Source organism: Adiantum capillus-veneris, chromosome 24 (genome assembly GCF_014529385.1).
Source record: "Adiantum capillus-veneris isolate H3 chromosome 24, ASM1452938v2, whole genome shotgun sequence".
NCBI lineage: Eukaryota > Viridiplantae > Streptophyta > Polypodiopsida > Polypodiales > Pteridaceae > Adiantum > Adiantum capillus-veneris.
In genome coordinates, this window is record NC_140954.1 from 87693815 (window position 1) to 87837993 (window position 144179).

General features: G+C 43.7%; 1 protein-coding gene across 2 annotated transcripts; it reads left to right on the top strand.

Moving 5' to 3' along the window:
- Positions 1–32011: 32011 nt before the first annotated feature.
- LOC147426717 (transcription factor-like protein DPB) lies at positions 32012–105982 on the top strand. Of its 2 annotated transcripts, none has more exons than XM_086498486.1 (11): positions 32012–32363; positions 83982–84101; positions 84842–85109; positions 85184–85263; positions 85332–85375; positions 103040–103099; positions 103183–103329; positions 103413–103481; positions 103671–103772; positions 103970–104040; positions 105406–105982. In XM_086498486.1, the coding sequence occupies exons 1-11, from the start codon at positions 32360–32362 to the stop codon at positions 105692–105694; spliced, it is 1254 nt and encodes a 417-aa protein (XP_086354612.1). In that variant the 5' UTR covers positions 32012–32359; the 3' UTR covers positions 105695–105982. The 2 variants fall into 2 exon arrangements, with proteins under 2 accessions (XP_086354612.1, XP_086354611.1); XM_086498485.1 differs by having other exon boundaries at positions 32012–32313.
- Positions 105983–144179: the final 38197 nt, after the last annotated feature.

A 144179-nucleotide genomic window follows, 5' to 3' on the forward strand; every position in this document is an offset into this window, starting at 1 on the left:
GCTTGATACAAAGAAAGCAAATGGGACACTTGTCAAGTTCCTCCTCATGTTGCCCTCATGGTGTGCCTAAAGCCTATTGGTTGGCCTCCCAAGGAGTCCAATGACAAATTAGTTAAATTAATTAATTGCTTTTGCATTTATCAAATCCTCTCTCTCAAAGGGGAAAGGGGGACACTTGTCCTAAGACTAGCATGCTTGCTTGATATGCCTCTTTCTTGTGATTGGCTAGGCCTGGAGGGGTCCAATGAGCTTCAAGCATGAGCTACAAGGGGGGGTTGACCAAGGAAGCTAGGGGCATGCTTGGGGGGGTATACTCTCCCACACACACTCACACACACTCTCATGGTGTGAAGTGCAAAGTGCAAGAGCTCCATCTCCTTCTCCAAGCAAGTAGAGAAGTTGAGAGACTACACCAACTGTTTGCGGGTCGCCGCAACGGACGTCCATAGCATAGGTCTCAAGCATCAACATAAAATTATCGATACAGGGGAAGCGACTCAGATGAGGCATGGAAACTCACTAGGATGTCAACCCTAATGAAGTGAACTCGAAGAGATGCAACTACTAACTCTACAAGCAAATCAATCGCACTAAAGCCAAGTAATCTGCCTATGTCCTTCTACACAGCTTTACTGTCATCACGCCCGTTCACCATGCAAATCATATCGAAATCGCACGAAACTTGAAGGGAAGCTACAGGGGACTATCAAGAACATATCCTATCACTGTCACAGCATTCTGGGAAGGTACAACGATCGTGATAGTTTGTCCCAAATTACGCAAAAACAGTAAACGGATGATCCTAAAGGGTCGTTTTTAGGTCCTTAAAGCCTCTTCTAAGGTCAAAACAACATAAAATACGCATATAAATACTCAAAACAGTGATTTAAGGCCTAAACGGATGCGTTTGAAACCTTCACCAAATCTTGAATGCTTATACTTGAATGAAAGAGCAGAGTAAGAGGAACACAATGCAAGAAACAAAACTGAATTTGGATTACCGTAGCCACAGAAGCGATGATTACAAGTTGGAGCAATGAGGTAGCTCTCTGTGCGTAACGCAATAGTCACTCATCTTCAAAAAATAATCTCTTACCCACTAACCTTAGTGTATTATATACCTAGGGCTTTCTAAACTGGCCGGCAGCCAACTTCTCATGGACCTTTACATACATCATTGGAAAAATTACATCTTTGACATAGACGATTGACATTAGGCTTTTACAAGGTTTAATGTATTAAACATCGGAAAAATAATGTGACCACATCAAAACTTTGGCCGGCTGACCCAACGGGCGCCTTGGCTAGGTGGGCACTTGTATGTTGTTATCACCTCCAAACACTCCCCCCTTCCTAGCTCGTGTCTTCTTTTTTATGAGACTCCCCCCTTCCTTGATTGAGTTATATCTGGCATGTTTTGCTTGTTCAAATGGGGTGCCCATTTGCCTTTGATTGACGAACATGTGTTCTTTGTGATTTGGATGTTGTGGACGAGGCATTTGTGCATGTTGTTGCACATCCTGCTTTACCTTTCCATTTGTGAAGTTGGTCGATGATACCTGCTTCCACTACAAGAGGTTGTGTGCTCTTGTGACGCTGTTAGCGACGGAAATACACTGGGTTTTTATAACCCCCGGCGTCGCTAATAGCGTCGCTACGAGAGCGTCGCTATATGCGTCGCTATAACCGTCGCTATATAGCGACGCTCATAGCGACGCTCATAGCGACACTTATAGCGACGTTTACACAGAAGTCTATAGCGACGCTACAGAGCCATAAATAGCGACGGTTATAGCGATGTCCGAGAGAAAAAAAAATTTGGTGACAGGGCATTGAATGCCCTGCCACCCATCAACCATATTGTACTTGATTCACTTTTTAAAAAAAGTGCAAGGGTAGATAATAGACCCAAAATAGTCACCCACAAGACGCATTGTTTGCAAAATTGACAAGCGTATAATTGACAATTGTACACATCATAGGCAAAATGAATTGATTGGCAAATGTAATAATGACAATTGTACAACATCATAGGCATAAAGAATTGATTGGCAAAATGAACTGCGGTGACAAATGTAATAATATACATGGTTCAAAAAGACGTATAAAATCCGTCTCATGATACATAAGCTATGAGAAACCCTAAACTAATGCTATCTAGCTACGGCTAAACTGACGTCGTCTAGTCAGACGTCTCATCGTGTCCAAGCGGCGTATCTGTCGGATTCTGCAAAAAAAAAACAATAAGACAGCTTTCAGTAAGTATAAACATATAACGACATTTATAAAACAATACAAAAAATAGAAAAGAGTAAACCCTAATACTAACCATGCCGCCGCGAGAACTGAGAATGTCCATCAGGGCGTTTAAGCCCTTCCTGCCTGTGTACTCGCGCTCGTACGGTGTGGGATCACGTCCTGTCATCGACCACTGTCAAAACATACAAAGAATTCATTATGTTAGAATTAAAAAACTCATAAACCCTAAACTATCGAACATAAAGAGCAATGCGAAAACACTTACAAAATCGGCCTCAAATGATGCCCATCCACCGCTCCCCAAGTGGTGCGAGCTCCCTGCCTCTACTCGCGCTCTGGTTGCATCCTTTTGCTGGTTCCACTTGTCGGGATTCTCGCGCGCTGCTTTCTTCGCATTCTTCCAATCTTCTTTGGCCAGCCAATCTGGCCTGTTCCACCCATGCTTGATTGCTTTTTGCACTTCGGAACGCTTGTGTTTGCAGTATTCGCGCATTCGAATCTTCATCAGGTCTTCATTGAAGCGTTGATCCTGTGTTGGAACGGGAAACTCATCATGAAGTATGCTGATGACTCTGTTTTTTAAATCACTTGGTACTTCACTCCATTTGTTTAGTATGTAGTGTCTAAACAGCTGAGAGCAAAGACCACGCATGCGCGAGATCACCTTCTTGCCGTCATCATCCATGATGATGCCGCCGCTGAAGTCCACGGAGTAAGGCAAGCCCTCTGGCCGGTGACGCGTGAACCTGGGTGTCCCGGCAGGGGTCTCTAGCGGCGTGTCGATGGGGGTACGGACGTCAGGTGTCTCCACCGGCGTCTGGGCCCCGAAGCGAGGAGTGTCGAGTGGGGTGGCCCCTGGTGGAGTAAGTAGAGGTGTGTAGCTGCTAGGAACAGTCAGCCGTGCAAAACCTGGCGTAGATGGCGATGCTGTGGCTGGTGTGGGGGCGGGCAAACAAGGGGAGGGTAAAGAGCCTCGTCGAACACGAGGCGGTGTGGAGGCATCGGTGGCGGAATCCCCACAACAACCGCCACCGCCACCACTAGAGCGCCGGTGTCTAGATGAGTGTGAAGCTCGTCTCGTTGACGTCGAAGCTTCGGAGCGCGTCGAATGCTCCGAAATAGAGGGAGATGCGGATGGAGTAGGAACGCGCGATGATGCGCCAGAGCGATGACGCTCCACGTACCACTGTCTCTGCTGCGGTGACAAAGAAGAAAGAAACTCCTCATCATCCATACCTGCATTAAACACACAAATATTTAAACTTAATATTGAATGAATAGAGTAGACAATGACGCAAAGACCATTAAATACAATGACGTAATGACGCATATAAATACAATGACGCAATGAATTGAGTGATAGAAGAGGCAAGTCGAAAACTCAGAATTTTCAATCAAAAGATGTGAGCGCGAGTAGAAAAGAGCGTTATACACCATGGAAGGTACTTAGAGAGCCAGAGCTTTTACAACACGGAGCAAAATTGTTCAAATACAATATTTGTGGCTTTAAGAGATCTCTCTCTCATCCTCGCATAACTCAGCATAACTTCCTATATCTATATGGAGCTCTCCGTTTAAACACATATCCTCTGTTTCATTTTGTAGCTCCTCTGCATGCACCCCATATAGAGTAGTAGCATCTTGATGCTCGTCTGGCACCACTGCAGCGGCTTCTGATTGAGCATCTTCTCTGATCTCCTCCATTGATGCCGTTGTGATTGGCACATGGTAGCCTTCATACATCCTTGCACTACGAGGGGCTACCTCTATGACGTACCACCAATTTGATGTAGACTTTGTAGGATGAAATATTACCTGCCAGAGCCACATAACTTACATGAGAGCTTTCAAGCACATAACTTGTAAAAGGGGGATGTTAACTATTTACATACTTACTTGTTCACAATGCTCGGGTAGTACGAAAGTGTCTCTTAGGTCAGTCCATTTCTTAGTAGAATCCACCTCAAGAAAACCAGACTCTCCTCTACGCACAGTAGCGTTGCGACCCTCCATGATTATATTGAACCATTGCACGTTGAACAAGTCGACAAAAAATCCTCTGTAATCGATCCTCAAAATCTCTTGCAGCGTGCCGAAGTAAGTGAGTTCCGCCACCACAGGATCTGCATCAGAGGAACGTCGTCGACTAGACTGTTCAAATTTTGCCATGATTCCACAATCTTGAGTAAAACGCTTTTTGTCGATTTGTTCCACCCTAAAATGTCGACCTTTACACCATGCTTCTGTGTATGACTTATACTACAACGAACAAAGATTATGAGTGACCGTTCAAACGTTTAGAAATAAAGTCACTAGCTAGTCGTACATTGCAAACTTACCTTGGTTGCACAACCCCGAGAGTACTCCCACTCTTCCTCAGTCACTTCGTCACCGCATTGTTGTGCGCTTTTCAATTGGTTGTGTAACCATCTTAAGCTCATGAAGGTTGGTAGGCTCTCCAGAACCGTCGGATAGTACATCGGTGGTCGTCTTCCCCGTCTTCACTCGATTCGTGCCCTTTGTCGCTCTTGCTTTGCATCTTCATATTGTGAAATCCACTTTTGCATCATTGGATTGTGAAGCATGCAAAATCGGTTGATTTTAGCCTCTAGATCTTCCGTCATCTTCTTCTCAACACCGAGATTGCACATGACAATCCCAGATATCCGCTCATCATCTATGGTTCGCCATAGCGTGTCCCGGGCTTTATCAAATCCGTCTAGCCACTCTCCAATGTACACTAGGGACTCTGATACCAACCAACCTTCTGCCATGCTACCCTCCGGACGTGCCTTTTGACGCACATATCCCTTAAGCGTTTTCATGAAACGTTCTAAGAAGAACATCCATCTGGAATGAACTGTGCCAGCTATTTCCACCTCATCAACTATGTGAACAAGAAGATGCACCTGAATGGTTAGCATGGTAGTAGGAAAATGTTTCTCAAACATGCACACAAGCTCGGCAGCATTTAGTTTGGCGAATGGTATGGAGTCTACGTTGATCTCCTTTTGTGAGATCCATTGCACCAGCTTTGCAAGTTTGTAGATTGTGTTACGGATGTCGAGAGACAAACATCCCTCAATGGCAACCGGTAAAATAAACTGTAAAGTATGTGCAGCAATGATATTAAAGTCCACATTTTATGCAATGATATAAAAGTCCACTATGAACGTACCTGACACATTTTATGCCAATCGTGTGACTTCAAACCGGTAAGCTTTCCTTCTTTAGTAAAACACGTTCGGAGCGAGTGCATTACGCCAGTGGGGGTCCGCAAAGATCGAATGGTCTCTTTTACTTTGCGTTCTTGGGCTCCTCTGAAAATCCATGGTGCTTTAGGGAGTTTTATCGATCCATCAGACGCTGTTTGCGGCCAATATTGCTCCATACGATCCACATTTCTAAGGTCAACTCTGGCTCCCAAAGTATCTTTCTTACCGGTCAGATGGTCCCATAGTAGATTACCCACATTCTTGAATATGTGCATTGGATCGAGCAAGTGATTGATCATGAGTCGGGGCCAGTATGGTAACTCGTACCATAGAGATAGTCTCTTCATCCCTGGAGGCAATCCGTCATCGCACATCTCCTTCTGCTCTAACCATGCTTGTGCAGACATCCTTGGTGGCTCTCTTCCCAAAAAGCCGTCGCGTAACACATGATTCTCTGGAAGATACGCTTGATGACCTTCGTAGATTTGCTTCTTCAGTGAGGGCGCCCTACGTGCATTCAGTCTAGGTCCACATGTGACACATGCTCTGTATCCGTTTGTTTGAAGCCCTGCATGTATACACATGATAATAGATCAACTATGGGAAAAAACAAGATTTACAGTGTCTGAGTGAGGAGTGTCAATAGATCACCTGAGCATTCTGTTAGCCCGGGATAGTCATGCATGGTCCACATTAGAATGCCTCTGATCAAAGCATTCCGTCGTCCTGTGTGTCGGCTCATATCCACCACCTCTATTCCAATCCACAATTGTTGTAGCTCTTCCAATAGTGGACGAAGATACACATCCATATTCCCCACTTTATATCGCCCTGGCACAATCAAGCTTAGCCATAGGTGCCCCTTCTTCGTAGTCAACCACGGGGGAATGTTGTAGTTGACGATGCCAACGGGCCATACACTGTAAGATGTTGATCTTTGACCAAATGGATTTACGCCATCCATAGCCAGGCCTAAGCACAAATTTCGAGCTTCCCTGGCAAAATCCGACCATGTTCCATCTATATGTTTCCAGGCTGCGCAATCTGCAAGAATTCGTAGCACACCATCCGAAGATTTATTCTCCTCATGCCATGATGCTAGGGCGGCCATGGACTTACATTCGAAGAAATGCTTGATGCGAGGAAGCAGAGGAAAATGTCGCAAAACCTTTTGTGGAATTTTTGTCCCGTGGAGATCTACTCGATATGTTTCGGAATCACATTTCGGACACTTCTCCATGTCTATGTATTCCCCTCTGAAAAGAATGCAGTCATTAGGACAAGCGTGGATAGAATTGTAATCCATCCCCAAGTTTCGCAAAATCTTTCTTGCTTCATCTCGGGAATCTGGCATCACATTGTCAGCTGGTAGTATGTGCTCTTTAAGCAATCTACACAACATAAAAATACGATACAGTCGTGTAAAAATCTATCAGATCATTATACATTTAGAGTTTTATTAAAGTAAACTAATTGTAATAGATCACCTGAAAAGCGCTGTGACGCTAGTGTCACTCCATCCAAACTTTGCCTGCATGTTGAGAAGAACCAGGAGTGCTTTCAATCTAGACATACGTGCTCCATTATACAATGGCGTATCGGCTTCACTTTTCATATCATCATAGATAAGCCTTTCTGAATCCATGATCGTCTCAATCATTTCATCAATCTCGGGCTCAAACATTGCCTCGTTGGGAATGTGCTCTGCATGATCATCCCCCGAGCTGTCAGAGGCTACATCTTGTGGCCTCACATATGCTACTTGACCAAAGTGCCTGCGAACACGTCTATTGGGTTGCAAGATTGCTGCTTGTTGGCCAGCGTCAAAGTCCGACGAGTTATAATTGGCAACAACTCGATCTATAATAGATGGATCGAACTCCAAATTCGCGAACGTGCTGCAAAGAAACACGGCTTGTCCATCGCACAGCATGCTTGCATTGATTACAAGGACATAAGACCCTCGTTGAGAGATAGGTGTTTCGGTTGGACGGTCCCACATCCTCGTCACTACTCATAATGAGGATAAAAATCTTATAACCTGGACAACAAATTTAATATTCTATTGGCATTCTTTGTCTTATCTCTCTCTCTCTCTCTCTCTCTCTCTCTCTCTCTCTTTACCTCACATTCTCTAGTCATGTCCAATCCCCGCACACCTCGGTCTAGAGGTGCACGGAGATCAGAACCACCGGGTTATAATCTCGTCTTTATTGGTCAATACCTATATTTGTGGGTACAAGAAATCTATAGACCCACGTCTACATGATACTGCATGTAGTGGACAAAACCCCTTTGCCTCTTCTCTAGCTGTAGCACTTCACAGCATCTTAACATCTTTTCACAGTAGATCTTTTCACTGTTCGTCTAACTCTAAACCCTAAACCGTAAGTAATTCTTGCGTGGACTCGATCTAACGTAAATAAGCGTAAATCTAAATAAACGTAAATCTAACTAAAAATAAACCTAAATCTAATTTAACGTAAGTCTACATCTAACCTAATCTTTAACGTCTTTTGGGATAGTTTCCTACGACGTTAAAACTCTCTTCTTCTTGTGTGTGTGTGTGTGTGTGTGGGGGGGGGGGGGGGGGGGTAAACCTAAATAAACCTAAGTCTAATCTAATATAACATAAATCTAAATCTAACGTAAATTATGTTATATTAAAAACAAAGAACTAAACTAACAGGGATTATAAGAACCTTAAAACTGATTTAACACATAATTTTTCACATAACTCGGCAAGAGTTGGCATTCTCATCACTAAAGATGTGAGAGTTAACTTCCGGCGGTGACGCTGCCTCATCTCCATCCACATCTGACGACAGCAATTGGCCCTTTAGACCGTTCTTGCTCTTGTTACTAACTTTGAAGTTGTTGCTGAATGACTAGAGGTTGTCTAGATGGTCATTGTGTCGGGGATGTAGTGACTCTTGCCGCCCTGAAGATCCACCTTCTTCCCTATCTTCTGAAGACATTTCACCAGTACTTTTGGATCAACGGAGCCCACCATGAGTGAAGGGAGCAATACTCTATATTCCATTGAGGGCTTTCTTCACCCGCTTCATGCAGGCATCGCAGTCTATGGAGACCTAAATCTAATCTAATATAACGTAAATCTAAATCTAGCGTAAATAAACGTAAATCTGATTAAAAATAAACCTAAATCTAATCTAATTTAACTTAAATAAACATAAATCTAATTTAACGTAAGTCTGCATCTAACCTAATCTTTAACGTCTTTTACGATAGTTTCCTACGACGTTATAACTCTCTTCTTCTTGTGTGTGTGCGCGTGTGTGGATGTGTGTGCCAATAAAAAGAGATAAATGGTATAACCTTTCTATCACCCATGCCAAGTATGATAGATTGGTTATGCCATTTCCCTCTTGAATAATAGGTCTTGAGTTCAACTCCTCGTCAGCTAGATCTTTAGGTCTTTTAATTTTAATTAGTTTCCTACGACGTTAAATTAGTTTCTCTCTCTTTCTCTCTCAATGTGTGTGCGTTTTTTTGTTTCTGCATGTTTTTTCTCTCTTTTCCTCTCTCAATGTGTGCGTTTTTTGTTTATGCATGTTCTCTCTCTCTTTTCCTCTCTCAATGTGTGCGTTTTTTGTTTATGCATGCTCTCTCTCTCTCTCTTTTCCTCTCTCAATGTGTGTGTGTATTCTTTGTTTATGTATGTGTGTGTGCGTTTTTGTTTATGTTTGTACTCTCTCTCTCTCTCTCTCTCTCTCTCTCTCTCTCTCTCTCAAAAACACTATGTGTGTGTGTATGTGTGTGTGTGTGAGAGAGAGAGAGGGAGAGAGAAAGAGGGGAAGGGAACATGAGAGTGAGGAGAGGGAAGGAGCATACCTGGCTCTCCTTCCTCTCCTCGTGTGTGTGTGTGTGTGTGTGTGTGTGTGTGTGTGTGTGTGTGTGTGGAGAAGAAAGAGAGAGAGAGAGAGAGAGAGAGAGAGAGAGAGAGGGAGGGAGAGCGTTACCTGCTCTTTGCTTGAGGGTGCCAAAAAACTCAGATCTGAGATCTTTTTTGGGCGCTCTCTCTTATTTTTTTAGCCCAGTCGGCGTCGCTATGAGCGTCGCAAATTTACAAAGAAATTTGCGACGCTCATAGCGACGCCGGGATTTTTTTTTTTGAGCGTCGTTGTGTGAGCGTCGCTAATATGAATAGCCTCTTGTAGTGTTCTTTGGATACTTTGCCTCCTGGTGCAGTTGACTTTTTACTAGAGCTCGTATCTCAAAATGTTTGAGACTTTGACGTGTGTGCACTGGCATCTCCAATTTGATTTTCTTTCCCACTTTGTCAATAGAGCTTTGTTGGTATCTTTGAAGATAAGAGCTGCTCTTGTCGAAGCGTAGTTGAGAACAGTGTGGCCCCACTATCTCTTTGAAGATCGTGTAACAAATTCTTTATTGGTTTCATTTGATGGAAGGAATATATACAATAGAATAGTGATGGGTGTTTCTAAATTAGGGTCTAGAACCTGAATGACCAAAGGGAAAAACCCAGTAGGAAAAAATGCCTTTGGTATACGCTCTTATTGGGCTTGACCACTTGGAAGTTGAGTACCTGTTTATGCAAGGTGAGTTCTTGGGAGAAATAAAGTAAGAGTGCGTAATGCAAGCGCCAATTATGGGACATTCTATATGCACACAAGAGTTCTTTCAAGAAAATCATGCGGTGTGAAAAATGAGTTGTTGGGTGCTTCAAGGAACAAATGTAGCACATGTGATATCCAAGGACATCTCAATAGCTTCCACATTTCCAAGAAGGGTTTTTGATGTTGAAGCTTCTCCACTCATTACTCACTATGCATAGTGCGTGAGTGTCTTTTGGACTCTCTTCTTCACTTTACCAAACTTAAAATACATAGACTTGGACTCTTATGCTCACTTATACCAGCATGAGCGACACAACATAAAGATGCTCAACTCCTCCACCTTGAGCAGTACCTAGAATATCTAAGACTCTTAGACCACAAAGAATATTACTTGAAGCTTTGGGACTAATGCTTTGCTCATTTAGTGGCTCAACTGCCCGACTCTTGACTTTTATGCCATGTATTTTTAATGGCGACTTGGACTTACCTGTTCATGGCCTGAAACCCAATGCCATAAGTTCTTGAGATTAAGGCCTCTATCATTGCTTTGGTCCCTGGATGCCACCATCTTTTCAAGTAGGTTGGCATACTTTGACTCCTCTAGCTTCTTTTGTTGCATGGGATGTTCCGTAAGGAGGCCGCATTGTTGTACCTTTACTTTTTCATCTTTGTGAGGAGCCTGAGTTTTCAACAGTGGTTTTGGGACCCACTTTGTTCTTGCTCCATGAGTTGCTCCCTTGACTTGATGGACACTAGGCTTTTGTATCCATACTTGGCTATTACCATTGTGAAAGCCTTGCTTTTGTAGTTGAAGATGAGGGATCCATTTTGAGGTTGTTTCTCCCTTGGTTGTGCTTAGTCTCCATTGGCTCTTTGTTGTTGTTGATTGTCTTTGTGTGGGGTCCTTTGCTACTTGGTTGGTCTTAGTGGCTCTAGGTTGAGCAACTACTTTGGGTAACCATATTTGGGTGTTACTTTCATAGAATCCTTGTGCTTCAAGTAGCTTGACTAGAATCATCCGTTGCTGCATCTGTTTGTGTTGGGTAGTTTCGTTGAAGTTTGACTTTGGTACCCATACTTATTGTGTTGCTTTCTTGGAAGGTCTTTTCTTCTGTCCTTTTTTGTTGTTCTTTCTCCTGCTTGAGTTGTTTTTATTTCGTTGATAGCTTGGCTCGCTCATTGTAGAACTTCTTTCTTGAGGTGAGTACATACAGGCTGTTACTTTAGGCTTTTTGGCCCAAACATTAATGCTTCCTTGGAAGTAGCCTTGAGCAGTGATTGACTCATTTGATGCTATCCACCCTGTCACCTTTTGTTGTTGTGGTTGAACCCGTGTTTCATGTATCCAAACTGGGTCTTTGACTTGGATGTGCACTTTGGATACCAACACTTGGTTGACATTCTTCGACTTCTTCTGGATGCTTTTTTGTGATGGAAACTTTGGTTGATAGACTTTTTGCTTTGGTTTCCATTGCATTGTTGATAGTGTGGCTCTTGATGTAGAGGCTTCGTGGGAAATTTTATGGAAGCTCGTTGAAGGTAAAGTCGTCTTGCGAGGTTGATATACTTCAATGTTTACCTATGATTTACCTTTTTCTGTGATGGTTGGCGATTTCTTCTCTGCATGCATTTGAGAAGCTTCATGGAGTTGTTGAAGCTTTTGATTGTTGTCAAAAGAAGATGTTCCTCCAGCTTTCTGTCAAGACCAGACTCTCTTTGATATGATGGCAGTTGATTATGTGGAAAGTATCTTTATACTCCCCGGTACTCAATTTGAGTACAGCTTCTGCCACTCCAAAGCTAGGAATCGGCATTTTTGAACTTGTGTAAACTGTTTCTTCTAGCTCATTGATTGGTGGCTTTACCATCATGATCCACGTTCCATAAGTCATTAGATTATTTGTTGCTTTCGGATCTATTGCAGCCGAACATGTAACCTTGAGCCCTGTTTGTCCGCATAAATTGAATTTGATCATCGTAGGAGATAGTCCATCTTCTTCTTTGTCCGTGTTCTTCTTTTGATCTTGTGTTTGTTGAAGATTTGTTGTTGAACTTGGAAGTTTTTCTCCTTCATCTACTTCATTTGCACTTTTTCTGGAGTTGGCTTCTTTGAAACAACTTTTGTTGTTTCTCCATGTATGTCAATAATGACATATTCTTGTGGTTGCTTTGCTTCCTTCGTTTTCAATTTTGCCTCATGCTCCAGGATGTAGCTATCTGTCTCACTTTTTATGCTTTCACACTCACAAACTTCATTAGCTTCCTTCAACACTTTCAACATAAAACATGAAACTAGGTCGTAGCCTTCTTCATTACAAAACTTGGTTGGAGTTAGCTCATTTACACACACATCCAAGGTTGCCAATATTTGAGTCCATCCAAATGGCTCAAATAATTGCTCTGGAAAGGGTTCCGGTATGTAAGCTTCATCTTCCATTGATCTTTCTAGGATGCAATCCTCCTTCATTGAGCTTCCACACTTCGAAGCACCACACATCCAAAGTTCTTGTTTGGTTTGTAGCCACGCAGGTATCTCTTTCCCATTGACTATAGTAGAGTCGATTTCTTCTAAAGGAGTTCTATTCACATCTCTATAGCTATGGTCTTTTATGCTTATTTTTGTGGTGATCTTTTTATGTCTCAAGTAGATATAGTCATAGCCCCAATCTTGAACCATCTTAAGTTGACACATGAAAGGTCTTCCTAAAATGATATCACAATTGTTCCCTTTTCCAAAATCTACTATTTCAAATGTATGTTCATATTCAATTCCACAAGAAGTCACAATAATTTGCTCTAGGATACCCATAGTTTTTTCCGTGTATCCATCTGCAAGTTGCAGCTTCATTCTAGTTTTCCTAAGCGCTGGTCTACCCCATTTTTCCCAAATGTCTTTGTGGCTATGGCTACTCCAGCCCCACTGTCAAGTATAGCCAATGTTTTAACTCCTTTGTATTCCACAGGTAAGGTGGTGTTTCCTTCTTCTCCTTCGCAATATTCCCCCACCTTGTTTATTGGCACAGGTTTAGCGTTTGCACTTTCTTGTTGAGTTTTGTTTGATTGTTCATTTGAGGGTAGATCTTGAAGAGGTATCTTTAATCCCATCTTCCCCAAATTGTTGCCTACTTCATCCCATACATATGGTCTAATCTTAAGCAGTTCAGATAGAGTAATGGTGCACTGTATTGGAGCTGACATCAACTCTTGCATACTCTTTGTATCCATCATCTTGGATATGGATTTCCTCTGAGATGGCACCACTCTAGTCTCCAAGTATGCCTCATGTTCTCCTATGTATGAGGTTAAGGTCTTCAAGGACTCTGGTTTGCTTTCAATTGAAACTTCCGTCCCTGCATCTCCATTTAGAGATTGAATGTCTCCCTGATAGACTTCATGCCATGTATTGACCTCAGTTATGGGTGCAGATTGGAAAGTCGCACTTCCATCTTTTGCAATTCTAATTGCTTCCCACAATTCATTTGGCCATGGCTCATCTATCTCTGGGACATGTGCCATAAATTGTGATCTTGACCTTGCATCATTAGTGGTGTTGGCCACTACTTGATCATCAAGTTGAATTTCTAGGTTGTTGGTTTCTTGTGTTGCAGTCTTTGCTTGCACATCCTTTTGGGATTCTAGCTCAATGTTTCTTTGAGTTAATGATTCAACAACCTTTGCCTTAGGCATTTCAAATCCAACACTTTTTGGTTTTGTTTCTGGAGGTGAAATTGGTGCTTCAGGCTCCATCATTGCTTGTGCAGTTTTTAACAATTCCTTACACATTCTTAACCTCTCAGTCTCTACCTCAGCATGAGGATATTTCATCCCTCGTTGCTCTAGGGTTTGGCTGGGTTTCAATCTAGCCTCATATGCTTCCAGTGCAGCATCTAATGGCTCTAGGACTTTGTCTACCAACACAGATCCTCCACAAGACGCCTTCCTTGGTTTCTTATCGCTCACCACCATTTTGTTTTCCCGTTCTTGTTTTAACTGCTCCTTTGTCTCTTGTAATTCTGTTTGTAGTGCAGTTTGGTTTGTAATTGTTTTTGCTTTAATTCTATCTCTTTTGGCTTTCCAAGATTTTCTCCCAGTCCTCACTGGCACACTTATTGTTTCCCCTTGTTTGGGTTGTTGATCTTTCTCCTCATTAGCTTGGTCCTCAGCATTTTCTTTTGCTTGGGCTCTAGTCACTACCTTCACAGGAATTTTGGGTTCTGCCTCTGATCCACTTGGAGAAGGTACACTCCCACAACATTCATTGTTGTTTCCCCTGTTTGTTTGGGTGTTTTGGACAATTTGGAACAATGTGTGTAATGGCACACTCCAAACAATATCCAATTATCTCTACACGAGAACAATTCTTGGCCCAATGTTTACCTCCACACTTGTAGCATGGTCCATCTTGTTGAGTCACTGGTGGCACAATTGATGTTTGTTCTTGCTTAGCCAGAATGGTATCTGGTCTACGCTCTTGATTGGCTATGAACATCAGAGTGTCCTCATTCAATGAATAGAGTTTTCTCATAGGTTCTTGCCCTAGCCTAGGTTGTGATACCTCAGCTCTTTGTAAAGCCCTTGATACAACCCTATTTTGAAATAATGGATGATTTGGTAATGGCATTTGTTTTTCTATTTGATGTCCAAATAGTATCCCCCTCGTGCAGGTTTGATTATAGTAGCACTCACTCATCTCATGATTTGTCCATTTTTGCTCAATGGCACACCACTTTATTCGTTGTGCTACTTGCACTTCTAGCTCATCTATGTTGGTCATTAATTGAAACATAACCACTTGCCTTGTGTTGGTTTCACTAGATGCTAAAGGAGCATTATCCATAGTGATCTTTGTATCACCAATTTCCTCGCCATAGGCTTTACAATTGTCAACTAGGTATAACGCTTCTCTCGTGACTTGTTCAAAGGAAGTACATCCTTTTAAGTGCAAATCTTTCTTGAGAGTTTCATTTCTCAAACCCTCTATGAAGAGAATTGATAATCTTTCATCCTGTGGTAACTCACGTTCCGGACATCTCTCTATATATTGTTTGAAGCATAGCGATGCTTCCTTCACCCTCTCATCTTCTTTTTGCTTGAATGCATAGATTTGGGACACTGTGTTATGCTTGATTCCCCTTTTAGAGAACTCCGCAACAAATTCTTGTAACAGTTGTTCAACGTTTGAGAAGGCATTTTTGTTTAACGGTTGGAACCAATTCAATGCTATCCCTTCCAAGGTTAAGCCAAATCCCTCAAACTGTGTATGAAAATAAAATACTTGTTCGGCTCTTAACACTTGTTTGAACAAGGATGCATGTACGTATGGATCCCTTAATCCATCATACTTCTTCTTGACACATTTGGCCAATTGATATGGTCTCATTGGTTCTGGTTCAACCATGTATCTTAGCGTGTTGGGGTCTCTCACAAAGACATCCCTCGTTCCTTCTTCTCGTCTTGGAGCAAATCTTGGTGGAATCCCCTTTGAGACATGTTTTGGAAATGTTGATGGATTTGTAAGTCTAATTGGTGGTCTCTTGGTTCCACTCAATGAGGTAGGAGCTACACTCCTGTGAATAGCTATTTTGGATGTTTGAGGTCCATTTGATTCCATAGTTTCAATGTTAGCTTCTTGCAAATCAGTCTAAAAAAACCCTGGTACGCTTACACTCGGTTGAAAGTAGTAAACAGAGATTGGAGTACCCATGTATGTATATCTTTCTAGCTCAATTGGGTTGATAAGTTTGTACTCTCGTCCATACTTATCTACCATTAGAACTTGCACTCCCTGGTCATCTGTGTATGTGAAGGCATAGAGGTTCTTGTAGTCTGTCAACTCTTCAATGATGGAATTTAAACATCTATAGAAGTTGTTTTGATCCCCAATAGGTAACCTATAAAGGCCATCATAAGTGTAATCCGTTAGAACTCTCGTGGCTTCATTGGTTTTGATGAACCTCACGTTGGGTTTGTTGATTAGAGGATGCTTCTCCTCTAAGTCTCCAGCAATTTCCACTTTTGCTCTTTTAAACTCCCACATTTTAGTTGATTGGTTTGGCTTCCAATGAGCTACATGATCACTTGACAAATATCCATGAGCCATGCCTTGAGGTTTGGCTTGATATGATTGATAAGCCTCATGGTCTTGTGTCAACCCACTTGTTATAGGTGTTGCAGTATTTCTAGTTGTTTGTGTAGGTGGCATAGCTCTGAGTTGAGTGGGAAACCTTAATGATGGATGAGTTGTCATGTTTAAGCCTCACTCAATACTCTCAAGATGGTCCTTGATAAGAACACCTTGGCTTAGTGCACACAATCCCTTTTTGCCTCTGGTCAAGTCTCTCAAAAGTCGGGAATTTGTGACTTTTTTGGTCTATGGAAATTGGTTTTGGGTAACCTAAAAGTTTGAAATTACGAAACCAATTTGAAGTTGTCTATCAAAAGTTAGAGCAATTTTAGTGAACTGCACTTGAAACAGCACTCAAAACAGTTTCAGGATCAGGACACAAAGAGATTTTGTGCTTGTATCTTGGCTTTTAGAGGGTATTTTTCACTCAAACTTGAGATTTGGGATGTACTCAAGTAGGTCTACAAACTTATGAAGTCAGATACCCCCACTATGTAGAGGTACACCGACCGCGATCGTTGACCCCATGTCACAGATTTGGAAGATTTTTGCACAGTAGGTAACCCTTGATGTCTTGATACCAAGTGTCTTTGTATTTTTGAATTTGGAGATGTTTTGACCAATGAAAACCCAAATCCCAGGTGGTTTTGCGGTTATTGGCCTAATTGTATAACTGGGACTTTTGACCACTTTGTTTTGCTTTTTTGACCTTGCTTCTTTTGGAAAATATGTTGCACTAGATGTCAGCTACCTACTCATAAATTTTCAATCCAAAATGTCACTGGGGTACACCGATCGCGATCGTAGTTCCAGCTCCTTTTTGCATGAAATTTTAGGAGTTGATAGACATGGGTATGATTAGTCTATTCCCAAACCCACTTTGCATTTGGATCACAAAAACTTGAATTTTCTCAAAATTTTGGTCTGAAGGATCAGTGATTAGTGTTTTCCCTATTTAACAACTGTCTTTTGGTTTTTTGACCTGGTTCTTTTGAGAAAGTTGTTTGTCTAGTCATCAGCTACCTACTCACCAAGTCTCAACTCAAAATGTCACTATGGTACACCGATCGCGATCGTACTTTCGAGCCCAAATTGGATAAAACTTGTGGATATGGTAGACAATGATGTGTACAGTCTACTCCCCAAATCTTTTTGAATTTGGACAAGAAAAAGTCAAGTTTTTACCAGATCTTGGTCTGCTGCAGTGGTTTTCTATCTGTCTGCTGTTTTGGTGATTTTTTTTTGAATTTTGAAAACTCCTGGTATCTTATATAACCTAGGTGTATGTGTGGGTCCAATCTGGGTCAGATCTGGCACTGAGGTACACCGATCGCAATCGTAGTTTGGAGCCCAAATTGGATGAAACTTCACCAGCTTGTTCACTAGGCTATTTTAAGACTACCTGCCAGACACTTTTGTATTTGGACTCAAAAAAGTCAAGCTTTTACCAGTTCTTGGTAGGAAGTGTCTGTGTTCCTGTATCTGTCAGTTTGACTTGATTTTGGTGTTTGTTTTGGGATTTGAAAGCTATCTGGGGTTGTCCTCTATACAGGCTATCCCTCTATATGGTTTCTTCCCAGTTTTGATGTGTTTTGGTCTACTGAAAGTCAACTCCTATCCTAGTTTAGCAGTTTTTGACTTAGATCTGTATTCGGTGGTTTTGACCTGTTTTTTGTGGTTTTTGACCCTAGGTCCTTTAGACTTTTATGTTTGTATACACCTGAGGATCCCACATATGAAATCTGGTCAAAATCTGGCACTTAGGTACACCCATCGCGATCGTAGTTCTGAGCCCAAATTAGACCAAATTTGGCATGCTTGTAGACACTGATGTTTTCAAGCTATCCCCCAAGTCTTTTTGCATTTGGATCACCAAAAGTCAAGATTTTACAGTTTCTAGGTCTATCAGGCTAGTTTTACCCAAGTGGCCTGATTTCCTTGATTTTTGATGTTTTTGGGTGTGGTTGCTTTAGACAAACTTGTTTGGAATCTTATCATGAAGGCACATGTCAAATCTTGTACAATTCTGACACTGTTGTACACCGATCGCGATCGTAGTACCAGAGCCAAATCTGATGAAATTTTACAGGCTCTCTCTGACAAGTATTTCCCAGTTTTGCTGCTACCACTTTGTGATTTGAAGCAATTTCAGCTTTGTTTGGTCAGATTTTCAAAATTTCAGAGTCTTATGGCCTTTTTGCCAAAGTTATGGTTTTCTGTTGTTTTTGACTCTATCTTTTGCCCCAAATCTGACTGGAATGTGATTTACTTATCCTACTCCTAAGTACAGAAATGAAAGAACATAAGAAAATGAATCAAACAAAACAAACAGGATAAAAAACGGATGATGGCTCAATACTCAATCAATACAAAGAAATTTGAAGAGAAAAAATGCTTAAAGCAACCTCACTCATAACTCCCTATATCTCTCAAGAGTAGATCTAGCCAGTCCCCTGACCCTAGACTCCACTAAGCACTAAACCCCTGTCTAGATGCTTCACTAAAATGTAAATGGAATGGAAATTATCTTTTGGAACAATAAGAAAATGTTGAATACGCACTCGGTCACTCATCACCTAAGATTCATTCCCCGACAACGGCGCCAATGTTTGCGGGTCGACGCGACGGACGTCCATAGCATAGCTCTCAAGCATCAACATAAAATTATCGATACAGGGGAAGAGACTCGGATGAGGCATGGAAACTCACTAGGATGTCAACTCTAATGAAGTGAACTCGAAGAGATGCAACTACTAACTCTACAAGCAAATCAATCGCACTAAAGCCAAGTAATCTGCCTATGTCCTTCTACACAGCTCTACAGTCATCACGCCCGTTCACCATGCAAATCATATCGGAATCGCACGAAACTTGAAGGGAAGCTACAGGGGACTATCAAGAACATATCCTATCACTATCACAGCATTCTAGGAAGGTGCAACGATCGCGATCGTTCGTCCCAAAGTACGCAAAAACAGTAAACGGATGATCTTAAAGGGTCGTTTTTAGGTCCCTAAAGCCTCTCTTAAGGTCAAAACAACATAAAATACGCATATAAACCCTCAAAATAGTGATTTAAGGCCTAAACGGATGTGTTTGAAACCTTCATCGAATCTTGAATGCTTATACTTGAATGAAAGAGCAGAGTAAGAGGAACACAATGCAAGAAACAAAACTGAATTTGGATTACCGTAGCCACAGAAGCGATGATTACTGTTGGAGCAATGAGGTAGCTCTCTGTGCGTAACGCAATAGTCACTTATCTTCAAAACATAATCTCTTTCCCACTAACCTTAGTGTATTATATACCTAGGGCTTTCTAAAGTGTCCGGCGGCCAACTTCTCATGGACCTTTACATACATCATTGGAAAAATTACATCTTTGACTTAGACTTGACATAGACGATTGACATTAGGCTTTTACAGGGTTTAATGTATTAAACATCGGAAAAATAATGTGACCACATCAAAACTTTGGCCGGCTGACCCAACGGGCGCCTTGGCTAGGTGGGCACTTGTATGTTGTTATCACCTCCAAACACCAACACTCTTGGCTATGGAATGCAAATCCAACCAAGAGCCATGCTTCAATGCTTAATCTTGACATCTTCTCCATCTTCATTACTATGCTATTATATATGCTAGCAAGAACAGTGATTATAAGTGAGGAACTAATTATTTCTCCTATGAAATGTTTCTTCTTCCTCTTCCCTACCCTGATTCCCTGCTAGCTCTCTCCACCTTCGAAGGTGTTTGAGGCCTTGGGACGGAGGCTTGGGATAGTTAATGCTTTTTACAAATTTCATTTTATGCTCATGATGCATGAAGCTTTCCATCTTCATAGCATCACCTAGGTCACAAGGAACACAATACCAAGTCTCTCTTGATGGGAGAAACTATAATACAAATGCCTATTGGAGGGGGGACCGGCTCCACGTAAATCTGGTCCTCAACTGTTGTCATGTTCTCTAAACTCTCTCTCTTGCAAAAGTATTGTACATGCCACGTTTACTAAATGCTATGTTTATGTTGCTACCATCAATTAAGTTCACCCTCTATGCTCACAAAGTAATTCCACAAAAGTGCTATCTCTAATTTTCGCTACTCTCAAAGTTCATAGGCCATTTCCATTACATTGGTATCAAGCATTTGTTTTCTCTTTTCTTGCTTAAGAAGAGAGGTCCTTAAGTAGCCTATAAATGGTTGATTCTGTTAATTATATTAGGGTAAGTGGACTGGGATCTATTACCGGTTTTGTTGAGGCCACTATGTGGGATATGGTGCACACCTCGAGAGCTCTGGACTTAATAATGGGGTCTTTTTAGACTTGCCTACGGCTTTACCATTATTGAGACATAAGAAGTCCAAAAGGAGCTAGCCCGCGGCAATTCTGTAACATTAGACCCACTCCACCACTCTCTATAATTAACCACTTCAAGCCGTGGGTGTAGATACTTAAGTGCCAATTTTCAAAGGCTAAGAGGAGTGTAAACTAGGGTTTTGAATTGCCAAAGCATACACTATGTAAGTACATAAATTTTGTTAACATGGCTGACAATAACCAAGAGACTAGAATGAACATTGATAAATTTGATTTTTGCACATGAAGGTGAAGTTATGGGCAACCCTTCAACAACTTCGTGCGTATGGGATTTCCCTTTCTCTCCTAGAGGAGAGCAAGCTGAGGAGGCTTCTTGAAGAGACCCCCAAAAGAAGAGACTCTACCATACGAGAGGAGGAATCCAAAGAGCAAGAAAGTAATGAAACTTTAAGTTCCTCTGAAGATGTGGCTCCACGAAGATGGCAGTCTAGACGATCGCCAACTCCTCCCAAGAGGAAACGTTCAATCCACAGTCCTTCTCCTCGTCACTCGGAAAGGGAAGAGAGGAAACAAAGGAAGAAAAGGGCAAGAAAGAGGTCACCCTCTTCTCCTTCTTCTTCACCTTCCTCCTCTTCCGATGAAAGCTATGGTTATTCTCCTAGAGAATACAAGAGGGGAGGACATCGCAAATCATACCCTGCATGGCGAAGGTCACAAAAGCTCAAGAAGTTCAAAGAGGGAGGAAAGATATCTCTTTTCTCACCTATGATGGCACCTTTGGTGCCATCGACAAAGTATTGGCCTTCATCGAGCAACAAGTTGATGCGGCCTTTGGAGACAAGGGCTTCACAGAGTCCTCCAATCTACGCCATGTAGCTATGCACTTCCAAAAATCAGCTTGTCAATGGTGGGCTAGCCTTCGTTGCAATGTCGAAGGCCCAAAGACATGGAAAACTCTACAAGTTTCCATCATGAAGCAATCGCTTGCAAGAGATGCAAAGGACAAAGTGCTCACCGAATGGCACAGTTTGAAGCTTCTCTCCCATGAGTCTATTCACAAATATGTGGACAAGTTCTAGGACTTACATCTCAAGGCTAATGTCTTCCAAAATATAAGACTTTGTCGAGAAAAAGCAAAAAAAATTTGCGGGATTACCTGAAGAGATGGCCGAGTATGTCAACTCCCAATGGACTGGTTCTATTACCAAAGTAATCCACCACACTATGGTTGCTTTGCGCATCGATTTCCAACAAGGGGCTAGACGGAATGTCAAGCCCATGGAAAATAAAGACAAAAATGATGAAAATGGGAAAACCAATACCCAAAATTCTTCCCAAGGCAATTCCAACAACAACAACAACAACAACATTCGGTCCAAGGAGAAGGGAGTTTAAAAAGGTAAAAAAAAACTCTCTCCTGAAGAGCTTGAAGCTTTTTGCAAGGACCATAAATGTTTTAAGTGTGGGGCGTAAGGACATGGATATCATTCTTGGCCCAAGAGAAATGCTCGCAATGAGACTCCTAGCGCTTCCACCATCGAAGCTCCAAAAGAGGATGCTCATTGCAAAGCTGCACCTCTCTCCTATGCTTGGTGAAAGGTAAGGGAGCATGATGCCTTCATCTTGTTTGACCCTGCCTCTACTCACAACTTCATATCACCGGAGTGGCCACCAAGTTTGGAATTCAAGCTTTTGAAATGGGAGATGCTATAACGGCCGACACTACTTTCAAGGGACAACAAGCCTCCATTACTCCCTTGATTGGGAAGTCAAGGCTTCATGTCCAAAGCTATGTCAACAAAGAAGACTTTTTCATCTCTCCTCTTCAACATGAGGATGCTACCCTAGGGGCACCATGGTTCAACCACATGGCTGCCAACATGAAATTCCCTCTGAAAGGAGAATCTACTTCATCTACAGGGGAAAGAACATGTATATAGATGCTAGTGAGTTTGGTCATACCATACCACTTGTAAATCCTCTTGATTTTGATAAGTCAATGAAGAGCTCAGTTTCTGCGTACATGATTATTTTCAAAGAGTCCTAATGTTTTCTCAAATGTAAATGATAGGAATCAAGAAGAGCTAGGCTTGCCTAATTTTCTAAAAGGATTTCAAGATGTGTTCATCGATGATATCCCTATGGAATTACCTCCAAAAAGAGGGGATGATGACCATCGAATTGAGCTCCTCCCAGGAAGCTCACGGCCTAACAAGCCTCCTTATCGAGTTTCCCAAGCTCAACAAGAGGAGATCATGAGGCAAGTACAAGAATTGGTTGGCAAAGGGATGGTGAGGCTTAGCTCCTCTTCCTTTTGTTCTCCAGTCCTTTTAGTGCAAAAGAAAGATGGTACATATTGTATGTGTGTGGACTATTGAGCACTAAATCATATCACTATCAAAAACACATTTATGTGCCTCGGGTAGAAGATCTATTTGATAAGCTACAAGGCTCTACCTACTTCATTAGGATTGACCTTAAAAGTGGCTATCATCAAATAAGGATGGTGGATGAAGATATCCTAAAGATCGCGTACGTACAACATTTGGCCTTTATGAATATCTACTCATGCCTTTTGGCTTGACTAATGTACCAATCATGTTCTATCGATTAATGAGGAAAATTTTAGACCCTACTGCAAATTCACTGGAGTGTTCTTTGATGATATCATCATCTAATCCAAGTCCTTGGAGGAACACAATCAACATCTCCAAGTGATTTTTCAAGCATTGAGGGAGAACCAGCTTTTTCTCAACCAAAAGAAAAGCGAATTTTTCCTTCAAGAGATTCAATACTTAGGTCATATTATCTCTCAAGATGGTATCCGTATGGATCCATCAAAACTAGAGGTAATAAAATCATGGCCTAATCCAAGGAATCTACATGAGCTAAGAAAGATTATTGGTATGTGTGCATACTATAGACGCTCCATAGCTAAATTTTCTCAAATAGCAGGACCATTACATGACTTAACCAAGAAGAACGTTAAGTATTCATGGAGTGCTAAGGAGAAAAATTCTTTTGACATGCTCAAAGAGAAGCTTACCTCCCAACCAGTCCTCATGCTTCCAGATCTCTCAAAGCCATTTGAGGTCCAATGTGATGCTTGTGGTGATTGCCTTGGAGCGGTCTTGCTTCAAGAAGGGTGTGCCATAGCATATGAGATCCGAAGGCTCAATACGGATGAACAAGTCTTGGGCATTTATGAGAAAGAGCTTTTAGTTGTTCTACATGTCCTATACACATGGAAGCACTATTTATTGAGAACTCCATTCATTTTACAAACACACCACCAAAGTCTCAAGTACTTCATGACGCAAACCAAGCTTTTTGACAAACAAATGAGGTGGGAAAATTTTCTTTTGCAAATTAATTTTCATATTGCTCACATTGCTGGTAAGCACAATCAAGTGGCCAATGCACTTTCACGACAGCCAAAAGTTAATGTTGTGGCTATAGCTACTCACAATGATCTCTCTTCTATGATAGATGAGTATGCTATTGACCCTGACTATAGAGACATAATGTCAGCCCTTTCTTTGGGGAAGAAAGAGGAACCATTCACCTTGCAGGATGGTTATCTTCTCCACGGCAATAGGCCATGTGTTACCCACTCCCTTCGTGAGAAAGTCATGTATGAATCCATGCTCCTCCATATGCGGGGCATAGAGGCATTCAACCTACTCTCCGAGGAGTAGAGACGTATTTCTATTGGCCTACCATGAAAGTGGACATACAAGAGTATGTTTCAAAATGTGTGGTATCCCAAAATACCAAGTATGATAGAGAGAAGCAACCTGGATACTCCAGCCATTGCCTATCCCAAATTCACCATGGGAAAGTATATCCATGGATTTCATCTTTGGATTATCCAAGTCCTCCAACCATTGCCTATCCCAAATTCACCATGGGAAACTATACCCATGGATTTCATCTTTGGACTACCCAAGTCTATCCATGGGAATATTTTCAAACACCATGGATCACCAACATCCATCGTGTTAGGTAGAGATCCTAGAATGACCAATAGTTTCTGGAAAGTTCTCTTTGAAAATCTAGGAACAAGATTGAATTTCTCTTCGGCCTATCACCCACAAACGGATGGCCAAAGTGAGATAGCCAATCTTACGATACTCGATCTACTAAAGAATTATGTTACCAAAGTAGATCAACGCTCACAATGGGAAAAGTACTTACCTCTTGTAGAGTATGCGTACAATAATATTGTACATACATCTACGGGAAAAGCGCCTTTCAAAATCATTGAGGGAAGACCTAAAAGTCCCTTGCTACTCAAAGTACATGGGAAGATCTTCGCTGCCGATGAGTATAGCCGTACTTACAAGAATCTTTCCAAAAGATTAAGGAGGCTATATCCATCTCTCAACAAAGGCAAAAAGCTACTGCTGACAAGCACAAAAGGACCTTAACGCTCAAAGAAAATGATTGGGTCTTACTAAGGCTCGATCAGGCAAACGACGGGTAAAAATCCTATGGGCCATCAAAAGTATTATGCTAAGCTAGCAAAAAGATGCTATGGTCCATTCTAAATCTTGAAGCCCATTAATGAGGTGGCTTATCAAATCAAGTTGCCCAACCATTGGCTCATACACAATGCTTTTCATGTGAGCCTACTTAAGCCCTACAAAGGAGAGCCACCAAGGGAACCAATTATTGAAGACCCTCCAAAAATTGAAGATCAAGAAGAGGTGCTACAACCTGAAGCTATCCTTCGGCATGAAAACAAGGTACTACGACATTGTAAGATTATCCGATCGACAGTATCTAATTAAGTTCAAAAATTATCCTTTTGAAGATGCTAGATGGATGCAAGGAATATAGTTATAGTATGAACCTTGTCAATGCTTACAATACTACACACGAGTAAGCAAATGTACAAATATCTTTCAAATGATCAAATTTTTTGTCTTATAAGACTAATTCTCTTTTTATTGTGAAAAATAAAAATAGTATGCATGCTTAGAATCATGTTTGTGATGACGACGTCTCTCAAACACCAAGTAGAATTTGTCACTCTACTTGGGAGAATGAAATGGACTAAAGAGCAGACATGCTTGCGGCAGCTATGTCTCCCAAGCACCAAATGGATTAGTTATCCATCTTGGAAAGATGTCATAGAGTAAAAAGGGATCCTCTATCTGCTAAGCAAGATTGACTAATGACTAAGGCTTTATCTCTTCTACCTCATAGTAGAGAACGACTATGATTTCAAGAGAGAGGTAATGTCATAAAATCTAATATCTAACCAAACCAAATGATTTTCTCATATTAAACTGATCATTTAATGTGGGAGAATAAATGGGAACAAGGGTTAGAATATAGACATGTGCTTTCAGATCTATCTCAACACAGGGCCAATGGTAAAGGGTTCAAATGAGAGATGGTATGTCAAAGAGCAAGGCTAGCTAATGGAGCTTAAAGACCTTAGGGTTAGCTTCATTAAAGACCTCCAAAGGTTAGTGTTAAAAAGTCCTTTGACCTTAGGTAAGCTAGGGTTGAGCTTGAGGTGAGAACCCGGCCCAAGCTTGAGGTACTTGTCGTGCTTGCTGACTAAGGTGCTTAAGGTGCTTGTCGTGCTTGAGGTGCTTGATGACTAAGATGCTTGAGGTTCTTGTCGTGCTTGCCGACTAGGGAGCCTGAGGTGCTTGTGGGAACACTACCCAGGTTGCGGTGCTTTGTCATGCTAGCTGACTAAGGTGCTTGGGGGTATGGTGTCCAAAAAGTCAAATCCCATCCCTACAAGCGAGGGGACGAGCCCTAAAGCTAGGGGGATGAGAGAGAACACACACACCCTCACACAAGGCCAGCTTGGTACAAGGAAAGAAAATGGGTCACTTGTCAAGTTCCTCCTCATGTTGCCCTCGTGGTGTGCCTAAAGCCTATTGGTTGGCCTCCCAAGGGGTCCATTGGCAAATTAGTTAAATTAATTAATTGTTTTTGCATTTATCAAGTCCTCTCTCTCAAAGGGGAAAGGGGGACACTTGTCCCAAGACTAGCATGCTTGCTTGATATGCCTCTTGCTTGTGATTGGCTAGGCCTGGAGAGGTCCAATGAGCTTCAAGCATGAGCTACAAGGGGGGGTTGGCCAAGGAAGCTAGGGGCATGCTTGGGGGGTATACTCTCCCACACACACACACACACACACATACTCTCATGGTGTGAAGTGCAAAGTGCAAGAGCTCCATCTCCTTCTCCAAGCAAGTAGAGAAGTTGAGAGCCTACACCAACATGCTATGGAGTGCAAATCCAACCAAGAGCCATGCTTCAATGCTTAAGCTTTCCATCTTCTCCATCTTCATTACTATGCTATTATGTATGCTAGCAAGAAGAGTGATGATAAGTGATGAACTAATTCTTTCTCCTATGAAACGTTTCTTCTTCCTCTTTCCTACCCTCATTCCCTGCTAGCTCTCTCCACCTTCGAAGGTGTTTTAGGCCTTGGGACTGAGGCTTGGGATAGTTAATGCTTTTTACAAAGTTCATGTTATGCTCATGATGCATGAAGCTTTCCATCTTCATAGCATCACCTAGGTCACAAGGAGCACAAAGATTGTATTGTACCAAGTCTCTCTTGATGGGAGAAACTATAATACAATGCCTATTGGAGGGGGGACCGGCTCCACATAAATCTGGTCCTCAACTGTTGTCATGTTCTCTAAACTCTCTCTTTGCAAAAGTATTGTACATGCCAAGTTTACTAAATGCTATGTTTACGTTGCTACCATCAATCAAGTTCACCCTCTATGATCACAAAGTAATATCACAAAAGTGCTATCTCTAATTTTCGCTACTCTCAAAGTTCATAGATTTCCATTACAGGCAGCGTGCCAAATAGCTTTGACTTTTAGCATAAACTCCGTATACGTTTTAAAAATATCCCTTTTGAGAACATCTCCCCACACACACACACACACACACACACACACACACACACACACACACACACACACACCCCTAAATATGGACTTTTAAAGAAAATATATTTCTCCACACACAACTAATAACAACTATTTGAGGATATCTTTGGGCTTCACACACACCTAATATTGGCTACACACATTTAGTGATTTAAGGCTTGTAATTAAGCAATCATGATGCACCCAAATTGAATGCATAAGAGCTAATGCCGGAGATCTTGAAGGAGGAAATGCACACATGTGAATTGTATGAGATAATTTGCAATGCAAGGGTTGATTGAGTTGATTATTATGTGGCAAAAGAACACATACACATGCGAATTTATAAACCTAACAATGAACTAGTGGAGCTCTTAATTAGTTTTAATTGCACTCACGAGGGTAGTGGCCCATGGGCGTGCCCTCAATGAGGTAATTAAAAGCTTATTAGAGGCATGAATGATGATTGTATGTCAATGAGAGGGTGCCAAGCAATCTCAGCATAGGGAAGTTGAAATACCTAAAGAACTATGACCATTGGCTCTGATAGCATGTGAAAGGTTATGGAGGGTATAGTAATGCAGAAATCATTCTAATGATAATAGAGAGAGAGAGAGAGAGAGAGAGAGAGAGAGAGAGAGAGAGAGAGAGATTGGTTTAAGCCAGCATACAAGAGATTAGAATGTAAACACACACACTTGATTATTCCACTAGAGAAAATGATTACAAAGTTTATTTTATAGGCACATCACCTAATGCTTACACCTATCCACCAAAGGTCATTTGACTCTTTATGAAAGGGCAATCCGCCTCTTCACCCTTGAACCTTTTATTTGCAAAAATGACATATCACCTAAGGGAGCCTTAAAGCTTGCCACATTAGAGGGAGAAGAGATTCCCAATTGGATCAGTGAATGGAGGTTAAAGAAACATCATTTGCCACTAACCACCAAAATGTTGAAGAAGATCCACAAAGCTGCTGAAAGAAAGAAACAAGCCAAGCTAATAAAGCAAAGGCTCAGGAGGAAGCTAAACTGAGGATTTTAAAGCAGAAAGAATGAAGAAACAACTTGCAAATTCAGTCACAACCAAAAATAACATCTCCTGCAAGAAAAGTAATTCAGATGGAACATAATTGGCTTGGTGGCATGGATGTACGCATCAAAATACAGCTTCCAAATATATCAAGAAAATGTGCACTTGTGGACACATGAGCAAGAGTCAATGTCATAATTATTCTACATAGAAGAAGATGAAAAATGCACCACTATTGACAAATTAGATGGAACTAAAGGCTGCAAATCGAGGGAAGATTGTGAGCTTTGGACAAATTAATCTGCCAATCACCATTGATGGCCATCAATGCCCACATTAGTTTTATGTCATGGCAGATACAGATATCAACAAGGCAGTCATCCTATGTATTCTTTGAATGCAGACATACAAAGCAACTCCAGATTGACAAGAGGATGCATTAAAGTTCATAATAAATGATACATCTTACGTTACTCCACTAGCAAGAAGTGATCACTTGTGAGACGTACAACCCATCGTTACAAATCCACAATAAGTGATAAAACCTACGCCAATACAACATTTCAACAAACAATCAACAAGGCAAGTATGGGTAAAGAAATCAGTCGTGGTTACCAAACCTAAACAAATATGGATACCCAAGGCCACAACTCAAAAAGTGGCAACCGAAATGAAACGGCATAGTACTCCTACAAAATCTCAACAACCTCAAAGCAATTATACTTGGCAGTGGCAACCAAAGCGACAGTTGAAATCCACAGCAAGCCCCAACCAAGTACCAATGGATTCCAACGAACACTCAAACCCATATGGAAGGTCTATCTAACGGCATCCATCATCTACATCACTGACAGGTGCGACAATCGTCAACGATAGTGCCACCACTGCAAACAACGGGTGGCACCACCTCTGTCACCATTGCACATCACCATGTGTGCATGGGCAACGAAGAGTGCAAGACCACCATAGCCTCGAGCTTTCAAGGTGCCTCCCCACATTTTGTGATGCTAATGACCCCCAACATCCCACCATATATACCATGGAACCTTTCATCCATTGTGGATTCTCTCTATGCCACGTGGCATTCACAACCTCTTTCCCCCTTGAACCTTGAAAGTAAATTTAATCAAAAGTGACCTCCTAAGGTTTTTTTACCCATTATTTGTCCAATTTGAGCCCAAATTGAGTGCAATAAAGTCCAATCGTACCTAGAGCTTGGTGACCTTCACCTAAACACTAGAATTGGCCCGCAGATCGACAGAGGACTCCCACAACCGCATCAAACTAGCACACACTCGGAATCAGGCCTGGAAATTGAAGGGTGCCCTTGTCCTTCCTAGGGAAGGGGAATTCCCTTAGTTGGCCTTCGGAGAGGAAGGGCCATCATACACTTTGCCCGTCATCATGCAAGGCAAAAATGCACCAACCCGTCACTCGATACCCCTTAATTTTCTTGCTCCTATGAAATATTCACTTGCTTTTGGTATATCTTTTGTTGTTCCATACGTAAGAGGAGCTAGCATTAGGTATCTTTAATTAAATTCTATGGTTAGTAAATTTTTAGAGTATTGGTATATTATACTTTAGCTTTGTTTGCTCCTCTTCCCCCCAAAAGCATCACCATTAGTTTTCATGTCTCTCTCTTTCTCTCTCTCTCTCTCTCTCTCTCACACACACACACACACACACACACACACACACACACACACACACATCTTGGGAGCACTCACTTTAGCCAACATGTGCCACAAGAAGAGTATGCAAGAGTGTGCAAGTTTGAGGGACATTTGTGAGGTGAGGCCCTCTGACAAAAGGAAGAGGAGGGAGGCAATTCAACGAGGTAAGGCCCTCTAAGAGGAAGAAAGAGGAAGGTGTCTTGGTCAATGCCTATTGCAACAAAGGCATGGACACATGATCGAGGAGTTTGTGCAAGGGTAGAGGCTAGGGGCCAAGATGTGGTTTGAGATTCTCTTGGCATATAGTGGCCCTTCAACGGGCATGCTCCTACTTGCATGCTATAGCTGCAAGTAGGAGAGAGGGCAGTGGGTGGCGCAAAGAGAGAAAGAAGTGTACATAGAAAGTGTTCATCTCTCATGTGAAGCCATGCAGAGGCCATAAATGTGGAGAGAGAGAGAGAGAGAGAGAGAGAGAGAGAGAGAGAGAGAGAGACTTGCTTCCTTGAGCCTCAATGCTATCTCCTCATTTCCTTTAAAAGATTCATGCCTAAACTCAATTGTAGTCACACATGCGCTAGAGGCTAGGACATTAGAGGAGGAGCTTACAGGTAGCTAGATTCTAGAATCATCATGCACGTTGCACACATCACAAGTCTGGTTGAATCAAACTTTGCATTGCAAAGCATCTACATCCGTATAAAAAGCATAACTAGTGAGCTGCCTCTCTCAAATCTTGTCGCATTTTGATTCTTTGAAGGTCTTAATTAAAAATAACATATAAAAAGTGTTCTCTTCTTTGATTTAGGTGGTGGGATTCAAATTTTAATAAATTTAAACTTATATTTTACCACCTTAGAGCTTAGGCTTTGTTTTTTTTTCTAATATATAAGCAATGCTCAATAGGAGCTATTTAAATTAAAGAAGAAAAACACTACAAGTGTCTTGGCTTTTATATGGACCCACAACCCACCATTACAGACCATGAAAACCCCATGTGCATCACATGCCACAAGGAGCATAAACACCATAAAGACTAGGATCTTACAAACAATATATTTAGACACAGATCTTGAGCAGCGGATGCCACCACATCGAGGTCCTTGCCACCCCACCCCAACATGTCCAATGGATAGGAAGACAAAATGACACACGACAACAAATTATAATCTATCGGAGAAACTTCCTACCACCACAAAGCTCAAACTAAAACGAGTCGATCCTGAATGCAACACATCCGAGTTACACCTTAGAACTTAGGCTCATGTTTTAACTAAGCAACCTTCTACTTTGATTTTTTTTGGGCTATTTTATAGAATTTATCTTTGAAGGGCATTTTCAAAACTTGCGCTTCCTAGTGAAGGCTTATTTTCAAAGGACCCGTCTATTGGGAAGGGGCCTCTGAATGGCATGCTCTTCACTGGGAAGGCCTATCACAAAAGTGCCATGCATGTGCAGGCCTAGACCCCTAAGGAAGGGTGGGAAGGGTTGCAATTTCCAGCACTGCTCGAAATGCATAAACCTTGATATCTAGACCAAATTTAGTCGTTTCATACTTGTTTTGGACCTGATTAGAGCCGGATAAAATCTGGCTTGATATTGGAATCGAATCTCGGCTACTTGACACTGTTTTTCACATAAAAACTATCAAGGCACCATTTGTAGCCGCATCTTCACACACATCAAGCACCGCAGTGTACTAACATGATAGAATTGCACAAATGCCATCCGATTTGCGATTTTCTCCCAATAAATAATATCGCATCCAGCCAACCAAGTTAAAACCACTTAATGTTCTTTCGTATTCTAAATATCTAGTTCTATATCTTCTTCATGGCAGACGTAGAAAGTGCATTAACTCTCCTCACTTCTTTAATAAGACTGTTAAGAAAATCGGGAAGGCAGCAGGTGTGCAGCTTCTCACATGTGGCAGAAATCGACAAAACATATTCTTTTGCAAAGTTGCAAGCTTTGCCGAATCGAGAGAGAGAGAGGGAGAGAGAGAGAGAGAGAGCAGCCCTCATCCCTTCAGTGAAGGGAGCAGAGGTAACTGTCTCTGAGAGAGAGAGAGAGAGAGAGAGAGAGAGAGAGAGAGAGAGAGAGAGAGAGAGAGACGGCGTGTCATCTATGTGATCCTGCGTCAATTTCCATCAACATGCTTCCCCGGGGTTAGTGGACCTTTCTTTTGGAACCCATCGGCAATTTCCATTATTTATGGGTAGATTTCTTAAAATGCACTATTTTGTATTGTAATCATGCAAGAATTTCTTTGAATTATTTTCAAGATGTAGCCATGTCATAGGCATTGTGGGTTTCTGTTGCCCCCATTGAAGTTGGCTGTAAGTTCTTCTTTAGATTGGGGTGACTTCATTTTCAACACTCTAGCTGAGTTCTCTGCATTGGGTCCTCAATTCGGTGCATTTTGTTCAAGGGGACAAGGGAGGAGTTGTCTAGAAGGGCATTTTGTTACCGTCTTTAACATTTTACTTCATTGCTAATAATCTTTTGTTTCAGTTGTTGTGAGCTATCTGGGTTTTCACATTTGTTCGAGACTGCCTCATTAGCATCTATACACAGGTGTCATGTATGCAAGTGAATTTCTTTTAACCTTTTGTTAACTATGCAAAATTGTACCTGGATCTTAAAGTTGGCAGTAAACAGTTCGGGCAAAGTAGTGCTGGCCTGTGCCTATCAACTACATCAAAGGGTTGGAATCTTGATTGTTAGTGAGAGTGCACTTTAAGGCTTCAAAAGTGGGCAGGTAAGAGAACAGACAGACAATTATGAACAGCGAAAAACAAAACAAGTTCCCTTTCAGGAAATTTTAGGCTGTGGAAAATTTGGCTTTCCTTTGGATGCGTTTTATTTGATTCCTAGGAGTGACTCCCTAATTCGTGAGTGGGTTAGATTATGAGAGCATTGGTTAGGTGACTTCCATTGCCATGCTCTCCGAGAAACTTTCTAGAGCCCTCTACCTATAACCCAAGCATTGGCAAATCACCACCCATTTGTCCTTTATATAGACCAAGCCTATATATAGCCCCTTACCTTCAACTCCGTTTGGGATCATGGGCATTGTCTCCCACAGATACTATGTCAGCTGAAACTACTTCCATATGCGTATTTCTTGTAACCGTTTCATCATTGTGACTAGCAATGCATAAGATATGCACAGGATCATGGAGAAAATCCTTACTTTGAATTTTCTCTGGCTAACCCCACCATGACATAGATTGACCGCCACACATCAACATGAATGGACTAAAGCTTGGCGCTACATGCAGAGATTGTTCTAAGTAAACTCTTACCTTAATTAGTCTTGGATGATTGGAGGTACTTAACCGAGCATAGGGTTGTGTGCAATCAATGTGATCAACGTGAGATTATCGCCACTGATTCACCAGCGATAGCGCGAGCATCAGCAACCATACTTCGTTGCTAGCAAAGGGAATTCATTGCTTGTGTGTGTGTGTGTGTGTGTGTGTGTGTGTGTATATATATATATATATATATATATATATATATATATATATATATATATATATATATATATATATATATATATATATATATATAAAGATATATATATGTGTGTGTGTATGTGTGAAACCGGCCCGTAGGGCAATAGACTGTAGCTTTCACCCGAACCTTTACTTGATAAACTTTACGACACAAAGGAACTTCACGAATAAGCTTGTAATTGGAATTTAACACTTCAAAACAAAACACGGCTTGGCAGCTAGAGGGCTTCCAAGTACGACACGCTGTTGGCCCCAAAGACTTGCGCCCCTTTCGGTATTTCTTTATTCTTATTACACTTGAGAAAAACTTGTAAATTTCTACAAGCTGTCCCACTTTTATCGGGCTGAAATTTCTGTACTCTAACCCGATTTTGGCAGCATAACCACAGTAGAAATCTCCACGGACAAAATTCCAAGTAGACAGTGAGTTTCTACGCACTTTGCAAAACCTGGCGAGAAATTACAGCACCCTAAAATCTTTGTTTTTGCCCTCCAATTTGCACCAATACACATGTTCGGTGATTCCCTAGCTTCTCTGAAGCTCCTGGGACCTGTAGGCATCAAAACTGGCCAAAATTCTAAACCTACAAAAACTTACACCAAGCTGTAATTCTCTGTTTTGTGCTCCGGTCCGTGTGCCAATCACTCTTGTGGGTAGCCCTCGAACTCCCGCACTTGTAGGGTCACTTTTCCTTTGAATTAGACGAGATTCCTCGCGGGAAATATCTCTAAATTGTCCTGTTTAAGCACCCAAGGCTTTCTCGAGGCTCCCCTTGCATCACCTTGCAGTTTAGGTGCGAAACCCTAAACCTGCAGAAAAACACAGCAGGCTGTAATTTTCTGTTTCGCATTGTTTTGAGCGGAGTAAACATGTCTACGCGTGTGTCAAGAGCTCTCGCACGCAATGGAATAGTTCCCCTGTAAATCGGACGAGTTTTCACGTGAAAAAACTCTCCGTTTTCGCATTCCTTCGCAATGGAACTGTGCATACTTGAAGGGGATTAGCAATTAGCTAATCCGGTTCCTGTACAAAAGGCTCTTGCCTTGGCAAACACGCATAAACCCCCATAACTGTACATGGTCATTTGAGAAGCCCAATCAAAAGTCGCTTTTACAAAGGGCTTCTTTGCTGAATTTTTCTTTGGCTGGCCACCTTCACGTTGCCACAGAATCCACTGTCTTTGTTTTTGAGCCCTTTAGGCAACCCACAACAATACTTCTCAATCTGCTCTGTCAATGTCACAAACTTGTAGGAAGTTACTGAAAGCAATGCTTTACAAAATTTCTTCCGATTGTACTCCTCTTAGCTTTTGCAAGTAGCTGCGTTGAGCTGGTGCCAATGTGTAATGACATTGGCTTCAAATTCATTTGACAACCATGCAGATGCAAACATTTGCTTGAAGTAAACCCATGTGGCGGGTGTGTCACAAACTGCTGACGTGTCAAAGCCGTGAAGAATGGAGCCAACTTACAGATGCTGGCCGAGGGGCCTAAACCCTAAGAAGAACAAGTAACAGAAGAAGAAGTCCTACCAACTTATGGGGACCCCGTCCGACGGGGCCCCAAGTGACATAAAGGATTGAAATAAAGCAAGACCCACACACACACAAACCCGGAAATTGCGTTGACATGATGACGTGGCAGAACTATACGGATTTCCGTGTTTCACGTTGACAGTGTTGACGTGGGAGATTTCCGCAAAACGCGCTGACAGTGCTGACGTGGCAGTTGTATGGAATTCCGTGATTTACGTTGGCAGCTTTTTTGGCATTGCTTTTGGACCAGAAGCTTTTGAGTTTGAAGTCTTCATGTAAATTGCCTTTCATAGGCCAAGGCCTTTAAATATGGCTAAGGCTCATTCTTTGGCATGCTTCTTGAAGAAGGTGCAGAGTCTGGAGTACCGGCTTGTATTCTGGGGTGGAATTCCTCCACTCTGTGTCACTCTCTCTCTCTCTCTCTCTCTCTCTCTCTCAGTTCGATTGTTATTGAAGTGCTAAACGTTTGTTCAGTCTGTTCTTTTCTAGTGCCCGTCTTGTGACAGTGGTATCAGAGCATCAGGCATGTGCTTTTCTGAAAGCATACCGGTCCTACAAAAGAGCAGACAAAGCTATTGGAATTTTACTTGAAGTATCTTCGTGTCTCGACCCTGGACTTACTAGTCACTCCCACCCTTACTTCATCGCGCACCGGGCGTACTCCCGTCTTCATTGCTCTTTCTTACAAGGCATAAGCCATAAAGAACCCAAGACATGGATTCAATAGAATATTTGCAGTTTCTGCTCAACGAACTCCATGACATTCTTTCGCGGCATCCTTAGCAGAATTTTTCGATTCTGCAAAGTTTTCAACAATTTTTGAACTACATGTTACCCCCTCTGATGCCCCAGGTGGTACCTCCTCTTCCGACATCAGAAAGTACGAGAGCTTCCAACTGGCAACCTTCTCAGCCTTCTTTTCCGATCGGGGAAGTTTTCAGGAATATGGTGCAGCCATCTGACCCTGATCCAGTGCAACCGCCTTTGCCACCGCCATTCCCCCCACCTCCACCACCACCACCACCGCCACCAGGCTACAATGGTTGGAGCCCATATGGATACCCTTATTATCCATACTCGGGATATGCGTCTTACCAACCCAAAGATTTCAAAGATGACGGCACGACAGTCAAGTTTTTCACTTTTTCCGGGGTGAAAGATCGCACGAAAGCATTGCAGTTTCTAAAACAATTCGATAAGATCTATGCTTTGGGGAACTATACAGAAGAATTAAAGATTTCTTGAGCAACTGGATTTCTTAAAGATAATGCTATGCAATGGTGGAGTTCAATCGCGACACAACCGCATGCTCCAAGGACCTGTCAGGCTTTCAAGACAGTTGTTGCACGTAGTTACATGGCTTCTATGTTTGAAATACGGATTTTGGCAGAGTGGGGCAACTTGAAAATGCTTGTCACCGAAACCATGGACCAATATAACCAAAGGTTTCTCGACGTGTACCTTCCAGTGTCCTTTAGATCTGCTCCCTTGGAGGCCCAATGCGAGCGATACACCATTAGACTACCATCACCATTGCAGGAATATTGTCTATCCAAGTGAGTCTCTACCATGCAAGAACTTATGGACCATGCCGTGGTCGGCTACAAACTGATGAAGGGAAAGCTAGAGTTTACCATAGAAGAATCTCCGGCAACTAACCATAACTCTCGGCAACAACAAACAAATTCTCGAGTCTCGTGAAAATCAACCGCAAAGGCCTCGTTTGACGCCTCAACAACGAGACACCTTACTACAAGAAGGCTGATGCTTTGGATGCTTTCGAACAGGGCATACTCATTCTAGTTGTCCCAAACGCACTGATAGACTAGAGGAGCTGACGCTCACACCAACGGTCGACAGAACCCCAACGCCACCTCCTGTTAAGAGAGCTAGATCTGCTATTGGACTAGGTCCTGATATTTATGGCATATGCCCTTGAGAGTACAAATGAATTGTGTCGAGCATATGGCAAAGTCAATGGCTTCAAAGCCCTTATTTCTTTGACCCCGGAGATACAAAGAACTTCATCCATCCAGAATTCTTAAAGCAGATGCACTTTGATTATGATGCAGAGGGTGGAGAAATTGAAGCTGAGCTAGCCACGGGGCAAACTCAGAAAGTGGTACTGCTCATTGGTGCTCTTCCAATGACTATTCAAGATTATCATGGAAAAGCTGATTTCCACATCATGAAGTTGGGCAATTGCGACATTCTCTTGGGCATGCCTTGGCACGACGAGAATGATGCGACTCTCTAGGTTCGGAACCGAACCATCATCGTGATGCAGAAGGACAAGCTAATTGTCCTCAAAGTTTGGTTGTCCGCACAAAACCTCGAATGAACTCTCTACTTGTTTTTCTTTATAGCTAGAAAGTATCATTTGAAATTTGTTTGAAATGGATGGTATTTGTTTTGAACTTGTCTTGGTGCCGATTTGAATTGTTTGACTCTGGTTTTAATACTGGTTTCAATGATTGGTGATTTTACTCCCGGGTGTAGTGAGAAATGATGTTTGAGAATGCCTGTTCATTCTCATGGCCCGGACCCTTGTGGTTATTTGCGGGGGGAGTATTGAATGATTGAAAAGTGTTGTTGTGACTCCCGGCTTGGACCTGGATGGTTATGTGGGAGGAGTATTAAAAAGTCTGAGCAGTGGTTACTCTCAGCACCTCTAAACAACGTAGGCTGCGGTCTGGGGGGGCGTTTGGTTGTAAAAGGCCTCTATATCTTCCGGCCCGGACCGTTTTAGGTTATGCGAGAGGAGTGATGAGGGAGTCGTTGAATATCTCCTTGCCCGGGCTTGTTAGGTTATGCGGGAGGAGTGTTCATCGGTGACTTTATGTTTCTATGTCTTGTAACATGCATATGTGAACATTTGTGTTGCATTGTGATTTGCCAACCACTGAATATTCCTAATTGGATGAGATTGCTTGGGTATGTAATTTTAGTGCATCAAGTCACCCGTGGAAGGTGCGGTCTGGGTGTGACGGCTAATTTTACTACGCCGGAATATCAAGAGATCCGATCTGGACGAAAGGAGAAGCCAACTCCTTGATCAAAAGAGCCGAAAGGAGAAACCAACTCCTTGATCAAAAGAGCCGAAAGTAGAAGCTACCTCCTTAACAAAAAGAGCAAACTGATTGTCCCTCGGAATGTCCCTCGGAAATTTTTGAGCTAACTTGAGTTGTTTTGTAGATATGCTGTAATCGCGGACGATTACTCTCTTTCAAGAAGGGGAGATGTCACAAACTGCTGATGTGTCAAAGCCGTGAAGAATGGAGCCAACTTACAGATGCCGGCCGAGGGGCCTAAACCCTAAGAAGAACAAGTAACAGAAGAAGAAGTCCTATCAACTTATGGGGAACCCGTCCGAGGGGCCTAAACCCTAAGAGGAACAAGTAACAGAAGAAGAAGTCCTATCAACTTATGGGGACCCCGTTCGATGGGGCCCCAAGTGACATAAAGAATTAAAATAAAGCAGGACCCACACACACACAAATCCAGAAATTGCGGTAACATGATGACGTAGCAGAACTGTACGGATTTCCGCGTTTCACGTTGATAGTGTTGACGTGGCAGATTTTCGCAAAACGCGCCGACAGTGCTGATGTGGCAGTTGTACGGAATTCTGTGATTTATGCTAGCAGCTTTTTGGCATTGCTTTTGGACCAAAAGGTTTTGAGTTTGAAGGCTTTCATGTAAACTGCTTTTCATAGGCCAAGGGCCTTAAAATATGTGCTAAGGGCTCATTCTCTGGCATGCTTCCTGGAGAAGGTGCAGAGCTTGGAGTATCGACTTGTATTGTGTTGATGCAATATAAAGAAATACCGAAAGGGGCTCCAAGGTTTGGGCCAATACACTCTGGGGTGGAATTCTGCCACTCCGTGTCGCGTGTCGTCTCTCTCTCTCTCTCTCTCTCTCTCTCTCTCTCTCTCGCTATCAGAGAGTGGGCATGAGAGAGCATGGTACTCACAGGTCAGAGCATGGTTTGAGGGACACGGTCTTGACATGGAGAGCCTACCACCATTCCAGTACGACCCCCACTCACCATATGTTCACCTCTCTCGCAGTGAGAGGAACTTGGTATTGAGACAGGATCTGTGGCAGCTATACACTAGGAGAGTCTGGGAGTCATCTGGCTTGGGGACGAGGATGTCAGATTACCGAGACCAGTTTCTCACCATATTGTCTGGGGGGTTCATACAGAGACCACGCTATATGGACACATATATGCCACATAGCTCACGGGTGGCGATTGGTCAGCTGAGAGTGGCTTCACACAGGTTAGAGATTGAGATCGGGAGACATACTGGTGTTCCCAGGGAGGAGCGAGTCTGCAGAGCCTGCACAGAGGAGGTGGAGAGTGAGGAGCACTTTGTATGTAGATGCAGAGCATACACTGAGATCAGAGGCAGGTATGAGGCCTTATTCAAAGGACAGCCCACTCTCCGAGAGATCATGGACTCTCGAGATCAGAGACAGCTCGGACGTTTCTTACTAGAGATACAGAGCCATCGGGACACACTACTACAGCCACACACAGCTACACAGACAGAGGGGAGACAGTTGCAGCTCACAGACTTCTTTCAGAGGATTGCCGCCCCTCCCTCACCAGACACTCAGAGGGGAGTGACACTCCCACAGGCGGAGGTGAGCCGAGCTAGACGACGACCACGAGTCACAGGCTACAGGGGCGCGAGCTCCCACCACCGACAGATCGAGGAGATCCGAGCCCGGGAGCGCCGTGCCACTGAGGAGCGAGTAGCTCAGATGAGGGCCGACCCGACAGCTTTCATCCGGGTAGCCTTGGCACCAGCCCCGCCCATGTACCACGTCTTACATCCCCCCATTAGTACAGGATGGAGCTAGATAGCTTGATGCATTCTCATGATTGTACTACCTTGAGCATATAGACATGCATATACCCCTAGAGATAGAGCTCCATCCCTCCTCAGATACTCCACTACCTACATTCAGTTCAGTTTTGTATCAGTTTTGTTTCATTTGTCTTTCCGATAGACGGATGACATACACACCATGTACATTTGATTTGTCTCATAGGCCGATTTCGGCCTGACATAGACGTTAAAAATCTTTCTTTCTTTCTTTCTTTCTTTTCTCTCTCTCTCTCTCTCTCTCTCAGTTCAGTTGTTATTGAATTTCTAAAAGTCTGTTCAGTCTGTTCTTTTTTATTGGCACACGGTGACCGTCTTGCGACAGGGTGCCTGTCCTTGCATCAACAATGTCGTCCACCATAAACGCTCATTTCCTTTCAAGAAAGTGGGAACTTTGCTGACCTTGGAGGCCTCTGTAAAATTACCCCCTGTATAAGCCATATCAAACTGCTGGAGGAAATCTGCTGAAAGTATCAAACTTCATAGCCGCACCACTCTCTTTGTGTGGTTTTGGCTTTTCCAGCACTCCTAAATTATAATAGGGAAGTGTGTGCAACATGGGTACAGTGGTATGGCATCATTTGTGCCCCTTGGCCGTCGACATTTTGGTTTACTAGTGCCATATTTGTCGGCTGGTTGGAAAAACTAGCTATACCAAAAGCAGCATGTGGCACCCCAAGCTGGCTCTGATGACACTAGAACCCTGGCTGTAAGCCGATGTTACCATACATGGGTGCCACGTGCACATCTAACCCTATGTGCATGTGGACAAGCTGTACCTACTTCAAGGGTTTAGGTAGCGTAGGAAGTGTTCTAGCACCTTTGTGAGCGTGTACGCAGGACATGCATGTCCAGGCACCCTTTGATTGCACAACCCATGACCACTAGCATCATTATCATTACCTCGCACATTTTACCAAACTGCGCGTGAACCACCTCTTAGCAGGCATTTTATTAATAAGTACTTTTCATTTACCCTTGTTGGAATGTAGGTAGGGCAAATGGCTAAAGGATCTATATAAGGAATCCATGGGGCGCCAGTAGAAGCCAGAAGACACAGAGGAAGAAGACCAAGGAGCACAAAGCAAGCAGTGCCTCGTAGTACCCAATTCTCTGGCATTTTTCTCAGCCACCATTAGTGTTTTGGGGAAGCAGCGTTTTCAGCTAGCAGTGTTTTGCTCTCCTTCGATGTACCGCTGCAGTACCATCCCAGACCAGCCTCGTCTCGCCACGGCTAGTCTTTTCCCCGCGACAAGATCAGCGTTTTCAGTTTTCAGCCCATAGACCAACCAGAGTTTTTCAGTTTTCAGCCATTCTCATCATCATCGGCAACAGATCAGCCCATTAGCTTTGCCGCACGATCCCGATCTCATCAGCATACCTAGCGTTTTCAGATTTTAGCAGTTCAGCCCTTAGCTTCGATGTCATCCTCGACATCATCATCGTCGTCGTCAAGTACCTAAAGAAAATACCTCTCTAGCAATAGAGAGGGGGGCCCTTGGAGAGGGGTTTGGGACCCCTTCTGGTGTCGTCTCCTCTCTCTCTCTAGCACTCTCATGCACTATTCTCTCACAGTTTTCCACTCTTTGTTTTGGTCATTGCACATTCTCTCTCCAAGTAAGGAAGGCTGTCCTTTCCGCTAAGTAAAAGGAACCTTGAGCACTCATTGATCACTCATCTTGAGCTTGTGTGAGAGAGAGAGAGAGAGAGAGAGAGAGAGAGAGAGAGAGAGAGAGAGAGAGAGAGAGAGAGGAGGGAAGAAGAAGAAGAAGAAGAAGAAGAAGAAGAAGAAGAAGAAAAGAAAACGGCGGTGGTGTAGGGGAAGAGGGGGCGATTAGCCCCCTTGACTACCAAAGCATAAGACATGTCAATACAACGTATGTAGTGGGTATTCCCTTGGCGAGGCTTGGCCCCATATACGTGAGTGCCCAAGGGGGGTCGAGGAGTCCAGATAAATGCCCCACGACCCATCATACAAATATATGAGTGTCCCATGGTGGGTGCCCAGCTCAAGTGGGCGGCCGGACAAGGAATAACCTAGACTATGGGTGGCCAGCTCGGAGACACTAGCCGTACAAGGAAGTGTCCTAGACCTGTATGAAGCAGCAGAGTGGTGTAAATTCAACTCCCCCTCTCAACACCAGATGGGGTTTGTTCACCAGATGGTGAACAAACCGCATGAAGTCGAAGATGTGAGGCTAATGATGAAGATGTCTGCTGCAACTTGCAATGTTGTTTGAAGGATACTCCATGAGTGTAGCAGCAGTCTGGGGTGTCCCAACCGCCAAGAAATCTCCATGGTGTGATGCCGTTGAAGAGGGGGAAAGGGGAACACACCCAACACACAATACAATGCCTCGCTATAGCCCAGGGTATATACTATACACAGCGTCCCAATCCACTAAAGTTCACCTTCAAAACTCAACACTATCCGCAAGCAAACCACCGCCTACACACGACCATACGCACACGCTTTGCAATGCACCAAACAGACCCAATCATTCCGCTCTGCCCAATTCATAGCCTTCCACACGCACACAGCCCCTCTCTATTTCTCTTTGCACGACAAACCTTGGGGGGACACACACACACCGACACACGTTCGGAAACACATGCACACAAGTAGAGAAGAGAAGGGGGAATGACGCCAAGAGACAACAGTGATGGCTTTCTTTGCATACACACACAACCGTATACAACCAATCCCTTGCCGGCACAACCCTCGGCAAAAAACTTCAAATGGCCAAAAAAGCCCCAATGGCTCCGAAAGAAAGCAGCATTGGCCAAAAAGCCTAATGGCAAAAAGCAGCATTGGCAAAAAGCCCCTGAAAAATCACGTGCACCTCCTTTTATAGAGGGGGCTAAGTCCAAAAAAAGAAAAAATGTGCTCCTCAGTTGCTCGTGCATTCAACTTTGAGTTCACTTTGGTATTTTTTGTGCATTGCTTACAATTGGCATGCTTATGTAGCTCTTTCCTTGCATGGGGGGACATTTTTCCATGTTCTTTGCCCGCTTGGCTCGCCCTTTAACATGTGCCCACTTTGGGGATCTTTGAACTCTCTCTCTGTCACAAAGTGATGACGTGGCGGACAGCAAAAACCCTAATTTCTGCCAGAAACATTAAAATTCTTGCAAACCCTAATTTCTACCAAAAACTATAATTTTCGGAAATCACGGAGGTGGATTTTTTTTTTTTTTTGGGATATTTTTGAGCGACGCAAATCTTAGCTTTTGGCCAGAAAAGCATAATTGCTTTTTATTGCTCTCATTGAGAGAGAGAGAGAGAGAGAGAGAGAGAGAGAGAGAGAGAGAGAGAGAGAGAGAGAGAGAGAGAGAGAGAGAGAGAGAGAGAGAGAGAGAATTTGCTTTTGCTTTCAGAAACTCTCTGTGAGAGAGGGAAAAGAGCTTTTGTTTTCAGGGCTTTTGATTTTGAAGCTTTTGGGGCTCTGCTTTTGGGCATCCCTTGTAACCTTTAAATAAGTGGTGAGGGCTTCACTTCTCAGAGCATCTGGACGCAGAGTCTGAGAGTGAAACCCTAGCCACTCTCTTGTACTTTGATTTGATTAATATAAAAAGAAATACCGAAAGGGGCACCAGTCTTTGGAGCCAATATCTCTAGGCACGGAACTCGGCCGGGCCAGTGTACATCTATTGTGATCTGTGACTTGTTTTGAAGTGGTTATTTGGTGCTGTCGCGGTTGATTCTTGACTTGGAGTGTCCAAGTCTGTTACAGTGGTATCAGAACACGGCCGATTTCTCTTCTACAGGAAATCCGATCCTAATTTTTTTTTCCGCGGCACCTATGGCTTCACGCAAGGATCAGTCGACTCCCTCTGCATCTGGATATGCGGGCAGGGATCACAACGAAGATTCTGACAGAGAGTATGGCCCGGCTCGGCCTACTCAGGCAGAGCAACGAGAGATGAAGCGTCGTCGATTGATCGGCGATGCAACAAAGATGATGCTCAGTTTTGCGAAGGATCCGAAATTGGCAAAATATATGAGTGAGACTTCTTTTCAGAAAGTGCATGAACAGTGGCAAAAAAAATCACTACACCACCAGTGAAACCCGCTCTCAAGAAACTTTCTGATCACAAAGAATATTCAGAGAAGGAATTACAAGAGGTGGTTGATGTACGGATTGCTCAGCTTTTTGACGTGCAAAAGAAAGCCAAAAAGCACGGCAAAAAGCAGAAGAAAAGCACTGACTTCCCGGGATATTTGGGTCGTCAGTCGACTATTGACGAGGCAAAGAAACAGAAGAAGCGTGTTCGAATTGAAGGAGTACCCAGTTCTTCTTCTTCTTCTTCTTCTTCTGACAGTTCTTCTAGCTCTTCAAATTCGAGCGAAGAAGACAGAAAAGGTAAAAAGCAAAGCAAGAAACAAAGCTTCGGAAAGGGCAAGAAGAAGGCTACATCTCGCCCAGAGACTGACAGTTCTACTAAGGACTCGTCTACAGACAGCTCAGATTCTGATGATGGAAACTTCTATGGGAACAAGAAGAATTTTTACAAAGCCAACCAGTATGACTTTCTCGAAGATAAAAGCAAGAAAGTCCGAGAGTTTAAGGAAGATGGCCACTCGATCGAGTTTGATATCTTTTCAGGATACTCAGATGCTTCGAAGGCTTTGTCGTTTATACAGCAGTTTGACATTGCTTTCGCGGGAGGACGCTATTCACAGCACTCCAAGATTCGGAGAGCTACCTCTTACCTTAAGGGGAATGCTTGTACTTGGTGGTCCATGCTTCTTTTAAACAAGACTGCGCCAGTTAAATGGTTGAAATTCAAAAATCTTTTTATTCTTCTTGGTTGACGCAAGAGTATGAACGAGATATACGAGCTGCTTGGAACCATCTTCGGATGACCAAGAAAGATACAATCAATGCTTATTGTGAAAGATTCTGGAGCTCTTTTCTACCCGCCTCTTCATTAAAGAAGATCTCGTTCAGAGAACAAATTGAGCGGTTCACCTTGGGTCTACCTACAGAGATCCGAGATCACTGCTTGGAACAGAAGTCAGCTTCTATTCAGGAGTTGATGAGTCATGTGAAGCAGGGCTTTGCCATTCACTCTGGCAGTCTGACCTACCCCACAGATGAGAACATGACACAACGAGCCGAACAGACTTCTGGGAATGAAAGTAGAAAGAAAAAGAGCAATCCAGAGAAAAAGGATGCACGACCCAAGCTTACTTCTGAGGAGAGAGCTTGCTTCATCAGAGAGGGGAAGTGCTTTGGATGCGGGGAACATGGACATATCTCCGCGAAGTGCCCTAAAAAGGCACAGAAAGAACATAATGATAAAGACGACGACAGGCCTGAGAGTTCGAGAGCAGCCGAGGAAGGTGGCAGAAAAGGCAGATAGAAAAGCAGAACTGGTACCACATGGCGTGGGACCTGCATTAAATCTAATGAATGAAAGTACAAACTTTGCCGCTTTTGGGGCAAAGTGAAGGATCAGGAAGCTCTTTTGAAGGAGCCAAGGCCAACTTCTTTTCACTTGGAATTGGCGGCTCGATTTGGAATTATGCCCGACAGACTGACGCCACAGGCGAAGGTAGTTCGACTGGCACCCGGATGGGATGTTGCCATTACACCGAGCATTGGCAAACTTCGTTTGCAATGACAGGGGTGTTCAGGGCACGCGAGTGACGTTCTACTCAGGATCCCTTGGTACCACAAGAACTACGCCGTGGTTGACTACCAGGCCGAGAAAGTGACTTTGATAAATGAAGGGCTTAGAGATTGTACTTGATGAACTTTAGTTTCTTACTATTCTTTTGGGAAAGAATTGAATGATGGATAAAGGTTGAAAATGTTTTGACCTGATCAAAAGAACGCCAAGATTTTTCTTCACACTCATGTTGATTGCTTTTCAGAGGGCCTGAAGATCAAACCATTGATCTGATACCTGGAAGCACGCCACCGAACCGGCCACCTTACCGTGTGAGCCGAGTACAGAATGAAAAGATTATGAACCCAGTGAAAGACCTCTTGGAAAAGGGTTTTGTCAAGCATAGTACTTCACCGTATTGCTCTCCACTGTTGTTGGATTTGAAGAAAGACAGATCTTGGAGAATGTGCATCGATTATAGAGCTCTCAACAAAATCACCATCAAGAACAAATTTCCGATTCCTAGGATCGATGATATACTCGATAGGTTACAGGGATCCTCGTGCTTTAGCAGGATTGACTTGAAGAGTGGATATCATCAGATCAGGATAGCGCCAGGAGATGTCTACAAGACAGCTTTTCGGACGACTTTTGGGTTATTTGAGTTTTTGGTGATGCCTTTTGGCTTAACCAATGCTCCTGCGACATTAAACTGGATGATGGACATGATTTTTCGAGAGTACAAGCTATTTGTTGGCACTTTCTTTGATGATATCATTGTTTTCTCCAAGAATGAAGTAGAACACAGAGATCATATGCTTCAGAGATACATTTTTTTTTGGGACACTTTGTCTCCGCAGAAACAGGAGTGCAAATGGATCCGGCCAAGATAGACACTATCCGTGATTGGCCCGATTTGAAGAATGTCCATGAAGTTGAAAGCTTCTTGGGACTGTGTTCGTACTACAGACAATTCATTTGAAAGTTTGCAGAGGTTGCTTCCTCTTTGCATATCTTGATACAAAAAGGAGTCCCTTTCTCGTGGGGATCCACAGAGGTGACTGCCTTTCAGACATTGAAAGAGAAATTGACTACAGGACTAGATTTGACTTTGCCGGACTTGTAGAAGTCATTTGAAGTATTTTGTGATGCTTGTGGTTGTAGTCTGGGTGCGGTCTTGATGTAAGAAGGCCATGTCATAGCTTACGAGAGCCGTTTGTTCTCTAGGCCGGAGATGACAACACAGATCTATGAGAAAGAGCTTTTGGCGGTTATCCATGCTCTTACTCAGTGGCGGCATTACCTACTCGGAGCGGATTTTACTGTCTTTACAGACCAACAGAGTTTGAGCTACTTCTTGCCACAGAAGCAGCTTTCGAAAAAGCAGATGTGGTGGGCGAACATCTTGTCACAGTTTCACTTCCAGATTGTCCATGTGCAGGGACAGAAGAATGTGGTGGCAGATGCTTTGTCTTAGAAGCTGTTGGTTCTGGCTTTTTCCGTGATACATCATAGGAGCTTCGGGGATATGGTCGATCGGTATGCCACAGATACAGATTTTGCAGATATTTTTCACACGGATACGGGATGAGTAGATAGTAGCTCGATACTTCCTCTAGGAAGGCTACTTGATGAGAAAGACTATGTTGTGCGTTACATAGCCGTTGAGGGAAAAGGTTAAACCTGAATGCCACTGTCCACCTTTTAGGAGTCACCGCGGCATTGCTACCACCATGAAGGGGTAGAGAGATACTTCTTTTGGCCGAGACTCAAAAAGGCTGTGGAAGAGTTGTGCGCAGTATGCCAGAAGGTCAAGTTTGACAGGCATAAGGCACAGGGATTGTTACAGCTTTTACCCATACCCACCCACCCCTGGGAAGTATTGCAATGGATTTCATTTTTGATCTCCCGAGAACACAGAATGATCACAATGATTTTCCGATTACATGGCACGTCTGAGACGATTGTCTCCGACAGAGACCCCAGATTTATGAGTTTGTTTTGGAAGGCAATTTGGGAGAATATTGGCACGCGGTTGCAGTTCTCGTCATCGTTTCACTTGCAGATTGACGGGCAATCTGAGATTGCCAATTCAGTGGTTTTAGATTTATTGAAGTCTTGTATCTCGGATCAGAAGACTCAATGGGAAAAGAACTTACCTTTGGTGGAATTTGCTTACAATAACAGGATACACTCTTCGACGGGGAAGACGCCATTTGGGATTGTGGAAAGTGCTGCGAAGGTTCCATCCTTCCTGAGCACGAAAGATTAGATATTTGAAGCGGATGAATATTCGCGAGATTGGATACGGCTTTTGCCAAGGTTCACGAGACTTTGCAGAAGTCTCAAGAACGACAGAAAAAGGCAGTGGATCGCCATCGTCGCGACTTGAAATTGAAGGAGGATGATTGGGTGCTCTTACGTTTTGAGAAGGCACGCCTAAGAAAGAAAAAGGGAAAGGAGAGGCTTTTTCCAAAGCTTAGTATGCGATACTACGGACCTTTCCAGATAACTAAAAAGATAAACGATGTCTCCTTCCGGTTGAAACTGCCAGATACTTGGAGGATTCACAATGCATCGCATGTGAGTCTCTTGAAACCTGTTAAGGGTGATGTGCCTGATGATTGGGAGCCTGATGAGCAACCTGGAGTGGAAGAAAACGAGGAGATCCTTGTTCCTGAACAGATTTGGCACATAAGGATACGAAGACTAAAGGTAAAGTCCGAAGGCAGTTCTTGGTTAAGTTCAAGAACTTTCCTGCATTTGATGCGAAGTGGATGGAGGAGGAGGACCTATCAGATACTCCTCGGATTGTGAAACTTTACCTCGATGTTTTGGTTTAGCATAGTCTACTCCAAACGGAACCCAGAATTCAGCTTGGCCGGAGATCTGGTGCAGTGGGATGCACAAGAGGGAGTCACTCCGCTCCCCTGTCAACAGATGCCTCGATTTTGATACTAAAGTCACTGATAGGGATACTGATAGCTGACAGTATTCTACTGGATGACTTTCTGAAATGGAATTCTTGATAATGATACTGATTTGTTCTTGACTTCTTTTGAGTGCAGGAACTGATAGACGAAATGACTGCAGCATTTTGGTCTGATTGATCTCGAATGGACATGGTTGCAATAGGGGTTAGTCAATCGGACATCGATGAGGTCCCGATTGGACCTAGATGTGATTGCTAGCTACATTGCCGATAAATCATGGTCTAAGATTCGAATGAATTTTGAATGTCATGTGATGTCCTGTGATGTCTAGTGATGTCTTATGATGTTGTGTGATGTGACTGTCGATTTTGTACATGTGCTAGATGTGTGTTCCTAGTACGTAGGTACTAACAGTCAGTGTTTGCTAAGACGGTTTATGGCTTTTGTCGGTTTTGCAGGCGTAATCGCGGTCGATTACAATGCTTTCAAGAGGGGGGTATGTCACAAAGTGATGACGTGGCGGATAGCAGAAACCCTAATTTTTGCCAGAAACCCTAAAATTCATGCAAACCCTAATTTTTGTCAAAAACCCTAATTTCCAATCGCGGAGGTGGATTTTTTTTTTTTTTTTTGGGGGATATTTTTGAGTGACGCAAATCTCGGCTTTTGGCCAGAAAAGCATAATTGCTTTTTATTGCTCTCATTGAGAGAGAGAGAGAGAGAGAGAGAGAGAGAGAGAGAGAGAGAGAGAGAGAGAATTTGCTTTTGCTTTCAGAAACTCTGTGAGAGAGGGAAAAGCGCTTTGGTTTTCAGGGCTTTTGATTTTGAAGCTTTTGGGGCTCTGCTTTTGGGCATCCCTTGTAACCTTTAAATAAATGGTGAGGGCTTCACTTCTCAGAGCATCTGGACGCAGAGTCTGAGAGTGAAACCCTAGCCACTCTCTTGTACTTTGATCTGATTAATATAAAAAGAAATACCGAAAGGGGCATCGTTCTTTGGGTCCAATATCTCTAGGCACGGAATTGCGCCGGGCCAGTGTACATCTATTGTGATCTTTGATGTGTTTTGAAGTGGTTATTTGGTGCTGTCGCGGTTGATTCTTGACTTGGAGTGTCCAAGTCTGTTACACTCTCTCTCTCTCTCTCAGCTGACTGCCGTGGGATACCATCCCCTATATGTGCTGGGGTCCGTCCTTGAGACTCTCTCTATGTCTCTCATTTGACGCGGGACACCCCCCATAGCACTAGCGATGTCGCTAGTGGGGGGACCCCTTTCCCTCAAAACATTTGGGCCCATGGCGGACGCGTGAACATGCCCCAGCCGGGCACATCGCCACGTCATCACATTGTCATTAACTGCCCACAGGCGTGCCACCGGCCGCCACCTCAACCAAAAAACCGCCGGCGTTGCCGCCCAGCAGCGGGCGCACAACGCCTGAACAGAGCCGTCGACAGGGTTGCCACAGCCCACGGGGTGAGGGAGCTCCCCTCTCTCCCCCTTTGTGTAATGTAAGTGGATTCATGCTCTGGCCTATATAGGCTCCTATTTCCACCCATGTGGGATAAATAGCTCGCCACGTGGTGCCCTCCTGGGTTTGCCATCCCCCAAGCCTCACAAAAATTCAAAAATTTTACCAAACCTTCGAACCTTTTGCCCTTTTTTTTCCTGCTTGCCAACTATCACCTGGTGATCCAATCTCCGAGCCTCAATGCTCGGGCAAAAAAGCACATGATTGGCTCCGCACTCCTCCAACTTTGCCGCACTTCAAGATTCCCCAAGACCCCGACCCGAGGCTGCAAAAAGTATGAGAAAACCATCTGTAGCCAAACTTGAGCAACCGCCGACTTTGACCGGCCATAACTGGCAGTCCGTAACCCTGTTTGACAAGCAGTCAATTCTTGTTAGCTCCATACACTGCATAGCATCTTCTCGAACTCTGTCGAGGCCCAAAAAACGCTAGATAGCACGACTCCCCATGCGATCAGGTGGGCACCAACCCGGCCCTTGACAAAACTTCAAACGGCCAAATCCAGCAATCCATAGCTTTAATCTGCAATCTGAAAAGACGGGTATGCTCATAACTCGAGCACTACGTGTATATACATTGACATCCACTTGGGCCACCTGTCCCCATTTGCCCTTCCCGACGAGAATCTGCAATGCATTGTACCTTCGAACTCCAATATCTTGGGCTCCGTAGCTCTGTTTGATGAGCCGTTTGGATCTGCTCCTTCAACACCTCAAGATCTACATTTCTAGGTCCAAAGATTGCACCTTGAACCTCCTTCATCTGCTACCCAAATTAGCCCCTTTTAGATTCCTTCTTGGCCTATAAACCACATCAGCCTCACATATCTGCTACTACCTGTCTGCCCAGGATCTTTATAGCTGCTCTAGCCCTTTGCTATGCATCTGCTAGCCTGCATGTACCTGCCCATGCCATCTTCTACGGTCGACCAACTTTGGCTGCACCATCATTGCCCAGCCCCTAGTTGAGCATTCATGCTCGACCAAAAAAGAGTTTTTTTCCACTTCTAGCTGTAAAACCTGTCACACACTATGAGAAAACCAAAACCATATTTACATAGTTTTATTGCAGCCTACTGCCAAACCTTCAAGTGGGTTACCCCACCCCCTGCATCATATAGCTTCCACCTGGATCAAATACCTGCCATTGGTGTCTTCCACCCATTTGTAACATCACCCCATAGTGCCGTACCCTAGCACATAGACCATCATGTGTGTAGGCTGCTGTCACGGGGACGTGGCAGCTGCTAACTATGTCACGAGGACGTGGCAACTGCTAACTTTAGTTGTTGGTTTCTTTCCAATGGGTTTTGTTTTATTTTTGAGACCCTCTTCTTAAAGTAGCAAACGGTCGGACATTGTATGGCCAATGTGAACGGTAGTTTCACCCGCAGATGGGTAGTGGTCGGCACTGGAATTCGTATGGTAAGAGGATGTCTAGGATCAGAGCAAGATCATATAGGTCCCCCTGTCGCACTTGGCAAGTTGGTGGATACTAGGAGTGAACTCAATAAAGGCCTAAAGTCAAGGTGTGACTACCAACAAAAAGTATTCGACAGTTGGGCCACATTGCACTTTTGGATGCGGTCCCAATGAGGATAGATGGTCAGATGACCACAGGGAGCCCAACGGAATCATTTCCTAAAATTTAGGGAACTGCTATTTTGGGCCACGAAATGTGTTCGCGTCATTACCTCCGGTATGACTAGGGGAACACTTTACAACTCTGCCGCGAAGTCAACTGGGCAACCGGTCGGGAGATTTTTAGGCGGCAACCCCGAAACGGGAAATGGCTTGTAAATGCGCAAAGTGTCAATTTTTCATGCACTTCTCTCCTACAAAAAACAGGGCGCTGATTTTTAAGCTGGGAAGAGGCCTCATTTATTCTCTGTCACACAAGTTAAGAGCTATGTAGTGCTTCCTTTCCCTCTTATGTACAGTACGGTGCCAGGAGTGATGCCCTGCACGCTACGCACTGCTCTCTCTCTCCCCTATGAGCAGTATGTTATGCCCCTCTAGTGGGCTTTTCATTTAACCAATGTACAGTTATGTGGGTTCATGCGCGATTGCCGAGGCGAGAGCCTCTTGCACAGGTATTGGATTAGCTAGCGGCTAATCCCCCGCAGGTACAGGTAAATTCGGAGAGGTTTCACGTGAGAAATCTCGTCCGATTCAAAGGGCAAGTAGCCCTACAGATACGGGAGCTCGAGGTCTTGCTACAGATGCGACCGGCACGCGAAACGGAGCCCAAAACAAGGAATTACTATAACCGGCCTGTACAACGTAGAGGGCGGTACTATTTCAATTACCTGTTAACTTTACACAGAGCATTGAGAAGGAAAGAGAACACAGTTGCGTCCAGCGACTAGAATGCCACTGCGCACACGAGACCGACACCCTGTAGGCCCCAAAGACTCGCGCCCCTTTCGGTATTTCTTTATTCAAATTAAGGTAGACGATCTGACCACTTAGCACAAGCTTTCACAAAGCTGTTCAAACCTGGCGAGGGCTGATAACGCAGGTTTTCGACCTGATTTTGGCAGCATAACGACGCAAAAACCCCTGTAGGTCAAAAGCACCTGTCTAGGACGGATTCCCTTGCTATCTGGAAGCTTTCTGGTGAGCTGTCACAGAAATTCAGCGGGCTGTAATTCTCTGTTTTTCACTGCCGAGTGCCCAAAAGCATGTACACGCATCCCAAGGCTCTCACTAGGCTCCCCCGGGGTTCCCTTGCAGTTTAGGTGTGAAAAACCCTAAACTTGCAGAAGAACACAGCAGGCTATAATTCGCTGTTTCGGATCGTTTTTAGCAGAGCGAACACGCCTACGCGTGTCCCAAGGGCTCCCGCACGCAATGGGACAGTTCCCCTGTGAATTGGACGATTTTTCATGCGAGAAAACTCTCCGAACTCGCAATCTTTCGCGATGGAACTGTGCGTACTTGTGGGGGATTAGCAATTAGCTAATCCGGTTCTTGTTCAGAAGGCTCTTGCCTTGGCAAACACGCATAAACCCTCAGAACTGTACATGTTCATCTGAGTAGCCCAACTAGTGGGGCATTACCATATGTGCCAAAGGGGAGAGAGAGATGCACGAGAGCAAGTCATCGCGCTACATGAGACAGAGGAGAAGGCAAGCTTTCCATTAAAGCTGTAGACTTGCACCCACTACTCACACACACACTGTAGGTCACTTGCATGAGCAAAAATCAGCCCCAGCCTCAAATGGGCGCCCCCTCCAGCTGAGGTGTCCTGCAAATGGCTCTACAAGTGCCAAGTGTCCAGTTTGCCCCTTTGAGTTAATTCCCTAGTTCCCACTCACTTATAAAGTTGTAAGTGACTTTCTGAGTGGCCCAGATTTCATTTGGCGGGCACACGCTTCCATACTCATCAGAATTCAATGCTAACTGGCCCGACCAGTCCCCGATTGACCGACCCAGACTCCCGATGTGAGAAACCTATTCGGCCACAGCCGTTTCACACTGGCCATGCAATGTCCACTTGCACCTTTTCAAGGGTCTCGGGGAAACAAGTAAAAATAAAAATAAATAAAAATATCTAGTACTTATTTATTGAAGGCAACAGGAAAAATACACCTCCTGGTGACAATTACAGCCCTGCTGTGTATTTTTGCAGGTTTAGGGTTTCGGCCCTAAACGTACCCTAATACCCCCAGGAGGCTCGGGGACGCGAGGGGACTGCTTTACAGGTGATTTGGCGCATTTTCGGGGCAGAAAACAGAGAATTCAGCGTGCTGCAGATTCTCGCCAGGTTTTGCAAAGTGTCCGTATGCGTCGGGAAAGTCATCCATTGCGTGGGGATACTCATTGTGAAGCGTCCTAGTATAGTTATGTTAATGAAATCGGGCCAAAACAGGTGTTTCTTAGCTTAGATTGTGCGGGGCAGCTCGTAGGAGATCACAGGTTTTATTCCCTCTGCTAAAGAATAAAGAAATACCGAAAGGGGCGCCAATTTTGGGGCCTACAGGTTGTCAGCGTCTGCTCGGAGCATTCTAGCTTCTGAGCCGTGTGTGTACTTAGGTGTTAATCCCCGTTACAGGTTACCTTTGCAAAGTACTTTGTGTGTGTCTAAAGTAAAGAATTTCGGGTGAAAGCCAACGCCTACCGCCCTACGGGCCGGTTTCATGGTTCCGTTGCCGGGACATCAATCACTTTTTCCTCAAAGAGTGAGCCTCGGTTGTTTTGGGTAAAGACACAGAGTGCAGAAATGTGGGATTACACTATGGCCGACAAGGGGAAGGGCATTATGAAAGAGGGTTCCTCTTCAAAGGACATGCAAGAGATCCCTATGGTTTTGAGATTGGCGAGAGCTCACGTCCACGTCAGTCTGTACCTCCTGTCAACGTGAATGTCCCTCCAATAGTACAGGGCTTTATGACTGGACAACTTGAGGATGATGCGTTCAAGACTCGGTTAGTTGCCGCGGTGAATGTCTTTTCGCAGCTGGTGCAGAATCCAAGGTTTATGGAGTTCTTGCAAGCGCCACCAGTGCAACAGCAAAATAGGCAACTACGCTGCGTACGGAGCTTGTTGATGCTCAAGCCCAGGTACTTCATGCGGCTCAGAAGGAAAGGGAACACTCGCATGTTGCGGAATCAGGGGCTCCAAAACAGGTTCCTCGTGTGCTTGAACAGGTGGCTAGAATGCCTAGTCCACAGGTTATGCCAGTTCAGCCCGCCACCTTTCAGAGCCAGCATGCTGTCTTGAATGGACAGGGAATTGGATACCAGGCTATGCACCCAGTTTTCCCACCACCCACGGTACATCCTAGGTATTTCGGGGGTGGATCAGTGTTCCAAAGTATGGCTGGTTATGCGCCTGGAAGTCAGCCGTACATGCCAGGGATAGTGTTCGGGGGTATGCAAGGCATCATGCCAAACCCCATGTATGGTAGTATCGGCATGCAGCAAGGTTTTCATTGCAACCAGGGCCAGTTTGGGGTGCCACAGGGTCATTTTGATATGGCTGGTTTTTCTGGACAGCAGCTAGATATCGCACCTTTGACGCAAAATGTCAATGGCCAAGATGTGCCGATCATGCCTACTACAGTGCCCATGTTGCAAACCAATCCTTATGACAACTTGGGGGCACTAGAGAAGCCGAAGGCTTACAAAGAAGGTGGTGCAGCTGTAAAGTTCAGTACCTTCAGTGGTCTCGAGGATAAGACAAAGGCCCTCACGTTCCTCCAGCAGTTTGATACAGCTTATGCGGGAGGGAATTTTATAGAGGCCTCAAAAGTCAGGAAAGCTGCCACTTTCTTAAAGGACAATGCGCTTACATGGTGGACGACATTGTTAATGCAAGGATAGGCACCCGCCACTTGGGTTTACTTCAAGCAAATGTTTGCATCTGCTTGGCTGTCAAATGAATTTGAAGCTGACGTCATGATAGATTGGCACCAGCTTACTTCAGCTTCGTGCAAGAGCTTGCTGGAGTACAATAGGAGGTTTTGTAAAGCGTTACTCTCAGTGACCTCCTACAGATTTGTGCCATTGATAGAGCAGATAGAGGAGTACTGTTGTGGGTTGCCTAAAGGGCTTCGTGATTAATGTACAAAGTGAAGTGATAGAGGGACTAGCGATGGGTGTAGAAGAGCACACGAGCAAAGAGAGAGAGAGAGTGCGAGCGCTGTTGTAGAGAGAGGGAGGAAGCGTACGATTTCTTATTGTGTTTCTTGGGCACACAACTAAAAGCCCTATGTTTTATTATTATGTAAGGGTACAAACTTATGACCATTTAAATGGCCTTTGGGTGTGAACACACCCAAGTATAAAAGAATAAATGAGTAAGAGAGGCTATAAGAGGGCCTTTAGACCCAACAACCTCCCACTTAAAGGCCCGATGTGGTACCTTTAAGTAACTCCCTCTAAGTGTAAGCAATGATGATGTTGTGTCTTAGCAAGACACTTAGTGAGAACATCTGCAGGGTTATCCTGTGTCTTGACCTTTGTCAGTGTGACAAGGTCATCATCCAATACTTGTGGTATAAAATGGTACCGCACATCAATGTGTTTGGTACGAGCATGGAACATGGCATTCTTAGCCAGGCATACAGCACTCTGACTATCACAACCAAGCACTGGAGCATATGCAGGAAGACCAAAGTCTCTGACCAACGTGCCAAGCCAAATAGCTTCCTTAGAGGCCTCTGTGGCTGAAATATATTCAGCCTCTGTAGTGCTCAGTGCCACAATCTTCTGTAACCTTGAATACCATGAAATAGCACCTCCAGCAAGTGTGAATACATACCCACTGGTAGACTTTCTACTGTCAAGATCACCTGCCATGTCCGAATCACAGAATCCCCACAATGATAGTGTACCCTTGCCATAACATATACATGTGTCCAGTGTACCTTTTAAGTACCTGAATATGCTCTTCACTACCTCCCAATGTGGTTTGCCGGGATTAGACATGAACCTGCTAACAACTCCCACTGCATAAGCAATGTCTGGTCGTGTAGCAACCATGGCATACATCAATGAACCACAAGCTGAAGCATAAGGAATGCCTTTCATAGCATGAGCAGCTATATCATCTTTTGGGCAATCAAGCTTGCTAAGCTTTATGTGCGTAGGTAAGGGCACACCAAGAGGCGTAGCATCAGCCATATTAAATCTCTCAAGTAATTTCTTGATGTACTTGTCTTGAGAAAGGAATAAAATACGCTTCTTTCTATCCCTCCTAATACGCATACCCAAAATATGTTCAGCTGCACCCAAATCTTTCATCGAGAAAGCTGAATTCAGCTCCTTTTTCAAAGCATTCAAAGTCTCCTTATGCTTGCAAGCAATCAACATGTCATCCACATATAAGACTGGCACAATAAGACTACCATCAGGAGCCTTTTTAGTGTAAAGACAGTGATCTGCTTGACTGCGTTTGAAACCATGATTGAGCATAAAAGTATCAAACTTTTTGTACCACTGTCTAGGAGCTTGTTTCAGCCCATACAAGCTGCGTTTTAGTTTGCATACCAAATGCTCTTTCCCTGGAATGACAAAGCCCTTAGGCTGCAGCATATACAACTCCTCATCCAAGTCACCATGAAAGAAAGCAGTGATCACATCCATTGATCAAGCTCCAAATCCAAGATAGCACATAGAGCAAACAACACACGGAGAGTAGACATCTTCACTACAAGTGAGAAGATTTCCTGGAAGTCAATGCCTTCCTTCTGTGCATAACCCTTGGCAACTAAACGTGCTTTGTATTTGGGTTTGTCATCAACACATTTGATCTTATAAACCCACTTGTTAGGAATAGCTTTCCTACCTTTGGGCAAATGCACAAGCTCCCATGTATTATTTGCATACAGTGATTGCATCTCAGATTTCATAGCAAGCTCCCACTTACTTTTGTCGTCACAAGACTGGGCCTCTTTGTATGTAAGAGGCTCTCCCTCATCAGTCAACAAAACACAATCCAAAGATGGCTGAAACCTCTCTGGTTGACGTCTCTGACGTGTAGATCTCCTCACCCAATGATCTACATTTGCCGGTAAAGGGTCTACATCCTCAGGAATGATTCCGTTATCATTTAGCGACTGATTTGCAGCATTTATACTCCGTTGTAAATCATTTTCAGCCTGCTGGTCATTGTGTTCTACCCCATTTTGTGCATCTATTTGTTGTCCATTCTCTTCTGGTTGTTGCACAAATGGTTGCTGCTCATTTTCAGCATCAATAGGCACCATATTTTCAGCCAAGGAAGGCTTTATGGCTGGCTGGTCATTATGAAATTTGACCCTCTTTTTATCATGGTCTACATGTGTAGCATTTTGGAGCAATTTAGCCTCATTAAATACTACATCTCAGCTGCGTACAACCTTCCTGTAATCAGGTAGCCATACTCTGTAACCCATCTCACCCTCATCTCCATAACCCATGAAGATGCCTCTGATGGATTTCATGTCTAGCTTAGTCCTCTGATCTACAGGCACATGCACAAATGCCTTGCAGCCAAAAACACGCAAATGTTCATATGAAGCAGGTTTGCCAGACCAAACCTCTTCGGGGATGCCATTGTCCAAAGCACGATTTGGAGAACGGTTGCATACATGAACTGCAGTTTTCAAAGCCTCTCCCCAAAATTCTTGCGGAAGATTAGCTGTGGACAACATGCAACGTATCCTCTCACAATTGTGCGGTTATATCTCTCAGCCACGCCATTAGATGATGGATTATAAGGGGCTGTTAACTCCCTTTTAATACCATGCATCTCACATAAAACAGTAAATTCACGTGATACATACTCTCCCCCATTATCTGTTCTTATGGCCTTTAACTTGAGACCCTTTTGTGTGGTCACAAAAGCAGGAAATCTTTTAAAAGCGTCAAAAACATCACTCTTGTTTTTAAGTACATACACCCAAGTCTTTCTACTGAAATCATCAATGAAAGATATAAAATAACGTGCACCACCATGCGAGTTCACAGGCATAGTGCAAACATCTGAATGTACTAAATCAAGAACATGCAACTTTTTAGAGACACCAGACGAATAAGAGAACTTCACTTGTTTACCATAGATACAATCTTTACAAAATTCAAGGCAAGGACCTTTTACATCAAATCTCCCAAGAGAGGGAGAACCTGTAGTCCTTTCTCACTCATATGGCCAAGTCTCTTATGCCAAAGTTCCATTGGACAATGAACTTCAGCCATAGCAACAAACTTGCTAGGTAAGGCCTTGCAGTGCAAATAGTATAAAGTTTCCCTTTTGCTGCCCTTCACAATCAACATAGAACCCTTTTGTATTTTCCAAGAGCCACCACCAAAAGTAGTGAAGTAGCCCTTTACATCCAGCTGCCCAACTGATAGCAGACTCTTCTTAATGCCAGGCACATACCTAACGTCATGCAAAACAAGTTCTTGGCCATTTTCCAAAGCCAAGTAAATGGTGCCAACACCCTCAATGTCACATGCATAGTTGTTACCCAAGTAAACTTTACCCAGGTTACCTGCAGTGTATGTGGCAAAAGACTTAAGAAGAAGTTCCATGAAATGAGGCACCACTGTCTACTATCCAAGACTGGGACAGCCCATCATGTGTTGAAAGCAAAGCGTTAATAAGATCTGGCTTCGTGATATACATATCACTTGCCATAGCTACAACATCATCAAAGACACTCGAAGCTACGACAAGTGCTTCGTCCACATCAACAATTTCCTCTATGACCACACTAGAGGCCACATTGGCCTTGCCAACATCCGTGGAAGAAGAGGAGGTGTCATCATCACCTTTAGCATCTTTTGCATCCTTCTTCTTCTTACCTTACTGCTGCTTCTTCTTCCTCTCAAGCTCTTGCTTGTAAAATCTGCAATCAGGCTTTTTATGCCCTTTGCGTCCACAATGATAGCAAGTTATATCTTGAGATTTTCCCTTGCTCTTACTTCTACTCTTGCCCCTGTTAGCTACATTGTTCCTTTTCTTTGACCCGCCCCTTACATGATAAGCGGTGCCACTGTCTTCACCACTGGCTTTCCTCCTAATCTCCTCTTTGAGAATGGAGCCTCTTACACCATCATAGGTTAAAGCAGCATTGTTTGACAATGACACAACAAGCGCTTCCCAACTGTCAGGCAAAGTCATCAAAAGAAAGATAGCTTTTAACTTGTCATCAAATGGTTGCAGCCCTGAATCTTGAAGTTGACTCAAAACACCTGTAAACGCATTCAAATGCTCAGATGCAGGCTTTGCCTCATCCAATTCCATGTTTACAAGTTTCCGCATGAGATGAACTTGATTCACAGGAGTTTTATTCTCAAACGAACTAGTCAACTTCTGCCAAATAGCATGTGCAGTGTCAAGACGCTTAATATTAGTAAGCACATCATCTGACACAGCCATTTTGATATAAGCAATAGCCTTTTTGTTCAGCTTTGCCCAATCTGCATCTGACAAGTTTTCAGGTTTTGCTGCGAACAATGCATCTTCGCAATCTTTAAGGAATAGAATGCCTTGCATTCTTTCCTTCCACAAATCAAAGCCAATGCCATCAAATCTTTTGATTTCCATCAAAGACTTTGACTCACTGCTACTTGTAGATGCATTGGAAGCCATTTCGATGCAAAATAGACCAAAAATTCATTGCTGTAATTTTATAACAGCAAGCTGCAAGTCGCAATTTTAGCCTCTTACAGGCTCAGAGAACACTATAGAAGTGCAAGGAAACGTAACACTGGGTTACAAACACTTTATCCAAAGTGTACAGCAATAAAAGAGAGAAATTTCAGTAGTAAATATTGAAATTTCAGCACACACATGAAGCATACATCTTGTGCATGAATGCTCCCACTTCAACAGTAAAACCAAAGTGCATTTGCAACAACCTCAAACCTGCAACTGAGGTAAAAGCTGCTGAAAATACACAGACTCAATGGGAAGCATCCACAAGTAAATACATGTGTTTATTGTCACATAAACCTCCTGTATATGTGAGAGAGGTCTCAAACTCTGCTCAATTGTACCACAAATTGTAATACATGACACAAAATGTCTAGAATTGCATCACATTTGCAAAAGCCCCAAAAGTTACTGCACAATTTGTTGAAATTTCTGAAAAAACAGCAAAGGCCCTCAATTTCTCAGCTCGAATCCCCGAGAATTTCTCTTGTAATTACACCTATAGGCGTAGACTTGAATAATCTTGCTCTAATGTGCAAAACCCCCAAGTTTAAAGTGACAATTTGCTGAAATTTACTGAAAATTCAGCAAATAGGGCAAAATCCCCAATTCTCCGGGTGGATTGGTGTTGCCCAAAGTGTCCCAAATGTACCTGTAACACTTGTGCTTGCTGTAATTAACAGAAACAACCTGTTTTTGAAGAAAAATAGCCCGAAATGACCTGTTTTCAACATGTTTTCAGCATATAAGCACTTGTGGGCTGAGGTATTGTCTTCCCTGAGTCCGAGGAGGAGAGAGAAAACATCTGCGCTTGTTGTTTTTAGAGAGAGAAAACTACGCAGGAGAGAGAAAATGAAGATTTCTCGCGAGGGAATTCGCGCGGAAGTAGAGAACTTGGCTCTGATACGAGCAGAGAGAGAGAGAGAGAGAGAGAGAGAGAGAGAGAGAGAGAGAGAGAGAGAGAGAGGGAGGAAGCTACGATTTCTTATTGTGTTTCTTGGGCACACAACTAAAAGCCCTATGTTTTATTATTATGTAAGGGTACAAACTTATGACCATTTAAATGGCCTTTGGGTGTGAACACACCCAAGTATAAAAGAATGAATGAATGAGTAAGAGAGGCTATAAGATGGCCTTTAGACCCAACACAAAGAAAAGAGTGGCTACCCTCACTCAGCTTATGGAAGTTGCGAACACTGGTCTTGCCTTGTTGAAAGGAGAGGACAGTGGATTTCTGAGCAACGACAAAGGAGGGCAGCAAAAGAAAAATTCAGCGGAGAAGCCCTTTATGAAAACGGCTCCTGATGCGTCACAGGGGTCAGAAAAGGCCACCAAAGACAAGGATTCAGCGGGGACTTCTGGAGCGCAGGCAAAGAAACAGAAAAGGAAGCCTTTTGTACGCAAGTCGCTCGAGGAAAAGAAGGTCCTAATGGCTGAGAACAAATGCTTTATATGCGAGCAGCCTGGTCACTTTTCTATCAATTGTCCACAGAGGAAAAGACCAGCTGACTCAGAGGATAAAGAAGACGAGAAAGGCAAGAAGCCTAAACCCATGGCAGGTTTAGTGTCAGACATGGTGGGTGACAGGCCCAACACAGATGCTAGTGAGTTATGCAGGGCATGGGGTAAAGTTAGGGATCATACGGCACTCATCTTCTTTGATCCAGGTGCCAAAGCAAACTTTATCTCACCAGAGTTAGCTATGAAGTTGGGCATCAGAGTTGAAGAGATGGGGTACACAGCAGAGGCAGGGTTGGCATGTCTTGGCTACTCAGAGTGTGTTACTCCCATCATTGGAAAACTGCGTCTGCATATTCAGTCGTATGTGGACACAGTTGAGTTTTACATCATGCCGTTGGAAGGTTGTGACGCCTTGTTGGGGATCCCGTGGATGTTCCGAGTGCATGGAGTCTTGGATGCCTACAACAAAAAGATCACTCTATAGCATAGGGGCAAAACTCACATCTTGGATGTAAAGCTTAAAGGAGAGTCAGTCCCTATTGTATCTGCTTCTGCTATCACTTCTGTAATAAAGAATCATCTTTCTGTGTACTTGATTTTTGCACGTGATGTCTCAGATAGTGATCAATCAAATTTATCTGTGTTGAATAAAGAAAGGTCAGCATTTTTGCAAAAGTTTGGTGATTGTTTTTCTGATTCATTACCGCCGCAATTGCCGCCAGAGAGACCTGAGGACCATTGGATAGATTTGGTGCCTGGGTGTAGTCCACCAAATAGACCTTCCTACAGGGTTAGTGCGACGCAACAGAAAGAGATTATGGGCCAGGTTGAGGAGTTATTAGAGAAGGGGCTGATTCAGCCTAGTTCTTCACCCTTTTGCTCCCCAGTGCTCCTAGTGCAGAAGAAGGATGGCTCATGGCGCATGTGTATTGATTACCGTGCGTTGAATAAGAATACCATCAAGAATAGGTTTCCTATTCCTAGAATTGATGATATTCTCGATCGTTTAGAGGGTGCTGCAATTTTCAGCGAGATAGACCTTAAGAGTGGGTACCATCAGATTCGTATAAGGCCAGAGGATGTGCACAAGACTGCGTTTAGAACGACATTTGGTCTTTATGAGTTTCTAGTGATGCCGTTTGGGCTAACAAATGCTCCTGCCATGTTCAATAGAATGATGGACCAGATTTTCCGCTCGCATCAATACTTTGTTGGGACGTTCTTCGATGACATGATAGTGTTCTACTTGTCAATCCTAAGAAAAGTGAACTCTTCCTCGAAGAGATCCACTTTCTGGGCCACATAGTCTCAAAGGATGGTGTTAGAATGGATCTCGCAAAGGTCGAAGCTATCAAGACATGGCCAGACTTGAAGACTACGCACGATGTCAGAAGCTTCTTGGGATTGTGTTCCTACTATAGAAGGTTTATCAGAAATTTTGCCGAGATAGCATCGCCTCTTCACGCTTTGCAAAAGAAAGAGGTTACTTTTAGATGGACCCAAAAAGAGATTTCAGCTTTTAGTCTCGTAAAGGAAAAGTTGACTTCAGATCCAGTTATTGTTTTGCCATATATCAGGAAGTCATTAGTGGTCCAGTGTGACGTGTGTGACAGTAGCATTGGAGCAGTGCTAATGCAAGATGGACGGGTAGTAGCTTATGAAAGCCGAATTTTGCAAGGGCCAGAGAGGACTATGCAAGTCTATGAGAAAGAGCTCTTGGCCGTGATTCATGCGCTTTCTAGTTGGAAGCACTACCCCTTAGGTGCTGATTTTGTTGTCCAAACAGATCATTCTTGACACAGTCAAAGTTATCCAAAAAACATATGCGATGGGCAAACATTCTTTCCATGTTCCACTTCTAGATTATGCATGTGGAAGGCAAGAAGAGTTGTGGCTGATGTGTTATCAAGAAAGCCACAAATTTCAGCTGTGTCAATTCCTTATCATCATGAGTTAGATGACATGAAGGAACAGTATACTGCTGATGAAGATTTTGCAAGGATCTTTGAACAGTTACAAGAGGGGCAACATCACGAGCACTACCTCCTCAGAGATGGTTTTATGATGATGCATGGCAGACTTTGTGTCACTAGGCCACTACGACATAAGGTCATGGAAGAGAGTCATGTCCCACCGTATGCAGGGCATCGTGGCATTGATGCAACAGTTAAAGCGGTAGAGACATTCTTCTATTGGCCTACCTTGAGGAGAGATGTGGATGCCTTTGTGCGAGCATGCATAGTTTGCCAAAAGGTCAAGTTTGACAAGCAAAAGGCACCAGGGTTGTTACAACCACTGCCGATTCTGGATAAGCCATGGGAAAGCATTGCTATGGACTTTATCTTTGATCTTCCAAGAACACCAATAGGGAATGATGGTATATGGACCATTATCTGCAGGTTTAACAAGCAGGCCCATTTTATCCCTGTCAGGAAGAAGATAAAATCTGATCAGATGGCACGCTTGTTCATGTACAATGTGTTGAAGTACCATGGTATGCCACAATCGATTATCAGTGATCGTGATCCTTGCACGACCAGTTTGTTCTGGAGAGGATTGGTTGAGAACATGGGCACTACTCTCAAGTTCTCGTCTTCGTTTCATCCACAAACTGACGGACAGTCAGAAGAGGCTAATTCTACTGTCTTAGATCTGCTGAAATGCTATGTGTCAGATAATAAGGGCAAGTGGGAACGGTATTTGCCTATGCTTGAGTAACGGTGCATTCGTCTACTGGCAAAGCACCTTTTGAAATTGTTGAAGGCGGCAAAAAGGTTCCTCCCAATCTGCATTCAAAGGACAAGATCTTTGAGGCAGATCGATATGTTGAGAATATGGATGAGATGTATAAGAAAATTAAAATTGCCTTGGAGAAGACTCAGGCAAAGCAAAAAAAGGCTGCTGATCATCACCGTCGTGAATTGCTGTTATCACCTGATGATTGGGTTCTGTTAAGGTTCGAAAAGGCAAGGTTAAAGAAGATGAGGGGCAAGGAACGGTTGTTTCCTAAGCTCAGCATGCGTTACTATGGGCCTTCTCAAGTGCTTGACAAGATCAGCGATGTGTCTTACAGGCTGAAATTGCCTAATGCATGGAAGATTCATAATGCGTTTCACGTAAGTCTTCTAAGACCCTTCGTGGGTGATGTGCCGGAAGATATGCCAGATGAGGATCAGCCAGAAGTTGAGGAACTTGATGAGATCCTGGTACCTGAGCAAGTTTTGGGACATAAGGACAGAAAAGTTAAAGGACAAATTTTGGTGAAGTTCAAGAACTATCCGCCTATGGATGCAAAGTGGATGGAAGAGCATGAACTGTCAGAGTCACCAAATGTATTGCAGCTTTACCTTGAAGCCTTTGGGTTACAGCCTACTTATGCCCCAACCCGACGTGTGCAAAGGAGGGGTAATGATAGAGCTAGTACATCAAATGTACATATAAATTCAATGGAATAGATGGAAATGACAAAAGTATGAAGGTCTCATTAAGTCATTTGTATCTATGTGTTATGACCTTTCTTGCGGATACATGCGATGATAAAAGAGTGTTAACAGCACAAGATCATCAGTGGTGTGCATTTATGGTATGCAATCGAGGACGTTTGCGATTTCAAGAGGGGGGTATGTCACGGGGACATGGCAGCCGTTAACTATGTCACGAGGACGTGGCAACTGCTAACTTTAGTTGTTGGTTTCTTTCTAATGGGTTTTGTTTTATTTTTGAGACCCTCTTCTTGAAGTAGCAAACGGTCGGACATTGTATGGCCAATGTGAATGGTAGTTTCACCCGCAGATGGGTAGTGGTCGGCACTGGAATTCGTATGGTAAGAGGATGTCTAGGCTCAGAGCAAGATCATATAGGTCCCCCCGTCGCACTTGGCAAGTTGGTGGATACTAGGGAGTGAACTCAATAAAGGCCTATAGTCAAGGTGTGACTACCAACAGAAAGTATCCGACAATTGGGCCACATTGCACTTTTGGATGCGGTCCTAATGAGGATAGATGGTCAGATGACCACAGGGAGCCCAACGGAATTATTTCCTAAAATTTAGGGAACTGCTATTTTGGGCCACGTAATGTGTTCGCGTCATTACCTCCGGTATGACTAGGGGAACACTTTACAACCTGCCGCGAAGTCAACTGGGCAACCGGTCAAGAGATTTTTAGGCGGCAATCCCGAAACGGGAAATGGCTTGTAAATGCGCCAAGTGTCAATTTTTCATGTGTCACAAAGTGATGACGTGGCGGACAGCAGAAACCCTAATTTCTGCCAGAAACCCTAAAATTCCTGCAAACCCTAATTTCTGCCAAAAACCCTAATTTTCGGAAATCGCGGAGGCGGAATATTATTATTATTATTATTATTTTTTGGGAAATTTTGAGCGGCGCAAATCTCAGCTTTTTGCTTTGATTTGGGAGAAAGAAAGAGAAAAAGAGAACTTGCCTTTTACTGACTCTCATTGAGAGAGAAAGAGAATCTGCTTTTGCTTTCAAGCTTTTGGGGCTCTGCTTTTGGGGCTCTGCTTTTGGGCATCCCTTGTAACCTTTAAATTAGTGGTGAGGGCCTCACTTCTCAGAGCACCTGGACGCAGAGTCTGAGAGTGAAACCCTAACCGCTCTCTTGTACTTTGATTTGATTAATATAAAAAGAAATACCGAAAGGGGCGCCAGTCTTTGGGGCCAATATCTCTAGGCACGGAACTCCGCCGGGCCAGTGTACATCTATTGTGATCTGTGATTTGTTTTGAAGTGGTTTTTTGGTGCTGTCGCGGTTGATTCTTGACTTGGAGTGTCCAAGTCTATTACAGTGGTATCAGAGCACGGCCGATTTCTCTTCTACGGGAAATCCGATCCCCGAATTTTTTTTTCCGCGGCACCTATGGCTTCAGGCAATGATCAGTCGACTCCCTCTGCATCTGGAGATGCGGGCTGGGATCACAACGAAGATTCAGACAGAGAGTATGGCCCGCCTTGGCCTACTCAGGCGGAGCAAAGAGAGATGGAGCGTCGTCAATTGATTGGCGATGCAACAAAGATGATGCTCAATTTTGCCAAGGACCTGAAGATGGCAAAATATGTGACCCAGACCTCTTTGGAAGAGGTACAGATGGAGTGGCAGAGAACCACAACACCACTCCCGAAACCCGCTCTCAAGAAACCTTCTGCCTCCAAGAAAATATACGGAGAAGGAACTGGAGAACGTGGTTGGTGCACGGATTGCTCAGCTTTTTGACGCGCAAAAGAAAGCCAAAAAGTACGGCAAAAAGCAGAAGAAAAGCACTGACTTTCCAGGGTTATTTGAGTCGTCAGTTGACTTTTGACAAGGCAAAGAAACAGAAGAAGCATGTTCGATTTGAAGGAGTACCCAGTTCTTCTTCTTCTTCTTCTGACAGTTCTTCTAGCTCTTTAGATTCGAGCGAAGAAGACAGAAAAGGTAAAAAAGCGAAGCAAGAAACAAAGCTTCGGAAAGGCAAGAAAAAGGCAAAGAAGGCTACATCTCGCCTAGAGATTGATAGTTCTACTGAGGACTCGTCTACAGACAGCTCAGATTCCGATGACGGAAAGTTTTATGCGAACAAGAAGAATGTTTTTTACAAAGCTAACCAGTATGACTTTCTCGAAGATAAAAGCAAGAACGTCCGAGAGTTTAATGAAGGTGGCCACTCGCTCAAGTTTCAGGATACTCAGATGCTTCGAAGGCTTTGTCTTTTATAGAGCAGTTTGACATTGCTTTCGCGGGAGGATGCTATTCAGAGCACTCCAAGATTCGGAGAGCTGCCTCTTACTTGGTGGTCCACGCTTCTTTTAAACAAGACTGCGCCAGTTACATGGTTGAAATTTAAGAGGCTTTTTATTTCTTCTTGGTTGATGCAAGAGTTTGAACGAAATATATGAGCTGCTTGGAACCATCTTCGGATGACCAAGAGCGATACAGTAAATACTTACTGTGAAAGATTCTGGAGCTCTTTCTACCCGCCTCTTCATTCAAGAAGATCTTGTTTAGAGAACAGATTGAACAGTTTACCTTGGGTCTACCTACAGAGATCCGAGATCACTGCTTGGAATAGAAGTCAGCTTCTATTTAGGAGTTGATGAGTCATGCGAAGCGGGGCTTTGCCATTCACTCTGGCAGTCTGACCTACCCCACAGATGAGGCCATGACACAACGAGCCGAACAGACTTCTGGGAATGAAAGTAGAAAGAAAAAGAGCAACCCAGAGAAAAAGGATGCACGACCCAAGCTTACTCCTGAGAAGAGAGCTCGCTTCATTAGAGAGGGGAAGTGCTTTGGATGCGGGGAACATGGACATATCTCCGCGAAGTGCCCTAAAAAGGCACAGAAAGAACATAATGATAAAGACGACGACAGGCCTGAGAGTTCGAGAGCAGCCGAGGAAGGTGGCAGAAAAGGCAGATAGAAAAGCAGAACTGGTACCACATGGCGTGGGACCTGCATTAAATCTAATGAATGAAAGTACAAACTTTGCCGCTTTTGGGGCAAAGTGAAGGATCAGGAAGCTCTTTTGAAGGAGCCAAGGCCAACTTCTTTTCACTTGGAATTGGCGGCTCGATTTGGAAATACGCCCAACAGACTGACGCCACAGGCGGTGGTAGTTCGACTGGCACCCGGATGGGATGTTGCCATTACACTGAGCATTGGCAAACTTTGTTTGCAATGACAAGGGTGTTCAGGGCACGCGAGTGACGTTCTACTCGGGATCCCTTGGTACCACAAGAACTATGCCGTGGTTGACTACCGGGCCGAGAAAGCGACTTTGATAAATGAAGGGCTTAGAGATTGTACTTGATGAACTTCAGTTTCTTACTCATTCTTTTGGAAGAGAACTGAACGCTCGATAAAGGTTGAATATGTTTTGACCTGATCTAAAGAACGCCAAGATTTTTCTCCACACTCATGCCGATTGCTTTTCAGAGGGCCTGAGGATCAAACCATTGATATGATACCTGGAAGCACGCCACCGAATCGGCCACCTTATCGTGTGAGCTGAGTACAGAATGAAAAGATTATGAACCCAGTGAAAGACCTCTTGGAAAAGGGTCTTGTCCAGCCTAGTACTTCATCGTATTGCTCTCCAGTGTTGTTGGTTTGTAAGAAAGATGGATCTTGGAGAATGTGCATCGATTATAGCACTCTCAACGAAATCACCATCAAGAATAGATTTCCGATTCCTAGGATCGATGATATACTCGACAGGTTATAGGGATCCTCGTGCTTTAGCAGAATTGACTTGAAGAGTGGATATCATCAGATCAGGATAGCGCCAGGAGATGTCTACAAGACAACTTTTCGGACGACTTTTGGGTTATTTGAGTTTCTGGTGATGCCTTTTGGCTTAACCAATGCTCTTGCGACATTTAACCGGATGATGGATAGGATTTTTCGAGAGTACAGGCTATTTGTTGGCACTTTCTTTGACGACATCATTGTTTTCTCCAAGAATGAGGCAGAACACAGAGATCATCTGCTTCAAGTCTTTCAGGCATTACGAGATCACACGTTAGTGATTAATGCAAAGAAAAGTGAATTTTTCCTACCAGAGATACACTTTTTGGGACACATTGTGTCAGCAGCAGGAGTGCAAATGGACCCGGCCAAGATAGAGACTATCCGTGATTGGCCCGATTTGAGGAATGTCCATGAAGTTAGAAGCTTCTTGGGACTGTGTTCGTACTACAGGCGGTTCATACGAAAGTTTGCAGAGGTTGCTTCCCCTTTGCATACCTTGACACAGAAAGGAGTACCTTTTTCGTGGGGACCCACAGAGGTGACTGCCTTTCGGACATTGAAAGAGAAATTGACTACAGGACCAGATTTGACTTTGCCGGACTTGTAGAAGTCATTTGAAGTATTTTGTGATGCTTGTGGTCGTAATCTGGGTGCGGTCTTGATGCAAGAAGGCCATGTCATAGCTTACGAGAGCCGTTTGTTCTCTAGGCCGGAGATGACTACACAGATCTATGAGAAAGAGCTTTTGGCGGTTATCCATGCTCTTACTCAGTGGCGGCATTACCTACTCGGAGCGGATTTTACTGTCTTTACAGACCATCAAAGTTTGCGCTACTTCTTCTCACAGAAGCAGCTTTCGGAAAAGCAGATGCGGTGGGCGAACATCTTGTCACAGTTCCACTTCCAGATTGTCCATGTGCAGGGACAGAAGAATGTGGTGGCAGATGCTTTGTCTCGAAAACCGTTGGTTCTGGCTGTTTCCGCGATACATCATAAGAGCTTCGAGGATATGGTCGATCAGTATGCCACAGATATAGATTTTGCAGATATTTTCACACGGATACGGGATGGGGAGACAGTAGATGGATACTCTCTTCGGGAAGGCTACTTGATGAAAAAGACTATGTTGTGCGTTACATAGCCGTTGAGGGAAAAGGTTATGACTGAATGCCACTGTCCACCTTTTACGGGTCACCGCGGCATTGCTACCACCATGAAAGGGGTAGAGAGATATTTCTTTTAGCCGAGACTCAAGAAAGACGTGGAAGAGTTGTGCGCAGTATGCCAGAAGGTCAAGTTTGACAGGCATAAGGCACAGGGATTGTTACACCCTTTTACCCATACCCACCCGCCTCCTGGGAAAATATTGAAATGGATTTCATTTTTGATCTCCCGAGAACACAGAATGGTCACGATGATTTTCCGATTACATGGCACGCCTGAGACGATTATCTCCGACAGAGACCCCAGATTTATGAGTTTGTTTTGGAAGGCAATTTGGGAGAACATTGACACGCAGTTGCAGTTCTCGTCATCGTTCCACTTGCAGACTGACGGGCAATTTGAGATTGCCAATTCAACGATTTTAGATTTATTGAAGTCTTGTATCTCGGATCAGAAGACTCAATGGGAAAAGAACCTATGTTTGGTGGAATTTGCCTACAGTAACACGATACACTCTTCGACGGGGAAGACGCCATGTGAGATTGTTGAAAGTGCTGCCAAGGTTCCATCCTTCCTGAGCACGAAAGATTAGATATTTGAAGCAGATGAGTATTCGCGAGATTTGGATATGGCTTTTGCCAAGGTTCGCGAGACTTTGCAGAAGTCTCAAGAATGACAGAAAAAGGTAGCGGATCGCCATCGTCACGACTTGAAATTGAAGGAGGATGATTGGGTGCTCTTACTTTTGAGAAGGCACGCCTAAGAAAGAAAAAGGGAAAGGAGAGGCTTTTTCCAAAGCTTAGTATGTGATACTACGGACCTTTCCAGATTACTGACAAGATAAATGATGTCTCCTTCCGATTGAAACTGCTAGATACTTGGAGGATTCACAATGCATTGCATGTGAGTCTCTTGAACCCTGTTAAGGGTGATGTGCCTGATGATGGGGAGCCTGATGAGCAACCCGAAGTGGAAGAAAACGAGGAGATCCTTGTTCCTGAAGAGATTTTGGCACATAACGATACGAAGAAAGGTAAAGTCTGAAGGCGGTTCTTGGTTTAGTTCAAGAACTTTCCTGCATTTGATGTGAAGTGGATGGAGGATGAGGACCTAGCAGATACTCCTCGGATTGTGAAACTTTACCTCGATGTTTTGGTTTAGCATAGTCTACTCCAAACGGAACCCAGAAACTCAGCTTGGCCGAAGATCTGGTGCAGTGGGATGCACAAGAGGGGAGTTACTCCGCTCCTTTGTCAACAGATGTCTCGATTTTGATACTAAAGTCACTGATGTCTCTTTGAGCTTCAGGGATACTGAGAGCTGACAGTATTCTGCTGGATGACTTTATGAAATGGAATTCCTGATTATGATACTGATTTGTTCTTGACTTCTTGTGAGTGCAGGAACTGATAGACAAAATGACTGCAGCATTTTGGTCTGATTGATCTCGAATAGACATGGTTGCAATAGGGGTTAGTCAATCGGACATCGATGAGGTCCCGATTGGACCTGGATGTGATTGCTAGCTACATTGCCGATAAATCATGGTCTAAGATCCGAATGAATGTTGAATGTCATGTGATGTCCTGTGATGTCTGGTGATGTCCTGTGATGTTGTGTGATGTGACTGCCGATTTTGTACATGTGCTAGATGTGTGTTCCTAGTACGTAGGTACTAACAGTCATTGTCTGCTAAGACGGTTTATGGCTTTTGTCGGTTTTGCAGGCGTAATCGCGGTCGATTACAATGCTTTCAAGAGGGGGGTATGTCACAAAGTGATGACGTGGCGGACAGCAGAAACCCTAAAATTCCTGCAAACCCTAATTTCTGCCAAAAACCCTAATTTTCAGAAATCGCGGAGGCGGAATATTATTATTATTATTTTTTTGGGAAATTTTGAGCGACGCAAATCTCAGCTTTTCGCTTTGATTTGGGAGAAAGAAAGAGAAAAAGGGAACTTGCTTTTTACTGACTCTCATTGAGAGAGAAAGAGAATTTGCTTTTGCTTTCAAGCTTTTGGGGCTCTGCTATTGGGCATCCCTTGTAACCTTTAAATTAGTGGTGAGGGCCTCACTTCTCAGAGCATCTGGACGCAGAGTCTGAGAGTGAAACCCTAACCGCTCTCTTGTCCTTTGATTTGATTAATATAAAAAGAAATACCGAAAGGGGCGCCAGTCTTTGGGGCCAATATCTCTAGGCACGGAACTCCGCCGGGCCAGTGTACATCTATTGTGATCTGTGATTTGTTTTGAAGTGGTTATTTGGTGCTGTCGCGGTTGATTCTTGACTTGGAGTGTCCAAGTCTGTTACATCATGCACTTTCCTCCTACAGAAAAAAGGGCTCTGATTTGTAAGCTGGGAAGAGGCTTCATTTGCTCTCTGTCCACAGGTTAAGAGCTATGGTGTGCTTCCTTTCCCGCTTATGTACAGTGAGGTGCCAGGAGTGATGCCTTGCACGCTACACACTGCTCTCTCTCTCCCCTATGAGCAGTATGTTATGCCCCTCTAGTGGGCTTTTCATTTGACCAATATACAGTTCATGCGCGATTGCCGAGGCAAGAGCCTCTTGCACAGGTACTGGATTAGCTAGCGGCTAATCCCCTGCAGGTACAGGTGAATTCGGAGAGGTTTCACGTGAGAAATCTCGTCCGATTCAAAGGGCAAGTAGCCCTATAGGTGCGGGAGCTCGAGGTCTTGCTACAGATGCGACCGGCACGCGAAACGGAGCCCAAAACAGGGAATTACAGCCTGCTGTGTATTTTTGCAGGTTTAGGGTTTCGGCCCTAAACAGACCCTAATACCCCTAGGAGGTTCGGGGACTCGAGGAGACCGTTGTATAGGTGATCTGGCGCATTTTCGGGGCAGAAAACAGAGAATTCAGCGTGCTACAGATTCTCGCCAGGTGTTTCGCAAAGTGTCTCTATGCGTCGAGAAAGACATCCATTGCGTGGGGATATTGACTGTGAAGCGTCCAAGTACAGTTATGTTGCCGAAATCGGGCCAGAACAGGTGTTTCTTAGCCTAGATTGTGCGGGGCAGCTCGTAGGAAATCACAGGTTTTATTCCCTCTGCTAAAGAATAAAGAAATACCGAAAGGGGCGCCAATTTTGGGGCCTACAGGTTGCGGCGTCTGCTCGGAGCATTCTAGCTTCCGAGCTGTGTGTGTACTTAGGTGTTAATCCCCGTTACTGGTTACCTTTGCAAAGTACTCTGTGTGTGTCTAAAGTAAAGAATTTCGAGTGAAAGCCAACGCCTACCGCCCTACGGGCCAGTTTCAGCAGGCCCATAGTTTACCTTCAGCACTCCAAGCATCCCTTTGCAAACTGTCTACTCCATACCAAGCAGCACCAAGCATACCAACATCCAAAAAACATGTACCTAACAGCGAGCTCGAACACGTCTGACCCTCCCTCCCAACCAAGTAAAGTGGAGGCCTCAACCATAGGCCCCTGCACCTGCTGAACCATCCACCGCCTAGCTTTATCTACCATCATATTCATCAACCATAGCTCACATACTGTCAATGGAAGGAAAGCCACTGCCTGGGATTCTCCTTGATCCACCACTGGACATGTCTGCTGTACCATGGAGCCCTCCTGTTGCAACCAGCTGCTCTTCATGGTCAAGCAGCTCCACTTGCCTGTCAACTTCGGTTGCCTGTGCTTCAATCACCTCTTCAACCGTTGCATCATGCTCTGCCAAGGTAGAGAGAAATTCTCTCGACACTGCATCCTCTTGATCATCATCCATGGGTTGGGCCACATTATCCCTTGCGGCAAGAATTTGCACCATCTCCATCTGCATAACTCCATTGGTGGGCATATGCCATAGACTCCTCTATTTGGTCTCCATCAAGCACAATGGCTTGCTCACCATGTCATCAAACACATAGTAAGGCAGTTTAAAAGAACTTGGATTCCTAAAGGTTCTTCTTCAGACCGCCTTCTATCCCTGGAATCAATCCAGTTGTCTTGCACAACACTATTTCTAGTAGAGTACAAGGTCTCCCTAGGGCTTCAATCTCTAGAATTGAGAGTGATGACCCTTCAAACCATAGAATTTTTGCCTATAGAGATTTCAAACGGAGATTGATTTACCTATCTAGAGCCATGGAATTGGGTTCTTTTTCTTATAAATTATTTGAAAGGTATAATATAAGGATCCTATTTAAGCTCTTGTATACCCTTGAGAACTACTCTTATGAAGATTTGGAGTTAAGAGAGTCTCATAGTACTCAACTTCGAGTACTGTTAGGCAAATTTCTGAAGTCCAAATGTCCTAGTATGAAAAATCCCTTGGTTGGAAAGAAAGATTTGTTGATAACTATCTTTACCTCCCTTGACTTAGACAAGATTGGATTAAACTCTATTTTGAGATCTCAAGAAGCTTTGGATGCTCTCCCTCCTTGTGTGAGAAAGGTATGGAACCATCCTGTCGTAGCTTTCAAATATGTGAAAACTGTAGGACAAAAAGCTAAAAAGCTTTCAACTATAGTGACATAGGACGTAATCTTAAAAAGCAAGAAAGGCTAGCAATCTCAAGTATTGATTGCCCTTGTAGTAAAATTGCCTTTTCTTCTTACGTAAATGGAGCTTTGGGTCATGTAGTTACTGCCGATTGTTCTATCCTTCCTTCGGATTCCTTAAAAGACCTTTTCTCAAGAGGTACTAAATATAGGCTCCCTTCCTCAAACGACTCTTGCCTTCTCAAAGCCATAGAAAAAGGAATTTTTAGTTTCCTAGTAAAGTTTGAGGAGTCTTTAGGAGTTCAAGGTATTTTTACCCATTGGAAGTCTGTAGTCCTCAAGAAAGCTTCTTTGAAATTAGCATCTTGCTCTCGGAACGTTTCTTTAGGAAGGAATAGCTTATCTTCTTCTGATCGTGATGCTCTTAGGAAATTTCATCGTGATTTTGTAATCTCTTATGTAGATAAGTGCCCTAATAACTTCGTTGTTACGTGCAAAAAGTTCTATTTAGAATGCTTGTTAGGTAAAGTAAACTCTCAGACTTACATTGATTGTGATCTTTCAATGCAAGAGGTTATCTTGAAACATCAAGATTTTTGTAAGTCTTTTGGTTTCAAGTGTCATCCTAAATTACCTTTTTTATATACCGTTTGGAAGTTCCACAAGAACCCTATAAAGCCTAGATTTATAGCTGCTTCTTGTAACACCTCTTTGACCGAGGTGTCCAAATGGCTTAGTTATTGTTTCAAAGACTTTTTACCTAGCGTAAATGAATTGTGGAAAAATATGCTAAAGGAAGCAGACGTACCTACCGATTCAAGTTGGATTTTAAATGATTCAGTAGGTGTGATTCGTGTTTTAAAGTTTTTGAACTCTTCAAGAAGCCTTAAGGAGAACTCTTCTCCTTTATGTCTCCAAACTTTTGACTTTACAACGCTATACACGAAGCTAAATTTGGAGGACCTTAAATTTAGAGTCAAGTCTCTTATTTCAAAAGTTTTTGCGTCAAGCTTGAGAAGGATAGGTACAAGGCATTGCTGGTAGAAAAGTCAGCCTTGAACTTTGACTTCTTATGGCTGAAAAGTAAGAATGTAGATGTAGACAAAGCAAGAAAGAGATTTACGAGGATTGTAGATGACATTGACATCATATCTTGGTTAGATTTTCTTTTGGACAATTTATATATAACCATCGGCGACTCTCTTTTCAAGCAAACAATTGGTATCCCTATGGGCACCAATTGTGCTGTTTTTCTTGCTAATTTCTATCTTTTTACTTATGAGTTTGATTTTATGGAGCGTCTTGTCCTCGCTAACACGTGCCCAATATTTTTGCACAAGTTATGCAATGTAAGACGCTTTGTAGATGATCTTTTTGTCCCCGACGTTCCTTCTTTTCAAGATTTTATGTACTTGAATTCGAGTTCTGTAGGCGGAGGAATTTGTCCCAAGGAGTTTTGTGAACTTAACTGTACCACAAATAGTGATTGTTGTGCCTTTTTAGACCTTAAGATTTTTCAGACTCCCTTGGGATTAGAAGTAGATATCTATGATAAGCGCCTTAAACCAGAATATGCCAACCTAAAAATCATCCGTATGTCTCACATTTCTTCGAACATTTCTCTTTTAGCTAAGTACGGTGTCATTTGCTCTCAACTATTTAGATTTTCTCGTCTTTGTTCTAGTAAATCTGCTTTTGTTGTTCAATCTTGCCATCTTATTTCTTTACTAGTTCATGAAAAACGTTCGTTCATTTTTGCATCGTAGTAAGTTTATTTTTAATGTTTCTTCCTTTGGAATGTTCAAGATAACTAGTAGGAAATTCAATAGAAGTGGGGAGCTAAAAAGCCTACTTATTGTTTGACTTAATAACACCTTATGTTGTTGTTTTGATCTTTAGCGCTTCGAATATTTTTACTATAGCTTGACAAATTGCTAGCCTTTATCATGGCTGAGTATGCCCATCACCTCCGGAGGGTGATAGAAACTCAGCTCGTTGGTTTTGTAGAGTACGTTCAAAGCATGAATGAACTCTATATAAACCTGAACCTACTCTTGGGCACTGACGACGTGACTAGGGATGTCACAGCTGTTGTCCAAGCTATGCATGATAAAGGTGATAATCTTATTCTTCCTGTTTGGACAAGCAGCGAAGTTGAGATCACATATTGTTAAGTTTGGTTCTTTGCTCTTCGTAGGTTTGTAGTAGTATTCATTTTTCGATTTTGTATTTAGCTTACCTGAGGACTAAAGAATGTGTTCCATTAGAAGTTGTTGTGTGAAGTTTGATTTTTAGGATTAAGTTTTTAAGATGTCTCATCCTTTTTTGCTTAAAGTTGAGTACCTGTTTTAAGCCAAGTAAGTTGCGTCAACTTATTTTACACATATCTTTTCTAAAAACATTTTTAAGTTAATAATGTTTTGTTTTATCTAGTTTTGTTTCGTAGCAAACAAAGTGATTTAGTTTGTTCTGTTTGTTTGTTTTTGTTTTTCTTTCCTTTCTTGGTTCCTTGCTTTTATAGTTTTATGAGTGATTTATTCCCTCTTATAATTCGTGAGTTCAGACTATTCTGAACTTATGAAGGTATACATAGTAAGGCAGCTTTACCTTTACCAGCTTAGGTTCGTCAGACTCCGTCTCCTTGCCATAGGATGTGGACTCATCCGCTCTATCCTCTTCGCTTGTCTCCCAGCAACTCGAGCTTGCATCTTCATCATCACCGGCATCATATACCGACTCCGCATTTGCACCTTCCTCTGCTTGCTGCTCCACAAATGCTTGATCATCTCCATGACTTTGCACACTTTCTTCATTTGCTTCTGAACCCTCGGTATCTGCAACCTGATTGCACTCTGCTACCTTTTCATGCAAAGTTTCACCAAGAACCGGCTTTACCTCTTTAATCCACACTGGAACCTCAACATCTGCTACCACTTTTGCACCTTGGTTCAATTCAACATGGAGCTTCTCCTCGTTGACCAACTCGTCCACCCTCGGCACATGCACATCGCCAACAACTGGAAACCTCCAAGGAACATAACCAACCATAGGCTTTACCTCAATAGGCTCTGCACTTCGAACAATTGGAACCGCCTTTGGTCGGACCAAAGAACACTCTGCTACTGCCACAACAGGCATATAATTTGCAGGCTTCAACAAGGCCAATTCCAGCTTCCGCTTTACCTTTCAACTGTTCATCTTGGCCAAATAGACCGTGTCTTCATATGTATCAGCACCGTCTTCCGCCTTTTCTCTAATCCTCGGATGCAAGCACTCTAACAGCTTTGACAACTTCAAATATTGATTGCCTTTTACCCTAGTATTAACCTCTAATTGCTTCCAACAGGCTTGAAACTGCTCAATGAACATAGAAAAATCCATACCCACATCCTGGCCTACCGCCTTCAGCTTTGCACCAGCTTCTTCTGCAGTAATCACCTCTCGAAACTGCTCCAAAAACTGACTCTGTAACTCTTGCCATGATCCTCGATCACTGCTCTTTAAAGTTTAAACCATTGAACCAAATCTTGGCCCGTCCGCGCATCAATAGCGGCACTGTTTGAAGCTTCTCCGCATCCGTCAACATATGCATCGACAACAGCCATAACTCGAAATCTGCTAACCAATCCTCGGGGTCTTCAACGCCCGTAAATATGGGGCCAAAACCTGGCTTTACCATCCCTGTCAGCTTCAAACTCTGCCACCGAACACTTTGACCATCAGCCAATCGCTTCTTCGGCTACCAAACACCGCTTTAAACCTCAAATCGGATCATTAGACAGCTCCTCAGTGAGGGCATGAGAATATGGAGAGGGGAACACACCCAACACACAACTCAATGCCTCGCTATAGCCCAGGGTATACACAGCGCCGCAATCCACTAGAGTTCACCTTCAAAACTCAACACTATCCGCAAACAAACCACCACTCGCACACGACCGTACGCACACACGCTTTGCAATGCACCAAGCAGACCCAATCATTTCGCTCTACCCAATTCACAACCTTCCACTCGCACACAGCTTCTCTCTATCTCTCTTTGCACGACAAACCTCGGGGGGGCACACACGTCGACACACGCCCGCAAACACGCACACAAGCAGAGAAGAGAAGGGGGAAGGGGGAATGATGCCAAGAGACAACAATGATGGCTTTCTTTGCATAGACACACAACCGTTTACAACCAATCCCCTGCCGGCACAACCCTCGGCAAAAAACTTCAAATGGCCAAAAAAGTCCCAATGGCTCTGGAAAAAAGCAGCATTGGCCAAAAAGCCTAATGGCAAAAAGCAGCATTAGCAAAAAGCCCCTGAAAAATCACGTGCACCTCATTTTATAGAGGGGGCTAAGTCCAAAAAAAGAAAAAATGTGCTCCTCAGTTGCTCGTGCATTCAACTTTGAGTTCACTTTGGTATTTTTTGTGCATTGCTTACAATTGGCATGCTTATGTAGCTCTTTCCTTGCATGGGGGACATTTCTCCATGTTCTTTGCCTGCTTGGCTCGCCTTTTAACATGTGGCACCCCACTTTGGGGATCTCTCTCTCTCTCTCTCTCTCTCTCTCTCTCTCTCTCTCTCTCTCTCTGTGTGTGTGTGTGTGTGTGTGTGCTGACTGCCATGGGATACCATCCCCTATATGTGCTCGGGTCCACCCTTGAGACTCTGTCTCTCATTTGACGCGGGACACCCCCCATAGCATTAGCGATGTCGCTAGTGGGGGGACCCCTTTCCTTCAAAACATTTGGGCCCATGGCGGGCGTGTGAACATGCCCCAGCCGGGCTAACTGCCCGCCACGAGCCGTCGCCTCAACCAAAAAACCACCGGCGTTGCCGCCCAGCAACGTGCGTACAGCGCTCGAACAGAGCCGCCGACAGGGCTGCCATAGCCCACGGGGTGAGGAAGCTCCCCTCTCTCCCCCTTTGTGTAATGTATATGGATTTTTTCTCTAGCCTATATAGGCCCCGGTTTCCACCTGCATCCTCCCATGTGGGATAAATAGCTCGCCACGTGGCGCCCTCTTGGGTGGTCACCCCCCAAGCCTCACAAAAATTCAAAAATATTACCAAACCTTCCAGCCTTTTGCCCTTTTTTTCCCTGCTTGCCGACTGTCACTTGGTGATCCAATCTCCGAGCTGCAATGCCCGGGTAAAAAAGTACATGATTGGCTTCGCACTCCTCCAACTTTGCTACACTTCAAGATTCCCCAAGACCCCGACTTTGACCGGCCATAACTGGCAGTCCGTAACCCTGTTTGACGAGCGGTCAATTCCTGTTAGCTCCATACACCGCATAGCATCTTCTCGAACTCTATCGAGGCCCAAAAAACACCAGATGGCACGACTCCCCATGCGATCAGGTGGGCACCAACCCGGCCCCCGACAAAAATTCAAACGGCCATAACCAGCAATCGATAGCTCCAATTTGCAATTTGAAAAGACGGGTATGCTCCATAACTCGAGCACTACACGTCTATACACGAACATCCATTTGGGCCACTTGTCCCCATCTGCCCTGCCCGGCGAGGATCTACAATGCATTGTACCTTCAAACTCCAATATCTTGGGCTCCGTAGCTCTGTTCGATAAGCCGTCTGGATCTGCTCCTTCAACACCTCAAGCTCTACACTTCTAGGTCCAAAGATTGCACCTTGAACCTCCTTCATCTGCTACCCAAATTAGTCGCTTTTAGAGTCCTTATTGGCCTATAAACCGCATCAGCCATACATATCCGCTGCTTCCTGTCTGCCTAGGATCTTTATAGCTGCTCTAGCCCTTTGCCATGCATCTGCTAGCCTGCACATACTTGCCCATGTGATCTTTTACGGTCGACCAACTTTGGCTACACCACCGTCACGATCAGTGTAGCAAACTACTGTACTCCGCCGTTATAGGGTGAAAATACTGCGTAAAGGTCCTGAACTGAGTGTTAAAAAAAACAACTCCTTGTTGTGAAAGGAGTGCCAATAGACTGCAAGTGTCCTGCCCAATAGGATCTGTGGTGTCTGTAGTCAAATCGTCTGGAGAAAATGGGGAAGGCCAGGAACCGTCATGAGAATGATCGGAAGCCTGTCAATGCATGAACCTGTAACCCACTGTGGCTAGGTGGCTAAGCCGTGTAAAAACTCCAAGAAGGCCAGGAAAATGTTCTTCAAGTACATGGGTTTAGACTCCACACTTCTCTCTTTTCTACCTAGCCTTCTCCCATTGTTGTTTCTGTACTAGCCAGCCAGACCAATACTATGGTACCTTGACCTATATCAAGGATGTCTTCAAGCCAATTTATCTGCGCCGTAAACGTCCTTCGAAACAAGGAAAGCTAGACTAAATAGTCTGCACTGTAGACGCTACCGTAATCTGCAGCAGTCATCGATAGATTGTACAGATCACCACCGGATGGTATCGTGTGAGTAGGTAGGTAATTTAAGATGAGCGGAAAGCCAGAACTAACAATCTGCACTGTGAAGGGCCTTTGAGAAGAGGTGTGGTCGGATTAAGCTGTCTGCACCGTAATCATCCTGTATGAAGAAGGGAAGACAGACTGAGCAGTTCGAATAATCTTTGAGAAGAGGAAAGGCTAGACCAATCTGTCTACACCGTCTTGCCTGTATTTCTTGCCTCAAATCCTCCGGTGTCAACCAAAACATAATCCACGCTAACAATGCCTCCAAACAGCATCTCGATGTGGCTCTCAATGTGAATGACCTGGGAGTGACCTACTATCCAGGTCGGGGGATAAGTCTGTTGTAAGGTTACCGAGGGTGAGTGTAAGCAACTCTGAAGGTAGCAATGCAAATGATCAGGTGTAAGGTGCAGTGGCTCGGATTTTGAGGTGAGTACCTGTAGGACCAACTCTTGCATGCGTTGGTCTCTCTGCGCCTCATGCTCTAATTCCAAGGCTGCTCGTCGTTCTTCGGCCGGTATGCGTTGAGCTTCGCGTGCTTTCTCACGCTCAAGTTCCATAGCTGCCTTTCTCTCTTCGGCCGCTAGCTCACGCTCACGCTCCAAGGCTACCTTTCTTTCTTCGCGCTTGCGATCCAAGTTTTCCTTTCTTTCTTCGCGCTCGCGATCCAAGGCGGCGTGTTGCGTCTCTTGTTGTAGCATCATGTCCATCATCGACTTGACCAAAGCCTCCATAGGATTTGGTGCAACCCCTGGCGTAGTGGGGAAGGGGGAGGGTCGGAAAAAAATCCTCCTGGTGGGGAAAATTCTTCGTTTCCACCTGCACTCTCATCACCATCACCGCTTCGGGTGATGACCACTCTCATCTTGGGTACTTCAGTTCTCGAGGAACTTGGGGTCTTGAGGTTCTTGGGTTCTTGAGGTTCTTGAGCTCTTGAGGTTCTGTAGCTTGCAATCGGTGTTTGAGAAGGCTTTTCTCTTACCTGAGCTCGACTCTTACCTGCGGGCGCACCCCTTGGCGGCCTTGCACTCACACCAAAGTTGTTTTTTTCCACCTCACGTCGATTGGCGGGCCGCTAAGTGCATGGTTAGCTCTCAATGAGTGAAAAGAGGAACAAGGGGAGGCTGGACAAGCCCTTCTTTTTTGGGTTACCTGCCACTCTTCAAAAACACGATTAGGAATCGACACGCTTAAGTAAACTTGGGTTGCGTGCGACCGCAACAAGAAAAAAAATAATTTCGCGCGGTTCTTTCCTTGAGTGATACAAAACAGTGCCAAAGCTCTGATACCAATGTAAGGTGCAGCAGAAGTGAATGTTGATATTGCTCAAGATGAGTACTGAATGTCATGCTGATGATCATGCTGTGTGCAACCAGAGGATATGCAACTAATCTGAGTGCCTGGACATGCACGGCTTGCTCACAGGCTTACAAGGTGCCAGAACACTTCCTAAGCTGACTTGAACCCCAGACCTGAGATAGCTGGTCCACATGCACATAGGGTTAGATGTGCACGTGACATAAGGAGTGTAAAAAAGCAACTGTACAACCATCCAAGCCAAGCTCTGGGTGACTCGGATGTAGTCGCGGGATGCTTGATCTCCCGCATCTCGCGGGTAAACTCTTCAAGAGAGTCCGAAGCACTGAAGTTCCACTCTAGTCTGTAGATCCAAGCAATGAACTTGTCCAAGAAGAGATCCAATATCATCTCCCTAAGTCCATGTAGATGCTTCATTGTCAGCAAGTGATTTGGCGTGTCGAGGTCAAGTGGTAAGTGTCTGTCCACCCAAGATGGTGGTGTCTTCTTTGGAAATGTCGGAATCCCATACGCCATGAGCATGGCCATATCTCGTGTGAATTCCTCTGACGAGTGCATAGGTGTGTCCATAGCAAACCACAAGTCACCACCCCCTCTTGAGTGCGCAACCACCGAATGATGGATGGAATGAATGGATCTCCCAAGGATTGTACGCCCGTAGATGATCAAGCCAACGTCGAAGATACCGTGTACTGAAGCAGTTAGTGAGAACGCACGGAAAACCACTGGATGGTGTCCTGGCAGGAGGTAACCTCATCCTATGTGAAAAACACAAGCCAAAAGGCTGCTGTCCACCCAAAAACGCAACTGCGAGGTGATGAAAATGCTGCTGTCCAGCGATTTTCAGCGTGTTCGTACGCTCTCGGCACATTTCAAAGCGGTGCAGAGGGTCTAGAAAGGGTGCAGCTGTATCTGTGGAGCCGTAAGAGGGCAGCCAATAGTAGTATCGCCATTGGGAAGATCGAAAATGCAGGTGGCAAAGGGTTCCATCGCGATGAAACGCTGTCCCTTGAGTGGCGCCACCCCTTCATCTTCTGATCGCTGGCTGGTTGCATCGTTCTTGGACTCAGTAAGGAATAGATATTTTGGAGGCTCATCGTTTTAAATATGACCTTAATACTTCCTGTGCTCCTCAATGGGAGGGAGTAGTGTGTTCATTGCTTACTTGGTTGGATCTTGAGGCTATAACTAAGATTAGTTTAACATTGAGTATTGGCACGTTCTTGAACTCGGGAATGCATATACATCTGCGAGACATGTGGTTTTTAATATGACCTTACTACTTGTGCTCCGCTTACTTGGTTGGAACTTGGGGCTGTAACTAATATAGTTTCTACATTGAGTATGGCCATGTTCTTGGACTCAGTAGGACATAGACATTTGGGAGACACGTGGTTTTTAATATGATTTCTGTATTATGCACATCCTCTACATATGAAGCTTTCATATAGATTCTACAACGCTTTCCATTGTGACAAAGATCAATGGTCAGCAGTGGTGTTGCTTACAGTCTGGCAACCAAATTTATGCATAGCAGCATGCAACTTACAGAATTTGGTGCTTCAAGGAGATACTTATCTTTATGATGCAATCATTCCTTTTTTGCAGGGTCCATAAGGAAGGTGAGTGACAGTTCTGGAAGTAGGCCAGTATCCAAAGCAAAACAAGTCATACAGGTTTCACATTTGAATGGTAGAGATCATCGGCTCGGCCAAGACGGCTCATCAAGTGAGTTGGGCGTCTTTGCGGCTATGTGACAGTCGAAAAAATTTGATGGCCTGTAGTGTGTACTGGCATGCATGTGTGCTTTCAGGCAATATGATCTATGGATGTGTCTGTTCCTTGTCTGTCATAGAATTTTGTATGCATTGGAAATGCTAAGAGACAACCATGTAGAGGGCTTGCTGAGTGAGTTGGCCCTATATTTTTCACTGGGATGTATGTATTTTGGGGGCATCATGGCATGGCTTACATGTGTGGCCTGCTCTTTTTTACTTATTTACTTGGTAATTTCTATATGCATATTTGTATGTATGTCAACAAAGATTAGATTGGCTGAGCAGCTTGTCTAGTGAATTGCGCAAGTCTTCGCATAGAAGGAATCATAAATAATTACCATCCGCCAATGTTCTTGAAGGCATGAGCGTGCTTTTGGGGCATAAGGCACTTTGTATGCATGTCAACCTTAATGTTTGTATTTGCTGTTTATTTCTGCATTTCAGTGATTGAACTGGCAATGGTGGCTTCTTCAAGTCTTTAGACAAAAATAAAAAAAATATAAAGAAAATAAAAAATTATAAAGCTAGTTATTAGCAACTCTATTGGCAAACGTGCACAGATACCTGCAAATGCATGTGATCTTATTTTTTTGTACTTAATTTTTACACTCTCTAGAACCTTAGTTTCTAATTTGCTTGTTTCTTTAATTGTGCTTCTTGTCGCATAATCTCATCTCTTGAAACACGCAGGATTGGCATTGGATGGCAGGAGTGTAGCTGCTGGTTTGAGAGAGCCAGATTTTGTACATACCGTTTCGAATAACTATGGTGCACCGATGCCAGGCCGTTCGTCGCAATTGGCTCCAAACTTGTCAGCATCCATGGATAGTGGAAGTATGGATTCTCCGTCACTCGGCAGTGATTCAGTCATGATAAATGCTGGCACTAACAGTGCTGAATTAAGGAATCACAATGTTGAAAGTCTTGGGGATGATCTTGAGTCTCCCGATTTCGCTGGGTCAGTCCTGGTTCTCACCTGATTTGATAAGGGCGAATTCACATTTTGTTAAGAAGTGTTTGTTCTGCTAACAGGAGAAAGAAGAAGAGAGGTTCAAGGTCAGGCCCGCCTGGTGAAAAGGGTGGAAGAGGACTGCGTCATTTTAGCATGAAAGGTCTGCATTTCTGGCCTTTGGCACTTGTTTGTACACCTTTTCTCATGCTCATCATAGTTGTTTTGCAGTTTGTGAGAAGGTTGAATCCAAAGGACGAACAACTTACAACGAGGCAAGTGCCGTGGTTGCCTTCGCTTCGCTTTGTTGTTACAGTAAAATTTCTTCTTATTTTTGTGCATGTAAATGTTTGTGGGCTCATAACTACCTGATGATCATAGCCATAGGAAGCATAATCCATTTCTGGATGCTACTTGTCTGTCTGATGTTGTTGAAGCCAATTACTTTGTGAGACAGTTAGGAGATTTGTTTGAGAGTCAGTTTAGAGAGGCATTTAGGAGATTTGTTTGAGGGAAGTTGGTTTGGTCAGAGAGATGTGCATCCCTCGACTGTTGAGGTGGACGACGAGTTAGTCCCTCCTGCCTCTCTTACAGTTTGGTTGTGCGGTGGATCCGCATCCTTTTTTGAGGCACACCTTCAAAGTGGATGCGGATGATTTTGGAGGTATGGCCTAGGGGTTTCACAGTCCCTTGGCTTTTGTGAGCTGCCATAGGAGGTTTTTATAGCGGATGCTTTATATCAGTCAGGTACTCAACATTGTAATTTGTGGTTTTCGCTACATCGCCCGAGGTGGACAGAGCTTTGGGCAGATTTGTGTGGACTTGATCACCATCTAGATAGCTACATTTCACCACCGGATTAGAGTATCTTTATCCCTAGTTGTATCCTATGGTTTGATTTGGGATTTTGCCCCCACGATCTCTCTAAGGATTTTCCCCATTTTCTTGTATATGGACCTATGGTCGATTTTATCTAATGCAAGGGTCAAAGCCCCACTTTTATTGCCAAAAAAGAAGGAGAGAGAGAGAGAGAGAGAGAGAGAGAGAGAGAGAGAGAGAGAGAGAGAGAGAGAGAGAGAGAGAGAAATGAAATGAAATGTTATATTAACGTCTTCAAAAGGCCAAAGTGACCTATGAGACCAGAAAGTTACAATCTGGTGGATCTGATACAAAGTCAGAGTTAGAGTAACAAGATGACAAAAATGAAATGACAAATGTCACAATAAAATACCATGGAATCCTAAACTACTAGGTGTGAACTAAGCAGCTAGCCGGGATAGCTAGATCACAAGAGATCCAGCATCGGTCGGTGGCAGATCTCATCAATCTCCTCCATGGTCAGTAGTCTGACCGGGCTTCGTGCATGTCGAGGCAAAGTGATCTGAATCCTCTGATGCAGCCTCCGCCGATGCTGTGTAGTCCTCCGCAGTTGTGGGTGTCTGGATCTCCCCAGCTCAGTCGCTCGGTCAATCAGTGTGCCTCTGGTGTGAGACGACGTTGTTGTGGTAGTAACTCCTCCGGGTGTCGAGTGGTGGCAGCTCTAAAGAAATCTGTGGTCTGTCTTTGAGACTAGCTAGCCTCTCCTCTCATCAGGCTCTCTCTGTGTCTGCGTAGCTCGAGCAAAAACAAACCCAAGCATCTCTGATCCTCGTACTGCATGACTCTGGAGAATGGTCCAAAGCCCTCTCTGAACAAGCAATGGAAGCGGCCTCGTATCTCGTAGTAGACGGGGCAGTGGCATGTGTAGTGCAACTCTGTCTCAGGCTCGATGTCACACATGGGGCATGTCTTGCCCTCTGCTGGTACTCCGCTGTATCTCCCAGTCTCGATCCGCAGGCTGTTGTGAAGATGTGCGTATCTTGCCGCCGATAGCACATCGTATCCCATGAGACAAGTGGGTGTCCATGTATCTGGGCCTTGTCACAAAACCATCAACCGTAAGCTGGAGGAGATGCTCTCTGTAGAAAGCCATCTTCGTGCCCAGCTCCCGTGCTGGCTGTATCCATGTCCTCCTGGTGTCTAGCTGAGTCAAGTCGTGGCGGATGAGCCTTGGCGGATGAGCCTGGTGATCTCGGACTGTGTAAGAGTCAGAGAGGGTGCATCCACAGAGTACTGGAAGGGAGGCAATCTGTCTATGCTGAACCTATGCGCGTGAAACCATGATGTCATCTCCCCATACCAGCATGCTGTATCTCCCTGCATGGCTAACTGTCGAGAGGACTCAAGTGCAAGGCGGGCATATCTGTCTCTGGGAAGTTCCCACATGTGGTGTATGAAGGAGACAGATCTGGTGAGCGCCTCAACCACTAGTGGGGGGGCAGCTAGCTCTGCTCGAACAATAGCACGTGGTACAGAGGTCTTGGCTCTAATGAGCCGCGAGATCATAGAGACCAGAGGCTTCTCCATGTCCCCTCATCCATCACTGCGGCCTGTCCTCCCGTGATGATCCAATGAAGGTCCCAAATCTCAGCTCCATAAAGCAACGAAGAAGCCACCAGAGTGTCAAAGAGCCAGAGCTTCGTCCGAGGCTCCTGAAACTGAACCTGTGAACACATCCTTTCCAATCTACCCAATGCTGCATGGGCTCTGGTCAGTCTAGTCTCTGTTGCCCTCCTCAATGAAAATGCTGGCCCACTAAAAACCACTCCGAGGTAAGTGTACGCATCTGTATACTCCACAGTCTCCTGGCCGTATGTGAATGCTGGTGCTGACCTCCTGATCCACTGTGGGGTGGTATTAAATACCATGACCTTGGTTTTACCAAGGTTGACAGACAAACCACTTTCCTGAGCAAACCTATTCAAAGCATCCAAGTGACGTTGCATCCCATCCGGAGAGTCGGAGATCAACACAATATCATCAGCATATAACAATAATGGAATCCATGTCCCTGCCAGTTGTGCACCTCTATCACCATCTCTCTCAATGTAGTCAGAAACCTCATCCACAATGCACATACATACCAAATAGAGTAGGAGAGAGCGGGCAGCCCTGCTTCACCCCAATAGTGGAGTGAATCGGTGTGGATAGACCCTCTGAGGTGCGTACCTGCCCCACTACTAACCTGTATAATGCCATGACCCCCCAAATGAGCTCTGTGGGTACTCCCATCTGCTGTAATTTGCGCATCAATCTAGCTCTAGGCACTGTGTCAAATGCTTTGCGGAAATCCACAAAGCTACAATAGATCCGTCTCCCACGCGATATACCCTCCTCAATGATGGCTCTGAGTGTCAAGATATGGTCAAGAGTAGAAAAACCCCTCCTGAACCGTGCCTGCCTGGCTGCGCGTATCCCCTCCCTCTCTGCCCATCTACTCAGCTGCTGCTCAAGAATAGATGCATACAACCGTGCCAATGTGTGTCCAATCATGATAGTGCGATAATTCCCAGGCTCCATAGGGTCTCCCGACTTGAAGATAGGTACAATAGTAGATAGGCTCCAAGTATCAGGCAAGCCCTCACACATGGCACGGTTAAACATCACTGCTAGAAGCTCTGCTAGTAGATCGCTGGCATGCGTGAAATGCTCAGCCACTAAACCATCATGATCGTATGCTCTCCCAGTCTTCATCCTGTCAATGGCCTTCCTCACCATCTCCGCGGTGAAAAAAGCACATGTGTGTGGGCATGGATCGGGAGGGTCGGGAAGGGGGGGGTTGCTCAGGAACTGTGTACAGAGATGATGCGTACTGGCCCCAGTCCTATGTAGAAGTGATGGTGGGGGGGGGAGAGTGCTCTTGAAAGAGCCGCCATGCCTCACGTGAGTCCTGACTCAAGAATAGCTGATATAGATCCTGCTCTAGCCGAGCCAAAAATGCCCTCTTCTTCTGCCGCACTAGGAGTCGGAAGTCAATCTGTGACTGTCTGTCACCAGGAGGTGTATTTTTCTTGTTGCCTTCCGTGAATAAGTATTAGATATATTTATTTTATTTTTACTTGTTTGTCCCAAAACCCTTGAAAAGGTGCAAGTGGACATTGCATGGCCAGTGTGAAACGGCTGCAGCCAAATGGGTTTCTCACATCGGGGATCTAGGTCGGTCAGACAGGGACTGCCCGGGCCAGTTTAGCACTGAATTCTGATGAGTATGGAAGCTCGTGTGCGCCAAACTGGAATTTGGGCCACTCGTCAAGTCACTGCAACTTTATAAGCTGAAAGGGGCCAATAAATTAACCCATATTGTAGATGTTGGTCAAATGGTAGTCTTCAATGATGGTCAGGAGATCGATAGGGACGCCATGGAAGCATCTCCTAAAATTTAGGGAACTGCTATTTTTGACCGGAAAATGTGTTCGCGTCATTAGCTCTGGAATGACAAGGGGAACATTTTATTGCTCTGTTGCCAAGTCAACTGACGCACCAGTTGAGATATTTTTAGCAAGGAAAGCCCAAACTCGGAAACTGAGCGACGTGTCAGCCTGTGAGCGATTTTGCCACTCTGGGAGGCAAAAACGAGCTGCATATCAACAAAGGGGACGCCATTTTCAGCCTCAGGTGGATTGTAGCAGGTACAGAAGCTATGGAATGCTTACCTTGCCCTCTATGCACAGTATGGTGACGGGAGTGATGCCCCGCACGCTACATACTGCTCTCTTTCTCCCCTACGTACAGTATGTTATGCCCCACTAGTGGGCTTCTCATTTGACCTATGTACAGTTCTGGGGGTTTATGCGCGTTTGCCAAGGCAAGAGCCTTCTGAACAGGAACCGGATTAGCTAATTGCTAATCCCCCACAGGTACGCACAGTTCCATCACGAAAGATTGCGAGTTTGGAGAGTTTTCTCGCGTGAAAACTCGTCCAATTCATAGGGGAACTGTCCCATTGCGTGCGGGAGCCCTTGGGACACGCGTAGGCGTGTTCGCTCCGCTAAAAACGATCCGAAACAGGGAATTACAGCCTGCTGTGTTTTTCTGCAGGTTTAGGGTTTCGCACCTAAATTGCAAGGGAACATCGGGGGAGCCTCGTGAGAGCCTTGGGATGCGTGTACAGGCTTTTGGGCTCCCGGCAGTGAAAAACAGAGAATTACAGCCCGCTGAATGTCTGTGACAGCTCACCAGAAAGCTTCCAGATATCGAGGGAATCCGTCCTAGACAGGTGTTTTTGACCTACAGGGGTTTTTGCGCCGTTATGTTGCCAAAATCCGGTCGAAAACCTACGTTTTCAGCCCTCGCCAGGTTTGGACAGCTTTGTGAAAGCTTGTGCGAAGTGGTCGGATCGTCTACTTTAATTTGAATAAAGAAATACCGAAAGGGGCGCTAGTCTTTGGGGCCTACAGGGTGTCGGTCTCGTGTGCGCAGTGACATTCTAGTCGTTGGACGCAACTGTGTTCTCTTCCCTTCTCAGTGCTCTGTGTAAAGTTAACAGGTAATTGAAATAGTACCGCCCTCTACGTTGTACGGGCCGGTTATATTGTCTGTGAGTGATGTCCCCCAAAAGCACCTCTCTTTGAAGTCTAGCTCTAGTGTCCCGGCATTCCTCATCATACCAACTGTTCTGGGGCATGCTCCCCGAACGGCGTCTCTGCTCAGGCTGGGTATGTGGGTATGCCTCTGCTGCTACATCATGTAGTAGTCTGTGTCAATATAGTAGTAAGCTCCACCAGAGGTCGCCCTGGCTCCTCTGTGCATAGGCGTCTGTAGATCCCATCTATGTATACAGAGTCTGTCTCCCGCGTGAAGGTGTAGCGAGTAGGGGCTGCTGTCCGTAGCCTGTGTGCTACACTAAACTGAAAAGAGATGGTCATTGACACAAGAGCATGATCCTCTGTCACACCAACAGGTTTGGGTCCAATCGTGAGATCCTGGATACTAGAGATGAGGCTCGGCTGTGCCATGACATAATCCACTGTGTTGGCTCCATGTCTATGTGGAAAGCATGTAAAACCCCCTGAAGCGGTAAATCTCTGTAGGCCATTCAAGATGGCCAATCCATGTGCAGTCCCCATGTCTATGAAGTGTCGTCCATACTCAGTGTGTTCTCCATCTTGTGATAGTCTGGATAGGCCTGTCTCTGCAGCATCCAACTCTCTCAGCATCTCCTCTGAAGTATCATAAAATACTGTCTGATGATGGGCAGTCCTAGCATTGAAATCCCCTAGAATGATGATGTCACCATCTCTAGAGTACTCCCATATGTCATCATCCAAAATAGAGAAAGGGGACTGTCCTCTGGGTGGTGCTTACATTGACGTGCTCGGGGGAAAGTAGCAAATAGCAATGCAAAGATATCTGTCTGTCTCTGCTCTCAGTCTCACCCACATGTACCTAGCTTGCTCATCTCTGCGGGCTATATGTATCAATGGCTGCAACTCCTCCCTGAAATACACTGCCACTCCTCCTGATCCCCGCCCTCTGTGCTCTGATCGTGTCTCCTGTCTATAGGCAGTCTCCCATCTATATCCACTAATGTGAGGCATAGACTGCCCAGGGGCCTGATGTGTGTCAGAGTAGAAGACGATGTCTCTTCCCCTGAAACTATCCTCAAAGGCGTCCACATCAAGTTGCATAGATCCATTACAATTCCACGTGGCAACTTTGAGTGTGGTCCCATGGGTCTCGCACCGTCATGTGGAGCGCCGCTCTACAATCACAACCCGGCCATCTCTGTAGAAGGCCGTCTTTCCCTTCTCCCTTGCTGCTTGAATCTCTGGCATTACCTCTCTCATATGCGCAAGCTGTGTGAGAGTGAGGTCATCTCCAAGGAATAATGCCCGTTTTCTTTAGTGTAGGACGCTTCTTCAAGAAGTCCTTCTTTACCTCCATGGATGGGAAACGGATGATTAAAGCTCTCCCTTTTGAAGTCTCCCCATTGCCTTGTGTCTTCTTCCGCACCCTCCATGCCTTTGTATGAGACTTGAGTAGCCTCACCACCCATCATGCGGAGAAGTTCTTCAACTTCCCCTTCCACATCATCTTGGTCTTTTAGACCGGTTACTCTTATATGCAAAGCTCTAGTTTTCCTTCACTGTTCTTCTTCTAGAGTCATGTTGATGATTGTAGGAGTGGGGACAGATGTGGTTTCTTTCCCTTTGCCTTTCTTAGCGACTTCTATCCACTTCTTGGCCTCATCCGCCTTCTTTTGCGTCTTTGTGATCACATCCATCCATGAAGACGTCTTTACCATCTTTTGTTTCTCCTCCTCTTTGATCATCCGTACCTGCTCTTTGATGACCTTGATTTCCTCTACTACCGAAGGCTGGAATTCCCCCTCCTCTAGTCCACTGCTCGCTCTATCAGCAAGTTCTCGCTTGAGAGCTGAGACCTCTTCTTTAAGTGCTTTGGAGTTCGCCTTAAGTGCTTGTATCTCTACGTGCAGGTCCTCTTTCTCTTTCTTCCATTGCGTGCCTTCGTTTAGAAACATTTGAAGAAGGTTGGCCTTCTCTTTCCACCATCCCTCCATATCTGCTTTCCAGTCTTTCATCTCCCTCTCCATTTGTGTAATCCGCTTGTTTGTAAGCACAAAGGTTGCCTTCGGATGGGGCTTACACACTGGCGAAGCAGTCATGACCTCCATCAAAAATACAATCTGCACTTCTGCCAAGTCAACCCACTATGTCCACATCACACATACATCCCTGTCCGACATAATGTATACATAGGGTTTCCCCAAATCAATCATACATTCTTGATGTTTGCTTTTCTGATTTTCTGCAGAGTTTTTGTCAGAGTTGTTTTGCCTTTTGTAAACCTGCAGGTTCTTGCACTTTCTTTCAAAAATCTCCAACTGAAAATTGGGGGATTTTCTTGTTTTTTGTTTCCCTGTAACTCTGATTTCTGGCTGTGGGGGGGGGGGGGGGGGGGGGGGGGGGGGGGGGGGGGGGGGGGGGGGAATAATTTTTGACGGGCAAAAATTGACGGGCAAAACCCTGTACCTGCTTTGGTTGGTGTGGGGGGGGGTGGGTGTGGCGGGGCTGGCTGTGCGAGAATGTTGGGGGGGGGGCAATGCAGGCAGCAGCAGCGCGAGGGGGGCAGCAGCAGCAGTGCGATCAGTTTGAGAGAGAGAGAGAGAGAGAGAGAGAGAGAGAGAGAGAGAGAGAGAGAGAGAGAGAGAGAGGAAATGAAATGAAATGTTATATTAACATCTTCAAAAGGCCAAAATGACCTATGAGACCAATTTGTTACAAAATAGTGAATCTGATACCATGTCTGGGTACAAAAGAACTAGAACAAAGATACTACTACTAGGATCCATCCAGAGAGAGAGAGAGAGAGAGAGAGAGAGAGAGAGAGAGAGAGAGAGAGAGAGAGAGACGACATGAAATGAAATGTTATATTAATGTCTTCAAAAGGCCAAAGTGACCTATGAGGCCAGAAAGTTACAATATGGCTGATACAAAGTCTTGAGTAACAAAATAAAATTACTATAGAATCCTAAGCTGCTAGATGTGAGCTAAGCAGCCAACTGGGCTTGTGTAGAATATGAATAGGGGGTAGGGGGTGAAGCGGAGTGAATGGGGGGGACTAAGACAACACGGTGTGGGTGTATCGTCAGAAAGAGCTAAATCAAAGGGGATCCAGCATCGGTCGCTGGCGGATCTATCAATCTCCTCCTTGGTCAGTATTTTGACCGGGCATCATGCATGTTGGGCCAAAGTGATCCGAATCCTTTGATGCAGCCTCTGTCGATAGTGTGTAGTCCTCTGCAGTCGTGGGCGTCTGGATTTCCGCTCGATCGATCAGCGTGCTCTGGTGCGAGGGAATGTGGGCTTTGCAGTCATAGTAGCTCCTCTGGATGTCCAGTGTTCTGGTCTAAAGAAGTCTGTGGGTGTATCGTTAGAAAGAGCTAAATCAAAGGGGATCCAGCATTGGTCGCTGGCGGATCTATCAATCTCCTCCTTGGTCAGTATTTTGACCGGGCATCATGCATGTTGGGCCAAAGTGATCCGAATCCTTTGATGCAGCCTCTGTCGATACTGTGTAGTCCTCTGCAGTCGTGGGCGTCTGGATTTCCGCTCGGTCGATCAGCGTGCTCTGGTGCGAGGGAATGTGGGCTTTGCAGTCATAGTAGCTCCTCTGGATGTCCAGTGTTCTGGTCTAAAGAAGTCTGCGATCCGTCTCTGAGACTAGCTAGCCTTTCCTCTCATCAAGCTCTCTGTGTGTCTGTGCAGCTCGAGCAAAAACAATCCCAGGCATCTCTGGTCCTCGTACCCCATGACTGTAGAGAGTGGTCCAAAGCCCTCTCTAATCAGGCAGTGGAAGCGGCCTCGTATCTCATAGTAGATTGGGCAGTGGCATGTGTAGTGCAACTCTGTCTCAGGCTCCATGTGACACAGGGGCATGTCCTGGCCTTTGCTGCTACTCCGCTGTATCTCGCGGTCTTGACCCGAAGCTGGTGTGAAGATGTGCGTATCTGGCCAATAGCACATCGTATCCCATGAGACAAGTGGGTGTCCATGTATCTGGGTCTCGTCATACAGCCGTCCTCGGTAAACTGGAAAAGATGCTCTCTATAGAAAGCGATGAGAGAGAGAGAGAGAGAGAGAGAGAGAGAGAGAGAGAGAGAGAGAGAGAGAGAGAGAGAGAGAGATGAAATGATATATTAACCTATTAAAATGACCATAATGACCTATGCAACCAATCCGTTACAAACTCTCTACAAACTGGTGATTTTGATACCATGTTTGGGTATAAGAAAAAGAGATAAAAATGAATTTGGAAGTGCTATTAGCTAGAACTGTGTGGGATATGTGTGACCATTGATACAATGGGTGCCCAATACAAGAGGATGATATAATGGGTGATGAATCCATCTCAGCTATACTTTGGATGTCGAGATAGTATGGCTCGAGTCCTCTGTTGTAGTCTCTGTGGATGTTGTGAAGCTCCTCTTCTCAGTCGTGTGCGTCTCGATCTCCCTAGCTCCTATGCTCCGTCAATGAGAGTATCGTGGGTGTGAGTATGAGCTGAGTTTGCACTGGTGGCTGCTCCTCTATTTGTCTAGTGTTTGGTGTGAAGAAATCAATAATATGTCTTTGGGATTGTCTCTCTAGATCTCCTCAATAAATTATCTTTGTGTGTAAGATACAGTCCACTCTCTCTGAAAAGACAATGGAAGCGACGCAGTATCTCGCAATACACCGTGCACTGACATATATTTTGCATTTATGTCTCTTGGCTTTGTATGGCTTACGCGGCATATCGTGTTAGCTCTTGGTATCCCTTTGAATCTACCAGTCTCAATCTCGAGCTGGTGTGAAGATGCCCGTATCTGAGCAATGGCAACCCATGAGATAGATGTGTATCCATATAGCTGGGTCGAATCACAAACTCATCCCGTGTGAGTTGGAGAAGATGCTCTCTATAGAAAGCCATCTACGCGCCCAACTCTTGTGTCGGCCACCTCTTGTTGTCCAGCTGGGTCAAGTCCTGCGAATGAGTCTAGTAATCTCCACACGTGTAAGAGACAACTATGGTGCGGAGGCAAATTGTTCATGCTGAAGCTATGTATCTGGAACCATGACGACATCTGTGCCTACTTTCATAATGTGTTCCCCTGTAAAACTAACTGTCTGGAGGACTCAAAGGCCAATCTGGCATATCTGTCTCTGGTAGTATCTCATAAGCTGTGCATAAAGGAGACCGATTTGGTAAGCGCCTCTATCTCCATAGGGGGGCCTGCTAACTCCCCTCTAATGATCTCGTGTGGCATGGAGGCCTTGGCTCTAATCAGCTGAGAGATCATAAATACCAAGTGCCTCTCCATACCTCTCCACTCATCCTTACCCAATGAAGGTCCCCAAACCTTAACCCCATAGAGCATAGTTGAAGCTACGAAGGTATCAATGAGCCAGAGCTTTGTTCGGGGTTCTTGGCACTGAATTCGCGAGCACATCCTCTCCAATCCTCCCAAGGCTGTATACGCTTTGGTCAGTCTAGTGTCTGCTGCTCTCTTCAAAGAAAACCTTGGCCCAGTGAAGACTACCCCAAGATAAGTGTATGCATCTGTGTACTCCACAGTCTCTTGACCATAAGTGAATCTAGGTGCTGATCTCCTGATCCACTGCGGTGTTGTGTTAAACACCATAATGTTGGTTTTACCAAGGTTTACAAACAATCCACTATCCTTCGCAAAGCTATGTAATGCATCCAGATGTCGCCGCATACCCTCCAGTGAGTCAGAGATCAACACAATATCCTCTGCATATAACAACAATGGAATCCATGTCCCTGCCAGCTGGGCACCTCTATCTCCCTCTCTGTCAATGTAAGATTGAGTAAATGAACAGGCTGGATTTCATTAATCTATAAATGGCCGAAACCGATACAAGTGGGACGGACTTGCTCTTCAATTTTACATCAAGTACTTCCGGAATTTGATGTGCCATTGTGGGCTCACCCCCTCCCTAGTTAGGCTTTAGCCTTTTTTTCTCTCTTTATTACTTGCCATTTTGAGCTTTTGAGTCATGTACTTGTCTACTTGTATTCGCCGTCACACCATTGATGTTTTATTGGCGTATTTTTCTTTCACGAGTCACGTGTCTTGTCTTTTTTGGTGTGATTCAATGCTCAGAATGTTCTTTAGCACTATGGTACATACATGTAGCTCAAAAAAATCGAGAAAAAATACCGTTCTAGGCCCCAACCCCATTCCTAATCTTTTGCCGTCCCGATCCCGTTCCCCGTTCCCATTGCGAGTTGTGGGTTGTGTCTGGGGCTGCTGTGAAGGCACCACGGCAGCAGAAGATCAGGTTGCAAGTGCTGATGGCAGCACAAAGGAGACCACAACCACCTGGACGACGAGCAAAAGAGGAGCATCTAACCAGCAGAGGGCCGAATGCTGTAGAGAAGGAAACCAGAGATCAGTTCGCATGCGATTGAAAGCCGTTCTCTCTCTCTCTCTCCTCCCCCCCCCCCCCCCCCCAAAAAAAAAAAAAAAAGAAGTAAATGAAGCTTTTCTACAACGCCAATGTATTACGGCTTGGGAGAAATCCGGTGGGTCACGCTTCATACATTACACTGCCCATATTGCCCTCAACTACAAAACCATGTTCTTCACTGAAAGAGGAAACCGTACTCACACTTACATGCTTGAGCCTATCCCCTTGTCGACGATACGCACTATCGCAGCCATTCGGCTTAGCTTCCATTCCCTTCGATGCGAGACAGGGCGTTGGGGCAATGGAGAAGAGTCAAATCGACTATGTACATTATGCTCAATGCAAGTTCGAGAGTTTGAGTACCATACACTACTAGAGTGCTCAGCTTTTGGTCACATCCGAACTTTCTTCTCTCACATTTTCAGCCATGACTTAGACCTACACAGTTTCCTCTCCCAGTCACAGTGTGGGCTCTCCATTGCGACTCTCATTACCACAATTTTGGAGCATCGAGAGTCACTCATCAGCCATACACATACTACATCACATGTGACTTAGGTCATATTTGACCTCCGAGGACGATAATAAAATGTGTGTGTGTGTGTGTGTGTGTGTGTGTGTTCCCGCTGCCTGCTCCCCACGCGCTTCCCCCTCCCCCTGTCCCTACGCCCCTGCTCCCCCGCCCGTGCTCCCCTCCCGGTCGCTGCTTCCGTGCCCCTGCTCCCTCTCTCTGTTGCTCCCCCCCCCCCCCGCTCGCGCCCCCCTTTTCCCCTCGCGCTGCTGCCCCCGCTGCCCTTGCCTTCGCGCCCTTGCCTAGCTCCCCCGCTCCTTGCTCCCTCCCGCTGCCCCTGCTACTCCCCCACGCTCTCCCTCAAACCCCCCAACCCAGCGCGTAGAAAGAGAAAGAGGGGGGAAAAAAACTGCGTTTAGAGAGAGAGAGGGGGGGAAAAATCGCGTAGAGAGAGAAAGAGGGAAATTAAAGACAGAAAGAGATGAATAGCGTAGAGAGAGAAAGGGTAGAGAGAGAGTCTCTGTCCGCGTAGAGAGAGAGAGAGAGAGAGAGAGAGAGAGAGAGAGAGAGAGAGAGAGAGAGAGAGGGGGGGGGGGAGAAAAAAAGAAAAAAGAGGAAGTTGGTGCGCATAGCGTGGGTCTCTTTGGCGGCAACGAAGCATGAGGAAGCAAAATGATAAAGCCGACCCCTTAGAGGATGCCATTCAAAGAGATGACGGAAACCATTATTAAGATGAATCGCAACCTGCTGGGCACAATAAAAATGCTCGAAGGACGCGTGTTGATCCAAGAAAGTAAAACAAATGCGTTGGAAGATCGTGTGACGGCCCAAGATGAAGAGATTGCGTCACTCAAGAAGGATCTCGCTGAAGCACGATCAAGAAACACACTTGAAGAAGGAGAATTGCAACCCTCAGTGATAGAAGAACTAAACACTATCAAGGAGCAAGTACCGGCCATCAAAGAAGGAGAAGAGCAGCACAAAGAAATGACGAGTCTTGGGTGGATGTTATTACCAAGACTCAACAGAAGGAAGACGAAGCCGAGAAATGGATCGAGGTTGCCAAGAAAGGGAAAGGCAAAGACATAACGTCCACGCCCACACCCACTATTATTAATTTGACACTAGAGGAGGAGCAAAGAAGACGTGTGCGCGCTGTACATGTAAGAATCTGCGGCCTTAAAGACAAAGATAATGTGGACGAAGAAGTCAAAGAACTCATGGCTATGATGGGGGTTCATGAACCGATGCATACAAGAGCTTGGAGAGCGAGCAACAAGAAAAATGGAAGCAATGGGGAAACCTCGAAAAAAAGGGCATTCTTCGATTTCCGTCCATGGAAGCGAAGGAAGACTTTTTGAAGAAAAGGCCAACTCTTAAGAAGACGGGCATCTTTCTCGGGGATGATCTTACCCTCTCGCAGTTCGCTCATATGTAGGAGGTAATGCCGGAGATTAGAGCGGCAAGGGACAAAGGCAAGATTTTTTTCTACCGAGATGGAAGAGTGGTAATACTGGAGCCACGCCACATGACGGTGCGAGACCTATGTGACCACACTAAAAGTTGCCGCTTGGAATTGTAATGGATCTATGCGCCTTGATGTGGGTGCCTTTGAGGATAGTTTTAATGGGAGAGACATCATCTTCTACGTAGAGACACATCAGGCCCCTGAGCAATCTATGCCTTACATTAGTGGATACAGATGGGAGACAGCCTGTAGACAAGAGACACGATCAGAGCACAGAGGGCGGGGCTCAGGGGAGTGGCAGTGTTATTCAGGGAGGGTTTGCAGCCATTGATACATATAGCTCGCAGGGATGAGCAAGCTAGGTACATGTGGGTGAGATTGAGAGCAGAGACTGGCAGATATCTCTGAGTACGTCCGTATATGCACCACCCAGAGGACAGTCTCCCTTCTCTATTTTGGATGATGACATATGGGAATTCTCCAGAGATGGTGACATTATCATTGTAGGGGACTTCAATGCTAGGGTTGCCCATCATCAGACAGTCTTCTATGATACTTCAGAGGAGATGTTGAGAGAGCTGGATGTTGCAGAGACTAGCCTATCCAGACTATCACAAGATGGAGAACGTCTGGAGTATGGACGGCACCTGATAGACATGGGGACTGCACATGGATTGGCCATCTTGAATGGCCTTCAAAGATTTCCCGCTGTGGGAGGCTTCACATGCTTTCCACATAGACATGGAGCCAGCACAGTGGATTATGTCATGGCACAACCAAGCCTCATCTCTAGTATCCAGGATCTCATAGTTGGGCCCAGACCTGTTGGGGTGGCAGTGGATCATGCTATTGTGTTGTTGACCATCTCTTTCGAGTTCAATGTAGCACACAGTCCACGGGTGGCAGCTCCTACTCGCTATACCTTCACGCAGGAGACGGATTCGGTATACATAGACGGGATCTACAGACGCCTAAGCACTAAGGAGCCAAGGCGACCTCTGGGGGAGCTTACTACTATACTGACATAGACATTACATGATGCAGCAGCAGAGGCGTATCCACACACCCAGCCCGAGCATAGACACCGTTTTGGGAGCATGCCTCAGAACAGCTGGTATGATGAGGAATGCAAACCAGAGCTAGACTTCAAAGGGAAGTGCTTTTGGGGGACATCACTCATAGACAATCACAGATTAACTTCCGACGCCTGGTGCGGCGGAAAAAGAGGGCATTTTTGGCTCAACTAGAGCAAGATTTCTACAAGCTATTCTTGAGTCAGGACTCACGTGAGGCACGATGGCTCTTTCATGAGTTGTCCTCCCCCCCCCCCCCCCCCCCCCCCCCCCCCCCCCCCCCCCCCCCCTTGCCGTTACCTCTACAGAGACTTGGGGTCAGTACGCATCAGCTTTGTACACAGTTTCTGGACAGCCCCCCCTTCCCAACCCCCCCGACCCATGCCAACACACATGTGCTTTTTTCACTTCCGAGATGGTGAAGAAGGCTATTGATAGGATGAGGATTGGGAGAGCATATGATCATGATGGTTTGGTGGCTGAGCATTTCATGCATGCCAAAGATCTACTAGCAGAGCTTCTAGTAGTCATGTTTAACCGTGCCATGTGTGAGGGTTGGCCTGATACTTGGAGCCTATCTACGATTGCACCTATTTTCGAATCAGGAGACTCTATGGAATTTGGGAACTATCGCACTATCATGATTGGACACACATTGGCACGGTTGTACGCATCCATTCTTGAGCAGGAGTTGAGTAGATGGGCAGAGAGAGAGGGAATGCGTGCAGCTGGGCAGGCAGGGTTCAGAAGAGGTTTTTCTACTCTTGACCATATCTTGACACTCAGGGCCATCATCGAGGAGGGTAGATCCCGTGGGAGACGGATCTATTGTAGCTTTGTGGATTTCCGCAAAGCATTTGACACAGTACCCAGAGCTAGACTTAGGCGCAGATTATAGGAGATGGGAGTACCCACAGAGCTAATTTGGGGGATCATGGCATTGTACAGATCAGTAGTAGGGCATGTGCGCACTTCAGAGGGTCTTTCTACACCGGTTCACTCCACTATTGGGGTGAAGCAGGGCTGCCCGCTCTCTCCTACTCTATTTGGTATGTAGGTGGATGAGGTTTCTGACTATATTGAGAGATGGGGATAGAGGTGCACCGCTAGCGGGGATATAAATCCCGCTATTGTTATACGCTGATGATGTTGTGTTGATCTCCGACTCTCCGGAAGGGATGCAACGTCATTTGGATGCTTTGCATAGGTTTGCCCATGAAAGTGGTTTGTATGTCAACCTTGGAAAAACCAAGGTCATGATATTTAATACCACCCCACAGTGATCGGGAGGTCAGCGCCCGCATTCACATATGGCCAGGAGAAGGTGGAGCATACTGATGCTTACACTTACTTTGGAGTGGTTTTTAGTGGACCAGCATTCTCGTTAAGGAGAGCAGCAGACACTAGATTGACCAGAGCCCATTCAGCATTGGGTAGATTGGAGAGGATGTGTTCACAAGCTCAGTTTCAGGAGCCTCGGACGAAGCTCTGGCTCTTTGACACTCTAGTGGCTTCTGCATTGCTCTATGGAGCTGAGATATGGGGGCCTTCATTGAATCGTCAGGGGAGGACAGTTCGCACTGATGGATGGGGGGACATGGAGAAGCCCTTGGTCTCTATGATCTCGCGAGCCAAGGCCTGAGTACCACGTGCCATTATCCGAGCAGAGCTAGCTGACCCCCCACTAGTAGTTAAGGCGCTCACTAGATCTGTCTCCATACACCGCATGTGGGAACTTCCCAGAGACAGATATGCCTGCCTTGCACTTGAGTCCTCTCGACAGTTAGCCATGCAGGGAGATACGGCATGTTGGTATGGGGAGATGACATCATGGTTCTAGGCGCATGGGTTCAGTACAGACAGATTGCCCCCCTTCGAGTACTCATTGGACGCACCCTCCATGACTCTTACACAGTCCGAGATCACCAGGCTCATCCGCCAGGATCTGATTCAGCTAGACACCATGAGGACATGGATACAGCCAACACAGGAGCTGGGCACGAAGTTGGCTTTCTATAGAGAACATCTTCTCCAGCTTACGGCGGACGGTTTTGTGGCGAGGCCCAGATACATGGACACCCACTTGTCTCATGGGATACGGTGCGCTATTGGCCAGATACGCACATCTTCACACCAACTGCGGATCGAGACTGGGAGATACAACGGAGTACTAGCAGAGGCCAGGACATGCCCCCTGTGTGACATGGAGCCTGAGACAAAGTTACACTACACATGGCACTGCCCCGTCACTACTGAGATACGAGGCCGCTTCCATTGCTTGTTCAGAAAGGGCTTTGGACCACTCTCCAAAGTCATGAGGTACGAGGATCAGAGATGCCTGGGTTTGTTTTTGCTCGAGCTGCGTAGACACAGAGAGAGCCTGCTGAGAGGAGAGGTCAGCCAATCCCAAAGACACATCAGAGACTTCTTTAGAGCAGACACTGGACACCTGGAGGAGCTACTACCACAGCAGATCGTGTTGCCTCACACCAAAGGCACACTGATCGACCGAGCGACTGAATTTGGGAGTTCCAAATGCCCACGAATGCGGAAGACTAACAGCATCGACGATGGCTACATCAGAGGATCGGGATCACTTTGGCCCGACATGCACGACGCCCGGTCAGACTGCTGACCATGGAAGAGATTGATGAGATCCGCCAACGACCAATGTTGGATCTCTTGTGACTTGTGGTTTAGCTGTCCCGGCTAGCTGCTTATTTCACACCTACGAGCTTAGAATTTCATAGTATTTATATCTCATCCTTTTGTCATTTCATTTCATTTCATTTTGTTGCTCTGACTTTGTATTAGATCCACCACATTGTAACGCTCTGGTCTCATAGGTCATTTTGGCCTTTTGAAGACGTTAATATAACATTTCATTGCTCTCTCTCTCTCTCTCTCTCTCTCTCTCTCTCTCTCTCTCTCTCTCTCAGGCAGCATGCCCAATTTGTATTTATGTGCTACTTCTTTTTCTCTTGAGACAGTGTACGCTTCTTACTTCTAGCTTATGTTTGACAACCCAAATCTGTGTTTCAAAGTTGCTGAGGTGAAGTTTTATTTGGCAGGTGGCAGATGAATTAGTTGCAGAGTTTACAAGTGAAGATTTAATAGTGTCTCCTGACCAGGTACAATTTGAGCCCATCTACTAGCTTCTTGTTGACCCTTCCAACTAGATCGCTTTTGCAAGTGTTTTTCCTTCTGCTGTCAGCAACAATATGATGAAAAGAACATCAGGAGAAGGGTTTACGATGCCTTGAATGTGCTCATGGCCATGGACATTATTTCGAAGGAGAAGAAGGAAATCCAATGGAGAGGTCTTCCAAGCACTGAAATTGATGATATTGAGCCCTTGAAGGTTATTTAGGAGTAGTTTTTCCAATGTAAGCTCTGTTCTCATGTATTACTTGGGTTAACGCAATTAAGTGCTCCATTAATTAGGCTGAAAACATGCAAGTCAGAGCAAGGATCGAAGAGAAGGCAGCCTACCTTAAGGATTTGGAGGAGCAGGTGATTATGTAGAACTGTTGCCTGCACATGCTTTTTCATGTACATCTCTGCTCCGGTGTTTGCTATTTCTGAGCTGTGATTAGTCTACGTGTTACACTCGCGGTTGGTCTGCTCCTTATGTCTTTACTTACCAAATTTTAGATACTTTTTCTTCCATGTGAATTGACATCTCTTGAATATTCGTTGAAGATTGTAGGCATTCAAAATTTGATAGAGAGGAACGAGAGATTGTATCAAGACACGGGCAGTGTCCCTGGTAATGGAGTGGCCCTTCCATTTATACTTGTACAGGTGTGTATGTTCTGCTTGGTTGTAAAATCTAAAGAAAATTTGCTGCATGTTGTCTACTGTTGCTTTAGTTCGTCAATATTTTGCATAATCAAACTTAAAAGCAGCCGACATATTGTTGACCCTATTTTGTGCTCAACCTGTAAGCACTCAAGGGCCACTTAAATATTGATTATATACGATGCTTATCTTTTGTGCAGACTCGACCCCATGCCACAGTCGAAGTTGAAATTTCTGAAGACATGCAGCTGGTTCATTTTGATTTCAACAGGTACATATGAACCGTTTATTATTTGGGGAAATTCCCAAAATGCCCTTAAAATGTTCTTGTCGCAAACATCTCCAAACGTTGTCCTTTTTGCAAATCTTTATAGGAAGCTCCCTCAACTTAAGATGATAAAACTAGGATTTTGGTTGGTATTGTGTGCTCTCAAGCTGAATAGCTTATTATTAATAGACCCAATTGTCTCTATTTGTGCGCTCATTGGTGAAATCTTTCATATATACAAAGATAGATTCTATTGTTAAAAAGACTAAACTATGCAAATTTTGGAGCAATCCATCTAAAATTGATACAAGGGTATATTGGGAATTTTTGAAATTTGAGGGGTATTTTGGACACTTCGTCAAATTTCAGGGGTATTTTGGTAATTTACCCTAACATTTATCATTTTATACCAAGTCATTTATCATATATCCTATGGAGAGAGATGGATGGACATATTATGAAACAGTTTTCTCTCCAACGATGGAGTCCTAAAAAATGATAGAATAAACTGTAGCGACTTCAAGGATGCCTGATGGTTCTTTGATGAGGAGCTTCCCAGGCCCATCATCCCAGTTCTTTTCCGTGGGGCTGAGCCTCGGAAGAAAGTCTCATGCCATACTTTGTCAATCAAGATCTGGGTCTCTGGACAGTGAGGGCCCATGCAGGACCTTCCGGTTTATCTTTAGTGATGCTCCTCTATCTACGAGTCTACCTCTCATGCATCCTCATTTCGTGCGCTCTCTTATGCATATTTGGGTGGATATGCAGAGAGGTTTGGTCTGTTAGGGATTGAGATGTATGTGAGGAGCTAGAGGGACAGCCCTTGATTTGGAACGTTTAGGGACATCAGTTGGGAGAGAGGACTCATATAGATTGGGCCAGATTGGATGCGGTCCTGCCTATCATTGCCACATTGGTCACGGGTTATGTTGATAGATACGGAGTCTTGTCAAACTTGTCGATGTATATAACCTTTGCTTGTGTGCCTTTGACTAGGACACCAGCAGGCTCTCGAAGGTCCAGAAAGGGGACTACCGTGGTTAATTGTTCTTTGAGGAAATCTGTATCTAGAATGTATTCATCCTTCCTTTCATCTTCAGGTCTTCCTTGTCCCAGCCTAAGGGAGGCCCACTGATTCTAATTTCATTCTTGAGGCCTTTCTGACCTCAGGAGTAAATATAAAGATTTTACTAAGTCATCACGACCGGAAGCCCAAAATGGACCTTGAGAAAAACTCTTTACCTGATTATGTTTTAACACAATCATTGTAGATGTGTGTGTATATGTATTATGTCTTCAACACAACCATTATAGATGTGTGTCTAGAGAGGGGAAGAGCAGCTCTACTAAACCAAGATGTGTGTGCAGCACTCCTTTTGAGCTTCATGATGATGCCTATGTGCTGAAGGCAATGAAATTTGGAAACAGCACCAACCACACAAGCCCAGATGCAAGTGGGCAAGGACTACAGTCAGACTATCTGACTCTTATGGAGGAAGACAATGGCTCTTCATTGTATCAGCGGCATTTGCAATACGGCTCACCTTCTGCAAGTGCTGCTCATTATCAACTAGGGTGTCCTCCAGGGAAAAGCTCATCATCGTTACCTCTTCCTGGAATATTGAAAGCCCGTGTAAAGCAAGAGACACACACTTGAATTGGGGAGAGCTTTACTTTCTGTGCTCGACGGCAATTGCCTTGTGTACTGCTACATGACACGATCATTTGGCTGACTTGTTTTTGACAGAAGGCAGGGGAGTCTATCATGTACAAAAGTATTCTTGATTCCGAGAAAAGACAGGATATTAAAAGGAAGTGTACAAAGAGCAACTGTCCACATTTGGGCTTTTCGAAGTTTCTCTTGTTAAGCTTCTTTCAAGTAACTCATTATTTTTTAGAGGTTTTGTTAATCATGAAACATTGCTGACTCGGGCTTCTCATTCTTTGTCTAGTGCAAACACGGCTTGCTCATGGGATCTTTAGTTCTTAGACATCTTATTACCAAACATTAACTTGATCACATTGTTCTTAACCAATATGTACGCTTAATCTCATGGTTACGATGATCGGATGAGTTCTATGCTTTGCAACTCATGAAGCATTGTTGTTGGGCTTTGTTGCATGAATGTGTGATGAATGAATTTTGTCATTCCATTAGGGATTAATACACATCTGTGCGAGCGACTTTGTTCTATTTGCCATAGAGTGAAACATTTTTTTGAATGCTTTTAATTAAACTTGCTGCCTTTCCAACCAAATAATATAATTGCCAATGTTTCTTCAACGGTGGACAACCTAATGGCATGAGCAAGCCTCTTTCAGGTTATAATGGAATGAATGCGTGAATAAGCCTTTAGCCTGCTAACAGTACGTGGGAGTTGTCTTGCCAGTTTCTGCAATATTTGGTGTTGCCAGTCACCTCAATTGACATTCAAGTGACTAGGCACTTGGATCAATACCACGAAATGTAAATGGTTTGAGTGAATAAACCATTGTTGTAATAATGTGTAGAGACATCAATCAAATAGTCAGCACACTCTATTCTCTTTCTGCTTCTTGTAAAACCAAAGTTTAGTTGGGTTTGACAGTTTTTGTTACATTGTATAACATTGATTGTCATAATTATTTTTTTGCTCAAAGAGGTGCATTCAATGAACAAAGACTAACACATGATTCTCGTAAAGTTTTTTTGGGCTTCACATTTTATTGAATGCCATAACTTTCTGTCGTCACCATGAGCAAACCTTCTTTTTTTGCTTGAGGAGGTGCATTCATGTGCAACTGGTAAACAAGGTCGTGAACACGGCACTCTTGTTTGAGAGGCCTATGCCCTTGCTAGACCATGTTGTATATTGGATGTTTGAATTTTTGTGGGTGCTATCAGTGTCCCTCCAATAAAATTAACATGATCAACCACTACTAAAATTAGTTCTTGATTACTAGTGACTTAAGTTGTTAATTCACCAATGTTGTCTTCAAATATGTAAGCTTACTAGTAGTGGGATTTCTTATATTAGAAATTCCACTGATCCAACAATGGATATGTAAACAGCGATTCTTCCCATGCAAATAGAACAAAGCATCCACAAGAAAATTAAGATGAATTTGACACGGTGCCATTCATGGTCTTTGTGCATGCTCTTAAGAATGCTCCACAAGTTCTTTCATCATATACCCATTCACCTTGACTTTCCAAGTGCAAAAGCCATAATTTTTGAACTTTTCAAAAGCCTAGCACTTGATGATTGCAAATGAGAATAAGTTGAGGAGACTCACCAAGGCTTTTTGCAATGTCAATCCATTTATAGAAGGTCATCTCCATTACTTGATTACAGTGCAAGCCTTGAAGTGGAGCGGGAAATACATCATCGGTGTACCACCCGGGTTTGAAGGACATGCTTATCTCACAAGACCCAAAGATGGACATGAAATGAACTTTCCAAACAATCCCTACTATGAAGCAATATCTTGAAAGGTATGGTGGCCATTTTGCTTATCAAGGTCTTTTTTTTGGACTCTCTCTCTCTCTCTCTCTCTCTCTCTCTCTCTCTCTCTCAATTGCTATAGTACCCACCCTCGCTAAACTTACAAGCTTCATGAATGGGCCCAGATCCATCATCACCAACAACGTCATGACCCATTTTATTGACGCCAACCAGACAAGAAAGCTCATCAACTCTCTCTCTCTCTCTCTCTCTCTCCTTCTCTGGAGAAAAATTGATATGTATTCACTTAAAAAATGAGTATATAGATATCAGAGCTAATTTAATCAGCTTAAACGAGAGCACGTATAACGATAATCCCATTAAAAAGCAACCTCCATGTAGTGGATCTCCTTCCCAACAGACTGCATCCCTCAATACACTTGTTTTTTAATCATGGACCTCCCCACCAACAGAAGTTTGCATAGCACTTCTTTTAGGGCCTTCAATTTTAGCTTTATCTCTTTTGCTGCAATTCCAATCTCCCTTTATACTCGGCCCCTGAAGCATTCAATATCTCCTACAAGCAGCCATCTCCATCGTTTCATGCCCCTAGAGCTCCCGCAGGTGTAGCCCTTGCACAACAGTCCCCCGAACGTGCTCTTGACCTTCCATGAGATTGAGATTGTGTGTGTGTGTGTGTGTGTGTGTGTGTGTGAGAGAGAGAGAGAGAGAGAGAGAGAGAGAGAGGTCAGATTGAGATTGTGTGTGAGTGTGTGTGTGTGTGTGTGTGTGTGTGTGAGAGAGAGAGAGAGAGAGAGAGGGAGAGAGAGGTCTAGAAAAATACATTTTTCCTAACCAAAGAAAATAAGGGCAAACTTGAAAATCTTTTGGGTTTTAGGCCAAACTCTGAAGCTTTTGTCGGTAATTACATTAAAACTTGTGAAAATTTCCCAATTTTCTTCAAGCTCAAAACCTAACCAGGATTCTAGCATTTCAGTCGGTTACAATACACTAGACCCTGGTTATTTTCTAACACCCCGAGAGGTTGTGTTTGTGCGCGCGCGCGCGCGAGAGAGAGAGAGAGAGAGAGAGAGAGAGAGAGAGAGAGAGAGAGATCCCTCCAAAAAGCTCGCTCCAAAAACGGAGGTTTGGAGTGAGCCTTTTTTTTTGAATTACTTAATAGAACAAAAATATAGAAAAGGCTCCCTCCAAAGCTCGCTCGAAACCTCAACTCAAATAGGCCTATGTGTTTTGGGCAAGAGCCTTCTTGGCCATCTAGCTAGCCTAGACTTGGCATTGATGTAGTAAGAAGCACAAACAAACTGACGAAAGTGTAGGTCGATCTCCTAAATACTGAATGGATTTCCTACCATCTATCTTATAGCTTGAAAGAAGTTAATCAAATCTCGTTTCTTGTCAATCTTTCCCTAACCGAGTTTACTTTGTTGCTGCTTGAGTTGCTAGAGCCACCCAAATTGACTTTACTGAATTTTTAGCAATTTAGCTCATTAGGAAGGGAATGGGGTCTAAGGGGGCCTCTTTATTTGTCATGGGATTAAAAAGGAGATTATGGAAGGGACAAATGGGTGGATGCCATGTGGATTGAAATGGTGAACATGGCAGGGCCTAAAAGTAAGTGGTCAAACATGTACTCTTTTATTAAATATAAAGAGAAATCTTTTATAAATTCAAAAAACTAAACTTTTCTCTAAATAGTTGAGTAAAAACCAATCTTTTCTCTCTCTAGTGACTGTTAGTTTCTCCTCCCCTCTCTCCTAAAAGGCGGTCCCTCCAAAAATGTGCTGATCATTCCCCCCCCCCCCCCCCCCCCCCCCCCCTCTCTCTCTCTCTCTCTCTCTCTATTGTATCATCTCTCACTTCTCTTCACTTCACCTTGCAAGTTGCTTCTCTTTCTTTCCTTTCAATTTTTCCTCCCAAAAGCTCTGCAAGAGAAGTTTGAACCTTCTTTCCCTCCTCAAGCTTAGTGCATTCTCCTCAAGCTTGCTGCATTCTCCTCAAGGTGAAGTTATCCATTTCTCCATGAGCCTCACTAAACACCTCTATCTTAAAGCTGAAGATATGCAACATATCCTTCTACTAGATCATCCCTCTTTCTTTCCTGAACATTAAGCTCTCTAGAGAGGATCTACTTCCCTCTCAAGCTTTTCAACATTATCTTCCCCATTAAGCCAACAAGCAGGTGGATCAATATAACAGTAAGTGGCATCCTTCATCTTTGTGTACCATCAAGAATCTTGCTCTTTCTACAACTGAGAACATGGATGTACAATGTCTAATCATAAGTGTTTGTCTACAGGTTGTGCCACTATTCTCCATGGCATCATCAGGTACTCGACGACCTAGGAGTGTCATTGACTCCATTTTATGCAGCAATCTACAAGACGACAGTGGATATTGGGTGACGATGGAGTTCAAACTAATGTTGTGGGTGACAATGCAGCCCAACTCAAGAGGTGCACACAAGGTCTCAAGGAGACACATGGCTTCTCGAGCACACCATTGGAAGGAAAGAATAATTGAGTTCAAGAAAACACAAGACGACAACTTCAAGCAAACACAAGACGACAAGAGGCTTGCGAAGGTGCTCCATGTGTATGTTGCTTCACAACTGAAGGTAGAGATAGGAGTGGCTCCATCAAGGTTTCTTGCAAACTGTAATTTTACTCCTCTTTCAAGTTTTTAGGTTGTCTATTTAGTATTTTTGCCTTGTACATTGCTTTTCATGATTGTAAGATTTCCATTGCTTGTTCATGTTTGTGGATGCTTTTCCATCTGCCGACTTTGTAGAGTGGGAGCCAATAGAGTCCTTCACAGGAACTTTTGAGGCCATCCACACTAAGCTTGGCAAGTTACTCTATGCTAGCTATCCATCCTCTAAACTTGCCTCACGTGAATTTTTTTTTTATAATCATACTTATGTTACACCTAGGTGAAATGGGTATGGTAATCTTTCTCCAGTTCACTCGCCAGCCTTGGAGAGTTTGGAATCGCCTAAGCTAGACAGTGCCTTGATTGCAACAACCAAAAAGAGAATCGAGGCGGATATGCAAGCAAGTGCACCTATGGTTCCCACAAAGCCACGGTAACATGGTTTATGTCTCCTTATATGTTTGTGTTTATCTTTCGACTTCAGAGTGTTCACATGACACCAACAATGGGGACTTGCAAAGGGGGGAGTGCGATCAATGGATTCCTTTCAGCTGGATGGAAGACCAAGGTGGTCAACCACTAGAGAGATAGAACCAAGTGCTCTATAGTTGTTGACAATGTGGTGTTCAGATACCATATTGCGAAGAAAATATTGTCAATGGTCTTTCCTTATAGAAGATGGAAGCTGATGATGGGAGAATGGGAGGCACTAGACTCTAATGTTGCTGCCAGAGAATCAGTTGACCTGCAAATACACCTCCACAACAATGCAGTGCATGACATTGCAGTAAATAATGAATGGCACCTCAGTCACCTTCGCGAGTATCTTAATCTCAAATATACCTTGCCCAAGAAATATCTCTTTGTAAAATCAATGAAAGGTTGTTCTCTTCAAAAAAGAGAAGAGCTTTCTGTGTGAGAATATTCCGTTTTCGCGATGTATTTCTGTAAAAGCTTGTAAATGACAAGGATTTTGCTCCCATTAATACATACGGTGTTTTGAATCTCATTAGGAAAAGTTTGGACTCAAATTTGGTCCTTTTACCGCTAGAGAGAGAATGCAACGTGACCAATGGATGGCGGGCTACCGTAACGGTAGCTCGGATTTTTCTTGTTTTTATCTCAAATTTCAGCATTTTCAAAAACAAATCTTTAGTTCCGTAAAAAACTTTAAAACACTAATATACGTTGTGATTTGCTCGAATCTTTTTTGTCAGGACCGAATATAGGACAAATGTACCTTAACTCACACTCAATGCAGTTATGTGTACTTTTTCGATAGAAGAGACTTTATAGTATTCCCGCTCATTCTCATTCATTTACGCTCAACTAACTATATGCTCGCATTTGACTATATTGTGTTTGCGCTCAGAAACACTCCCCCTCTCACATCTATGTTGTGAATCCTGCCATAGAAGAATCACTAATGGAGAACAGAAGACCTCGACGACCATCCGCAAGTATTAATTCTGTCAAAATTTTCAACAGCTTCAATTTGGACAACGGTCGGTGGCTTTCCACACCATTACAGTTGGAAGTTGGGTTCTCCTACAGACTAGGAAGAGAAAGCGCACGGGCAACGAGTTTGTGGACAATTATAAAGGTAGAGTGAAAACTTTCGCTTGTCACAAACGAGCAAAACAATCAAAGAGGTTCTCATTGAACACGCATATATGCACTCAGAGTTGTTCTATGAACAGCGCTGACAAGATTTCCAACAAACCGACCAAATTGTAAGTTTTCTTACATCCACAATAGATTTTACTCTTCACTCGTGTATTGTGCGCTTAACTTGCCAGTTGGAGATATTTATCCTTCTGACATACAAGACCGACAGATGGTGGATTGCATTATTGGCATTTTTCATGCATTCAAAGAAACTGTGGGGGAGCTCCTCTATAACACTAGCACCAAAAGAGCAAGGGGGGGTTTTCTTCTTTGACCACTTTTATAATGCTCTGCGTTCTGTGCTTGGCTTCGATACTCTAGAATATCTCCCGGTTCCTTTGAAGGACAGTCCAAAGTGGCCAGTCCCTTCATCTAAAACCGCTGAGTGTTTCACTCTAAAGCTCCATCAAGAAATACAAAAGTGCTTAAGACCAAATATTGCTAGTCGGCTGGTACGTGTTTCAATCTTCATGTCCATACATGTGTTCATCGACTTTTTCCATGATGAAGAGATTAGGAAGACTGGAACTATGCTACTCTGCAAGACAAAGAAATGCCTCGATTTTTTAGGTGAATCTTGGGATGTCCATGATTCTGATTGCATCTTATGAAAGGTAAATAAGAAGTCTATTGTGTGTAAGTGCATAATAGCTTCTCAAACTTTCATAGCTTCCTTCCACTGCATAAGGTGGCATTGAGTGAATGTTCATCTGGTAGCTTTGGACCAAGATTTAATTGATGACCTGAAAAATCCTTTGAGAATGCTTGAGGTATGGTGTGGACGTGATCTGCTAACTGTTCTTAGCATTCGAGGCAATATGACACTATGAAAAGTGTGCAAGGATTTGGAGAACGAGGTTGACCTCAGCCTGCCTCCAAAATATCTTTTCTAGTGAAACATGCGAAAGGTAGTATGTTTTGTATGTAAACATTAATGCGACGTTAGTTATTTCCCTGCTGGTTATCATCACCAAATATTGGTCTAATCTAACTGTTCGATTAACTGTCGTACATATGCCTCAGAGAAAGGAGAAGAAGACATTGTGTGCAGAGATAAAGGATGAGCTCAAATAAAGCTGTTGACAGCAAGCTTGCAATCTATATTCATGCAAAAATGATTTTTTAAGGAATTTCTTGCAAATAAAGTCTGAGAATATTTATCTTTTCAAAATTGACTAAGTTATCTTTATATTGGGATTAATAATGTACACAATAATGTCCAATTAAATCCATTGATGGGTAGCTCTCATTTTACAATTGAGGGGATCTCTCCCAAACTTGATTATCATGAGTGGAATGGAAAGGCTCAGGAGACGGTCTGAGATTTCGGTGAGGGGTTTGGGGTTGAGGAAAAAATTGTGCAGTAACCTCGCCTTCCTCGGTAATATCGGGTATCACAAAAAGACGAGGTTGAGTGGCCAGAAACACGTGGGAAGATAGGTCCAAGCGCTTGGTCTGTCGTTGGTTAAGGCGCTCCTTCGTACCTTTGAGGTGGAGTCCGAGGTTGTGGTCGTGGCGGTGGCACGACAAATGCATCGGCGGCTCCTAGAGGATGTGTCTCCACAAGACTGATCATATTTTGGATCATCGTCATCCTAAATGCCTCCACATGGACGTTTGAATAATTTGCCAGGTTTCTTGCGTGTAAATGAATTCCCTAGCTTTTATATGTAATTCAAAGAAATTATGTGTGCAAGAATTACAAAAGCAAAACATTGCACTTACACTTCTACAGTCCTCAGCATAAATACGTTCCAGAAGAAGCTCCGCATTTGCAAGAACTCTCCATCCACAAGAATGCCTGTCGTCTTGTTTTGGGACCTTGCAACTCAAAATCAACATATCTTTCCAAACAATGTCTTGGGTAAATGCTTCCCATGCAGCGACAAGTTTCTGAACAGACCTATAAGACATAGCATATGGCGACCACACGTTGCATCAAAATCGCAGAATCAAGAAACAGGTAACAGGCACTACCCGAGCCACCTAGGGCCATCGATTCTTTGAGTTGCTCACACAAAGTTCTCCAAGAATGGTTCTGCGGAGCTGGTCAAGTGCAAAGCATTAAGTGCCATACTCGACGACGCCTGGCTTTTTTTTTTTGCGCCGTCCGATCCCGTCGGGCGCCGCAATGCTCTATGGTGGTCTCGTTGACCCTATACGCCCCCCCCCCCCCCCCCGTTGCTCGATTTTGTAAGAAAATCACCGAGATGTGTCCCCTAGCCAACGGGTTGCTGCATGGCTTTTTTTTGTGCCTTCCAACCCTGTCAGGCGAGCCGTGCCCCGTGGTGGTCAATTTACATTTAACATCTTGAACAATTCAAATACTTAAAAAAAACAATGTACAAAATCAAGTTCAACAATTGCATGGAATGGTAGAAATTTGACATTTGATATTATATGAGAAGATTACAAATCTCATCAAGAGAGAGTACATGGGAAAACTATTTCTTATGAAGGAATCCTTCATTTTTCAAATTGATTGCTAAAGCTAAATCCATATTTTTCAATATTACATGCTTAGCATACACCATACAAGAAACACCATCCTGAAACAGTTGCACCAAAATGTCTTCGGCGGCATCCTGTAGGGCCAGTAAGGTTGCGCGTTGTATGGGTGTAACAAAATCGCTATATTTTTTCATTATCTCTCTCACCACCCAAGAGAACACCGCTTTGGGTATGATGGGCTCAGTGCTCTTTTGATATTTTTGTATCTCCCGCAAAGCAATTGTCCCTTGCTTCCATATCCTCTTTTTCTGTGTTGTTGGTAGTGGTGGAGGAGCTACCTGCCTAACCCATTAAGAAGGATCATTTGTGTACTTTTTTCTCCTCCAGGGCCTGTTATTCTTTAGGTTTTTCTTCTTTGCACATTGCTTGGCTCTTTGAGGTATTTTTGAAGGCCTAGAGCTCCCAACCTTTTCTTGTTGGGTGGCTTGAGCTCTAATTCTATTCTGCCTTCCTCTTTGCCTCTGGTCGTGCTTGTAAGTTTGCCAAGTGAGCTCTCTCGACCTCGTCTCTCTGCCATTCCTCTTGCTCCCTCTGTCTTTTTTGTTCTTCTTGCATTCCTTTTGCTTCCTTCTCAGCTGCCTCTTTCTTTTCCATCTCTTTCATTCTTTTCCTTCTCTTGGCCTCTCATGCTTTAGAAACCGGGTTGCATGGTATTACCTTTATTACTCTTTGTTTGACGTACGGTCCAAATCTTCATGGGGTGGTTTTTGCGGTAGCCTGAGCACTAGGTGCTGTGACAGCAGGCGAGGGCTCCGGATTTTGAAGCAGACCTCGGTATTATTCGGGTGCTCTTGTTTCTTGCATGTCTCTATGTAAAGATGAAATTTGTGGGGGATCTGGAAGAGGTGTGCGGTTGGCATGGTTTAGTGGTTCGAGATCACCAAAAATATGTCACATGGTGGTTTGATCATTTGGATTCGATGGTTGGGGAGGTTTTTGGGCATCTGGAGCGGATTGGGGTGTTGGGTTATCCACTTGTGATGACTGGGGATGTGGATTTGAAGCCGTAGATTCTGCATGGGGTACTAGTTGTGGATTTTTTGTGGTGTGAATGACTGTGGTGGTATTGATGTGCATAGTGCCAGTCTGCTCGCGTGAATCGTCCATGTGGTGCAAGATATGAGTGCGTGTGTAGGTTTGTGCTCGAGAGGATCTTTTAGAATGTGCAAATAAGAAATGAACTTCAAGTTGCGAGTTTTGACTTATTAGTATTTAAAATTTTAAAAAAAACTTTAAAACTCAATAATACTAATAAAAATAAAAATAAAAATAAAACTCCAAAATAGATGAAACTTAACCCGCAGAACCATTGATTGGGGCGTCATTAAATCATGTGGCATTACAATGTATGTTGACAATATAAGTGGTTAGTGTCAAAAACTTATTGGTTTTTTACCTAATGAGTGCCATTTCGTCGCCTTGTCTTCCACCATCGTCAGAATCAATGTTTTGCACTAGAAGCATGATATGATTGTGATCACCTCAGGCTAACCACTTTCCCTATTCTACATTTCAAACTTCTTTGCACTCTAGTCTTCTTCCTTTCTCTCCCCGCTGAAACTCTGTAGAACCAATTGAACATTTCGTGTAGGGCATTGCTCTTTTTCCTCCCACCTCTATGCCATGTATTCTTAAAATACACTGCTTTGTCTTGATAGTGTGAGCGCTCCATTCCTTGGCTACTCCACATGCCCAATGAACTGAATGTGGTGAGAAAAATGAGCTATGAACAAAAAAAATGTACTAAAAAAACAGTAAAACTTTAGTTCAAACACTGATGTTTTTTTACTGCAAAGACAAAGTGTTCAACTCACCATGTAATGTGTTATATGCATCTCCCCCCACGCATCCACCATTTGCGTTGTGAAACTGTTGATTACAAAGTTTAAGGTGGATATCTGAGCACAGGTTAGCTTTGCCTTTTCAAGCAAAAGAAAAATATCATCCGTAGACTGCCACACACAAGAACGCTTAATTCCTAGGGCTTCTTCGTTACCTATGTAGTTGATAATGTCACACATCTTTTTCCACAATTGAAACTCATTGGGACTTTGGGAGTTAGAATAATTTGAACAAAAATGCCTAGCTTTACTACCACCCATACATATTTTATTAGGACATCTTGTGTACTTCCAGATGCCTTCTTGTCCTTTAATACCTCAATTGCACCCTCATGTAGACCAACACTTGACAGAATAGATTCGAGTTCTTTTATACACTCTTCTCTTCTTTCTCCAGGCTCCATATTCCAAGCATAATTAATATGGCACATAAGCAACTTGCTAAGAATTCGTAGATGGGCATGAAGAGTGCACACATGCACATTTATCAGAGAAATCGATAGATTAGGATCCCAATTTGGATTGTCCATGTATCGATTAGGGGGTACACTCTGGTTACAACTAAGGATACCTTGAAGCCATTGTTGTAGTGCTTTACCGAGTGTTTGTGTAGTGGGCACCCCTTTCGCAGAGTTGACTGCAACTTTGCCACCCTTACCCTTACCGCCCTTTGACTTGCTGGCCTTTTCACCCTTGCCCTCAATTCCTAATGAGACTTTACTGTGGCAACAATAAATTCATAGAAAGAGGGTCATTGCACCTTGCTTGCACCCTAATATACACTTGAGAGTTTTCAAGTCTCCTGCCAAATTCCACTCCACTTGGACTGTACCCAGACCTGAAACCTGCAACCGTTGTCCTTCTTGTTGTTGCTAAATGACATCAACGATTGGGGTGTGATTAAAATACCATTTGAGGGACTCATGTGTCTCGTGTGGAAGATGAAAATCTGCTAGCCATGAAATATTCTTCTGTGAGACTGAACACCTAAATATGTGTTTCTCTTCTCATTGGAATTTAGCTCAGCATTGACGCCCACCAAGTCTTTGCTCATAAGCGTAATCCTTACCCTTTCGAGCCGTTGACCTTTGACAATATGGCACTCATTAAGCTTCATCACAAATATAACTTTTCCATCACACTCTTCATGTGTCAACCCATAAAATATGATCATGGACTCCTGGAGTTTCAACAAGTCAACATATACATTATTGAACTTGTTGTAACGGAAGGATTTGCTCTCTTCTAATGGCAGGGCTTCCTTCACAGAGTGAAATCCACCCAATAAGCTTGTAACATCATTATTGGCACACAATTTTGCAACGTTGACACTGTAAGGTGTTGGCAGCAACCTTGACAAACCTTTTTCTCTATGACCTAGTGTGACAATTCTATACAAAGCTTGGTAGGCCTTGAAAATTATTCCTGTGTTGTCACACACCTCCATCATCTCCTGAGGCGACACAATGCTCTTTAGCGCACTGAAATACTTCTAACACAAAACATTAGCAATGCCAGCATTGGATGGATCATCCAATAGCTCCACCAACACCTTTGGCTTGATGATATGCTGCAACAGAGTATGTCGAGCTGTTTGAGCATCAGAATCGATTCCCATCATCATCCGAGCCAAGTTTCTGCATATTGAAATAATATTACAACAACCTGCAAGAAATATAAGAAATTAGAAGCTTGCAGCTGTATCCCTACCAAGTTTGACGGCGGATATGTTTCTTTCGAGCTCCGCCGCTTGAAGATAGCATAGACATCGCATGTTTCTTGCGCTTGCGAATGCGGTAGCCCAATGGAATGTGTGTGAGATGATCAATTTGCCGGTGCATATTACATACAATGTATTGTAGCTGAACATAATTGTTTAGACGGTGCTCTTGCTCTATTTTTTGATGCTCTACTTTTTGATTAAGCTTTGCCATCTCATCATTTAGCTGCTTTGTCTCTGACTTGTTAAATGTATTTCACGTATTTCTCTTGCAATGATGAATAGGCACCACAGAGATGTTTTCTTGCTTCCCTTTCATTGATGAAAGCTGAATATAATCTCTAGCTATAGACAAACAATCCATCTCTTCCATATCCAATAAAACACAGTAGCGCACTAACATTATGAAAGGGTGGTGATTCATTGATCATTGGATCACCAGGGTAAATATGGCCATCAATCCATAATTTGATTGCATTGCACCCAAGGTTCTGGGGCTGATCTCCAACATTGGGATTAGATGTGCCAAGTCGCACAGTAGCATAATCCTATGCTAAATCAGTATTTAATTGATATTGTTTTGTCTTGTTAGTAATGTCTTGTAGTGGTAGGGTATTGAATGACATTTGTGTTCGCTAATCAAACAAATTAGAGAGAGAATGTGTAATGGTGACTGCTACAAGCAGGTGAAGCTGGCTATAATGGAAAGAAGTGGATAGTACTCAAAGATAGAAGAAAAGGATTATGTTGTGGAGGGAAGAAATAGAGGGAGTGTACTTAAATCTCCTTTGAATTCAAATTGTTGATCATGAGTGTAGAGAGAGAAATGCTGCTGCACACAGAGGTAATGGAGTTTTCCATTGCTCTCAGTTGGAGCTGGAGTGGGAGAATCATGAGTGAGAGAGAGAGAGAGAGAGAGAGAGAGAGAGAGAGAGAGAGAGAGAGAGAGAGAGAGAGAGAGAGGGGGAGTGAGGGAGTGGGAGATAGAAAGGCAATAAAGGAAGAGAGAGTGGGAGAGAGAGCAGATCTGCAACCTTGGAGGATCTGCACTTTGTCAGAAGTAGGCAGCAAAGAATGTTCCTTAATAATTGGGAGGGGAAGTGACAAGAGAGAAAAGGGGGGGAAAGAGAGAGGGATAGGGATCACATTTTAGAGAGAGAATGCAATGAGAGAATGTGGAAAATCTACTTTTTTGGCAGAGGGGGGAGGGGGGGTGAAAAGTGCCTCCTTTAATGAGAGCTAAGTGAGAGAGAGTATTTTATATGTTAGAGAGAGAAGACGGGTGGAAAAAAGACATTTTAAAACTCATTTACCCACCTCTCTTTTGAGTTACTAAATAGACTATTTTCAAATGTGAAAAATGAAAATGGCTTTGTAAAAAATCTCAGCATAGGCCTTTTAACCCTCTCTTTTAATTAGGCTTAGTCAAACTTGGCTTAAGCTCTAAGCATTCCCTTAAACTGCAAAATAAAGAGGCCCTCCTATGTCAACTTAAGCTTCTTTGGTTGCCATACAAAGGTTGTCATTTGCTATCTCAGAGCCAAATTATTCACACACCTAGTCTAGTACCTTGAAGGATGTCCTATGTGATCCAGTTGTGCTTACTCTCTTGCTAATATCCTTTCTCTCAAGCACCTATACAGGTATTCACCTTCTGTTATTGTTGAGGTTGTTTGACAGATCTTTTGAGCTTGGGTCCTTGTTCTTGTTGGATGGATAGATTATGTGGCTATAGCCTTGGCATTCAAATATTTTTTTCCCTTGATAGAAGCATGGTGCTTGGAGTAGTATTGTTAGAACCAATTGGCATCAAGAACTTGTTTTCTTTCTCTTGCTTTGGCATGTTTTCATTGACTCTTCTGGGCTATCATGGGTTAATGCTTGGACTTGTGAGAGGTGTTGCATTTATTCTTGACCCATTGCCTTTGGATGACAAGGAGCTTTGAAAAATTGTGGCCTTTTGCACCTTCTCTCATATCTTTACTTTTATGTTTGAATTTGCATTTTGTCAATGTTGTACACACCTTCAATTGATATTTGATTCATTATACATCCGTCATCAAGATTTCTTCATTAGGTGACTCCTCTTGAGTTTGTACAGAGTGCTTGGGCACCCACCTTTGCGATTTTTTAGCTCTTGAGTTCCTCCTAGGGTGGCAAATGGCATGTGATGAGCATTGTGGTTTCAGTGTTGAGCTTTCGCTTGGCATTTGTGGTTGCCTTGATAGCTTGTAGTTCTATACAATTAAGAAAACTTTTACCTTTATATTTATGATCATTAGGAGCTTCATGGTTAGCTAATTGTAGAGATTTTTTCACAAGCATGTTGACTCGCTTTTTGCAAGCGCCTCATTGGATTGGACTTCCTTTATCTCATGAAATAGGATGACTACATAGAATCATTACTCATTTTTTTCTCTATTGAGTTAGTCTCTTGATAGCTTGAATGGTCCACAGAAGTACAATTTCATTGGCATTTTTATCACAAAATTGAATGGGGGACTCGATTTGGACACTCAAATACAAAGTGGTGAGGGTGTGTATCTAGTCTTGACGTTCAATTTTATCCTCAAGGAAAGGCTCAAAAACAAAATTGTGACTTTTAAGGGTCCTTATAGAACCATCATACTCAATGTAGCCAATTAAAACTTTACTACTAGGGGTTTTGCTACATCTCAATGCATATAGGTGGATAGGTCCCTTGTAAGTGCATATTGGTGGCAATAGAGGTAATCATTAGCAAAGTTTTCATACATTAAGTTACAAATAAACATTAGGGATCTCAAAGGGGATTTGTAAGCATATTGACTTTCTCTCCCTTCTAGCAAAATAAAACAGAGGCACAATTATATTTTTTCAAATGAACTCAAAAACTTGTTGGACCTTTTACAATTAGAATGTACTCTTTGAGATCATTTTATTGATATAGCATGCCATGAGATTTCTTATATTTTGAAAGATTTTATTTTTTATATGTGAACTCCGTTTTATAAATGGAATCTTCACCCACATCACCATCTCAGTGAAGAGGCCATAACTTTTACAAATCAACTCCAAATTTATTGGAGTTTGTGGATCCAGGACCCACTTTCTACAATCTTTCCAATGATATCTCCCTCAACAGGGTTTCGACAAAGCCTTCATTGACTTCACTGGGTTGCCCACTTTGGACAAGAGAGAGGGAGTCATGTTACCAAAAATAAATGGAAAATACAACATAATAAGAACTATGTATAACAGTCAATGTGAACCACTAGTGAGTGAGTTGGCAATATTAGTGGCCATTAGTCTCGATAAGTAGAATAATTTGGGAAAGTCCAAATATATTACCATCCTCCTGTCCGCTACCTCATGCCAATGATGAATGTGGATCCTCATGACTAAATTTGAGTTACACACCTAGGCTTGAGAGCTAGTTTATGCAGCTTTTGAAGAAGCCACACTTAAATGCAGTGAGGTGCACATTGTGTTATGTGAGTGATGCATTGTATAATGCATTCTGCTATGGGGTTGGCACGGAGGTGTGTAGCTTTATGATTACACCTATGCAGATTGGTCCGGTAATCTATTTGATTGACAATCTACTAGTGGGTTCATGTTTTTACTTGGGAGTGCTACAATCCATGATTGACTTGTGGAGTAACAAGGATGAGTACAATTGTGTTGTAGTGGCATCATGTGAGGAATCTTGTTTGGTGATGTTATTTAGGGAGTTGAGCATATAAGTTTAAAGGTTGGCTTCATCTATTGCAACAACGTTAGTAGCATATAGTTGGCACGGGACCCAATGTTCCATATGATGATAAAGTACATTGAGATGCACTACCACTTCATCAAATACATGGTCTTGTATAGTGACATTGACCTTAGGTAGGTGAGGACAATTGAGTAGATCGCATATATCTTTACGAAGGCCGCCCGGGTGTAAGAATATGGAACAATAAGATCTTGTAGCAAGGAGAGTAGAGATAGATACGATGCAATTAGAGCAAGCTAGAAGGAATGTGGGATGTGTGTATACAATGGCTCAGGGAGATGACCTCCTTTTATAGATGTAAGGGAGACTCTATGGGCTACACTCTCTCATGAGAGACAGCCGTCCATGCTTCCATGTGTAGGCGCCCTTGTGTACACAAGTCTAAGTAGATCATCGATCGTTGAATGCCAAGAGTAGGCCGTTGAAATCCAGCCACCGGCCATTGACTTTATCAGCCATCGGCTGTTTGTTTTTTGATCACTTTGTGGTTACCATCTGGCCAGGGTGTTTTGGTGAAAAGAAATATTCCACTGAATCTTTCCTAAAAATTTGTCTTGGGGATGTCTTTCTAGATCACTCATTTGTGGTTTGAGATTGATTATTGTAGATATTTTTTATTATGTTTTATTTCCCATATATGTTTAGTAGACCTAGTCATCATTTCAAGAACTAAAAAAGAAGAAACTGATTTCAACCTCCATCTCCACTGGGTACTCTCTTGGTTGTGTGCATGTGTGCTTCCAAGAACTCCAGCTTTCTCCTTCTCTATCTCTTTACATACATGTGGTGAAACCTCTTTTCTATGTTTTGGCATTTGTTGTAGGATCCCTGTTTGGAGCTTGATTTTAATCTATAAAATATTGCTGGTTTGGTTTCCTTAGATTTCACTTCCTTTGGTGGTTTTAGGTAAGGAATCATTGAGGAATCTCTTCAATTTCTTTTGTTGTGTATGACTTGTTCATTGAATACATGTTGTTTTGGGGTCATATTGGACGAGCTCCTTTAAATTTGATAGTGGATAATTGGTTAGGGTATTCCCAACTTGAGCACCCCAATCCCTACAAGTGGTATCATAGCTGACGGTTATGTACCTAAGCCTATTGCTCAACTAATCTCTATTTGTATTAGCTCTAAAATCCCAATCCATAATCACCACTTGGGCATGAGCATGCTCTACTACCCTTTGGTAACTAAGAGAAGCAAAAGTCGCATTTAGCATCGAATTTTTACAAGTGACTTATTGATTAGCAGTGCTTGCTTTGGTAGCTTGTATAACTTCTATTATGACTGATCCTCAAGTGATCATGCTAGATATACTACTATTTTCACTAGCCATGATTTACCTTCAATTTGAGGATGGTTGGGCAAATTAGGACTACGCTAGTCCATGGATGGTTGGGCAGTAAATTTAGGGAACACTCCATCAAGCGTTTATAACTCTATGGACTCCTAGGAGCCGGACTTTTATGTGTCAATTGAGAAGAAAATGTATGTTTGAATGGATGGATCATTGTGCCAAGATATACGTGAGAGAAGGAGAGGAGATAAACACAATTTAGATATGCGAGGAGACAATGGTGTAGTGTAACAGAAGGCTATATTGATGAGATAACTACTATGGGATAGAGTTTGGATACCCATAGGTTCTAAAGCGGGTACTCTAAAGTACTCTTTACTACTTGCAAAGGGTACTATGGACTACCAAAATGGGAACTATGAAAGTTTTTATGGTACACAATATAGGTAGTTGTTGAGAGACCAAATGGATGATCTCCAAACCCAAGCTAGAGGCTAAAGTCTCAAGTAGAGTGAGTGTGTTATCCTAGCTAACAACACTCAATACAAGATGATATAATGCCTCACATTTTTTATCATCTCTCTCTCTCTCTCTCTCTCTCTCTCTCTCTCTCTCTCTCTCTCTCTCTCTCTTGCGTGTGCGCGCTAAGGTGTGAGCGTGTTTCCCAGCAACATCACTTCACAACCTTGTTAACATCACTATATAATGTTTAGTGGCATCCTTGCTCTACTCCAAGTTGATATTGGGCCTAGGCACTAGGGTAACTAAGTAGAAAGTGTGTACAAAGGAGAAATTGTGCACACTCTTTTTAATATTGATGTAGATGCCTCCTCCAAGTGAATTTTGAGGAAACATGTGTAGGTATATTTTCCATGATGTGGCAAAAAACTTTGCTTCACACACGTGGTTTTTATCTCTTGATAGGTACTTCCCAAGTGGGTATGTTGACCCATGTGTGTAGTAACTGCAACTCTGCACACAACTATGCAAGATTGGAAAGATGATCTGAATTTGGATCCTCAAAAACTTCTCTCAAGTTTTGCATAATCTCCAAATAGCCCATGTTAATGAGAAGAGATGGAGTGATCTTGCATCTTCATCACCTTCTCTCAACTCTTGTAGAATCTATGACAATTCTTGTAATCAAACAACACAAATTAATTATGAAAGGATTCCTATTTGTTGAGCCTTTTCTTGATCCAATGATGGGATTTCCCTTATTTGATAAGCGCCATCATGCTAGTTGACACTTCCATGCTTTGAATGAGGTGAGCTCTTCTCCAAGCATTTTTGTTATTACTTTGATTTGCCAAAAAATCATGTAGATTAGTCTCTCATTTTGTCTCTAGCAAGGATCATGTGAACTTGAATATTTCAACATCAACTCCACTATTGTTTCCCTTGTCCCCAATTTTATTTGTACCTTGTGTGAGAATGTCCATTTCTGTGTCTCTTATGTAACTTGGGAGAAAGATCTTGCACCACTAGCTCCTTGATTGAGGGCACTATAGGTTGGTTTGCACACCTGTTCTAGCTTGGGCTCTTATCACCACTTTGATAAGAATTCATACTCAATATAATATGAGTTGAATTACTTGAAGAAAATATAATTCTATCTTCCCTCTCTTTTTGGGCTCATCTTTTGCAAGTATGAATTAATTCTTATCACCACTTTGATAAAAATTAATTAATACTCAATATAATAGGAGTTAAACATATAATTCCATCTTCCCTCTCTTTTTGGGCTCATCTTTTGCAAGTCTCTAAGCCTTTGAGAAACTCCTAGCTAGATGATCAATAAGACACCATGCATAATGTGTAAGGATGTTTAGACAACTGGCTCTTTTTCTCTCTAGCTCTTCATCACATTTCTACATATATATAAAATCAACCAATATAAGAAAAAAATTTGAGCACAAAAATTGCAAACTATGGGTCCCTTATACCAGTTCCCTAGCTACGATTACGGGTGTCTTAAACGAGTTCCCTAGCCACATCACTACTTATTAATGCACATGGTTTTCTACAATGATTGTAGAAAAAGTTCAAGGCTTTTCATTGGCATTTGGCTCATTGGATGGCCTTGCTCTTGAAAATAGTGCAACCTATGATGAAAATGGGAGAGCTTGTGATTTTTGCTAAGTAGGCAAGAATCAAAACATAAGGCTCATCATTTAGATTGCTCCCAATATAGCCTTAAATTGTACACATTATAGGTATCATTGTAGTCACCATAGATAGCCGATGAAAATTGATAAACAAAACGTAGTACACAACATTGACAAATTAGAGCACATTGCGATAATGGTGATAGATCATGTACGTGTTGGCGATTATAAAAGGGAACTCAATACATAGTTTATGGTTTCAATTGGCTATCATTATGATTTAGCTATCTAGCTAGATTTAGATATTCATTTTCTATTTATAGTCCAAATCAATGAATGCTTTAGTCAATTCTCTAGTTTCAATCTAGTTATATCTTAATCACAGCCTCCTTCTTGCTCTTGTATCTAAGTTTGATTTTAATCCTAGTTCTAGTTTGAGTTTTTATCTCAATCTTAGTCTTAGTTGTGCTACATAACTAGGTAACATAATAAAGTTAAAAATTCCAAGCTACTTTGTATTCTTAGATCCTCGTATGTTGCAAGGGTTGAACCATAGCGGCCATACTTAAAGACCCTCACCTTTACCACTAGGTCAACTTTCCTTGACTCAAAGATCTTTTATCTTATTCAATTGGCTTTAGTTTGGTGCTATTATATGACATTAGCTTAAAGCACAATGAATTCTTGTTTGACCACTCAAATCACACTTGACTTGGTAATCTATCTATCCCAAATAAATAAAATGGAATAACAACATTCTAAAATAAATATGTAACAACCATATCACAAAAGAATGTGTATAATGTTTGTTGCATATCAAGTATAACCAAGTATGTTAACATACAACTACTATTTACTACTATTTACTTGTACATATACAATTTGCATGTGTCTCTCAAAAAATAGTTAACTAGTTAAAGCTCTTGTATTTTTTGCAAGAAAAAAATAGTAGTTCATTTTTTCTTGAAGGGTAGAACTAAGAAGACAAGGAGGTAAACCTAACTAATCATACAAAAGTGTATATATACTTATTAACTTAACAAAATAGCATACACACTCACAGTGTAGACCAATTTTTTTATAAAACCATTGTGCATTCAGCCGCATCCATCTCCCGTCCCTCGTTGCCCACCTCTCTCTGGTTTGCATTTATGCATCACCTTTGTTGGTTGTACTGATGCAACGTCCTAATTCGCTCTCACTCCATGTCTGGCTCAGCATACGCCATCTCTAAGTGTGTCTGTGTGTGTGCGCACGCGTGTTTCTCTACATCAGAAAGCACAAAAGCCCCTCGTTTGCAACACGACATGCTATAACGAGCTCCTTGCGGCTACTAATCGAAACACACACACACAAACAAACAAGATACACACAACACCTGCTAGTCGCCTTCCGCATAGCTCCGTGTATTCTCTCTTGTATCACACCCCATCCTTCCACCTGCATCCGCCTCACACACACACAGACACGGGCGTGCTCTCTTTCGCAACAACTTCTTAAATAATGAAAGAAAAACTCTCTCCTCGCCATGAGCCTGACAATAGTGTCTCTCTCTTTGCCCCTCTCTTTCTCTGTCCTACACGTGCCCTTTTTCACCTCAAAGCTATGGAAGCACAAGACATGAAGCACAGTAGCACGACATGAAAACAAGACATAAAGGGAGAGAGACCCTGCATGCGAGCAGAGAGAAGAAAGAGAAAAAGAGAGTGTATGTGCATAGGAGAGAGAGAGAGAGAGAGAGAGAGAGAGAGAGAGAGAGAGAGAGAGAGAGAGAGAGAGACACCCCCTCCGGAGCGCCCGATTCTCTTGCACCTTAACTTCCTGTTGTGTGTCCCCATCATATGCCTACTCCTCCCTCTCCTTGTTTTGTGCGGCACACAGCTGTTCCAACCCGACTCCCTCATCCTGCTTAGCTCTCTCTCTCTCTCTCTCTCTCTCTCTCTCTCTCCCCCCATCGCTCTTGACCCTGTGGTCTCAACCTCTCTCTGTGTTCATCGCTGTCCTGTATCAATCCCCCAAAATTCCACACTATTCCAGCTCGTGTTAGGCATAGATTCAGCTTCTCTCTCTCTCTCTCTCTCTCTCTCTCTCTCTCTCTCTCTCTCTCTCTCTCTCTCTCCACATGCCATAGTCTCCACAGCGCTCCCACCAACATCTGCATAGCTTCCTCCAAAAAGAAATGAAAAAAATGATTTGAGAGACATACCTGTACATCCTTCTACCAAGTTTACTGGCCACTAAATAATAATTCTAGATGCTTGTTATGAATAGTATTGAGTTTTGTGAATATTTTACCTGAGTAAGTAGTAGGTCGTGCCAACGTTTTTTCTAGGTTGAATTAGAAGGTATCTTGAAAGATACCATTTTTGAAAGCCCAAGGTGACAGTGAGAACGGAGAGATATTGTTTCTGTCATGTGACATTTGGAGGAGAGATGTTGGTCATTTGACACTTGGAGGAGAGATGTTGATGGCACTAGTCAGATCGCAGACCTGGTTTCTTTGTCTCGAGTTCATCTGCAACTGAGTGCAAGTGCAAGAGGATGCACGCATTTGCAGAGGCTGTGTGTGTGTGTGCGCGCGTGCACGCGCACACGTGTACGTGTGTGTGTGTGTGTGTGTGTGTGTGTGTGTGTGAGAGAGAGAGAGAGAGAGAGAGAGAGAGAGAGAGAGAGAGAGAGAGAGAGAGAGAGAGAGAGAGAGAGAGAGAGAGAGAGAGAGAAGGAGACACAGCTTGCAGTGATCAAGAGCTGCAATCACAAAAAAGGATGCAATAAGTTGTAGGTTGTGGTGTTCTGCAGTATCCGAGGCAGGGCTTGGAAGCGTGGTGGACCAGGGTAGGGCGAACGAGTGCGAGGATAGAGTAGAGGATTGTGAGCAACGGGTAATGGCACCTGCATGATGGTTCTGGAGCACACATACAGAGTTTGTGCAAACGCAACATCGATGCTGCATGGAGGGCCACTCTCGGTGTCTTGCCCTTGTATGGAGGGGAGTCCCCACTTGAAACTGCATTGAAGGAAGAAGGAACGCACGAGACACGGCGAGGCCGCTTTCAGGTGGATGAAGCGGGGCAAAAATAGGAGCAGAAGGGAGTACAAATTAGTAGGTTCCATCCCAGCTTGCAGCGCTCGGAGGAAACCACCCTGATCGACTGACCTGTAGCTTCTAATTGCTTAATGATAGCAAGCTGAAGCAAATTAAGGTTGCAGCTGCTTTCAAGGATTAGTGAATAGCGCCTCTTAATTAGTTATACATCAGGACCAGGTGGTCGCTAATCTCTCTTGGGCAGGGCTGCGGGCATTGCAAGACACAGGAAGATGACGAGTGTTGTCGGATGCGAGTGCAGTACCTGGAGGGTCCCTGGGACCTGTGGAAAGGCCCACACCAAGGGCTTCAGCTAGTGATGTGGACTTTGGAGATGTAAAGACGGGTGAGAAAAGAGGAGGTTGCGACTCGGGGGCTGCAGAGGCGGTTGAGGTACATGACGTGTACAGAGGGAGGTCGCATTCACAGGGACGAGGGGAGTGGAGGGTAGAAGACGACAAGAGCTATGGTGATGGTGAGGGGGTCGCCGATTGCGCAAAGGCTTTGATGGTGACAACGGGGGTTTCTTTGCTTCAAAATCTGAGAATCCAGGTTTAATAACAGATTTTACCTAGGAGGATTTGGCGCGACTTGGCTTAATAAGAGCAATATAAACCAAATAGGCCAAAATAGGGTAGGCCAGTTGGGTACTCAAATGTTTTCCTATGCCTGTTTATTTTAACTTGATTCTTGCTATCATAGTTATGTACGTAGTTTAAACATTTCAAAGTGTGTAAATAACTGGATTAGAGTGTGTTCACATGCAAATTGTTTTTTGAGAGGACTTGCTAAAATAGAGACATGTCCACTGGAATTTTTTTTAAAAAAAAAAAGGGAAGAGGGGGGGGGGGGGGGGGGGGGGGGGGGGGGGGGTTGGGTTTGCACCTTAAAACTTCCTATGTATCAAAGGTCAAAAACAAACCTCTCAACACAATTTACAGATTTGAATAAAACAACCTCTTTTTCATCATAAATTTATATCTTCTTTTGAAAACCTTCTTTTGCGAATTGCTTGAATAAGAGCCCTTCTTATCAATGTAAATTTGTGGCGGTCAAGAACTAAAATATACTGTCTTGTCAAGCACATATAATACATCTACGACTCTAAAAGGTACACCCCCAAGACCGAGACTGGAGTACAAGAGACTAATGTGCCTTGACCTTACATCTGAATTTTTAAGATGTGTAAAGATTTTATCTATATCTAGGCTATACTATTATAAAAGAGGGATTCCGACACCCTCCCCCAAACACGTGGCAGTTCCTCCTCCATCTGGCAGTGTATTCTGCAGCTCTGGCGATTGCACAGGATTGAACGTGCAGTTAGAGAGAGAGAGAGAGAGAGAGGTGCGGTCAGAGGAAGATAATGGCGCAATTTGCAATTTGCAGCCTTCGGCATCCCTTTCGAGTACCACCTAATGCAACATTTTGAAAGTGACGTCCTTTCGCACAGGTGGCTCCTCTTCTCCTTCATCTGGCTTCCACTTGCTCTCATTAACGCACCCAGCTGTACCTGCATGCTCGCTGCAATTTGAAACGGATGCACCATTGGAAACTTAGCGTCTTGACGCTCTCTCCCTCCCTCTCTCTCTCTCTCTCTTTGCAATGGTGGTCATCTATATCTCTCGCAGCTCTGCACCATGTGCAACTTGAAAATCTCTCTCCCTCTCTCTGCCTCATTCCTGGGGCAACGAATGCAATTCCCCGGACTACCTCCCAATATGCGTTTGACAACAAAAGGGCATTGTGGCCGCTTATTGGGAGGGTCGTTAACATGACTACAACAAAAGGACATTATCGTTGCTAATTGGAGGATGGAAGGGTCGTTAATAGGATTGCAAGGACATGGAACTTGAGGGCATGACATTGGTCATTAATGTAGGCTTGAGGCACACAAAGGCTTCGTGTGTGTGTGTGTGTGCGCGCGCGCGCTCTACAGGTAAGCACAATGCTACTTTGCCCCCTGATGGTGCTAATTGTAGTCTCCGACAGCATTAATGTTGCAGGTTGTGTGCTACTTGCTAAACAGGCATGATAAGCAGCGGGTTTTTGTTTTGGTGGAAGCTGCAGTATGATTGAGCGTCAGTGGGTGGAGGCTACATCTGCTGAGCTGAGCAATGAATGGTTGTGGAAGTGTGGCCAAAGGATACACCTAGAAGGATGGATCTTGATGTATATGGGGTTGCTGACACTGCCAAGAGTAATGATTGTGTCTCAAGTTTGCTAGCTAGCAGCTTAAGTGGTATGTGCACATGGTGGCTTCACCATCACCCCACATCCCATCCTATTATAAGATGGCTTCGATCAAAAATGTGTTCTAGATGAAATCCATGACTACTACAATCATGTCACCAGGCTCTCATGGAGCACATTGTGCACAAACATCATTCTAGACAACATTCAGAAGGCTAATGGAGCGGAAATAAGGAGCGCCTACTGATACGCCATTGCTTTCCAACTTGGCACGGATGAGGTGGATTGTGGGTGACTAGGTTTTCCATCACATGCTGCTATTAATGTGTTCTTACATAATGACTACCAAACTCCCTTTGGAAGAGAGAAAGGGAAAGAGAAGGAGAATAAGAGGAAGAATAGCACCTAGGTACATTGAAGCTTTCTACATGAGCTGTTAGGAAGAAAGGGCAGTTGCCTCCCTTGAAGCATCAATTCCCTCAATGCCTTGATCGTATTAATGCAGGGCGTTATGTTGTCGGATAGCCCTAGGTTGTTTTAACCGGATGCAAAGTGGGAGCCTCCACCACACACTAGCTTCTATCCTTGCATCTTGACTTTTATGCAAGAAGTTGATGTAGGCATCTTTTTAACCTGATGCAAAGTGATGGTTTCTCTCTGCGTACTATCCTCTATCCTTGAATCTTGGCAAGAGTCACATGTAGTAATTAGTAGGACTTTAACCTTTGAATGTTGCAATTTAATCAAGGATCTTTCACATACTGTTCATACGATATCATATGTTTACTCTACATAGTTAAGCCTTGCACTCATGTCAATCAATAGTAGCCATAGTATTCAAAGAATAGAAGAGCGTGAATGGGCTCAAAAATGAATGAGCTTACAAAGGGGTTAAATTAAGGAAAATGAGGATCAATAATTTGGTTAAACTAAGCAAAGCAGAAGCATACAACAATTTTTGGTTGCTTTGGTCCAACGTCTGCACTAGAATGTGTGTGTGTGTGTGTGTGTGTGTGGGGAGGGGGTATTGGTTGTGTGGGCATCTGCGCAGTCACCATCCATGGCAAGCCTAGCAATCAGCGCAAGCACTAAGCTGCAGGCCCGACAACTCATGGCTAATTAAACGTCACTACCCTTCACTTTGCATCCGCTCCTCTCCGTGACTCTGCTTGGAGACTCCATAGGCATCTTGGGCAATGTAGACTCACTACCGGGGGACTTCGCTCCGACGCCCTCTATGATTTTGGTCGTATCATGACATTCACCCTCAATGCTCTTTGTCATTCTATGTGCAAACTGATCGCAGCTAGGGCCATTTCTATCGCCTCTCTCTCTCTCTCTCTCTCCTCCAACCTGTTAGACAATTGCATAAGGTGACGAGGACTTTCAATCTTGATGCTCTCTCTATGATTATGTGCGCAGACCCAAAGCCAAGGCCACTTACTTGTTACTTTTTCTGGACATTGTAGCTTTCTTAAAGGAGCATGCTCGCCGTTTTCCCTACTTGAAGGGCAAAACAGGACATGCCTATACCAATGAATAGAGCCACCTTGCTTGACCCATGGCTGGCAAATATTGCTCTAGATCCTGTGGAGTAATCTCTTTTGACAACCAAGCAAAGAAGATAAGTTTTTATGTCATAGGAACAATCCTAAGAGAACTCAATCATATGGGATGCCTCTCTCCCCACCTGAGGCAAGGTTGTAATCTTCTTCCTCTTTTGCTTTAATCCATTCCAATTTTATTTATAAAAAAAAAAGAGAACTCAATCATCTATATGATGGATCTTGAGCCCACGACCTATTACTCAAGAGGGACCAACCACCACCCTTGGGAGAGAAGGGCTAGCTATACTGCATGAGATTATTACATAAGGATGGAGGAAAACAGAAGGAGCGTGAGCGATAAGCGGGGGAGAAGGTAGAGTCTAAAATTCGAGGAAAAATCGACCTTATGGTGCATTTCTCCTTGGCCAAGTTATTAAAAATGCAAACCATCCAAAAAGACCAAACAAACCTTTCAAAAGATGGCTTTTATCATATTTGGTTAATTCTTTTTTAGGTAACTAAATTTTATAGATCAAATACTCTGATGTTTCTAGAGAATAGATTGTCTTTATTTATGGTTTTTTTGTGAATAAGAATTGAGTCTACGGCTTTTTTGCATATAACTAAATGGAGGTTTCTATTTACTTCAACAGACAGTGAATGTCCACCCTTTGCCTCGAACAAACAAGGCCAAAAACAAACGATGATTCACAAAACTTTAGGTAAGAGCATTGCAAATAAAGCATATTATCACAGACTTAGAATCAAGCATTGGGTTGTCATCACGAGGTGCATAGATTGATACCTAAGTCTAGTTGAAAGCTAAGCCATGGCTCTAAAATTGGTTTAGACATGTGTGTGGCTTTGTATATACCTTCTCTATTCTTATTGTCGTAGGTAGCACCGAGGACGGTAGTCCCACAGAGAGAGAGAGAGAGAGAGAGAGAGAGAGAGAGAGAGAGAGAGAGAGAGAGAGAGAGAGAGAGAGAGACATGAATGCCCATCAATGCTAGCATGTGTGCGGCGCAGGGGAAAGGTCCAAATGACCACAGAGAAAAAAACCATAATTGACTTGCACAGTTATATGCACGTGTGGCTCCCTCATTCTACAAGTAAAAGGTGGCATTTATGCCGTTGGGGTAGTTGGGGAACTTCCCTGGAGGTAGGCACATGAAGAGGATGTTCTGAGTGGTGAGCTCACCGAGGTGGGATAAGAGGGTGCTGGCGTTTGCGTTGAGGTCGATAAGCGGGACTTGAAGGTCGTGCGCTATTGTTGACTGAAAATCAAGTCTATATTGCTATTTAAGTGAGGTCATTTCGAAGCAAGGTGGGGCGATATAGACTTGCCTTTACTCCGGTAATTGCAACTGTTCATTTCAAAGCAGCGGCACAAGGAAAAAGCCCAAATGAACATAGAGGAATTTGAGCATGGTAAACAAGTATCAGTAGGTTAGTAGTATCACTCTCGGGAGTACTTCAAGTCACGAGAGCCAGAGAGAATTATACTTTTCTTGATATGAAATTTGTTGAGCGAGGGATTCGAGGGTAAGAGGGGCCTTGCCGGTCGCCGAAGGCGGCGCTGTTTTACTAGTACATATAATGATTATACGAATGACATGGAAAGTTGGTGCATTCTAATGCTAAAGATATTGTTGAGCTTTATACATCTCAATTGAGTTTTGAATGTGATCCCATTTGTCTTTCGGCTATTATTTTACTTATTTGACAAGATACTAGTTAGAGAAATTTCTTGAGGGAGCAACTTAAGGATCTTAAGAAAAACAAAAAAACCATATAGGTAGCTAGCATATTTATATTAAAGAAGAAGGAGCAAAGATACAAAGGACTACCACTTGGGGTATAGTTAGCTTTCAGTCAGTGGATACAAAATACATTTTCTATTCTTAGTTAGGGGGGTTATATTCAGTCAGGGCATACAGGAACTCTTGGAGGTGGGTAACGAGCTGAAGACCGTTACTGTGTAGCCTCTTTAGTCTATCCCCATCCGTTCGGCATTCATCTAACATTCTCTGTAGATGTGTGTAAGATCCATCAAGCAAGACCTCTTGCTGCTTGTTTATGTTAGCGCTGTTGTAGAATCCCATGCAGTCCGTGAGCTCCTTGAAATTAGCTTCGTAAATCCGGCATTGTTCCACCTTGAGTTGATTTACCTGTATAGAAAAGTAAGAAAACAACCCTCTTAGACTTTTAGTCTCGTAAGATATGTTAAACATCAGGTCATTTCGGTCAGACCAGATAATCCAGAAAAATTCCCTTCTTAATCTATTCCAGACCACTGAAACTGAGTCACCAAGCAATAATTTTTTCCAACTTAAACTGCTCCCTAGCCCAGAGTTCAAGGGGGATAGGATTTCTAGACTTTTGGAGCAGTTCATAACGAGGTGGGGGATGTCCTCCTCTGCTCTATTGCACCTCTGACAAATCCGAGAGCCTACCCCGGCCAGCCTCATCCTGTGTCCCATCCAGACCGCCTTGTGGAGGATTAACTAGAGCACGACATAGTATTTGGCTCGGATGCCTATGTTCCAAATTGACTGGAATTTGAAGGCCCATTGACGACGGTCCAATGAGGTCCTCCTACTTAAGGATCTTTGCCCACATTGTATGATTATGTAATTCATTGCCAAGTTGGTTTGTTTTAGTATCTCTCTCTCTCTCTCTCTCTCTCTCTCTCTCTCTCTCTCTCTCTCTCCACAACACAAGCTTCTACATCATCAACTGTGACATCACATTAGAGCTATCGACTTCTTGATCTGGGAAGTGTAGAAGAACAATAAGAGCACTAGCAATAGCAATTTGGAGGACTTTTGCAAACGGTGCACTTTGGAGTATGTTTTGAAATGTTGATGATTTAGACTAAGGGGCTGATGCTTGTCTCCCTTGCATCCCAAAATGCTTTTGATTAGGCATGAGGAATTGTTGCCTATTCCTTTTGTGCTCTAAGTCTTCGTTGATTCTCATTGAGGGATGGTTGCCTACTATCCCTATGTCTTGAAATTCTGTTAGAGTCTTCTACCTCACCAAAGCCACATTTTGTGACACTCAAAATTTGACCAATGAATCGTGTCCCAAAAAACGGTGTGGTTTGACATGCTCAAGAAAGTGAAGGATTTTGTGGGTGAGGATTTTGAAATGCTTTGCCAGAGAGTGTTAAGCATGGAGCCTGATTTACCCTTCTAATTTTCTATTCTAAAAATACACATTTGTAAGGCCCACATTATGAGGATAAGCCATCGTATGTGAAAAAAATCACTTGCCAAAAAACCAAAAATTCACACCTCGTCTTGGGCCACTATGGCTCATTGGAATAGACTTGGCCAGATGGTGGCCAAAAAGTGACCAAAAAACGATTGACACCGGTAGTCAATGGTCGGTTGGCTGGTGGTCGGTGGTCGAAAGTCTATGGCTAGTGGCCAAAATTCACTGGATGGCGTTTGAAGCAAGGAGAAGAGAGAGAATTAGGTGAGAGAACTATTAAAGGTGTCTAATTCCTTTGTGATTACTTCAAGTTTTAAAGAGCAAAGCCATTGAGTGTCTCCTTTCCTATGGACGTATACTTGGGTGAACCACATATAACATGTGCTCTCTCTCTCTCTCTCTCTCTCTCTCTCTCTCTCTCTCTCTCTCTCTCTCTCTCTCAGGACATGGGTCCTACGGGCAAGGCCACCGGCACGGCCGGACAGTGTATAAGCTAGGGGGAGGCTATAAGATAGCACGGTTCGGTGAAGACTAGTACATGCATTACCAATGCCCTTTCATTGGTATCCAAGCTATTTTTGGGAAAGGAAAAAAGCGGGTTTCATGTACATGCGACGTGGTGCTTCTCTCCCACGATTTGCTGACAGCGACATCTCCACTGTACAACAAAAAAAGGTAGTCACAATTTCTGTGCGCAACACGCAAAGACAGACAGCGACAGTCGACCGCGGCCACCCCACCCACGTCCTCCACAGTGGGCTACCATGGAAAACTCGACCGACAACTCTACTGAAGGAGTACGAGTGGAAGTGCGACGCGAGAGAGAGAGTGCGAGAAGAAGAGCACGACGATATGGTGAACTCGCTCTACTATAATGTGTAGAGCATAGTGAGTTCTTATTAGGTTTTTACAAAAGAATATGTGTACATACTTGGCGGCCCGCCCACTTACCTGGGTGACCACATTGGGCTTTATACCCCAACAACCTCCCACTTAAAGTCCAATGTGGTACTTTAAGTGTGAGAGAAGCTACTATACAAGCTAATATACAAGAGATGTAGAGAAGTGATGTACTACCCTACACCTAACTGCTTGCGAAAATGCGCAAAGCTCTCTGAGGGAAGTCCTTTTGTAAGTAGATCAACAAGATTTTCTGTGGTGTGAACTTTGACAAGCTGAAGTTGCTTATCCTCGAGCATTTCCCTGATGAAATGATACTTCACATCCACATGCTTTGTCTTTGAGTGATAAACTGGATTGCGAGCCAATTGTATAGCACTTTGACTATCACAATATAACACAGGCATCTCTTCTTTGATTCCCAAATCTGTTACTAGTCGATTAAGCCAAATTGATTCTTTGCATGCCTCTGATGCTGCAACATATTCAGCCTCTATAGTAGACTGAGTAACACAATCTTGTAATCTAGAACACCATGATACTGCTCCACTAGCCAATGTAAAGACATACCCTGACATAGACCTTCGGTTGTCTAAGTCACCTGCATAATCTGAGTCTGTAAAACCCTTTACACTTAGCTTATGACTCCCATAGCATATGCGCATACTCTTTGTGGCTTTCAGGTATCTCAATATTCCTTTCACTGCCTCCCAATGTTTCTTGCTTGGGTTTGACATGTATCGACTTACTACTCCCACTGCAAATGCAATGTCTGGGCGAGTAGCAATCATTGCATACATCAAAATACCCACTGCAGACACATATGGAATCTTATCCATTTCAGCCTGTTCTTCCTCAGACACATGACAATCTTGTTTGCTAAGTTTCACATATGGTGGCAATGGAACACTCAATGCCTTTCCTTTCTCCATATTGAAACGTTGCAAAACCTTCTCAATATACTCTGTTTGAGATAACCAAATCAACTTCTTTGATCTGTCTCTCTCAATGCGCATACCAAGTATATGACTTGCCTCACCCATGTCTTTCATGTCAAACGATTTTTCCATCTTTGACTTCAAAGCTGAAATTTCTTCCAAGTGCTTGCCAACAATCAACATGTCATCCACATACAAAATAAGGATAAGCCAACTACCATCCTTAGCCTTCTTTGTATATAGACAGTGATCGAACTCACTACGTTTGTAGCCTTGAGAAAGCATAAACTTGTGGAATTTATGGTACCATGCCCTCGGTGATTGTTTTAAGACATAAAGACTCTTCAAAAACTGGCATACCCAATCTTCCTTGCCTTTCTCAACAAACCCTTATGGCTGCTGCATGTAAATTTCCACATCTAAATCACCATGCAAGAACGCTGTCTTGACTTCCATTTGGTGCAACACCAAATCTAATATGGCAACCAATGCAAGAAATCATCTCAATGTAGTCATCCTGACCACCGGAGAGAAGACTTCATCAAAGTCAATGCCTTGTTCTTTCTTAAAGCCCTTGGCAACAAGCCTTGCTTTGTACTTTGGCTGACTATAATGAGCGGTGATCTTATACCTGTAAACCCATTTACAAGGTAGAGCCTTTTTGCCCTGTGGTAATTTTACTAGCTTCCATGTCTGGTTTCTATGCAGAGATGTCATCTTTGACTGCATGGCCAATTGCCAATTCCCGGAGTCCTTCATTTGCACTGCTTCCTTGTAACATGAAGGCTCATTGCAATCAGTCAACATGACATAGTTCATAGATGGAACAAACCGATCAGGAGATCGCGTGATATGTCCAGATCTACGCAAAATAGGTGGCTCAGGCTCAGCCACAACCTGTGGTTCCAATATATCCTTTCCTTGCTCCTCTTGAGCCCTGACATTTTGTCTTGCATGTGTAGGTCCATCTTCTTGGAAGACAACTCTTCTAATCTCCTCAACCCTCTCTGGTTTAGAATGATATTTGGATTCATTAAAGTGGACATAATTGCTGTGGATAACCTTTCTGGATTCGGGATCCCAAAGTCTGTACCCCATCTCACCAGAATTACCATAGCCTAGAAAGATGCACTTTCTACTCTTTGGCTCAAGTTTGTTCCTAAATTCCTTTGGAACGTGAGTATATGCCTCACAGCCAAAGACTCTGAGATGCTTGTATGAGGGAATTTTGCCTGACCATACCATCTCTGGCACTGAATCCTTCTGCAAAACCTTGCTAGGAGATCTATTTATAAGATGAACAGCTGTTGATACAGCTTCAGCCCAAAACCCATTTGGCAGCTGTGCATTAGACAACATACTTCTGACCTTCTCTTGTATGGTCCTATTCATCCTCTCAACAACACCATTTTGAGGAGGATTGTAAGGAGCAGTAAGTTCACGTTTTATACTTTTTGACTCACAAAAGTCCTGAAAGGCCTTGGAAACATACTCTCCACCATTGTCAGTGCGTAAGCATTTAAGCTTCTTGCCACTCTGATTCTCCACAAGTGTCACAAACGTTTTGAAAACACTAAACGCTTCATCCTTGTGCTTGAGAAATTAAACCCATACTTTCCTCGAGTAATCATCTATAAATGTCATAAAGTAAGAAGCTCCCCCTAGAGATAGGCTAGGCATAGGTCCACACAAATCACTATGAACAAGTGCAAACTGTGTATCTCTTCTACTGCTTCTATGCTTATGTGGCTGCTGTGTTTGCTTACCATACAGACAATGTTCACATAATTCAAAATCATTAAATGAAAAGCCATGCAAATAACCAGAACGAGACAAGATTTCCATTCCCTTCTTGGACATATATCCTAACCGGCTATGCCACAAAGAAACGTTTGGCTGCTCGGTTACATTGATTACATTTTTAGAGACATTTGATACATAAATTATGTAAAGTCCTCCAGACTTTACTCCATGTGCTATTGTCATCGAACCCTTGGATATCTTCCACATGTTTTGTCCAAAAGTGGTGACGTAGTCAGCATCATCAAGTAAACCTTTGCTGATCAAGCTCTTTGTAATTGCGGGAACATGTCTCACATTCTTCAGCGTGAAAGAAGAGCCATTCTGAAACTTCAATTGAACATCTCCAACACCTAAGATCTCACATGTCTGCCCATTGCCTAGCCGAACATGATCTTTAGTGGTCACATAAGAGGTAAACCACTCCTTGTTTGGAGACACATGAAGTGATGCCCCTGAGTCTATAATCCAGTCACTCAGTGCATTTCCATCAGATGCTGTAAGAAGAGCTGAGTCCATTGTATTCTTCAAGAAGTAGATGTCTCCTGACACTAGACTGTCATCCTCTGCAACAGTGTTTGTCACATTTATTTCTTGAATCTTCACTGAGGACTTGTTCTTCTCACCATGGTCTTCAGCTTTCTCTTTGCCTTTTTCTGCTTTCCATTCTCTGCAGTCTCTTTTCATGTGACCCTTCTTGCCACAATGGTAGCATTCTATGTCACTCTTGCCTTTAGCACTGCGGGACTTGCTACGAGACTGATTCCTCTTTCCACCTTTGTACTTTTCTTTGGTCCTTCCCCTGACAACTAAGGCTGTTCGTTTGCCTTTGTCCATTGTCTTTCTATTGGTTTCTTCAGTAAGCAGACTTCCTTCTACACCTGCTATGTTCAAACCATCTGGAGGTGCAGAATTACTCAAAGCTGTGCGAAAAGTTTCCCAACTTTCCGGCAATGTGATCAACAGGAACATAGCTCTAACAGGTTCATCAAACTTGACACCTTGAGCTGACAACTGACTGTAGGTGGTGTTGAATTCATTCAGATGATTGGACATAGGTGTCCCTTCTTTCATCTTCAAGTCAACAAGCTTCTTAAGCCAGTATACCTGTGAAGCTGCACTCTGCTTCTCATAAAGATCACTCAGCTTTAACCATGTTTGATAAGCCGACATCTCGTCTGCTACATTGAAGTAAACGCTTTCTGCCAAAGTCAACATAATGGTAGAAAGTGCCAATTCATCCATTTCGCTCCATTCATCTTCGTCCATATCTTCTGGTTTTATCCCCTTGAGCTTTATAGGTTTTATCTGCTTCTTTTGTACCAACACGTGCCAAATCTGCTTCTTCCACAATGGGAAATTGGTTCCATCCAGTTTCTTGATATTGTAAAGAGCAGTGTTCTGTGATCCATCTGCTTCTTCCACAATGGGAAATTGGTTCCATCCAGTTTCTTGATATTGTAAAGAGCAGTGTCCTATGATCCATCTGCTTCTTCCACAATGGGAAATTGGTTCCATCCAGTTTCTTGATATTGTAAAGAGCAGTGTCCTGTGATCCAGCCATAGCTACGCTTCACAATAGTTTACTTTCTAGGGAAAAATTCGGCAGAGTTTCCCCTGTAAACTGACCTCTGAACCAATATCAACCTGTCAAATGAACCAAGAAAGCTTCAGATTCTGCAGAAATTTCGGCAGAGTCTCCTTTGTAAAATGGCTCTGGTGTACCAAAAAACAGACCAAAAAACAGCTCAAAAAACCACTATCTCTCTAACACTATAAGTTGTGGGTAAACCTGTCCTGCACCTGTACTGTCTCTCACTGTCCTGTAAGCATAGACTGCGACAATGCATCAACGGCAGTAAAGGAAAGATGCAATCCCAACTATCTAACTCATTGTCAATGCATCCTAGCTGTCTATCTAAGGGTGCTCGAGGGATCACTCCAAGACCTATATCACCGAAAGGATCTCAACATTCGAGAATCCCCCAGCTCAATAAAACCTCACTCGACCCTCAACAAAGGCTACAGTAAATCTGACAATACATAGACTTCCCACAAAGTCATACATCCACAAATTTCCCACTATATGCTGTAACCGCTGCGGCGGTTGTTTGCTGCGTGACTCACAGCCAGCAAACCCTCAACAGACATCATCATCTCTGACAATACATCCCATGTGGAAGTACCTGCAATGTCAGGATGAAATCTGGAATATCAAGCAGCAAACACAAGCTACCTGATGAACTAGTGGATGTCGCCTACAGTCTGTGTGTAGATGTGCTCGTGTCGTATGTGACACACCTCCAAGAACTGTGAGCCGTCCTTCGATGTGTAGATAGCCACAAATCAACACTCTGGGAGTGCCGATATCCTTAGCACCTGTAGTGGTAGGCCGAAATCCCAAATTTGCAGAGTCGAATCTGTACCCACCGAGACCACGTAGTCGAAAATGGCATGCGCAGAACTTTGTCGAAGCCAAACGGTGGCCGAGTTGACCTCAGAATGAAATTCTGAGAACACCAAGCCCTTCGGGCTTACCGCAGGAATTTGGGCCGTGTCTTCGCCTGTCGAATCTCACTCCAATCTGAGCAGGTGACTCTGGCTACCTGCAAATGCTGCCCCGAGCCTCAATCTGAGCTCTGATACTAGTTGAAAGAGTACGAGCGGAAGTGCGACGCAAGATAGAGAGAGAGTGCGAGAAGAAGAGCACGACGATATGGTGAACTCGCTCTACTGTAATGTATAGAGCATAGTGAGTTATTATTAGGTTTTTACAAAAGAATATGTGTATATACGTGGCGGCTCGCCTACTTACCTGGGCGACCACATTGGGCTTTATACCCCAACATCTACGACACCGAGGCTGCGAAGGCTTCCATTGGCGCCATTGGCTATACGTAGAAAGGCCCGCTTAACCCTTACTGGAGGGTTGAACCCACCCCATAAGGGTAAGAGGCCAACACTTTATCATCAAGCTATTGAGCTTTGTTGTGTATAACAAGGAAAGATAGTATACTTGTGTTGAAAAATAAGCTAGAAAGAAAGGGAAAGCTTGAAACTTCAAGGAAATAGTTTCACCCTTCCTTTTCACTTTTTGAAGAAAGACAAGTTTTCCACCAAAAATTCTTTTTTCCTCAAGTAGGTAGCTTCAAAGTGAACAAAAGCCTTCACAAAAACAACGAGTTTTTGTGAAGAATCAACAAAGATGTTCTTACGATGAACGACACGTGAAGCGCTATAATTTTTGCAAAGGTGAGGTTCGCATGAAACACAAATCGTGGAGCATAAAAAACACAAAGACTTCAAGATTCACATGGTACAAGTTCACGTTTTTTTTTCTCTTTACATTAGTGTGTGTTTACCATGGCCAGTGAGGATATCCCACCTACACACACTTTTGATTTTGAGCACGTAGATCAAAATCAGGGCATCACGAGTGCTGTTGACACTAATATGCATGACATGATGATCTAAGAGATCATGGCCTTGTAAATATGGTTGCTTTTAAGACTTTGAAAAATCGTCAAAGCGTACTTGAATGCAACCTCTCTGCACTGAATGCAAATGTTCCAAATCTTAAGGAGCTACTTGTGAAATTTATGAATTCAGTGACGGCTCAAGGAGCCACAAGTGGCATGGTTCAAGAAAACCAAGCTCGCACGACTAAAGGAGTCCAAGATACAAGTGCTTCAGAAGATGTAGAAGGTAGCAATGCATTACTTAAGAATATTACCATTCCTGAGTTTCACAGGAAAGAGCGTGATCGCAACAAGGATGCGGTCAATACGTTCTTACACAAATGGAGTGATATTCATAGATTGAGACACACCCCGGATATAAAGACGGCTATGGAAACAAGTCTATCTATTAAAGGCAAGGCCTATCAGTGATGGATGACATTTCCAATAGATGCTCGTCCTTCGTCTTGGGCTGCGTTTCAAGCTTCTTTCTCCAAAGAGTTTTTGGACTCCAATGAAGAAGATAAGAATTGGTTAGCATGGGATGCATGCCGCATGTCTTGCCTCTCTCTCACACAGTACCTTTTGAAGTATCGAGAAATCATATTAAAACTAGAAGGTCTAGATGAATTCCAAAAGATATGGGGTTTCAATAGGGGTCTTGACAAAGACTATCGTCTTCATGTCAAGATCCAAAAACTTTGGAAGAAGCCATCAATCATGCCCAAAGATATGATGATGACCAAGAGAGGAAAGGAAATGTTCCCTACTCTAAGAGTAATTTTGCTAAGAGCAATGTGGCTAAGAGAAATGGTGAGGTAGATCTTCCACACGTTCCAAGAGAAATAAGAGACAATCTACCTCTCCATGTCCACAAGAGGCTAAGAAGCCTAAGCAATCACGAGATACTCCATGTGGATCTATCAGCACTGCTGATTTTGAGCGTGCAAAGAACATAATTTGTCTTTTAATTGTCTTTCGGACCAACATAACAAGAAAGATTGTCCTCTTTTGCAAGGCAAAGAAAAGGCCATGGACACGGTGCAACGCCTCACATTAAATTCATCTCCTAAATATTGTGCTGTAGAGGTTCTTCATATGGAAGAAAAGAACAAGTGTTGTGTGTCTGCTTCAATGTGGCAACCCACCTTTGGTCCCCATGATTTGATTCGCATGCATGGCGCTATTAACGGACAACATGTTCGTATTTTAGTGGATAATGGTGCAACTCATAACTTTCTGAACTATAAGCTAGTCAAGAAATTGAAGCTTACACAGATTCCCTGCTCTCACAAGCATGTGGTCGAACAGATATCTGGCAATGATAAAGAAGTATGGGACACGGTAGTTCAAGGGGTTGAGATTATTGTTCAATATCATACGATGACCCTTGACTTTCAAGTTATGAAAATGGACCGTGCTGATGTAGTTTTAGGATGGGAGTGGCTGCATGGTTTAGGAAACACATTGCACACTAGTTATGAACACAACTCCTTATCCTTTATGGCCAATGGTAAACAAGTGCTTTTGCTTGGTGAGAAAAATATACCATCTATACCTCTTATATGTACAACCGAGCTTTCTATTTTGCCGAAAGCAGATTTAATAGATGAAGTCTTTTTGTGTTATTGCTTGTCTCCAAGTCTTGTGAATTCTCAAGAGCAAAGTGCGGTGAATTCTAGTAATGGTATGCAAAGTGTAATGAATTCTAATTATGAGCAAAGTGTTAAAAAATCTAACGAGCAAAGTGCTCTCAATTTTAATTCTATAGAGCAACGTGCAATTGTTGTAAAACAGACATTACAGGAATTACAAGATTCTCCATCTCAACATAACTCTGGTTTACTTTCTCCTTTTGCACGGCAAAAGCTCACTCACTTACTCACGGACTATAGTGATGTATTCTCAAGTGATTTACCGCCGGGTTTACCTCTAGACGTGATGTGCAACATGGCATAGATGTCTTGCCAGGCACTAAACCGGTGAGTAAACCCCCTTATCGTAT

Bases quoted from the DNA above. Each gene is read 5' to 3' on its own strand.
- LOC147426717 (XM_086498485.1), top strand. The intron at 85,264-85,331 runs GTCTGCATTTCT...GTTGTTTTGCAG, and splicing joins GCGTCATTTTAGCATGAAAG to TTTGTGAGAAGGTTGAATCC. The intron at 103,773-103,969 runs GTGTGTATGTTC...TCTTTTGTGCAG, and splicing joins TTCCATTTATACTTGTACAG to ACTCGACCCCATGCCACAGT.